The sequence below is a fragment of the Engystomops pustulosus genome, chromosome 11, assembly GCF_040894005.1.
Source record: "Engystomops pustulosus chromosome 11, aEngPut4.maternal, whole genome shotgun sequence".
In the NCBI taxonomy this organism is placed as follows: domain Eukaryota; kingdom Metazoa; phylum Chordata; class Amphibia; order Anura; family Leptodactylidae; genus Engystomops; species Engystomops pustulosus.
Genome location: NC_092421.1, coordinates 50,475,094 through 50,619,272, shown reverse-complemented (window position 1 = coordinate 50,619,272; position 144,179 = coordinate 50,475,094). Strand labels below are relative to the sequence as shown.

At 44.0% G+C, this 144,179-nt stretch overlaps 2 protein-coding genes across 11 annotated transcripts in view; both read left to right on the top strand.

The window, feature by feature from the left end:
* TACC2 (transforming acidic coiled-coil containing protein 2) overlaps positions 1–32,646 on the top strand; it is a 118,785-nt gene extending 86,139 nt beyond the window's left edge. For 3 of the 6 annotated variants that reach the window (XM_072130786.1, XM_072130782.1, XM_072130785.1), the window contains 15 exons: positions 579–1,764; positions 13,639–13,699; positions 13,848–14,055; positions 14,542–14,603; positions 15,796–15,905; positions 16,036–16,192; positions 19,220–19,360; positions 19,629–19,718; positions 24,664–24,810; positions 25,792–25,868; positions 28,778–28,821; positions 30,586–30,746; positions 30,859–30,965; positions 31,803–31,923; positions 32,012–32,646. In XM_072130786.1, the coding sequence (XP_071986887.1) occupies positions 579–1,764; positions 13,639–13,699; positions 13,848–14,055; positions 14,542–14,603; positions 15,796–15,905; positions 16,036–16,192; positions 19,220–19,360; positions 19,629–19,718; positions 24,664–24,810; positions 25,792–25,868; positions 28,778–28,821; positions 30,586–30,746; positions 30,859–30,965; positions 31,803–31,923; positions 32,012–32,077 (2,738 nt within the window). In that variant the 3' untranslated portion in view covers positions 32,078–32,646. The remainder of the gene's footprint in view (positions 1–578; positions 1,765–13,638; positions 13,700–13,847; positions 14,056–14,541; positions 14,604–15,795; positions 15,906–16,035; positions 16,193–19,219; positions 19,361–19,628; positions 19,719–24,663; positions 24,811–25,791; positions 25,869–28,777; positions 28,822–30,585; positions 30,747–30,858; positions 30,966–31,802; positions 31,924–32,011) is intronic. The other 3 variants (XM_072130784.1, XM_072130783.1, XM_072130787.1) reach the window with 3 other exon arrangements.
* A 41,774-nt stretch (positions 32,647–74,420) lies between these two features.
* Positions 74,421–111,221, top strand: PLEKHA1 (pleckstrin homology domain containing A1). 5 transcript variants are annotated; one of them, XM_072131181.1, is made up of 13 exons: positions 74,421–74,539; positions 87,386–87,546; positions 87,781–87,837; positions 87,935–87,980; positions 93,239–93,336; positions 94,276–94,407; positions 95,859–95,993; positions 97,405–97,473; positions 97,590–97,654; positions 100,599–100,662; positions 103,980–104,069; positions 109,432–109,440; positions 109,951–111,221. In XM_072131181.1, exons 2-13 carry the CDS (start codon positions 87,406–87,408, stop codon positions 110,230–110,232), a joined length of 1,188 nt encoding a protein of 395 aa, XP_071987282.1. In that variant the 5' UTR covers positions 74,421–74,539; positions 87,386–87,405; the 3' UTR covers positions 110,233–111,221. The 5 variants fall into 5 exon arrangements, with proteins under 5 accessions (XP_071987282.1, XP_071987284.1, XP_071987281.1 ...); XM_072131183.1 differs by having other exon boundaries at positions 109,432–109,472; XM_072131180.1 differs by having other exon boundaries at positions 109,395–109,472.
* The last annotated feature ends 32,958 nt before the right edge of the window (positions 111,222–144,179 follow it).

Genomic DNA, 144,179 nt, shown 5'->3' with positions numbered 1-144,179 from the left:
GCATTGCCCTTGTATGGAGAGCTCTTTTACATCATTGGGCACTTAAAGTCAAGAGACCAGGATGATATAATCAAAGGTCCTGTTACTTCTGCAACATCTAACCCATGTATGTATCTGATCACATGAAATCACAGCATGCCTTCATGGAGGGTGGGGAGAAGTAGAAATCCATGGAGGATGGGGAGGAGTACAAGTAGAGGCTGCTGTAATTTCATGTGATCAGATGTATGCATGGTGTACAATTTGCTAATGTTAGGAGGCTAAAGCATGTGTAAGTGGGGTTAAATATAGGGGTCTTTTTACATTGGATTCCCCTTTAACATAATTACTGGGAAAGTAACTGACACATATGTTAAACAGAGTGATTTTTTTTTACCTCTGTTTATTGAGATAAGCAGGATTTAGTATCAAATAGTACAGGAGACTGCACTATGCCGTATAGAAGCATCCAGAATGAAAACCAATACTATGGGCTATACATTTTTTAAAAACATGTTTATATAGGTCATGTAGATGTCAATGGATGTAATCCATTACGTACATTCAGTAAATCTGAGTTTTCTTCTGCTTTTTTCTAGCCTTGGTGCCCAACTTAGAAGGTACAGAGGCCCCTGATGAGACTGCAACCGAGAACTTTACTGATTCTCCTTTTCGCCAGCCATCTAGATCATTTTCTGTGGTATTTGACGAAGACAAACCCATAGCAAGTAGTGGAGCATACAACTTGGATATAGCTGCTAATGAGTTTCCAGAAGTTAATTCTCCTTCCTCTGAAGCCTCCTCCAAAACTCGACGGAAATCCACTGACTCCGTTCCCCTCAGCCGTAATACTCTGTCTAGATCTCTTAGCTTGCAAGCAGCTGACTTCCAACTTGAAGATTTGCCTAGCAGTCAAGGAGGATCTGATAGTGCTTGTAGCACTTTGCGTAGGACGAAGAAGGCACGGCCAGCATCACTGAAAAAGAAGGCCACCATTGCAAAGAAACAAGTGGAAGCTGTCACTACTGATGACTCTAAAGAGGTATTATCTGGAGAGCCACCAGAAGTAGAAGTGGATAGAAATTTGCAAGTACAACCTGCTCCGTCACCTCCTCCTCCTCCTTCCGAGACAGATACGGACTTGCCTGTAGTTGGGAAAGAGGAGAGTCAATCTCCCTTAACCTCAGAATTGTCCCAGACAGATCCCCCTGTAAGTGAAGTTGCAAGTTCTCCTCCAGTTGAGATCTGTCAAACCCAAGCAACAGGAAGGTTGTCCCCACCTATACCTACCCACCAAAAACTTGAAGTGGCCCCCAGTGGCCCTGAAATATCAGAAACCCCTACAGTGATCGGGCAATCAGTGAGGCTGGAGTTCGATTATTCAGAGGAGTCACGGGAGGGTCAGCCTCCCTCAAGAAAAGGCAAGAAACCCGTGGGCAAAATGCCATTGCGGAAACCCAAGCCCAAAAAGGCTGTAGAAAAGCCTGACGCTCCTCCTGGGTCCTCTAGTCCTATTCCTAATGATCCTGATGATATTCCTATTGCCAGAGGATCCTATACCTACAACCTGGATCAGTGGGATGATCCCAATTTTAACCCCTTTTCTTCCACTGGGAAATTGCAAGACCCAACTCTATCAGCCCAAGAACCTCTTCCTGAACCAACTAAACCCACTGTGCAAAGATCTGAGTCCCCAGCTAAGACACCTGCCTCCTTTGAAATAAGCGCTGAGCAGAATGGGGAAAGCAATAAGCCAGCCAAGAAAAAGAAGACTCCATTAAAAACGTAAGTCACTCGCTATTGGCAAAAGTTAAAAATTTCAGTCTACCTAGAATTAAACATAGGTTACTTCACATACTGCTATTTGTAGTATATAGCCAAACTTTGTAATCAGTTTTAAGAGAGTCTGTCATCTGGCCATGTGGAAAAAAATTGTGAATCTATTTCAGAATTGTAGCTTCTCCAAGAACATTAGGGGGTGTCCTCACACTGCTGTGCTCTTAGCTCTCTGCTTTAAACTGCTGAACAACCGCTTTAGTATCCAACCAGAATACTGCTTAGGCTTCTATTCACAGCAGAGAGAACTGTAAAGCAGCTCAATGCAGAGAGCTAAGAGCAAAGCAGTGTGAGGACAGAAAACACTCCCTTCTAAGGAAAGTTACAATCCTTAAATATGAGTCAAGTTTTAACAGTTAGTTACAGTATTGCTACTTAACACATAAAGAAATATAGGATTAATTTAACTTATTAACTTATTGCAGCTTTGTGGTCAAAACTGCTGATAGATTCCCTTTAAGACACTAAAATGAAATCTGTTGCCCTGTTATAATTGGGTTAAGTACTATTGCTTACAGATTTTTTTTGTGAAATCCATTAGGGATACTGTGACCTATATAGTGGCTTACGTCCTGCGGTCTTGTGGTTTTATGTTATCACAGAAAACTGGGGCACCCGCTCAATAGAGAATGTGCTTTGTCCATTACAGCCTCTGCTTATCAATATTCACTGAGTCTTTTTCCAATGTCTTTGCTATTGTGGGGGAATCAGTCCGCAGGTGAAATGTGTAATATAGAGAGTTCTTTATCCTGTCCTACTAAGGATACTCAGACAAAGAGCAGCGCTGAGCCCCATAAGGTTCTGTCTTTTGTATGACTGCTATATGGGAATTTGTAAGGCTGCAGAGGCAAAAACTAATGCTGCTTATTTATAAGGAACACTAAAATATTAAGAAATGAATTTTTCCAAAATTCAAGTAGTACTTACCCACTAGATATCATAGATAAGTGTCTGATCACTGGGATCACATCATGAATATGGTGGTCTTGTGTTCCCCACTTCCCCTCACTAAAGCTTTAGACTGATTATGGAACTGATGAAGATGCACATCACCCACATTCTTATATAAAATATCATTTGTAGATATGCCATGAGTTAGATCCTATTGTTTAGCTCTGGTGGGGGGTAAGTAGTTCCTTCCTGGCTTATGTTAGTGTGTGTATAACTCTTGTGGCGATGGGGGTGGCCTATTTCAGTACACAGCCTCCTGTCTGTCTGTCTCTTGTCTCTATGTCCATAGGATGGTTGAAGATGTCGTGTCTGTCTGTTCTCTCTTGTAAGTAACTAGTCATTTCTTTATTCCTTACTCGTCAATGTCTTCTTTGCTCAGCATCGATCTGCCATTCGCTTCCCTATCTTCTCCTATTCCTGTTATCCTCATGTAGCACGAGTCCCCTGTGGCACATCATATCATGCTTGTGATTGTGAATGTGTGGTGTGTGCAGTCCATGTGTAGTGAACGGAGAGAACCCTGTCTCCATCTTTTCCAAGACGTCTTGAGTAAATCCTTCATATGCATTATTCTTCTAGTGCATTCATTGGCATTACATGCTGTCATTTAATTTTTTAAGACTTTGTTGCTTTATATTATTTATAACTGGAGATTTTGACTTGAGACTTCTTTAATACTGTCTGATCCTGAGAAGGGTTGACAATAGTTGTTATGATTTCATAATAGGAGGTATTGTCACCTAAATTTTGCAAGACTTACTAAACTATTAACAAAATTGCATAACTATATTAGTATATATTGTAATAGTAAACTTTGTAATATACTTTATAAAAAAAATACGTCCGGGTGTCCTTCTTTTTCCCCTGCCTTTCTTTCTAATTTAAATAGTCTCGGTTAATCAGCTTTGTTAATCATGTATCCACTGAAAGTTGAGAGATAACAGAGTCTGATAAAGTGTGAAATAAATTAACTTTATTCAGACAGTCTCCAGATAATCTAATTTCATCGGAGAGCTGAATCATCAAGGGAAATTTCCTCTAGGGCAGTGATGGCCAACCTTTTAGAGGCCGATGGGCCCAAAATGCAACTCAAACCCAACTTACTTATAGTAAAGTGCCAACACAAAAATTTAAAAAAAAACCACATTAATATAGGGACTTGTGTAATAAACGTTAGAAAATCCTGGCAGTGTACTGCGGCTGTCCTCTGCTTGCCTAAAACGGTTGTATACTGTTCAGGGGAAGGATTGGGGGCAGAGCTCATGTACACCTGCAGCTGATAACCAGCATTATAGATAGAATACATAGATAGATAGATACATAGATAGATAGATAGATAGATAGATAGATAGATAGATAGATAGATAGATAGATAGATAGATACATAGATAGATAGATAGATAGATAGATAGATAGATACATAGATAGATAGATAGATAGATACATAGATACACAGATACATAGATAGATATGAGAGAGACAGAGAGATAGATATTAGATACATACATACATACATACATAGATATGAGAGACAGAGAGATAGATATTAGATACATACATACATACATACATACATACATACATAGATACATAGATACATAGATAGATAGGAGATAGATAGATATGAGAGAGACAGAGAGATAGATATTAGATAGATACATACATACATACATACATACATACATAGATATGAGAGACAGAGAGATAGATATTAGATACATACATACATACATACATACATACATAGATACATAGACAGATAGGAGATAGATAGATATGAGAGAGACAGAGAGATAGATATGAGGGTGCTGGAAAGATATGAAATAGCTGCATGATGTAGTTTATCGATCTGTCTTGTTTACAGGCAGCTTTGTCAGGGGGATAGTTACTGGCTCTGGTGATTCCTCCTCCCTCCTCTCCTCTCCTATTGGCTGGACGGATCAGGTGACCAGCCCTCTGTGTGAGTCCCGGCTTTAGCAGGGGGGAAGGCAGAGCAATGACTGCCTTCCTGCTGACATTACTGTGCTCAGGGGTCCCAAAAGAGCACATTGAACAGTGACAGCCCACTATATCTTAGGGCCAGATCCTTATACCCCTGCCCAATTCTATTATGTGGGAGCAGCTGTATCATGCTGCTCTCTTCTCCCCGCAGTGGTTTCTATGGGAACCACAATAACATTCAGCGCTCCGACAGCCGGAGCTTCAATGGTGACAGCGCCGCGTGCCCACAGGAACGGCTCTGCGTGCCGCATGTGGCACGCGTGCCATAGGTTCGCCATCGCTGCTCTAGGGTATTGAAAGAGTTAATAGTTAGTCTCCTTATCTGTCTATTGGATAGACCTCATAAGGCTTTTAGCTACACTGCTCACTGCAGGAGAAAGAGTGGAGAAAAGGCACAGAGAAGCTGCTTCATTTAACCCTTTCACAAACTGTCAATGTTGACTGGGCATGAAGGGTGAAGTCAAAATTCTGTTGACTTGGAGTGAAGATGTGTATGGAGAGGGCTTATAGACTAAGCCCTCTCCATACATGGTGGATGTAAGCTGTATGAATTGAAACTGATTGCAGGGGTTAACCTGTTAGGTGTCCCAGTCAGGCACATGATTGGGCATCTAATCAGCATTGGCCAATGATTTTTGCCTCTGGTAAGTTCATCAGAGGGCGCCGATCATTTACCATGACAGCTGGGAGCCTTTTAGAGGCCCCTATACGTGTCATTCGGCATTATCAGTTATATTCTGCCAGAGGCAAACTATAATACAGAAGCAGTATAGTCACAATATACTGTAATACACTTGTATTGTAGTATACAGTATTTTATAAGTCAGACCCATTAGAGTTCACAAATAGTAAAAGAAAAAGTTTTCAAAAATATGAAAAAAATAGAAAATTGTAATTCAAATTACCCCTCTTTCCATAGAACACATTTACAAGTAAATAAACAAGGTCATAAACATCTTAAGTATTGATCTATCAAAATATACCGTAATTATAACTATTATCCCGTGACCACCACAATGAAATTTAAAAAATTTCATTTTTTTCACCATTTTACCTCCCATACAAATCTTAATATTGATCAAAAGCACATACAGTTGTCAAAATGGTAAAAATGAAAGCGTCCTCTCTTCCCACAATAAATGATGCCTTGCCCTGCCCCGTACACCCAAGATTAGAAACGTTATTGGTGTCGGCATATGGCAATGCATGAATTTAGTTTTCAAATGCATAGACATAACCAAACTTGTATAACGTATATGGACAAATCTAAAAGATTTGGATTGTGGAAGGAGCGGAGTGAAGAGGAAATGTAATAACACATAAAACCTGGTCTTTAACCCCTCTCCGACATGTGTCGTAATATTACGGCGCGCCTCGGGTGCGGGTACATGGAGAGGGCTCACATGCCGGTAAGTCTTTGTTGCATATTGCAAAGCTGCAATATGTGCTCGGGCACCGCCATCTCCGTGACATCATCGGGGAGGGGTGATTGGTCCCCATGACAGCCTCGGGTCTTCTGTCTCGTTTTAACCCATTCATTACAATGTGCGATTTGCACATTTTAATGAATGATGTAGAAAATCCCCATATACTGCTATACAGTAGTATGGCAGTGTATGGTAGGATCTATCAGACAACCTAGGGTTAAAGTACCCTAGGCGGGGGCGTGGTTTGGCTGCGTGTGAAGATGGCCGCTTGAGAGCCGAGCTCCGTCGCACCGACACCCTAACACCGGCTAAACCAGCATCTATAATTAGGAAAATGCCCAGCAGAGCTCCTAAAGCAGCGGCGGGACCGCCAGGGAGGAAGCGGGGAACGACTGATCAGTCAGTCAGACAGATCGGGCAGTTTTTCAGCGGGGCCGCAAAATCCCAAGAAGGCGCCGGCAGTATAAGCAGAAGCGCGGGCCCGGAGAAAGCAAGGAGAGAACCCGCGATACAGGCGCAGCCTGTGAGAAGCCCCGCAAACAGATACTCTGAGGGGCCTCAGAGATGGAGCACAAGCCCCAAAGTATCCTTCGAACCTCTCCAACCATCACCGGCCCGGATGGATGAGGAAATAAGCATGCCTCCACTTATCCTGCAACAGGGAAGCAGCTCAGAAGCCTCTCTTTCCCCAGCACCAGAGGACTCCCAGACTTCCAGATCTGAGACAAGCAGCCCTGCTAAACAAAAACAGAGATATCAAGACCCATCAAATGAGGTAGGAGACAAATCTGCTAGCAATGACTCCCAGTCTGCAGAGGCAGATTTATTTGCTTCATTTCAAACCTCGGATAGATATGTATCAGAAGGCATGCTGAAGTCAATGCTTGAGGCATTAAGAACCTCATTACACAATGACTTATCATCTTTGATTAAACCCCTCCAAACCTCCCTAGCTGAAGTGGGGGACAGAGTCTCACATGTTGAAAATAAAATGGCGGATTTTGCCTCTGCTTTTAATGACCTAGCAGACTCACATAATACTCTGGAGGATAAAGTAATCTCAATTCAGGGTGAAATAGTCGATAAAGAAGACCGCGACAGACGTAACAACGTCAAAATAAGAGGGATATTGGAAACAATCCCCAACTCTAACCTACGAATCTACGTGCAGCAAATGACAAAAACTCTGCTACCTGAGTTAGCGGAATACGAACTGAGTATAGACCGTGCGCATCGGATCCCGAAACCGAATAATCTCCCGGACACAATTCCAAGGGATGTACTGGCGAGGTTTACATTTTTCAACACAAAAGAACAACTCCTAGCTTACTCAAGGAAAAATCTGTTATTACCATCTCCTTATGAATCACTAAAACTTTATGCTGACCTTTCTGCAGCTACTCTCCAAGCAAGGAGAAAACTTGCACCAATTACCCAACTACTCCGAGAACAAAATATCCCATACAGATGGGGCTTCCCCACTAAGATTTTGGTAAAGCGCCAAAATACCATTTCCTCAATCAAGACCCTGGAAGAAGGATATGATCTCCTGACAAAATGGGACATCCCCAAAGAAGCAATAGAATTGGCAAAACAACAACTGAGAAGATCACCAAGAATAGACCCCGAATGGCGAGTGCAAGGAATTTCATGAACAGCAAGCATCAACAAAACGCCGTAGGTGTCGGGCAGAAGCGCCGCCTGGGCTCTCATGTTTCCACTCGGAAGGGTTCGTTATTATTGATCCTTTCTTTGTTAACTACCCCATTTAGTGTACTAATTCTGAAGTAATTTGTACCGCTCTGTTATTTTACTGTATTTACATTGTAATGTTAAATGTAGTTATGTTATTTGACCTGAGGTGGCCCATTACAGCTAGGTTCTTGCCGGGAAATTTCTTAACTAAAATGTACGCTTCTCAGAAATTCCTCTACTATATATCACCAAACACAGGCTCTCATGTAAATTATAACAATGAGTATCAAATTGGTCTCACTTAATGTGAAGGGACTTAACAGCCCATTCAAAAGATCATTATTGTGGAAGGAGGCTGTAACAAGCAAAGCGGATATTATTTGCATACAGGAGACCCATATAAGCCATAAGAATCCTCCTAAATTAAGTCATCCCAAGTTTCAACAAATAATAAACTCCGCCTATAGTAAGAAAAAAAGAGGAGTCTTAATAGCTTTTAAGGATTCACTAGCTTTAACTATCTATCAAACTATAATAGACCCACAAAGTCGTTATATCATAATGACTTGCTCTATAAACAACCTAGATTACACAATAGCAAACATATACGCTCCAAACAAGAAACAAAAACCATTCCTCAACAAAGTGCTTAAAAAAATTAAGGGAATAAAGAGAGGGTCATTGGTAATTTGTGGAGACTTCAACACGATAGGACATAATGAATTAGATACTACTTCCAAATCCCATCATAGACAATTTACTCTTAACCCATTTATCTGGGAAAATGATTTATTTGATGTCTGGCGAGTCCATCATTCAACAGAAAGGGATTACACCTTTTACTCACCAAGGCACAAAACTTATTCTAGAATCGATATGATTTTCACAGACAGATCCCTCCTTGATAAAGCCATACAGTCATCAATAGGCAATATTCAGTGGTCGGACCACGCACCTATAGCAATTACTTTCTCAGATAGGTACTCCTGTAACACAGACTATATCTGGCGCGCCAATATGTCTATAATAGCTTCAGAGAAAAATCGCGAAATGATAGAAAGTAAATTGAAAGAATACCTTTCCACTAATAACAATGGTCAGGTCAACCCCTTTTCACTTTGGCTTACTCATAAAATGTTTATTAAAGAAGAACTCACTATTCTTAATAGCAGAATACGCCGTGAAAGAGAAAGGGAAATTGCATCTACCCTAATGCATATACAATTTTTAGAAAGAAAGGATAAACAAAACACACTTCCCACTCAAACCACGGAGCTAAGGGAACTTCGCAATCATTTACGTAATCTCTTGCTCCATAAATACGCCAACGCCCTACAGAAGATGAAAGTCAAGTTTTATTCACTTGACCAAAAAGCTAACACTTTATTAGCTAGACGTATCAAACAGCATAATCAAAAAACCCGTATACCCTACCTGTACCACCACAAAACAGGAGCCAAACTACTATCTCCGAGAGAGATAGCCAACGCCTTTATGGATCATTACGCTAGCCTATACAACCTTGCAGGAAACAAAGAGGTATCTCCACCCTCCCCTGCATTAATACAAAAATTCTTAGACAATATCTCCCTTCCTAAGATAACACAGGAACAACTAGCACAATTGAACAGCCCTCTATCTATTACAGAAATCCAAAAAACAATTAAATCCCTACCTTTTAACAAATCACCAGGCCCAGATGGACTACCTAGCCTATATTATAAAAAATTTATAACCACCTTAGCACCTTATCTGCTAGAAATATTTACATTAGCGGCCTCTGAAGGGAAATTTCCCAAACCCATGTTAGAGGCCATCATAATTGCTCTCCCAAAACCTGGAAAAACCCCAGACAGAGCAGCGAACTTCCGCCCAATCTCCCTCCTCAATGAGGATATAAAATTATATGCCAAAATATTGGCTAACAGACTAAAGGTAGTCCTACCAGGCTTGATAGCTACTGATCAAACTGGATTTACCCCAACAAGGCAAGCGCCAGACAATACAAGGAGAGTCATAGACTTATTACAGCACTGTGAGAAAGCTAATATTAATGCCTCCTTTGTTACAATAGATGCCGAAAAGGCATTCGATAGAGTGAATTGGGAATATGCATTCACTACCCTTAATAAATTAGGAATAGAAGGACATATATTCATGGCAATAAAAGCCTTATATTCCTATCCCTCTGCAACAGTTTTTATCAATGGAGTTCGCTCCAAAGAATTCTTCATGAATAATGGTACTAGGCAGGGTTGTCCCTTATCACCGATAATGTTTGTTCTGTCAATAGAGCCCCTAGCTACAGCAATTCGCAACCATCCAGAGGTCACAGGCATAAAGGTGGGAGAATATGACCATAAAATAGCACTATTTGCAGACGACATCCTGCTAATGTCAACCAACATAGAAAAATCTTTATCCCAAATCTTTAAAATTATGGCTTCTTATAGTGAGGTTTCCTACTATAAGATTAACAATGCAAAATCGCAAGTCCTAACTGTTAATCTTAATAAAAAGCAAGTATTAGAACTAAAACAAAAATTCATATTAGACTGGAGGGAGAAAGCTATAGACTATCTAGGTATTCATCTTACTTATCCAGTTCAAAATCTAATTAAATATAACCATATCCCACTAATAGAAAAGACTAACTCAGAATTAGAATCATATTCCAAATTTACACTCTCCTGGTTAGGTAGAATTGCCACATACAAAATGATGGTACTTCCCAAATATCTCTATTTATTTCGCACAATCCCAATCCCAATCCCTAACTCATTTTTTAATAAAACCAAGGCCCAATTGAACAAATTTATCTGGCAAGATAAAAAACCGAGAGTCCCATTTAAAACCTTAATTAAACATAAACTGGCAGGAGGCCTAGGAGTACCAGAGTTGAGAGACTATTATTATGCAGCTATCTTAGATCAGGCGCAACACTGGTGGAATAACTCTACAGACAAATCATGGTGTTCTATAGAGAAAGCTTACCAAAAAGGAATCTCACTCAGATGCAGATTACTATCACTAGCATGGAATAAAACTCCCCCGATTTCTGATCTTCTCACTGTAAAAGCCACAGACAATGCTTGGCACAAGTTAACCTCTAGTACAAAAGAAGTGGAACCAATACCCTTCCAGCAAATACCATTGGAATTGCTAGAACTAAACATACCCAACATAAAAATCTCTTCCTGGCACTATCTGGGCATTCACTCTCTAGAGGACATTAGATCAGGCAACACATTAGCACCTTTTAATCTACTTATGACGAAATATTCTATAACAGTCAGAGAATTCTATTCATACCTACGGGTGCGCCATTTTTTACAGGATCTTTCTAAACTAGGTCCAGTAATAGACAGCCAACTTTTTAAACTCCTACAAGGCTCTTCCCCATTCAAAAAGGGGATATCAATATTCTACAACATGTTAGAAGGGAAAAAAAGGTTCTTTAAATTACCACATATGTTACGGTGGGAAGAATCATTAAATGCTGTCTTCTCTGATGAACAATGGCAGGGGGCCCTGAGAGTGGCCAATGCGTATTTGAGGTGTACATCCCACTTGGAAGCTATCACAAAAACCCATCTACGTTGGTATTTTACTCCAACTAGAATCAATAAAATGTTCCCCTCCACCACACATTTATGTTGGAGGAAATGTGGCCAACCTGGTTCTCTATTACATATTTTGTGGGCCTGCCCAATCATTAAAGAACTCTGGAACGAAACATCCAAAATATATATGAACATCACTAATATTAAAACCAAACTGTCCCCAGCCACGGCATTGTTATTAATAGATATAAACAAACTATCAACTGACAAAAGAATCATTGCCACCCATTTAGTAATGGCAACTAAACTTGTTATCACAAGACACTGGAAGGAAGAAAAAAGACCAAAAATAGAAGAAATAATTGACTTGGTTAACACAACTTGCAAGTTTGAAAAAATAATTTCCTTTCAAAACCACACACACTCCAAATTCCAAAAAGAATGGGGGGTATGGTTGGCTAGCCAATACCATGTAGAATGAAATAGAAATGTAGGCTACCCAGGTCACAGTTCTGGTCAAAGTTCTGGTTATCTGTTATTTATGTATTATTTGTTTTTGGAGAAGGCGCAAAACCATTAGACCAGCTCTAGGACTAAAATAAGATGCGCAACTCCAGGTTTTTCTATGTTGTACCTCATCACACATGAACTTTTAATGCTAATTGAAGCCTACTAGTAATTAATGGACAAGTCTACAGGAAGAAGCATAACCCATCGGATGCGGCAATCTCCGAAGAGAACCCATAACAAATGTAACTTGAGCAAAGATCACACAGAAGAAACACGACCGGATTATAACAATATTGATCGTCACTAGATAGGTTGAATAGAGCTTAGAAATATATCTTTAATTTCATGTGATGTATGTTGGCACTACATTCTTTGTTCACTTGTTGGAAAATTTAATAAAAATAAAATTAAAAAAAAAAAAGTACCCTAGGCGGTCTGAAAAAAAGTGAAAGTAAAAATAAAAAAAGTTAAAAAAAATTATAATAAAAGAACTGATGTAAATAAAAATAAATAAATGCCCAGTATTATACCAAAACGGCGTTTAACTTTGTTTAACACCGTAACGGAAAATAGCGCCCAAATTCGAAAATGCCACTTTTTTTCCATTTTGAAAAATATAAAAATTCTATAAAAAGTGACCAATAGGTCATAAAGTCCTAAAAATTATAGCAATGAAAACGTCATCAAAAGTCACACAAAATGACACCACCCACAGCTCTATACACCCAAGTATGAAAAAGTTATTAGTGTCAGAAGAAGGCAAAATCAAAAATGTTTTTGTTCGGGAGGTTTTATTTTTAATATCCCCATGATCGTATCGAACCAAAGAAAAAACATAGACATGTCATTTGGGGCGCACACTAAAAGCTGTAAAACCCAAGCCCACAAGAAAACGACAGTACACGGCATGGAATATTAAATACCATGACTATGAAGTGCAATTTCTTATGCAGAAAACAAGCTGTCACAGAGCTTCTTAAGTGAAAAAATAAAAGTTATCGATTTTTGATAGTGGGGAGTGAAAAATGGAAATGAAAAAACAAAAAAGGGCCAGGTCGTTAATCAAGGGGTTAAGGGATAAAGCATATTACAAAGTTTACTATTATCACCTGCTCCATTTATTTTTGATACTTTTTAGAGGTGTTTTTAGCTGATTTTACCAAGGAAGGTTTCCATTGGTTAGACATTTCCCCAATGCATTACAGGGGCCTCCATGCAGATGACTGATAATGGATTGGCATACACATACACAATGGATGCTGTATTAGGCTACATTCCCACTGCCGTGAGCCCGCCGCACCGTAGCGCGGCGGGAACACAGCAGCGCGGGGAGAGGAGGAGGAGGTGAGTGCAGCTCACCCCCGCCCCTCTCCATAGCACGTGTGCGGCACCGTAGCGCTCCCCTAGGGCGCAGCGAGCCCATAGAAGTTTATGGGGGATGTATATCGGCCGCATATATGTCGGCCGTATATACGTCCCCCATACTGTAGTGTGAATGCAGCCTTATACAGGTACTCTTCCGTAGCCAAATTCTTCTATAGGAGTAAATGGTGACATATGAAGCCACTTGTAGTGCAGTACATAGCTACATTATCTAGTTGTAACTTATTATTGTAGAGGTTTATTTGTTGTTGCAAAGTTTCTTTGTATTTAGAATTAATTTTTTTGTGTTTCAGTGACACATTTAGGGTAAAAAAATCTCCCAAGCGTTCCCCAGTGAATGAAAACGGCTCTGAGGTATGTACCAAACCATTCACATTGTTCATTTGTAAACCTCACCTGATATTCCATAGGAAATGTCCGGCCATCTCATTGTTGTTTCTGGCATTTAGAATATTTGGATATAGCATGATAAATACTTACGGTAATTCTAATAACTTTTTAGGAACTTAAGATACTTTGCAAGTCAGAGATCCCTCCCATAATAGCATCAGAGGAACATGCTACTGATGAGGAAAAGCTGGCCTCTTCTGTCAGTAGCCAGAAATGGGCATGCATGGCAGTGGACCTAGAACAAGAGAAGCAGGACTACCCCCAGCCTTCTGACCTGACCAGCTTTGTCAGTGAGAATCAGTTCCACAATTCTTCAGATGGTAAGTCTCAGTTAATTTCCCCTTTACTTAGTTATGAGACCCATACATTTATAAAAGCTTGGTGTGTATTAACATTGCCCTTGAATGACCCTTTAGTAATCTAACATTGATCAACTACAATATTATCTAATAATATTATTTGTATAGATTATTATCACTTTTATTGTAATGGTAAGTAGCTCACAATGAGATTGATGAGATTACTACATAACAGTCGGAGAAAGCAACGCTGCGGTGTAAAGAATGGGAAAGATCAGAAGCCTAGACCAAAAGGTGACCTGTAGTCATAGAGACAACTAAAAAATGTATATGGGTGAAGTTCTAGGTGTTGGCAACTCCTCATTGTTTAGAAGAAGTGCTGCGGGGTGATGGGTCTATGTGGCTCCTGTCTATCAACATGCCTCAGATTGTGAACCTTTATCATCCACCTCTGTACATGACATGGAAAGCACAGTATAAATTACAGTTGCTGTTGATCTTTTTCAGATATAGATTATGGAAGCTCATACAGCATAGAATATATGGAGAAGACTGGAAAATGCTCTCCGGTAAGCCCTAGTCAGATAGTACATTAGATAGTTCATCCACTATCAAGTTTGGAAGGGTTTTGGAAACTTTCAGGTGGCCTGGAAACATGGACCACACCTCTCATACTCAATACTGGTGATCCCAAATAAAGTCAGTAGAGCACAATGGTCTACCATAGACACTAATATGGACTTGAATGAAGAGTGACTGTACAAAGGGGCGACCAACTTTCTAATTCGCCCGGCTGTGGAACAAGGGTCAGTGGACCATTCCTGAACAAGATATGTCATAAATAACATCCATTAGAATACCCCTTCAAGGCCTAGAGTTACAGCCAGGGGCGTAACTAAGACAGGCAACTTCCCATAGTAAACTTCTAAATGGGGCCTCCTGCCCCCTCAGAATATATATATATATATATATATATATATATATATATATATATATATATATATATATATATACTCACACATTTATACACTGATATATACATTTATACACTTACACTGATCTGTCCCAGTAGCTGCTGACCACATGGGGGAATAAACGGCAGGAATTAGAGATGAGGGATCTCTAGTCCGGTCATTCTGCTGTCCACTCCCTCGACATTTCATGCTGTGTACTGTGGAAGTTGTGACCTGTTATATGTAGATTATGCTGTACAGTGTGCAGCATAATATGTATATAATGGTGCACATCCGCCATTCTTTAGTGTGTCAGGTCTGATGCCAGGGCCCCCTGACACTGTTGCCAGTTGTGCTGTATGACCTTGCACTTTGTCCAATAGTTCTACCTGTGGTAGGTTGTACAATTTAGAATTTTTATTTAATGGAATATTTAAGAACCCAGTAAAGCAGCTTTGTCAGACAACGGGTCCATTTTAATTTTACATAGGTAAAAGCCATTATAATACTCTGCTCAGAAGTATTTCCTGCACATCATTCTATGAGAACCAAGTTCAAGAACAAAAAACAGGATGTATCCAACCCGCTCATCTACATCGTAAACCTGTCTCCTCACTCTATAAATTATGGCCATATGTAGATTTCTTTTGAAGTCCTGATATATATTGCTGGCTAACTGTATGTTGACTCCTGTGTAATTAAAACCTAGTGAGTGGTTTTGGGGAAGGATTACAGACTGGGTGTGGAAAGCAGTCTGCAATTTACAATGCTTGGCTCAGTCTCACCTTGCTATTGTCATTTTCCTTAGATCCGTGACATGCCTCAGCCGCAGTCCATGTACCTTATGTTTGAGGCATCCCAGGATAGCCAAGGGAAATCACCAGCCAAGTTTACAGACACTTGTTCTCCAGGAACAGAGTAAGTATTATGAGAACAATAGAGGGATGAAATTTGTCTTGCAAATGGGTGGCCAAACGTTCCGCTCTGCAGAACGGGTTCAGTTATAGATGTTCTGTTTACTGACGTGTGGTTTATGGTTTCTTGGTAGCTCCAACTTTGAGGAAATGGATCCTAGCCTCTGTTCAGGGCAGCTGCCCATTTCAAGATCTCCACCTATCATGCAAGATAATATACACCAACCTGTGGAGAGGACACGGCAGAGAGAAGAGGAGCCAGCAGTTCTTGGGAGTGGAAAAATGGAGCTGGTAAGAACATGATGCAGGACACTAGCCAGGGAAATAGCAGAAAGGGAAGAAGAACTAAAACAGGGGACAGCATTGTGCACATCTCACCTACCGTACAGGTTATAGAACATGACCATAACGATTGAGAGTCTTTACCTTTTCCACGATAACATTAACCCACAGCTGTCCTATTTCTTCATTCCTAATATGAAGGGATCAATTACGCCTTGTGTAATTTTACGCAGAAGGTCCAGAGTGTTTCATGAACACTTCAGTAGCCTTTGATGTGTACATGATAACCATTCCCTGGGGCTTGTGGTTACTTACTCAACACAGGGAGGTTAAAGAATCTCTTCAGTAATCGTTTTATGCTTTGTATTTAATTTATAATCAACTAAAAGGAAGTATTTTTCAGTTTCCTCATGAGAACAAAATAGATAAATCACATTAGCAACCAGAGGCTAACGGATTAGTCACGGCTCGGAATGATGGACAGAAGATTTTCCATGGGCTCTTGTGTTGTGGATCTAGACGGAGCATAAATCGGCCTCAGGAATAATGATGGAGATGGTATTTGTAGTTGTGAGATTACTTGTCTACTCTGCCTTCCTGGATTCTCTGTAGACCTATTGAGGTCCGCCCGGACCTTATTATAAAAATCTTTATTTCTATAGCACCAACATGTTCCACAGCACTTTACAGTTCATGGGGCACATATACAGACAAAATAAGATTCATAGAGTAAGAACATGGCTAGATGGAATAATATTAGTAAGCGCCCTGATTCCATGAACTTACAATCTATGTCGAGATATTATTTCCCAAAATAATTTGTCAGTCTCCACCATTTCTCGCGTTGTCACGCACAGACCTATAGGATTCCAGTCTAACATCCTCCCACTCTGCCAGTGACGCCAAACCTATTCCTTTTATGGGTTCTGCCCCTTCCTAGAAGTGTGATGGCACAATATATCTCAGACAAGCCACTGACCGCACTGTGTAGTCTATAATTTGGTACATAGGATACCATAGGGTATGGAACAGCGCTGCCGATGCCATAGTGTCCATATGTAATGGTGATGGAACGATGAAACAAAGATGACAGCTATGCAGCTTAATGTGTGGACCATTATTCATGCATTTCTGCAACCAGATGTTATAATGTACTGAAATGTAGTCTCAGCAAACACAACTGAAGGGGATACTGCATTATTTGTTAAAGAGAAACTGTCACCAGGGACCTTATTTTCACTAAAGACAGATTGTAAAATCCCATGACACCTGCAATGCAAAGATGCCTCTCTGCCTTTTCTAAGCATTTGCATTACAATATAATTGTGTGTTATAACTTGCTCTTCCATCCTGACAAAATCCTGGGGTAGTCACAGGGGTTGGGTTTTGGTTTGGATGCATTTCAAAAAACAACATGTGACTTGTCTGTGCTGCAGGCTGCCTCCATCTTTGTGCTTCTGTTCAGCTTGTCCCTTTCCCACTGATGTCAGGCTGACCAGGCTTTGAGCTCTGAGAAGGAGCAGGAGGTGGAGCTATACAGGAGCACAAAGGTGGGGGCTAAGATCTGAGGAGGGAGTAACACAGACAAGGCATATGTTGTTTTTTGAAATGCATCCAAACCAAAGCCCAGACCCTCTGATTACCCCAGGATTTTGTCAGGATGCAAGGTAAGTTATAACACACAATTATATTCTAATGCAAATGCTTATAAAAGGCAGAAAGGCAGATTCGCACTGCAGGTGTAATAAGCTTCTGCAACCTGTCTTTAGTGAAAATGAGGCCCCTGGTGACAGGTTCCCTTTAATTCAAAGATATGATGTGTTTCAATCCAGTTCAGTGTCCAGTGTATTTATATGTATCTGCATTTATATTTTATAGTACTCTGTCTGGCCATGTGTGTTTTCACTATTGATTTATGCTTAGTTTGCTGCACAGTTTATGTATTTCAGTTTGAGACCATTTATATATGTAGGAAGTACTAGGATGTCTTAAAAAACATCTATCACCAGGATGAAGGATTTTAGACCAAACACACAGACATACTAGTGTGTGCCCATTCTGGCCGGATCTGCTCCTCTTTTATCATCGTCGGATCTTGTTTTTTAATGAAAAAAAGGCTTTACAAATTATGCAAATTAACCTGAGGGGCTCCAGGCTCCATTGACATCCCTCAGGTTCATTTGTATAATGTTTAAAACTTTTATTTCTTGAAAAAATGGCATAAGAAGCTACAAGAAGAGCAGATCCTGCCATAGGGGACACACACCACTATGTCAGTGTGCTTGGTTTACAATCCTGGTTGACATCCTCCATTGGCATCCTTTATCCTAACCTATGTTCAGAACGTAGGTTTATTATCATTTTATTTATTATCATTCTTTTAGAGGCAGGCGCAAAACTTAAAGGGGTTGTACCATGTGTGATTGTTATTCTCTATCCAGAGGAAAAAGGATAACCATCTGATCTGACTGCTGGGACCCCCACTGATCATGAGCACAAATGTCATGTTATCATTAATTAGACACTTTGTAGTGGGCACACGGTCAGGGTGCAAAGTAATCCCCCAAAGACATCCAACACCCGTTCTCATTAATTGATGGAGGTTAGTGAACTATGCTTCCTGACGCTCCATTCAATACTAAGGGGTTGCAGATACACAAGCAATTTTGATGCTCCCATAGTAATGAATGGAGTGGCGTCCCAGCAGCCAGATCATCACGAATCAGTTTGTTATTCCCGATCCTGTGGATACAACTCCTTTAATTGGGTGCAGAGAGTATGGTCATGCCCAGGCTCTTGATCCTATATGGTGTTGTTCTCACATAAGAGAAATGTACCGTTAACTATATATTATATATACTGGGCAGCCTTCTACAGATTTTGCATTGAGACCAAGAAGTTTCAATATCCCCAATGCTATATATATTGTTGTGAAGTACAGGGGTATTTGGACCTCCTCTAGCTACAACTTTGACCTACCCCGATCACATCACTCAGTAAAGTATTGTTCTTGCATTTTGTATTATTTGATGGCAGGGTTCACCAGAGGACGACTATGTGGCATCTGAGGCCTTATTATCCCGGATTGCCCACCACACTGCACTCTGTGACCAACTAAGTTACCTGGAACCAGATTTAGCAGAGAAAAACCCACAAGCCTTTGCACAGAAACTACAGGTTTGTTTACTAAAATCCTGATTTTCGGGAATCTTTCCAGCTATGTCTGCAGTATGTCTTAGCTGTTAGAGCATCATGGGATATGTAGTACGTTGCTTGTATTGTGCATAATCCCTTGTCTTCCCCTGTCTGTCGCCCTCTCATCGTTATTACCTTTTCCGCTCTGCTATTCACCTTCATTTTACGCAGTTATATCGTTCTTGCTCATTTCCAGTAAAATATGATTTTTACTTGCATTTCTCTCTGGCTTGTCCTTTCTCTGGACTAGGAGGAATTAGAGTTTGCCGCCATGCGAATTGAGGCTTTGACGTTAGCCAGACATATTTCCCAGTCCTCCCAGGGTACTGAGGTATCTGGGGTGCGTGTGCGGTGACTCTGCATCCATCTGCTAGTGTGTGTCCACTCATCTCCCACCACTTCTGCCTCTGCCCAACCACATCCACAACCTCACTATTAATTCACCTGTCAATTTAAATCAATCAGTCAATTTTGAAAGGGATATTTTTCATCATAAAAACAATAACATTAACTTGCCGAAGTGGGAATACCCCTTTAATGCAGATGTCTGCAGTGAATTAAAGGATGCAATGAGTTGATGCCACACATGGCGTTTTGAACCATGTTTGGTCTGGTTTTAAGCAGTCCGTTTAAAAAGCACGCATTAAAAAAACATGCGTTTGTAAAAAACGCATGCTTTTTTTGAAAACGCATCCTTTTTTACAGGTTTTACCAATTATCTTAATTAAAACGGTTTTTTTTAACACATGCGTTTTTTGAAAACGCATCCGTTTTTGACAGGTTTTACCAATTATCTTAATTAAAACTGTTTTTTTAACGCATGCGTTTTTGGACTGACTGCTTAAAAACGGACCAAAAACGGGTTCAAAGCGCCATGTGTGACTTCACCCTTAGACTTGGTGGACGTGGTGAAAATCATGGCCAAAGTACACAGAACCGTGAAAAGTGGAGTTGAAGTATCTTCATGTAAATGAGCCCTAAGAGGTTATGCAGATCTGGGGTCATGTGAAGAAGACTAGAGCGTTGCCATATGTCCATAGTAGATGAAATATATGAAATCCGATTCCATAGGCGACATACAATTCTGTCACTTCTGACTCCCGTAGACAGCCAAATTATACCAGAAAGGTTCCTGTGCTCCACTGCCTGCCCTGTGCTAGTTATGTCCTGTGCATGAGCTTTCATGTCTGATGCATGTGAGTTTACAGAAAGATGCATTCTATAGTCTTCAACAAGCTTACCTAACAAACCATAACAAACCATAACTATACATTATACAGCAAGAGTGTAACTTCATGGGGTGCAGGCAGGGCCGATTCTAGCATATTTGCTGCCTGAGGAAAAAAGTAGCCTACTCCCGTTCCATTATCCACCTCCGGTTCAGTAAATGCTGAAAACTTTACTAACAATTGTTAACATCCCCACAGGCAGAGGCTCACTGTCACTTTATGACTGCAGATTCTGAGAGTACTTAGTGGCATCTAGTACCTTATAGAAGACAATCTCCTCCATCAGGAAGAGGACTTTATTACTTATAATTATTATAATGGGTTTTCCCATCCATGACTTATCACAGCTGAATATCTTCAGCTCTATGCAGCACATCTCCATCCGGCGTCCCTAAAAATACCACTTACAGTATGAAATCTCCTGGATAACACTTTGATCCTAAATAATATATACCCCTCACAACACAACTGACCACACACTCTCCCACATATAAAACATCCCTTCATTATATATAAATATTCTACTGGAATTATAAAATGTACAGCACCCCCTCTAATATATTCAATATTTATATACCCCCTCCCCCAATTAAATTATATACAGACCTTCTTTTTTGTGGCCCCACATATATAGCCCTTCCAGCTTAGTTATATTCTGTACCCTATTAACAGACACCCCTAGTTTACCGTATATACTCGAGAATAAGCCGAGTTTTTCAGCACAAAATTTGTGCTCAAAAACCCTAAGTCAGTTTATACTCGAGTCAACTAAAAAAATAAAGTCAAAACTCACCTTTCCAACGTCATCCATAGGTCCTATGCTTGTTTCGATGCTCCAGTGCCGCCTCATCTTCAGATCCTCTTCGGCAAGTTCCACTCCTCTTCGAGTCCCCTCGCGATGTCAGCGGCTCACAAACAATGACGTTGTCAAGCGGCTGATGTCATTCAGTGTGCTGGCCGAGCGCGAAGAGGAGCGGAACTTCGCAAAGAGTAGTCGAAGAGGAGCGGAAGAATCCAAAGAGGACCGAAGGACATGAGGAGGCACTGGAGCATCGGAGACAGAAGAGGACCTACAGGGGATGTCGGAAAGGTGAGTACAGTGTTTTGTTTTTTTTTTCCTACTACAGGGGCTGGGCAGGCTGTATACTACAGGGACTGGGCAGGCTGTATACTACAGGGGCTGGGCAGGCTGTATACTACAGGGGCTGGGCAGGCTGTATACTACAGGGGGCTTGCTGGCTATATACTGGGTGGCTGTGACCAATGCATTTACCACCCTCGGCTTATACTTGAGTCAATAGGTTTTCCCAGTTTTTTGTGTTGAAATTAGGGGTCTCGGCTTATACTCGAGTATATACGGTAAATAAAATCCAGGCCCATATACAAAACTAACTAGTTTAAATATAAACAGTCTCTCATATAGTCCACTACCCCAGTTGAATTCTTATCTGACCCACCCCCTCTAGTTTAATTATATACAGTCTCCCATATAGTACCCCCCATTTTAATTAATAAATTGCCCAATATTTAAATACCCCTCAGTTTTACTATATACAGTCTGCTATATAGTCCCCCTGTGTATTTATTAACTTCCCCATATATAAATTCCCCCGCCCCAGTTTTATTATATTCATAAACCCCCTCACAGTTTATTTATATACAGCCTCACATATATAACATATATAACCCGACAGTTTATTTATATTATGTACAACCACACAGAATTCTCCCATCAAGTCTAAATATATGTAGAGCCTGCCAGTATAAAAAAATAATAAAACTGATACCAACCTGCAGGCAGTGTGCTACCTTCTACTTCCGGCTTTTTTCAGCCCTGGCTCCTCTCAGAGACACAGGCAGTGTGACGTCATCACCCGCTGCCTGTATCCCCGCATATTACGGAGTGATGCAGGCAGCCAGAAAGGCGCTGCGTCGCACGGCATATCTAATGCACCTGTCCTAAAGAGACAGGTGTGATTGATTTTCCTGGTGGGCGATTCAGGCACTAAAGGCTGCCCGAATTGAACACCATAGTATTGAAAAGGCTGCCCCTCTCCAAAGGGCTCTGCATTCTGCCGCCTGCGGTGAGATTTTCATCCTGGGTTCAGGGGGCCTTGGGCAACCATGAGGAGTCTCCACCACATACATATAGATCAGAAGTATCAATGATACATTACAGACCTGATTCTCTACTTGGATGTGATAGCTGGTGGCAAACGCTTTCCAAGATGAATAATCCCTGTACCTCTAGTCTTCTAATACCATTTGTAAAAAGTTTCCTTGCAGGATTAATAGTTACAAACTGACTTCTGGGTGCTGGTAATTTATTGTACATTAGCCTCAGGCTTCAATAAACAGCTATAACAGTTATCACAGGTGTCTGCAATGAAGCTTTAGTGTTCATATTGATTCTTATGACAATCCAACATTTTTAAAATCCAATTGTCACAGAGACAAAAATAAATTTGGGTGGGGTTACAATGATAAAATATACAGTTCCGGGAGAACCCATCTTGTATGTAACCCGAGGACTGCCTGTAATAGGTGGTCTTGAGGCCACGCACAACAATAGTACATTAAAACAACCATTTACGATGGATGATGCTTGAAGAAAGTGGATTCTTACGCAGAACTCCAGTAAAACATGACTTCTTTATTCAAACTTCACAAAACATTACATTGGTAAAAAAAAAATGGCTATGCATTTCAAGCGAACAGGCTTGACTTTTTAAACTAAACCCAATACACAATATATGTCAGAGTTTTCTTATTGATTCAGGATCAAAACTTCATTAGGCTTGAAACATTGTAAAATAAAAAAACACACTTTTAAAATGATGCTAATTAGCCTCAGGGGCTCCTGTTCACTTCACACAAGCGGAATGGCGCATCCTTGGCTTATAATCAGGCACGCCTCCTACATGTGATGGTTAACCCACTCCCTTCCATTTCCTTGGCCGAGAGCAGATTTTGTTTTTTTACCAAAAAGCAGTGTTTCAAGCCTGAGGAAGATGTGATCCTGGATCAATAAGGAAACTCCGACCTGTTAGTGTATGTAATTAAAATCACATCTATCCAAGTGGTAGGTTTCCTTTAAAGATGTAGTTTGTCTGTAGGTAGGTGTCTTCTTGTTATGGTCTGGCCACTATGACCCTCGCTGATCTTATATATAGGGTCTTTGTTGCTCCCTAAATGAATGAAATCCCAGACACGTGTCTATTCTGCCTCATTCACCTCTGCCAGAGATGTGGAAGTAGCCAGTGTTGGACTGGCCCACCAGAGTACCAGAGGATCCTCCGGTGGGCCCTGGCTCTACCCAATACTGAACCCCATAGGTCCATCAGAAAACACCACAATCTGGAGGCTGCTAGAGTATATTTCCTGGGGGATAATGAAGAGTGGGCCCCCAAATTGATTTTCTCTGGTGGGCCTAAGGAAACCCAGTCCGACAGTGGAAGTAGCAGCACCTCATTCCAAGGTGTTCAGTCTTTTCTAATTCTCCATAAGAACCTTCTATAAATTCGGAGTTCCTCTCCTCTGTATAGTCGTGTGACCTCCTGGAGGGCAGTATTCTCTGGCTGAAAGCAAAAATGCATGGGGCCAGTCATATATGTAATAAAGCTATCCAGATGTAAAACTATAACTCCCAGTATGTCCAGTGCTGGGACTTATAATCTTGATTTGCTGTGGTTTCTCTATACATTTTCTTTTATTTTGTCTTTAAAATCTCTTGTTATATATATAAAAAAATAGGTAACTCCTGTATGATTGTTTGTTGTGCCAGGAACTCTACCTGGTTGTTCATTAACTAGCCACCGGGGGCAGTGTGACCTTTGGGTAAATGACCTCTTACAGATATACCTGAGATATACAAGTTTGTTCTTTACTGCTGCATAGTTTTACAGAATCCCCTTTAACAATAAAGGGATATTTTGTCTTCCGCTGTGCCTGTGCTGCTATCTAACCAGAGCTTGAAATCTTTTTGCATGTAATGATAGGTTGTCCATAGGAATATCACAGCAGTAGAGTGTAACTAGCTATTCTTCATATCTACAGTCTGACGTGCTGGACCCTGCCGCTATTGTCCTTTCCCATAAATCGCTATATTCCCGCTCGGTGGCCATGGAGACAGCGGGAAGTAGCCTGTTACACAATTATAAGCAACCTGACCTTGACGCAGCACTTCAACTAGCAAGGGAAGAGGTACGTGGCATTATCTTTTCTATAGTAAGACCCAGGTGTCAACTTGTTATATGTAAATAGACACAAGGATTGTTATTACAGCAAGTATTTAGTAGAACAGACACAACACAAGTTTTCAGTCTTTAAAGAAAATCTACCATTTGCTTTTGTGTATTATGAACCCAAAATATCATGTAAATGCTGTAGCTACACTGATGCAGAAACATATCTTGAGAATGCTGTAGCTACACTAATGCAGTAACATATCTTGTTTAATCCCTGAATTGAGTGGTTTTGCTGAAAAAAACAATGATAAAATTATGATAATGAGGCTCTGTTGCTCCTGTGGCTGCCCCAGCACTTCTCCTCTTACCCTAATTATGCACTGCTCCAGCCATGTCCTGTGTTGTCCCTAGCAGGCGGAAGTAATCAATCGCTGCACCATCCCCCAGCTGCTGTGTATGAGTCATCCAGTTCAGGTTGATTAACACTGCCTGGATAGTTCAGGAAACTCAATGTGTAATGTATTTATGTAGGCACCCAGCTTTCCCAAGGTCCTGAATTTTATATTTGTTTTTTGAGGAAAAACCAATTAGATCAGGGATTAAACAATATTTGTTTCTGCATTAGTGTAGCTACAGCATCCTCACAGTATGTTTGGTTTACAATGCATGAAAACTAAATGGTAGATTTCCTTTATTGTTCAATTGTAATAACAGCCTTCAACCACTAGATGTCGCAACTGTAGCACTGTATTGTACATAGATATAGCTGTAGCTGTAGAAAATTTGCTTTCTATTTCATTTTATTCTGGATTTGATTCTAAATCTATAGACACCTCTATGTATGTATATATATATATATATATATATATATATATATATATATATATTATATACAAATGAACACAGAAGCTTCTCTTAAAGCTGATGGGCTTTGTCCATAAATGTATTTGCTTGGGACATTGTAGCCAATTCTTATGGATAATTCTTTATGAATTAGATTGCTGCCAAAGAAGAGGAGGTCATGGAGTGGAAGAAGAAATATGAAGAGAGTCGCTGTGAAGTGGTAGAGATGAGGTAAATGATTTGGGGATATAAAATTCCAAATTCCTTCATGCATACCAGGGGTAAATAGGTTAGGAGCAAATTAACGCAGGATAACCGGATTATCATTGAATGTCAGACTGGGCACCATGGTATCGCCAGAGGTGATGATGACGACTTAGCATGTATTCATAATAGACAAATGTTTGTAGCTTAATATCTAATAATCCATATTTTTTAAATCATCCTGTAAGAACTACCAGGGCCGGGTCCAGATTTCAAAGCCTCAGTGGGTCCCTTTGCAGTGAACTCGTGTAGCTGGATTAAAAATGTATAAACTATTATTTTATATACAGCTTCTTCATTATTTAACTATATACAGCTCCCTCATAGTCTAATTATTGTTCTATTATATACAGCCCCCTTGGATTCATTATATACAGGCCCCCTCACCAGATGCTGCCAGGCTGCTGGGGACTGAGATTTGGCGTTGTGACCCCCGCCCCCACATCCCGGCACATGCCCAGGTGTGCCTAGTGCTGGCACCAGACCTGAGTACTACCCCATTGCTAAGCAACTGCTCCACTTCCCTCCAAATGGGTTTCTCTGCTTCTGGATCTTGTGGGCCCATCATGAGTATCAGAGTCGGCCCTTATAGAGGATCCCTGGTACTTTGGTGGGCCAGTCCAACCTTGTTGTCTACTGGACCTATACTTGGCTCCTTTGTTATGGAGTTTGGGAACATCACAAGATTCTTTGGTGGGCAAGTTGAGTTGACTCTAGTACACATTTAATTTAATTTAGACTAGACTGTCCAGATATAGTTCTGGAAACTTTTGTCTCTCTTAAACCTATTGGCTGAAATTTTGTTTTGCCAAAATGTTGGCACAATTTTGCCACATGTTGTTGCATTAAAGCCATTCTGCTTTCCTTCATTTCCTTACCTCCTTCCTTGGATGTGATGCCCTCAACACAGCTCAAATATGCAACTAATTTTGGCAACATTTTACAAAAGGCGTGAACACATTAGTAAATCTGCCCCATTGGTGTTTTGTATTGGTACAGTGAAGCCACAATATATAGATTTAATGCATTATGGGTAAATAATCGTATAAAAAAAACCTATAGCTTATAAAGTCCAAACTGGAGCGTGATGAAGGCCAGAGTTACATGGAGATGTGGGATGTTATTAGGGCCGGCATTAGGGGGCAGCAAACTGGGCCTTTGCCTAGGGCCCCCTGTCCTAAAGGGATCCCCTGCATGTGGGCAGAGGATATATTGCTCTTTTAAAATCTATATCATATTTTATTTTTATCTTCTACCTATCATCTGTTTCATCAACATTCTCCTGCAGTCCCATATAACATATTTCCTTACCATACTACTGCTTGTAGCTACAAAGTCTCATTATCTTGCAGGGCTAAAGGGAGCATCTTACTGACTGTGACTGATCATAAAATATTTCTATTTTGAGGCCCCACTTTTAGTTTTTCCCAGGGCCCCACTTTGTCTAAAACCGTCCCTGGATGTGATTATAAACCATTGTATCATCTCTGCTCCTGGGAAAGTAGTGAATTTGTGATATGAACCATACAACACTCGGGTAGAAACTTAGGATCTAGGTTTTAGTATTAGTGGGTCCGTGAGCCTGAGCTGACTTGAGCAGAGCAGCCGATCTTCTTTTTCTAGTTCTATAATCCTGCTTTTTATACCTCAGACGGCCTTACAAATCCTAAGCCCTAAACCTGCTCCATATGGTACAGGGATCAATACGTCCATTTATTAACCAGCGCTTCAGACAGCTCCTTAGATGAGAGGACATAGAGCCCAGTCTTTCTCTGTCTATGCTGATGCATTTCTTTTGTAAAAGTTTTTATAAAAAGTTATTTTCTACTTTCCTGATAAACAGAAGTAATGGAAGTTACTATTGAGTTAATATAACACATCGGGGCACATTTACTTTTCTGTCAAACAAAGTTCCCCGAAAGTGCATTGTCACTAGTGCATGTGTCACTTCCCCGCTCAGGTTCGACGGAGTTCACCTTCTTCTTCCTGGTGCATGTAAGTGCGTTGTCCGACCAGAATGCACCCTGCCACGATTCACTAAGATCGTGCGCCCAATATCCTGCAGGTGTCACTTCCCCGCTCAGGTCCGACAGAGTTCACCCTCTTCTTCCTGGTGCATGTAAGTGCATTGGAGGTGACACAATTTGAAAGGTTAATCCCGCACGGAGTCCGAATCAGTCAGAATGCCCGATGGCACCCCCCTCCCCCCCCCATTTCTGTCGCATGAAAAGCCGACAAGCCGACCGCATGCGACACAATGCAAACCCCCATAACCTCACAAAGTCTCGACAAAAGTGCATGCGCGGACCGTTAGTAAACAAGCCCTAATAAGTTTAGTATACTGCAATATTCATTTAAGGCATTATATGCACAGCTCTGATTACACTCTATGATACTAATGGTTATGCACCTGTGGGACATCACATGACCATGGTCAGATTTCTGTCCACTGGAAGTAAACATAGAATCTTTCTATAGAAGGACATCAAGCAGAGATCTAGAAAACTGTGAGTAATATGTATAGAAATTATATATAAAAATTGTAAAACTTTGTACTACACAAAAATTTGCAATTATTTTTGGAAAGTACACAGCCCCTTTAAGTATTCTAAGGAAATATGCAGCTTTATCCACTATGGCAAATGTCCATTATTTTATTCATTATGTTCATTATTTGGTACAGATTTCCATCTGCAAATTTCCTGTGGATTTGCTGCAGAAACAGAACCAAAAATGTGTTCCAACCCTTTAAGTGGATAGATCAGCTTTTTCTTCACTATTGTGTATAGTGTGAATGCTTGCAATGACTGTCAGGTTGATTGCCAATTGATTTATTAATTTACCATTTGAACTTTTCATATTTGCTCCATTTGCAGGAAAATTGTTGCTGAATATGAGCAGACAATTGCACAGATGATCGGTATGTACACTGTGTGTATGTGCATTCTGTAGATTTCATGAATATTCTCATAATAATAGTATAATAATAATAATAATAATAAAGCTTTATTTATGTAGCGCCATCATATTCCACTGCGCTGTACAGATCAATTGGTACATATAATCATAAGACATTACATAAGACATAATCAGATGAAGCAATATGAGTGAGGGCCCTTCTCACAACGGATGAGGATAATGGGGGGGGGGGGGGGGACACAGAAGAGGATTTGTAAAATGGTCCAGCTATTCATTAATGGATAAAATAATGAAATAAATAATTAGCCAAAGATTTCTGTCCATAAAATGGCCCCAGCTGGAGGGTCATGTGTTCTTATCTGTCCAGGAGAAATAGTCCTGTCAGGACCATTACCTCATATCCATGAATACTATCATAAGGTCCTGGAAGGGCAATTGTTCATGACAGATTGAGATCACATGACCCTCCATCTGCAGCCATTTTATGGACAGGAATGCCTGGCTGATGAGGTTAAACACAGGAGATCAAGAGACACTTGTATTTTAGTTCAGGGCTAATTATGTAACCATTTAGTCTTATTGATGGAGATTTATCATAGGTATCTTAGAGCAGAACTATTCTAGTTACCCATGGCAACCAATCAGAGCTCAGCTTTCATTTTCCCACAGCTGTTTATAAAATTAAAGCTGAGCTGTAATTGGTTTCCATGGGCAACTGGAACAGTTTTACCTCAAAAACTTGATGATAAATCCAAATGCACTAATTGTTCTGTAACTTGTGTAGGATATAAAACCATAAGGATTCCCTGTGCATTACTATAGAAGAACCCAAAATATTTGGTGCCTTCCTATGTGGCGCCATCGGAGACACCAGGGCTAACATTTTGCTGTACCCCCTGCAATCCTCATAGTTACTCTGCTGATTACGGTTTGCCATATTCCACTCTTCCCCCTCCCATTCACATTTTATGTTCCCCTCAGCTCGGGCTCTGATACCCCTCTAAGTGACCTACTTTGCTTTGCATTATTTTATTTTTTACCTCCTGCTTTCTTCTTTTATATTTTCTGCTTGCAAACATAAGGCAGTCCAGGTAAGCAATGAATGTGCCCTACATATCGTGTATCCATAAATCAGTAATACATGTACCCGCCCTGTGTACAGCAGTGATTACACACACCCGGTTATAACGTAAAAGAAATCCATGTCTGAAGATCTGTAGAAACCTATTTTTCATGTAAATAATGTATCACTGGTCATAAGGGAAGGTTAACATTAAAAAAAAATACTTATATGCACGCAAATTCAAGTACAAGCAGTCCCCTACTTAAGAACACCCGACTTACAGATGACCCCTAGTTTGTAAAGCAAATTCTTGGAATCATAATTAAAATATATCTCTCCTTTCAACAAATTTTGCAGAAATCAGTAGTCCAGTAGTACATAATTAACACAGTTTCTAGTCATTTGGAATCTGTATCTGTAGTGCAGTCCTTTCATTGCTTGTTGGTAGAGAGACCTAGCTGCTTTGACTCACTGAGCTGCTGTGACTCACTAATCCACCTCCCCTCTGCATAGACTTCTATGTAATATGACATCTTATTGAGCTTCTATGCTCTGCGCTGATTCATCCACCTCGGCATATAGAGGCAGTATAGTTGTATAGGGCACATTATGTAGCTTTTTGTGTATAATGCTAATACGATATAAGAAATGAAAGAGAATTTAATACAAGATGCTGAGAGACTTTTTCTCTTTTTGTAACAGAGGATGAGCAGAGAGAGAAGTCTGTTTCCCATAACACTGTGCAGCAGCTGATCCTAGAGAAAGAACAAGCACTGTCCGATCTAAATTCAGTTGAGAAATCCCTGGCCGATCTCTTCCGAAGATATGAGAAAATGAAGGATGTGTTGGAAGGTTTCAGAAAGGTGAGTGATCTTTAAGATGCTGCCTGGTAACAGAGGTCTGCGCACCAGGATTTGGTGTAATATTACTTTGGTGAATGATGTGGCAATGTAATGTTTACCTGTCATCCTACAGAATGAAGAAGTTCTAAAGAAATGTGCTCAAGAATACCTAGCCCGAGTCAAGAAGGAAGAACAGCGGTACCATGCTCTGAAGATCCATGCAGAAGAAAAGCTGGACAGGTATTTTGGGACCATTAACACTAAAGCACTAAGAAGTTCAATGCCGATGTACTCCACAAGCACTTCAAGCAAATCCTTCATATTGTGTATAAGTGGACAATCCCTTTAATATATCTTTACAACAGTCATAGCTTTGTCTTTTATAATAAAGAGCTCCAAGGGTTTAAGTTTCTGGTTTATTTTATCTGCCACTAGATGGCGCACAGGAGCTAAAAGCATACTCTGTCAGAGCAGCCATCTATCTTCAGAGCCTGTTGACTCCCCCTTTACACATGCACACTTGGCTGGACAAATGAATTTCATAAGGAAGAGAGAAATTGACATCTCTGGCCCCAGATTTTGTTGTTGGAAATCTGAAATCCAACATGGCCCATTCCTTTTTTCCCTCTGTGGCTGAGAATTGAGACACCCCTAGATGTATAAGAGCATCTTAGGATGTGTAGAAGTAATTACCATGCTTCCTCTATTGATGTCTGTAGGCAGCTAGAACAACTGGTCATGGTATGAGCCCAAATTTCAGTCGCTTTTTAGTGCCGAAATTTGGGTACATATGCATTTTTTTTTCCTGTGAAGGAAAGCCTATCCTCATTTTTGGAAAAGTGCAAATAGCAAATGGTCACGAAATTTGCTGGATTTCTTTCGTACTGGTTAACTTTTTGGGTTTATGTAGCAACAACCTTGTCTCCCTCTTCCGTCTAATTGTCACTTTCATTCCCTTATTCAAAGAAGAAAGTAACAATAGAGACAGGAGACCAGAATTAGGGAATGTCATTTTATGGTAAGATATAGACCTGTGGGATGTAGAAAATGTCATCATTATATGGTTTTGTCTTAAAGGGCTAATTCTGAGATTGCTCAGGTACGCAGCAAGTCTCAGCAGGAACAAGCAGCTTATCAGGCCAGTCTGCGAAAGGAGCAACTTCGAGTAGATGCCTTGGAGAGAACATTGGAGCAAAAGGTTTGCCATAAAACCCCCCTTCCCACCCCAAATCCCCATCTTTGTTTCTTCTGAGTATTTCTGATGCCTTCCCTCCATTCCATTCCAGAATAAAGAGATAGAAGAACTCACCAAGATCTGCGACGAACTGATTGCAAAGATGGGGAAGAGTTAACCTGCTTGTGTTCCTAGGAGATTCTGAGTTGCCTTGCAGAGTGCAGGTGATGGTGTGGAGAAGGGAGATCTGGTGTGCGGAGAGGAGGCAGCCGCAGCACCAGGAGGCACTGGACGCATGTGACGCACACGTTTTCCTCCCGCTTGTCCTTCCTGTATCAGGGAGGCAGAACACTGGCCCTGAATCCTCATGCCTATTGTCAAGTTTTATATGGCTTTCTTCAGAGAGTTGTGGGCTCATGCTATGGTCCTGCCGGGCAAGACTACATCACGTTTCAGACGTTTCATACTGAATTTTTCTTGCTGGACTTTATTTAAAACTGTTATAAGAAAGTGAGATGCAAACAGTGGTAATGCCGATCTCCGCATGAACAGCGTGCTGTAAATAAATCTGTATTATGCAAACACTGGAGAAGCAGTCTTGTCCTTCTGACTTACTGCCGTGTCTTTGTGGGTCTGTTTTTTCACAAGAGAATGACTTGTCTATTTGTGATAATGGTGAAAGCTTCAGTATTTGCCAATGAGGCATACATGGTGAGCCGCTGTCAATTAAATGGTTTACCAAAACTATATGTATGGTTCAAGGTGTCATCTGTTACTACGCACACTACCATGGTGTGTAATAGGTATTACCCTACCTGTAGTATGTGGTCCATGTGTCATCGGTGTGCAAGGTCCACTCCAGCGCCGATTACAGCGGAAAAGACTGCCCTTGGGTTGTTGGCGGCATAGAAATGACTTTGTCTGTGTCGTATCCATATGATCTACAGGCAGGGCTGGCGCCAGCACTGGGCATACCTGGGCAAGTGCCAGGGCCCAGGACTGCTGGGGGGGTTCATAAGGAATCACTGGGGAGAGGTGGGGCCGTATCTAATGAATCCACAGGGGGAAAGGGGGACTTTATATAAAAAAACATGAGCTGTTTGGTATAATAAACTAGGGAATATTTTAGGTAACAGGAGACTGTTTTAGTTTCTGAATTTTTAATGCCACCATGTGAGTTCACTGCAAAGGGGCCCACTGAGGAGCTGTTGCCCAGGGGCCTACTGATACCTGGAGCCGACCCTGTCTACAGGAAGCACATAGACAAAAACAGAGCCTAACTCTAGAGACATTCAGAATCCGTCCTGTTCCTTAAAGGGATTCATAGTTACAGATAACTCCAGAATATTTGTACACACTGGACATATTTGCAGCAAGGTCTAACAGGTTACTTGTAAGTCAGGCCACAAAAACTAGACCCTAGTGAAATGTTATTGATTGTCCAGGTCCAAAAACTGGCAAAAGTTCTAGAACGGCTGTAAAATAATCTCTATCATATCCATCTCCTGGACACTACCACTGGGAAAGTTGGAAGATTTTCCAGGAAAACAATAGTAACAAACTTGGGCACATTTATTTACCCGGTCCTGTCGCAATCCCCGCTGTGCGTTGTCTGGCGAGGATTCGGGTCTGCCGCGATTCACTAAGGTCGTGCGTCCAATTTCCTTCATGTGTCGCTTCCCCGCTGAGGTCCACCGGAGTTCACCTTCTTCTTCCTGGTGCATGTGAGTGCTTGAACATGCGACACAATTTCGTTTTTAAAGTCCGCGGTTTGTCCGAATCAGATGGGTTGTCCGACGGCCACGCCTCCCGATTTTTGTTGCATGCAAGCCGGCACCGATGCGCCACAATCCGATTGCGTGCACCAAAAGCCCAGGGCAATTCGTTGCAAAAAGGAAATATTCGGGAAACCCGACAGAATCGCGGTCCGTGGACGCTTAGTAAATGTGCCCCACTGTATCTCTAGAATGGGCCATTAATATCAAATTGGTGGGGGTTCAACAATTCCACCAGTCAACTCAAATCTCAACTCAAATCAGTTAAGAAAAACGCTGCAGCCATACATTGTATTTGACTGTTCTTGGTATTGCACCTCAGTTCCTTTCACATGTGAACAAGTTCATTGGAGGACCCCTACTTATACTTATACTGATGACTCTATCCTAAGAATAAGTCATAAATATATTAGTATAAGAAAAAAAAACTTAACAGACATCATTCTTTTGTCCGTGTTGTGAGTTCCCCAGAACTGTGTTATATGACCCAGGACTAAAGGGGTTAATTATCTTGAACCTGGGTTAGGAGGCTTAGGATGGTAAGATGGCAGTCTGTTGGAGAGATAATGTGAATGACAGAAGCTTTTAACTGGAATGAGTTCTTTCTCCCAGCCTGTCGCCCCCCTCCATCAAGAGATTTGTAATAGACAATAATCCTTGAAGAAACAGAGGCCTTCCTCACCAGTCTGTAGGAAGAGCAAGCTCGGGACCGCTACCATGTGGCTGGTGCACACCCTACTGCTGCTCGCTCTTCTCAGGATACAGGAAGGTAAGTGGTCACTTTGAACTTTGCAGAAAATGTCTTTGGCGGGAAGTTTTTTTTTCACAAAAAAGTCTTGTATGCTCAGCCATCTTCGTAGTCCATAGTATAGTCCTGATACATGGTGTACATATATATATATATTATGCAGGCGGTCCCCTACTTAAGGACACCCGACTTACAGACGACCCATAGTTAAAGACAGGCCCCTCTGCCCCCTGTGACATCTGATGAAGCTCTCTGGATGTTACTATAGTCCCAGACTGCAATGCTCAGCTGTAAGGTGTCTGTAATGAAGCCTTATTGATGATACTTGGTCCCATTACAGCAAAAAATTTTGAAACTATAATTGTCACTGGGGCAAAAAATTTCTGGATCTACAATTATAAAATATACAGCTTCTACTGAAGTACAACTTTAGTACAGGTGGTCCCCTACTTAAGAACACTCGACTTACATACCACCCCTAGTTACAAACGGACCATTGGATTTTGGTAATTTATTGTACTTTAGTCCTAGGCTACAATAAGCAGCTATAATAGTTATCAGAGGTGTCTGTAATGAAGCTTTAGTGTCAATCTTGGTTCTTATGACAACCCAACATTTTTAAAATCCAATTGTCACAGAAACCAAAAAAGTTCTGGCTGGGATTACAATGATAAAATATACAGTTCCAACTTACAAACAAATTCAACTTAAGAATAAAACTACAGACCTAACTATTTACTTCAGCCCCTGTACCTATTGGAGCTCAAAATATAATTTCTATGTTGCGCTATCAATGTATATTTGGGGTGGAAGGAAACCTAGTCAGTGGGGGAGATGTATCATAAGTGTCTGAGAGCAGAACCATACTAGTTGCATATGGCAACCAATCAGAACTCAGCTTTCATTTTATTAACAATGGTGAGAAAATGAAAGCTGAGCTCTGATTAGTTATGCTCTCAGACACCTCTGATAATTCTCCCCCAATGACTGGAATAACATAGTAACTACATATAAATGCTACTTTTTGTTAGATCTGATTAGATCCAGGCCTCCAGTGTTTCAAGGAAATAGAGATAACCAATGATCCACCATTTAACTGTAACTATGTAACTACAACCCTCATCATGCTATAGAGTACTATACCCGTATAAAAAAAGGTCCTATTCATATATAAATTTAGTTATCTGAACAAATAACATTAGACCCTTCTTGCGCCAAAAACATTATTTGCATAGACTAGTTTTCACAATAGAATTGTTTTCATGAATTTGCGACTTCCCTTTAGGTGCAAGTATTGAGGCAAATTGACTCTTGTCTCACCCTGGTCCATGTTCTGTGACTTTTGATAGTATTTTGCAACTTTTTATGCGACTGTCACAAACAACCTGCATAGCATAAGACACGGCCAGTAGAATTATCAAGGGCCAAAGCCACTTTAAAGAATCTGACAGCAGAAGAACGTCAAAGACAGACATAGAACTGTCACAAGGAGCCGGTCTAATGATACTATATGACACTATATGATCTTGTGGACAAAGTATGGCACACTTTTGGCACAGTTAGCCACTGCTTGGTGTCTTTTTTACTCTCTGAGCACAATATGGCACTATATACATTTGTATACTTCAAAACTATTTGGTTACTATGTTGGCCAACTATGTGATGCCATTTATACACATCATATGGCACTTTCTGTGCCCTGGTAATGCACTAGGGTAAATGGCTCCTGAAGGCCATTGCACGGGTTCATTGTTTAGCTTTATATAGTTAATGCATGACACCAACTAGGAACAACTATGTATAGTAGGGCCAGGGTTGGCTCCAAGTTTCATTCGGCCCCTGGGTGACAGAGCCTCAGTGAGCCCCTTTGCAGTGAACTCTTAGGGCGGCATTAAAAATACAGAAACTAAAACATACTCCTGTTCCCTAAAATATTCCCTAGTTTATCACCCCAAACAGGCCCCTCATCGTTATTTTATATACAGCCCCCATATTAGTATTTTATATTAAGCCCCTGTATGGTTATTTTATATAAAGCCCTCACATGCACATGATGTATTCATCCCCTATGGATTCATTAGATACAGCCCCTTACCCCAGGGATTCCTTATGTACAGCTTTATGTAGGTTCCCCCAGGAGCCCTGGGCCCCGGCACTTGCCTGGGTGTGCCCAGTGCTAACATCGGCCCTGAGTAGGGCCACTTGTAACCTCAGGAAAATAGAAAAATACTTTATGCAAATTTGGTTTAATAAGCAAAATAGGCTGTTCAGTGCTGAACAAAACCACCAAACTAAGCGTAAATGTTAATGTAGAGGCTTGGGCAGATAATGTTGGGTGAACATGACTTCTACTCTTCACCTTCTATCATAAAATAAAGACCTGGTGGTGTTGCTGCTTTTACATATCAAATGATTTCTTGTAGGAAGTGGTTTACAATGTTTCTCCTGTGTTGGATCCAATGATGAGGAGTGTAATAGACAAGGCGCTCAGCAGTGCCCCCGAGACTCCGATGCTTGTGCCATAATGCGTGGACAGTCTGGTAAGTATACATAGATAGAGTCATAGATAGATATGAGAGAGAGAGATATAGATAATCTTATGTGTGGTTTATCAGATATGCAGTTTCTCTGCTAGTACATAGTCTTTGTTTGGCAACTACTAATCCCCCCCCATTCCTAATCTCATTACAGTCATTAACTTTTATCCGCTCTTACATCCAGGTGGAGTGATGAAGTCCTGCTCCTACAAGTCATTCTGTGATCGTGCTTTACGTGAAGGATCAAAAGCCTCCGGCGTCAGCGTCCGCTGCTGCTTCTCCAACAACTGCAACAGCAGCAGCCAGGGATCCAGCAGCCACATCGCCGCCAGCTACATCCGCATCCTGCTGGCCCTTACATTAGGCTTCTGCATCCTGATCATCAGCTGATTGGTTTCTAGCTCATGGGCTCCAGTCATGGGACTATTATTATTATTTTTGTTTTCCAGTAGCTCAACTAAAATATGAAGGACATTTATGACCTGAAGAAAATTGAATAATGAGTTCACCTTCTGGAGAGAGAAGCTGAGAAATCAGGACGGCAAACCCTGCCTCATCACATCCTCCAACCATATTCTGTGATGCTTATTGAGTCAGTAAACCATATCTCAAAATTGTATTGTAAGGGTTCTTTCTAAAAAAAAATGGCTAAATAGTCCATCAATTGTCCAACAGTAAGCTGCCCATTAAAGTGGTTATCTGGGAAATCTGGAAAACCCTTGTAAGGTGTGGGCAGGGGTGACCAAAAAAAAAAGCGCACTTACTCTGGTACTCTGTTCCAGCTCACAGTTATCATTTTCCTCGGCTAATTCTTGTCTTTGGCGTCTGAAATTCTTTGGCCAGAAGTTCCAGAGGGTCACGACCTTGTGACATTTGGTGGTCTGAGGCGGCCAATCACTGGCCAAAGCATGACCACCATGATGCCAAACTACCAGAACAAAGTGGGAACCTCAAGCCGTGCTTTCTTTTTTTTGTCACATCCTCCACTGGGATTTTCAAAATTAAAAGGGTTTAACACGAATTCTAAGATTTTTACTTAATTTCTAAACTTCTCAAAGCTTCCTGAAGCCATTAACACTCCAGTATCAATAGACTATACCTGCACATTATACAACACATCTCAACAAACTGAATCAATCAAAAGTGTATTAACCCATATTGTCAGGGGCGTAACTTGAGGGGGTGCAGAGGGTACGATGGCAACGGCCCAAGAGCCATATAAGGTGTCGTACTATAAACCATTCATTCTATTCTGGATTCTGCTTCAAGTTACGCCAATGCATATTATATATATTGGCCATTTTTAGTGAGTTGATGAGATATTCTTCAAAATCTATTATTCTGTTAGATAGAAGGATACAGACAAACTCTTCTTCCAGCATAAGTTGCAACCATTTATTAAATATGTGTCTCTCTCAATTAATTTAAATGTGTCATTTGAGTTGCATTTCTAGGAATTCACCATACAATTGTAGTTGCATTGTAGGTGCATGGGCGTAACTAGGAGAGGCTGGGCCCCATTGAAGACTTCTGAATAGGGCCACCCCTTCCCCTAGGCAGTTTTATCCCAGGGAAGTTGGGGGCACATATCGGTGCTAGTAACTGCAGACCACAGGGAGAAGTAGTAGAAGTCAGGAAGCTAGAGATGAGAGTTTCCTAGTCCTGCCGTCCCCTCCTCTGACATTTCTTATCCGAGTTCCCGACTCAGCTGTGTACTGTAGAAGATTTCACTGTTATAAACATATTATGATGTATAACGTGCATCATAATATGTATATAACTGTGCACATTCACAATTCTTTACTGTGTCAGGTCAGATGCCGGGGCCCCCTGACACTGCGGGCCCCATAACAGCCGTTATGGCTTCTACTGCTGTAGTTGCGCCCTTGTGTAGGTAGGTTGTATGTATGTTACATATGTATTTATGTTGTTAAAGAGGCAAATATTTGTTCTTTATTAAACCGCCGACCGTCATGAGCATTATCATACAGCGCACAACTATTTGTGGATTAGGTGGGATATAGATAGGGTTGTGCAAATAGTAATTCCAAGGAATGTGTTAGAGAATGAGTCCACTTCAGACACAGATCTTCAGAGTAAGGGCAGTATTTTGCTTACTAAAGAGTAGTAGAGCAGCAATGGAGTACACCGAAAAGTTCAGGTTATGCAATGCTTACAGAGAAGGCATCATAGAAGGGTTGGGTGGCCCTGCATCACTTACAGAGGGTTTTCATACCTTATTAGAACATTTTTAGTCCAAAAGTCAAATGTAAAAACACGTGGACATTTTTTATTGGATAAAAGTTATTCAGTATATGTCTAATTTGACCCTTCGGACTTCTTCCACTTGATGTATGTTGACAACTTGTGACATGAATGAGGAATGTGATGATGATACACCATTGATTCTCTATCTTATTTTCTCCATGTCCACACAAGGGTTATTCTATACTAAGAGTTGCAATTAAAAGGATATATAATGAAATACCATATTTACGCGAGTATAAGCCTAGTTTTTCAGCACAAAAAATGTGCTGAAAACACAAACTCGGCTTATACTCAAGTAAACAAATATATCAACATTCACCTTTCTGGCTTCCCCCGCTGCTGGCTATATACTGGAGCAGTGCGCTGGCTATATACTGGGGCAGGGGGCTGGCTATATACTGGGGGATATGGGCTGGCAGGCTATATACTGGGGGGCAGGGGATGGCTATATACTATGGGGCAGGGTCTGGCAGGCTATATACTGGGGAGGCTGTGACCAATGCATTTCCCACCCTCGGCTTATACTCGAGTCAATAGGTTTTCCCAGGTTTTTGTGGTAAAATTAGGGGCCTCTATGGTACATCTATGTTTGGCCATGAAAGTATAATGGGCCTCCATCTGCTCATTAGTTTTGGATACATAAATCTAAGTTCCACCTCGTCTCAAGACATTGGCACCAATTGCGGGTGTTAACCCTTTACTTGCCGCCAGAAAAGCTAACACCTTACACAGCATTGTACACCAAAGTAGGAAAAAGTAATTAGTGTCAGAACATGGCAAAATGAAGCAATTTTTTTCATACAGGTTTCATAAAGGTTTTAATTTCTAAAAATCTGATAAAACACAGTAAAACCTATATAAATTTGGTATCCCCATGATCGTACCAACCCAAGGAATAAAGAGGATGTGTCATTTGGAAGAAAAAAGTGAAAGGTGTAATTACAGACCCCACAAGAAAATGGCACAATGAATGTTTTTGCCAATTTCACCACCTTTGGAATTTTTTTCCCGCTTCCTAGTACACGGCATGGAATATTAAATACTATCACTGGAAAGTACCATTGATGACACCGAAAACAAACCCTCATACAGCTTTGTACATGGAAAATAAAAATGTATGGATTTTGTAAGGTGGGGAGCAAAAAAACAGAAACACAAATGAAAAAGGGGTTAAAACCTAATAAGACCTGTATACATTTGGTATCCCAGTGATCATACCAAGCCAGAGAAAAAAAGGTGAGATGTCATTTAGAGTGCACAAGACATCAAAACAGAAACTGGTGCAAATACGTTTTTACATTCATTTCACCGCTTTCAGAATTTTTTTCCTGCTTCCCAGTACACGCCATGGATTATGTAATTATGCCACTAGGAAATGCAGTTTGTTACAGAGAAAACAAGCCCTCATAAAACTCTGTACACGGAAAAGTTAAATATTCAAGAATTTTTAAAGGAGGTGAGCAAAAGATGGGAACATAAAATCAAAAGACGGCAAAAGGTGACAAAGCAATACTATAATGCAAATCTTTTATATTTGGTTCCTATTAAGTCTTGTAAAAACTCTGTGAATTCCCCCATCACGTCACAAACAAGCTGTTCTTTATGACACATAATACAATGCATAAAGAAATAGTAAAAGTGTATTGACTATTTCCCTATAAAATGCTGATTACTCAAAATGATGGTTCTGCCTATGAAGGTTTATAGGAGTAATCAATGGGAAGTGACTGTAACAGCAATGTTTGGAGTCCATCTGTTTTCCTGTCATGACAATATGTTTTCATTACACTTCAGATTTTTAAAATCCATTAGATGTTTCTCCAAGTTTATATTGGCCGTCATGTTCCGAACCCTGAAGACGCAAGTGACTTCCTCTTGAATCCGCATTTTCTATGGAGTCAATGAGTCACATCTGTAGTTGCAACACTGTGGGAGGGTCATGAATCATTCCAGATGTACAAGCACACGCCTATTTGTCCTACACTGTCCCTTCCCATCTCTCTGAAAAGTGGACAGATATCAACATTTACACAACCTGTGGGCCACATATGCACTTGGCATAGAACGGACCTGTTGTGTTGTTTGATGTAATGGACCATGAACCAACGAATGCTTGCAGACATGAACATTCCTCCCATAGAGGTAGGATAGATGGAGCCCTATCTTAGGCCTTTCCCATTCTCCATATTGACCCACATGATATTGCACTGCCCTGCCATGGTAGTGTTCACCAAATGCAGTGAGTCAGTAAAGGCAAGATAGTGCAGCAAGGAACTGGGTCACACGGAGGATCACGGGTGAGCCCGCGACCCCAGATGTGGGTCGCAGGAGCACCCATGACATTGACAGCCCATAATTTTTTTTTTTTGGGTGGGGGGTGACTACATTTTTATGAGACACCTAAACTACTGCTTGTTATCAAAACTTCTTCACCCCAAGAATAGAAACAATGTTTGCTGTGTGTAAAGGCAGCCAATAAATATACTATATTCAGGAAAGAATGCTCCTAGTGCTTTAACAGCGGTCGCTTCACAAGCTGTTACACTGCACAAGAACACCTCTTCCCCTACTTCCTAGGCTCTTCCTCCCTCTGCCTGCTGTAATTTTACACAGTTGGTTGGGAGAAGTGCTCCTGCACAGTGTAACAGCCTGTGAAGCTAAAGCACAAAGCGACTATGGCTACAACCCAAAGCCTTTCATCCTCATTAGCATCATTGTAAAGGCCATGGATAACAAATATAAGAAGATTACCACAGTCACGGTGCCTGGATCTATGAGTAAGTGTCCCCGGTTTATCATGATAGATTTTTATAGATTTCCTTTAAAGGGGTTGGCCCCTTTTACTCATTTTTTTGTAATGTGTGTGTTAGTGTGCAGGATATTAGGTAATTTATAGAGATGAGCGAACATACTCGTCCGAGCTTGATGCTCGTTCGAGCATTAGCGTACTCGAAACTGCTCGTTGCTTGGACGAATACTTCGCCCGCTCGAGAAAATGGCATCTCCCGCCGTTTTGCTTTTTGGCGGCCAGAAACAGAGCCAATCACAAGCCAGGAGACTCTGCACTCCACCCAGCATGACGTGGTACCCTTACACGTCGATAGCAGTGGTTGGCTGGCCAGATCAGGTGACCCTGGAATAGACTAGCCCCTGCCTGCGCTGCTCGGATCATTCTGTGTCTGGATGCCGCTAGGGAGAGAGCTGCTGCTGGTCAGGGAAAGCGTTAGGGTGTTCTATTAGAATAGTGTTAGGCAGGAGTGATTCTACAAGAACCCAACAGCCCTTCTTAGGGCTACAATAACGTTATACTTTTTTTTTTTTATTTGCTTGTGGCTGGGCTTGCTGGCACTAGTAGTGCAGCTAGTACCATATAGTGCGGAATTTGCAGGGGGACTTGCTACCATTGTGTTTAGCTCTTAGTGACACACATATCCACCTCAAACACCAAAGTGGGACAATTTATTAGGCGTTTGAGTAGAATTAGGCAGAGTCTGCTGATTTTTTTTTTTTTAGCTGTATTTCATTTTATAGCTCAAACTCCTCTTGCAAAGCAGTGTGCTCCCATTGTAGGCTACAAAATAGCCATAGGAGAACCCCAACGGCTTACTTAGGCCTACAATAGCGTTATATTTTCCTTTTTTTTGTTTGCTTGTGGCTGGGCTTGCTGGCACTAGTAGTGCAGCTAGTACCATACTGTGAGGAATTTGCTGGGAGACCTGCGACCGTTGTGTTGAGCTCTTAGTGACACGCATATCCACCTCCAACACCGAAGTGGGACAATTTATTAGGGGTTTGAGTAGAATTAGGCAGAGTCTGCTGATTTTTATTTTTTAGCTGTATTTCATTTTATAGCTCAAACTCCTCTTGCAAAGCACATAATCCAGTTGTGTGCTGTCAGTGTAGGTTAGAAACTAGCCATAGCAATAGGATAGCATCGTTTTGTTAAAAAAAATAAAAAAAATTAAAAAAAATAAACACAAAAATTTTTTTTTTCCAAGTTTACACTTTAATTTGGAAAATGTTTAACCCGAGGGCTAGGGGTAGAGGACGAGGGCGTGGACGTGGGCGTCCAACTACTGCAGGGGTCAGAGGCCATGGTCCTGGGCGGGGTGAGACACCACCTGCTGATGGGGGAGCAGGGGAACGCCGCAGAGGTACACTCCCTAGGTTCATCATGTCTCAAGTTACTGGGACTCGTGGTAGAGCACTGTTGAGGCCAGAACAGTGCGAAGAGGTGATGTCGTGGATAGCGGACAATGCTTCTAGCCATTTGTCCACCAGTCAGTCTTCCACGCAGTCCACCCATGTCACCGAAATCGGCACTCCTCCGGCTCCTCCACCTCAGCCTCCTTCCCCCCAGTCTGCCCCCTCCCACCAAAATTTGGCATTTGAACCGGCATAATCTGAGGAACTGTTTTCTGGACCCTTCCCACAGTCACAAACCACTTGTCCTGCTGCTGCTGAGCTATTTTCCGATGCCCAGGTTTTCCACCAGTCGCAGTCTGTGGGTGATGATGACATTATTCACGTAGTGGAAGAAGTGTGTAAAGAGGTGTCGGACGATGAGGAGACACGGTTGTCAGACAGTGGTGAAGTTGTTGTCAGGGCAGGAAGTCCGAGGGGGGAGCAGACTGAGGGATCGGAGGATGATGAGGTGACAGACCCAAGCTGGGTTGATAGGCCGGGTGAACACAGTGCTTCTGAGACGGAGGCGAGTCCTATAGCAGAACAGGTTGGAAGAGGCAGTGGTGGGGCCAGATGAGAGGCAGGGCCAGAGCTGGTGCATCAGCGCCAAATGTTGCCCGTAGTCAAGCTCCTGTGGCGAGGGCTAGATTTTCTGAAGTCTGGAGGTTCTTTAAAGAAACACCGGATGACCGACGGACTGTGGTGTGCAACCTTTGCCAAACCAGGATCAGCAGGGGTTCCACCACTACTAGCTTAACTACCACCAGTATGCGCAGGCATCTGAATGCTAAACACCCCACTCAATGGCACCAAGCCCGTTCACCTCCGGCCGGGCACACCACTGCTCCTTCCCCTGTGTCATCTGCTAGTCAGCCCCCTGCCCAGGACCCAGGCCCAAACACCTCCCGTGCGAAAACCCCATCTTCGCCTCCACGATCCTCCACAGCATCCACCAGCGTTCAGCTCTCCATACCCCAGACGCTGGAGCGCAAAAGGAGGTATAGCGCAACCCACCCACACGCCCAAGCCCTCAACGTCCACATCTCCAAGTTGCATTTCAGGAAGTCCAGCACAGATGCTGCCACTCTCAGGGCAGCGCAGCGCCGCCTCCAACTGCCCGCTCACCGACTGTTGTGCGACGTGCCCACGAGGTGGAATTCAACACTGACCATGTTATCCAGAGTTTACCAGCAGCGCAGAGCGATTGTAGACTGCCAGATGTCAACTTCCACCAGAACTGGTAGTCAGGTCAGTCAGCATCCTCAAGTCTACAATGAGGAGTGGACGTGGATGTCTGATATTTGTCAGGTGCTGAGTAACTTTGAGGAGTCAACACAGATGGTCAGTGGCGATGCCGCCATCATCAGCCTCACCATCCCGCTGCTTGGCCTGTTGAAAAACTCTCTGGTCAGCATGAAGTCGGAAGCTTTGCGCTCGTCACAAGAGACGGGGGAAGAAGATTCCCTTGTTGATAGCCAAAGCACCCTTAGGTCTGTTTCTCAGCGTATATCGGAGGAGGTGGAGGAGGATGAGGAGGAGAATGTTGGCGAGACAGAAGAGGGGACCATTGTTCAGTCCTTCACTGTTCAGCGTGTATGGGCAGAAGAAGAGGAGTTGGAGGAGTTGGAGGAGGAGGAAATGGACAGTCAGGCCAGTGAGGGGAGTGAATTCTTGCGCGTTGGGACTCTGGCGCATATGGCAGATTTCATGCTAAGCTGCCTATCCCGTGACCCTCGCGTTCAAAGAATTTATTCCAGCACCGATTACTGGGTATTCACTCTCCTGGACCCACGGTACAAGCAAAATCTTTCCACTCTCATCCCTGGAGAGGAAAGGAGTGTGAGAATACATGAATACCAGCAGGCCCTGGTGCACAAGCTGAAACAGTATTTCCCTTCTGACAGCGCTAGCGGCAGAGGGCGTACTTCTGCGGGACAAGTAGCGAGGGAGAGTAGGCGACCAGGCAGCTTGTCCAGCACTGGCAGGGGTACGCTTTACAAGGCCTTTGCCAGTTTTATGTCACCCCAGCAAGACACTGTCACCTGTCCCCAGTCTCGGCAGAGTAGGGCTGATCTTTACAGAAAGATGGTGAGGGAGTACGTAGCTGACCATACCATCGTCCTAAATGATCACACAGCTCTCTACAACTACTGGGTTTCAAAGCTGGACATGTGGCACGAACTGGCGCTGTATGCCTTGGAGGTTCTTGCCTGCCCTGCCGCTAGCGTGTTGTCCGAGCGGGTTTTCAGTGCAGCTGGTGGCATCATCACCGATAAGCGTACACGCCTGTCGACTGACAGCGCTGACAGGCTGACGCTTATCAAGATGAATAAAGCCTGGATTTCTCCGCATTTCCATTCTCCACCAGGTGAAAGAAGCTGAACCTGAATAATGTATGCACTCCTCCTCCTCATTGTCCTCCTTCTCCTCCTCTTTGTACACTAAAGCAGAGGAAACTGGCATTTTTTTTGCCAGGGCCAACTGGCTCTGGCTATAGTACTCTATGTATTTAATTTTTCTGGAGGGCCAACTACCCTGTCCTCTGTTTTAAACAATTTTTGGGAGTGCCACATACAGGCACTCAATCTATGTAATTTTTCTGGAGGACCAGCTACCTGCTCCTCTGGTTTGAAAACTTTTTTGGACTGCCACATACAGGCACTATCCAAATTACATTGTCTCCATAGCAGCCTCCACACGTCGTCTTTTTAGCTGCCTTCACACATTGTCTCCATTGCTACCTCCACACGTCATCGCCATAGCTGCCTCCAAAAGTAGTCCATATAGCTGCCTCCATACATGGTCCCCTTATCAAACGAGCTGTGTCAGGCAGAATTTTGGGTTGTTTTCATGGCTTCCACATCAAACTTGTTAACTTTGTCGCCACCCTGCTGTGTAATCCACAAAATATACTGGCAAACTTTTATCATTTACCAATATTATTTCAGCGCTTCTTGCGCATCTGTTTACATTCCCCTCACCCGCCATATCCTAAACTTATAAGAACGCTACTACACTTGATCTTATACAAAAGGTTCTTAAAAGTGCTGTTTGGGGAGTAGCCTAGAGACAGGGGCTTGGATCGGCGAAAGCTCGCCTGGCAGCGGAGCGCCAGCTCCATCCCAAGATCCAACTAACATAGTTTTAACTGCAGCACCTTTAATCTACTACTAGTTCACTGCCTCCATACATGGTCCCCTTATCAAACGAGCTGTGTCAGGCAGAATTTTGGGTTGTTTTCATGGCTTCCTCATCAAACTTGTTAACTTTGTCGCCACCCTGCTGTGTAATCCACAAAATATACTGGCAAACTTTTATCATTTACCGATATTATTTGAGCGCTTCTTGCTCACCTCCTTTGGTTCCTCTCTGCCACCCATTGGTTTTAAGCCTGAGTCCATTTGGAGTATTTTGCCAAGACATTCTCTAGCCTGCCGCTGCTGCCGCTGCCTCTGCATGCCGTCCCCTATAGTGTCAGGGTCAATTATTGGATGTTTTAGATGCTATCTAGCCTCATTCGGTCACTCTGTCATTGCCATGCTGTTGCCCATAGTTTTGGCATAATGGTGCGATTAAGCAGCCTCAGAGGCATCCATGCATGCTGCCCCTGCTGTTTCCTGTCCATTTCCGTGGTGTTTCCATCCTTTTCTGAGGTTCCCAGGTGCTTGGCCAAGCTTCCCTGTGCAGATCCTTGGTCCCCTTGAAAAATGCTTGAGTCTCCCATTGACTTCAATGGGGCTCGTTATTCGAGACGAGCACTCGAGCATCGGGAAAAGTTCGTCTCGAATAACGAGTACCCGAGCATTTTAGTGCTCGCTCATCTCTAGTAATTTACCAAAATACATCTAGTAATAGTTCTGCTCTGTTTTCTTGATATGTAAAGTGAAGCCTCCTGTCTGTTACCTCATCAGCCAGACATTCCTGACCATAAAATGGCCGCAGATGGAGGGTCATGTGATCTTACTACTCCATGAACAATTCTCAGTTAGAGATCACATGACCCTCCATCTGCGGCCATTTTATGGCCAAAATGTCTGGCTGATGAGGTAACAGACCGGAGGCTTCACTTCAGATACCAAGAAAGCAGAGCAGAACTATTAACCCCTTACCAACATTTCACGTAATAGTACTGCATTGCGGGAGGTGCATTCCCGCAATTTGCAGTACTATTACGTCAAACATATGGCGCCTGAACGGTGCCGGCGCCAGAAGCTGCGGGTGTCGGCTATATATTATGTGTCGTGAAACACCAAAAGTCAATTCAAATGGATGGAGAGGTCATGATTGTGCTAATTCCTTGGAAGGGGTTCTTCAATCACAATCCCTACTTATAAGAAGGATGACCCTGACAATGAGCTGAGCTCTGATGAGACCCCCAGCGATGTGGTACAGCACCACCGGGGGATGAAAGAAGAATATCAGACCTCATATTCATGTCCTAAGATCTAGTCCTCCAGATGCTGTTGGTCGCCGCTCTCCAGTCCAGAGATGAGGATCTTGAACAATACACCACTCTATTCATTTTATCTTCTTCTGGAGATATACTGTAAAATACTTCCAAAATTTGATGTTATTGATGGAAATGTAAATAAGACATTTCTATGTGTCTTTTAAAGTTCTTAATAGATCCAAGTAGGAACACAGAACACAACAGAACTTTACATGTCTCTGCAGTTGTCAGCACTAGAGGTCAGTAGTGCAGTAATCATGGAAGTTACAATACATGAGAATGGACATGTCCCTCTAATGTACAAATAAGAAAATAATACTTGTATAATTAACACCTTCTAAGTGACTAGGTATTATGTGAACGCAACAGTGAAATTTAAGTCGGGCCCTTTAACGTGCCATGGATTTTCAGTTTCCAAAAAGAACTTCCTCGTGGTATCAGGAACAGAAATACAAGTCCCCTCAACAGGGCATCTGTTACAGTTCTGATGATCTCTAGGTGACTCCTGGCAGGTTTTACTATAGATTACATCTGACCCAGTACTAGCAGTGGTAGCCTGTATGATTCACTTGATGGCAAGATGAGGCGGATTAAGTCCGGAATTCACTTCCTACATTTAGTCCTTTAGTACTTTGGTCTTCCAAAGTCCTAAAATGGCTCTTGTTTACATCTGTATTGAGAGCAAGAACAGATGTATGAACAATTCATGCATGGTGTCTTTCTCACTATAAAATTTGGTGGGTGGTTTGTGTCGTCATGGGCCCCCCTGAAGGCTTGGGACCCGGGCTACCACCCAAACCACCTATATCAGTGGCGGCGAACCTAAGGTACAGTTGCCATCCTTTTACAATTAAAGGTAGCCCAGGACTTGCCACACTCAGTGTTATTTTAAAGTGAAGCATCCTGGTCTAAAACCTGCAGGAAGAGAAAGAAGTTGTGGACAGGGTCAGAGTATCATTGGAACCATTGGAGCTTTTGCTCTGGGCCCTAGGAGAATCCTCATTCAAGGGGGCTCCCAAGGGAAACTCCAATTGCAATCTAATTTTCCCCTCCTTCTGTCAGTGATTTTGGGGTCTTTAGGACCTTAAGAAGATTGCAATAAGTTACCGCTTGAATTGCTGCATCGGCACTTTGCAGTAAATAAGTTTGGGCACCCGGACTATTAAAGGTTCCCCATCACTGAGCTATATTATAATCCACTACTGTTGGCAAGGGACCCTTCTAACTGATAGGGATGTTTTTTTCAAAATGAAGAAACCCCTTTATATGTAGTATATGCAACACCCCTGCCAATACATGGACAGAGTAATCTCCATGTTAGGAGCTGTCTGAAGGAGTTCTAACACTGGAACAGGCAAGAGTTAAGTGGTTGTGATTCTGTCTACCAATTGTATTGCACCATGTACACTGGAGTGTGATTGGAGAGTTAGCCACCTGACCAGGATAACAAAACCCCTGGACAGGGAGGGGCTAGGTCTCGTAGGTCTCAGGCCCAGGTCTTTCCAGAGAGATTTCAGAGCACATGCTCTTACCTCAGGCCTCTTAGGCCTCATCTCTCACTATAAAGCACATCCTGTGTCACGGTTCGTGAGGGGCGAACTGTCTAAGAGTTTCTTTGGGAAGAGTCTGTGGACCCTCTGGGCCACCGCGGGGGATGGTATGAGACCCGCGGTGGCAGCCAAGGTTATAAATGCAGGAAACAGTCACAACCTGAGATGACAGCAGGAACGCAGAGGAGCACTGGTAACGCTGGTGTGGAGTGAAGACACCGCTGGGCTGGAACCCTGGACGGCACAGCAGGAGCACAGTTGTACGGGAACGGACCACGGGATATGGACCACAGGATACTGACCACCGGACAGGCATCACAGGAGACGGACCACTGGACACAGACCACAGGATACGGACCACCAGATACGGACCACCAGACACGGACCACAGGATATGGACCACCGGACACGGACCCCAGGATACGGACCACTGGACACGGACCAGAGTATGCGGACCACCAGACACGGACCACAGGATACGGACCCCCGAACACGGACCACAGGATAAGGACCACCGGACACGGACCACAGGACACAGACCACAGGACACAGACCACAGGACACAGACCACAGGATACGGGCCACCGGACACGGACCACAGGATATGGACCCCCGGACAAGGACCACAGGATACGGGCCACCGGACACAGACCACAGGATACGGACAACCGAACACGGACCACAGGATACACACAGGAACGGGACCTCGGGATACACACAGGAACAGGACCTCGGGATACACACAGGAGGCTTCACTTCAGTGGGAAGACTTGAAGATCTGGCAGGGAGTGAAGGGAGCCGCCGGGTTAAATAGGAAACCCGGAAGTGACCAGCGCCAATGGAAAGGACACAGGCCCTTTAAGTTCTGAGAAGTTAGTGCAGCGGGAGCGCGCAGCCTGGAAGGCAGGAGGCGTGCGGCCTGCACGCTGAAACCCGGAGTGTGACCAAGAGCCAGGATAGGCAAATCGGGGGATGGGGCAGACACGTCGCCACAGAAAGGAGCGCAGGTGTGCCCGCGATCGTGAGGACACCTGTGACACTGTCACAGAGAGAAGCAGTGTCTGTGCACCATCAGCACTAGCACTAAACCCAGGACAAGAGCTGCAGCCTCCACAACTGGACACAGCTCCAACCCAGCCTGCATCTACTACCAGGCTGGTGAACCATTCCTGAGGACCACTCTCCATGACCACTCCAGTAATCTGTTATCTCCAGTAATCCGGAATCTGTTCCAATAAAGAACCTTGAGTTATTTTGTAAAACGTTGTCTCCGTCTGGTCCCTGAATATGGCTGTCCCACAAAGGGCTCCCCATTCATCACCCAGGGACATATATTACAGACATTAAGGGGTTGTTGTAGGGAAAACCAGTACATCAGCCTCTCCCTCCATATTTCTTGCACACACCACCTCCTGGAGACCTGCCAGGCTGTAGGACAGCCCTCTGGTCCCCAAACCGAGCACCGTGACATCAGAGCGCCCTAGGCTGCAACCGTCAGCCACTGGGGGATGTTGCATATAGTAAAACCAGATCACGATACAGCATGAATATCTTTCTATACTCAATTTATGCCATCCCTTTCTGCCCAGTCAGTAAACTACATATACTACCGGCCCTAAGCACTCCTTTTATAGAGGAAATCGCTTATTCTTTTAAAGGGTTGTATATTCTTCCTATTTGCAGCCCCTTTTCTGTCCTAGTCAAGAATGCTCATTAAACTGCCCATAAATTATCAATTTCTTTGAGATCTGGGCCAAGAAAAATGGGTTGGGAGCAATAGTTGTATCATAAGGCACAAGACTCTTGTCGGTGTCTACCTCGCCTTGGCTAGCAGACTTAGTAAGGGGAAATTAGGACCAGACGGGCAATTCCCTTGCAGTTGTCACTAAGTGTATGTATTATTCATGTAAATGGTCATCCATGTGTAGTACAGATGGTATGTGTGGCCTAGAAGGTTAAAGTCCCACTATAATGGGAACTGCTCTTACAGAGGTCACCCTCTATGATACCTACTGTATGACCGAATGTCAATAGAAAGAATACAGTAAAATGCATGCACCTTCCAGGCTGCACAAGGTATTAACTAGTACTTTCCTAAATAAGTCTCCTGGTTGTATCTGTTTACACAGCAGCAAATCTGACAGCGACTATACAGCCAACCATGAGAAAAAAAATGAATTGCTTCCCTTTTCCTCTCCTTGCAGAACAATACAAACATCTTTGTGTAACTTCATAATAATTCTCGATTGGTTCGATTTATCTAAAATACATATTTTCCGAATGATTCAAAGTTAATAATTGTTAGACTCGTTTAATGAAACTATTATGTGTATGCTGGGTCATGTATAATGGGTTGGGTCATGGTGCAGTCAATACTAAGTGCAAAACATTTAGTGAAAAGGTAGACATGTACCAGGGGATGGAGTATACTGTTTACTCTACATGTAGTAGGACTTAGGTTAAAAGCAATGGCCCAGATCTATTATTCTTCTTGCGCCAGTATTTTGGGGTAGTTTGCACATAAATACATGTGAAAACTGCTTGCACATGTATTTATGTAGCGTTTTCTGGTGCGTATTCGCATCGAGCGCTACATTTATGTCGGCAAGTCCGCATTAGTTGTGGTGCACGCCAAGACAGAAGTCTGCTATGGATTCCCCTTTACCTATTTACATATTTGTAAGTGCTTACATGTTTGTACATTCACATACATATATAATACGCTAGAACCCAGCATTTACCATCGAATACCCACAGTGGTGACATATCCCTTTGACACATGAGAAGTTGTCTAAAATGACAGTTATGCTTTGCTATTGTTATACATACAGTTGCTATAGTAGGTAAATATGTGGTTTACTCTTCGCTGCCATACACTATATATCCACCAGCACTCTATAGCCGGTAGGATGTTACAAGGAACAATGGTCAATACCTTATTCTTAGTGCAAGTGTCATGGAGACCTGACTGATGTGTTTCTTACCTTGTACTGTCATTGAAAGAAGGAAGTGATCAGGTGTTTTACCAAAGTCATCCGTCTTCACTCAGGGGTGAATCTGATCTGATCTGATGATGTTTATTCATTGAGGCTGCATTGAAAAATTTTGCATCTGCAGTCCGGGGCAGTAAGTACCAAGAATGATAAATTAGGTGGGGGGCTGGTTCTGGATAAAACTGTCCATTAATTTCCGTTTTTCTCCTGGTGGAATCAGACATCATAATATTTTACGCCATATGGAAACCATAGAGGAAGGAAACCTCTAGTGTTACCCAAACTTTATTTTAATGTTTTGACAATATAGCCCTCCAAAATATAGAAGTTTCTTTAAACTACACGATTACAGAAGGTTCTCTTATGATAATATTCAAACAGGGATTAGATCTCCAGACAGGTTATCAGGATGTATAGTGTATTACTGTAAAAGGGTGCACTATATAAATGTTGAATGCAAATACTGTGCCTCCAGGACACGTTTATACTGTGACATCTATACATTTAAAATCTATAGGGGGCACCCTTTATATAAGTGTGTAGGGGTTAAGGGTAATGCATGTATTGGCGCACAGTATATAATATACTGTTCCCCAAATACATTCATATTCTGTGCCCCGTATACATGCCAATGTATGCATATAATGTGCCCCCAATACAATTTAAATGTATACAGGGCACCGTATATATACATGTATAGGGGGCACATTTAAAATGTAAATGTTTCACAGTATATAAATGCTACAATTATATACTGTGCCGCCAATGCGTTTATATAATGTACCCCAATAGATTTTGAATGACTTTTACTGGTGGGCCCTAGGCAACTCATTCCAACACTGTATAACACACCCTCTGCAATTCAAGTAAACTTGAAATATACAGTAAAGCCCTTTTATGTTCAATCAATTTTATTGAAGATTTACATTTTCCAAAGAAACATATGTTAAATTTGAAAAATAACAGATACAAAATAAACAGATGACAAGAAGCTATGTCTGCTGTAGTCTCCAACGTCAATTCAAGGGAGCCTAAATCTTATGTTCTAATACTTGTGCATTATAAGTGCTATATATAAGTTAGAGAAACATTTAGATTCCTTGCGCCATACGGTTAATCCGAAGTTATGTTTTGGTGTCTATGTCGACAAGGGACCAGAGTTTATTTGCTGTCAATTTCCCATGTGGACTGATCATCAGATGAGTTGTACCCTTTGGTTATCTAATGGAATCTTCTGGTATCATCCCACCGGAGGAAACAGCCGAGAATCTCCACCATGGGGTATGCAAGACTATTAGGTACTGACTTATAAGCGACGTCCCCCCGTAATCTCGGTACAATATTCAAGACCACATTCAGGGCGGGAGATCAGACATAGCGTGTTAACGAGGATCACGTAACAGGGGAGACTGACAAGGGGATTGGGGCGACAAGGAGGGATAGTTAGGGGATACAGGTAGGAAAGAAATTATGGACGCAGGGCAGGGGGTTGTTCCAGGAAGCCAGGGCCAACAAGGGCCTCCCTCCCCCGCCTCCACCTCATCCAGGCTCCAGGAGCTCTTTAAATGTTGAGGTGTCCCTGAACACCACCCAAGGCTGCCAGAGTTTGAGGAATTTGTCTGAAGAGCAAATGATGTCTCTCTTCCATGCGGAAGATCTGCATCATTTCCTGTAACCAGTCAGAGATTGAAGGAGGGCTGGGGGATCGCCACTTTCTGGGGATTACTGAGCGGGCTGCTAATAAGACAAATGGAAGTAAACTGCGCTTTATTTTCTTAATCTCCCCTGATAAGATGGAGAGCAAGGCACTTTCCGGTCCGCCCGTGATCTGGGCGTTGAGATGAGTTTTAGAGATCTCACAGACCTGGTCCCAGAATGGGAGGAGTTTACTACATGACCACCATATATGGAGCATGTTTCCTTTCTCCACGCCACATCTCCAGCACGTGTCCAGTAGCGAGGGGTAGATCGAATGCAGGAGGACCGGAACCCTATACCATCTTGATAAAATTTTATAGCTGCGACAATGTAACCCCCAACTCTCTTTCCCAAGCAGCAACATATGGCAAGCTTGAGGGGTCCGACTCCTGTACCAGGAGCCTATATATTTGTGAAATACAATGTTCTGGAGGGGATGCTAGGCGAAAGAGTTCTTCAAAAGGAGTCAAGGGGGCGTTGAGGGCGGAGTCTGGGCCCAGGCGACTGAGGAAGGAGTGTAGCTGAGATATTTCTAGCCATGAAAGATGGGACGTCTCCGGTCTCGAGATCAGCTCCTTGAGTGAGGGAATCGGGGCTTCTCCTAAGAGGTCTCTCATGCGAAGGTCTTCGTGAGCCGATCGGCCCAGAAAAATGGATCTAGAGAAGGCGGGTGGGAATTCTGGATTCCTAAATAGGGGTGTCAAAGGGCTGTGTGGTCTAGATAAGATTTTCCACCTGTTGAGGGAGTCCCATAATTTCAAGGTCTGCGCTAGGAAAGGGGTCTGCGATTCCAAGTCTATTTGTCAGAAGGGCACCCAGGGGAGTAGTCGTAGTGGGATCGTAGAGCTATATTGCTCGAACCGGACCCACTGTTTAGAAGTATGGTGATGGTGCCAGTCCAGTAGTCTCACCATGGAGGATGCCTGGTGATAGAGTCTGAGGTCGGGCAAGCCCACCCCCCCGGCTGTTTTTGGGCGAATGAGAAATCTCCAGCCTATCCTTGGATGGGTTGAACCCCAGACGAAACGAAGAAGAGCTGAGCGGATGGATTTAAAGAAGGAAGCAGGTGGCTGGATCGGTACTCCCTGGAACAGGTAGAGGAACCGCGGTAAAATGTCCATTTTAATCGTATTAATCCGACCAAACCAGGACAGGAATTTTTTATCATAGGAGGAAATGTCTTTCAGTGTACGTTCCAGGAGTGGAAGGTAATTCAAGGAGTATAGTTTCGCTGGATCTCTGGGAACCCTTATGCCTAGGTAGGTTATTGCATCCGTGTGCCAGCGGAAGGGGAAGGTGTCCTTGAGGGACTGAGGATGGCAGTGAGACATTCAGTGCTTCCGATTTACCGTAGTTGATTTTAAAATTGCTCAACTGACCATACCTCTCCAGTTCTGCGATCAGTGAGGGGAATGAGATTCTCGGTTGTTGCACATACAGCAGAATATCATCAGCAAACAATGCCGTCTTATACTGTCGTTGGCCTACTTGTATTCCATGTATACTGGGGTTATTCCGGATGGCACACGCCAGATGTTCCATGACTATAATGTATAACAGCGGCGATAAGGGGCACCCCTGGCGTGTTCCATTACGGATAGCAATGGGTGGGGAGAAAAATCTGTTAATTCTAACCCTGGCTGTAGGGATGGTATATAGAGCGAGGATCTTCCCTAAGAATGACTGCCCTATTCCCAACTGTGTAAGTGCTGCTGACATGAATTCCCAGTGGACCCTATCGAAGGCCTTCTCTGCATCTATTGACAGGAGACAGGAAGGAGTTGAGCGTTTACGAGCATGTGCTATGAGGAGGAAAGTTTTATTCAGATTTTCTCTTGCCTCCCTGCCCCTCACGAACCCCACCTGGTCTGTATGGATTACACTGGGGAGATGTGGTGCCAGTCGGTCTGGAGAACAACTTCAGGTCGACATTCAAAAGCGATATAGGCCTGTAACTCGCAGTAGATAATGGGTCCTTCCCTGGCTTCAAAAGGACGCTAATGTTGGCTTCTAGCGACTGAGGGTGAAAGGCTGTCGTAGGGGTAATGGCGTTAAAAAATCTTGTCATAAGGGGGGCTAGCGTGTCTCTGAAAATTTTATAAAAGGCCGGTGTGAAACCGTCCGGTACCGGGCTTTTCCCAGAGGGGGATTCTTTGATAGCCTCAGAGATCTCTGTCTCGGAGAATTCCGATTCTAGTTCTTCTACTACCTTCGCTTCCAGACTTGGGAGTGGCGTTTCCGCAATGTAAGCCTTTATGCGGTCACCCAGATCCCCGGGATGATGATCCAAGGTCTGCCCTTTGATGTTGTATAGCCAGGAGTAGTATGTCCCGAACTCCGCGCTGATGTCGACAGGATTATGAATTATACCTTTCAAGGACGAGATACGTGGTATATGGGACGTGTTCTCTCGGGGGTGCAGTAAACGGGCCAAAGGTCTCCCACATTTATTGGACCGTTCATAAAGTCTACTCTTAAATCGTAAGTAGTTGGCCATGGATTTCTGGTCTAGTAGGGTCCGGATAGCGTCACGGACTAAAACCAATTCCGCCAGGTCTCCCGGGGTTTGAGATAATTTATGTCTCTTTTCTAGAGAGTTTAATTGTTGGAGCAGGGAGGATAGTTTAGCGGAGTTCTCTCTTTTTATTCTTACTCCGTGGTCTATAAACCGGCTTCTTATCTCACATTTGAGTGCTTCCCACTTCATCGGGAGCAATATGGGAGAAAGATCATGAGTCTGCATGAAGGTAGCCACTGTGTCTTTTATGTCCTGTGAGCAGAGAGCGTCCTTAAGCAGATTGTCGTTAAGGCGCCAGGCCCACTGGCGCGAATGAGCAGGTGGTAATTCCAACGTGAGATAGATCGGGGCGTGATCCGATAATACTATGTTTCCTATTGAAGCGGACGGCTCCCAGGCTAATCCCCTGTGCTGAAGGAGGAAGCAGTCGATGCGATTGTATGAGTTGTGGGCCGGAGAAAAATATGTAAAATCCCTGTCTTTTGGGTGGAGTATTCGCCATATGTCCACTAACTGCAGGCCCTGTAGATCCCTCTTGAGGGGTACCAGTTGGTGAAATGGAATGTGACTCTTCCCTGAGGATGTGTCGAACCTGGCGTCTAGCAGGAAGTTGAAATCCCCCCCAACTATTAGCATCCCCTCCAAGAAGGTCTGGAAGTACCGGTCTCTAAGTGGTGGGATGTGACCGGTTTTGAAGTGCGTCTCCTGAAAAAATAAAATCTTAACTCCTTGCTTATGCATGCCGTAAAATATTTGAGAGCGTTTTTGGGGAGTATTTAGACCCCTGGCATTCAGGGAACCCAGCTTTATAGACACCATGGCTGGATGGGAACTGACCGGGTGTACTCGTGGAGTAGGAGAGGTAGGGGGGGGGGAGGGGTAACCACCCGAGAGGGGAACACAGACAAATAGAAAGGAAAGAGGGAGGGGTGAGTATGGGAGGGGGACCAAAAACAACTACACTACTAAAAAGAAATAAAACACGGGAAGTGTAACGGGTTCAAACACCGAACCCTAGCACGTAGGCGAGGGAATATAAGCTACGTATACAGACCAGCTGAATACGCTCCCTCAGGTGGAACGTGGACCTACTATAAAGGGAGCCCGTGTCTAGGGCCCCTGTACCTAGAAAGAAATAAAGGAATTACTGGAAGATCAACAGCAGGCGTCACCCAGCACTAACTTCTATGATTTAAAACAACTGCGAACTAATGGAGTATTAGAATGTCCATGGGATAGAGTCTTCTTACAAAATGACAAAGGATACATATGGTGAGTTCCCATGCAAGCTGGCCATCTCGGGCCGTGATCTCCGACCTTAAGGATTGTCTGGCCGACGTCTTCTCCTACGTTGCCCTCCGCGGTCGTCCTCTGCCCTCCCACCAGGGGGACGCTGGGGGCGAGGCCGATCTACCGGCCCAGGAGGGGTTGGGAGCCGTGGCCAGTCTGGTATCTCAGGGGCTAGGACCCCGAGCGCAGCCGCTACCGTAGGAATGTCTTTGGGATGACGGATGATGTAGGTGGTGCCCTCTCGCCTCACTTGAAGGTGGAACGGGAAGCCCCATGTGTAGGGGATATTACGTTGCCTTAAGACTTCCAGGAACGGGCGGAGAGCTTTCCGCTTAAGAAGGGTCAATCGTGAGAGGTCAGGCAAAAGTTGTACCGGGGTTTCTTGAAATAGAATCTGATCTGCTGCCCTTGCCTTGATCATGATGGATTCTTTCAGTTGGTAGCGGTGTACCCGGTATATGACATCCCGCGGGGGTTCGTTGGGAGCGGGGCGAGGCTGTAGAGCGCGATGAGCTTGATCAAGCTCCACTGGAGAATCGCCTGGTACTTCCAGGACCGAGTTGAAGAGAAGACGGAGCTCTGAGTGAAGCTGGCTCGATTCTACAGTTTCCGGGAGCCCTCGGATACGGATATTGTTCCTTCTGCCCCTGTTCTCCGCATCGTCAAGCTGGTCTGTGAGCTGTTGGAGTTGGAAGGAGTGAACGGCAAGGGTCGCTGAGTGGTTGTCAACTTGTGCCTGCATGATTGCCTGTGTATTTTCCACAGCAGACGTTCTGGCTTGCATTTGGTGTACTTCCTCCCGTAGGACCGTTATCTCAGCACTGTAGGATTGCTCGAGACGAGATACATAGCACTCCATATCCTCCTTGGTTGGTATGGCCTTCAAGTGCGCCTTAAGTGAACTCAGCTCCGCTAGGCCCTCCAGGGCTTGGGCGAGTAAAAATGACTGGTGAGCTTCCGGTGCAACAAACATAGGCATAGGGGAGGTTCCTGGGCCCTCAGGGCTGAAGGCAAGAGGTGATGTATTTCTCTCCGGTGTCTGAGAGGCTACAAATACCCTTGGGGATAGGGCCAGAGAATGTAAGATATGGGGTTGAGATGCAACGCTCCAAGGCATGAGCGGATCCGGCTGGTGGAAGTAAGGGAAATTAGGGGAGACCGCGGGGTCCTCTTGCTTGGCTGGAGGATGGAAGACCAAATTTGGATCTAGGCTAGTTGAGAGCCGGAGAGGGCCACGTGGGTGCGAGAGTGACTGAGGCACTTCCAGGGGCCCGGCATCAGTGACCTGGGGAGGGCGGCCGACATCTATCTTGACCCCCCCGGGAAAGATCATCATTGGGGGGGGGGGGATACCCCCTGGTTGGAGTTGCCCCAAAGCTGCCGTCTTGGGGAGAGGGGGGCCGGCGGGCTTTGGGATCGGTCCCCTAGCGCCAGAGAGCTGACTGGGGAGGCAGTCTGATGGACCTCCGCTACCACTTGTATAGTGCGCCCCTGGGTGATCATGGGCTGTGCAGGAACAGCAGGCTCCTGAGGCTGGGTGGTTGTGTCTTCCCCTAGCTCACAATCAGGGGCTGGGGCTGGGGCTGCAAGCAAGGCGAGTGCTGGCTGACCTGATATGTTCATTGCCCCTCCGTTTGTTTCTTCCTCCATGCAGCAGGTGGCAGTTTTCATTGGTAGTGCCGTGGTGTGTCGCAGGGCTGCAGCTGTCCCAGCTTCATCTCTTTTAGCTGCCGCCATTTCCTTCCTTGTGGGTGCGGTGCGTTCTGGCGCAGGCCGCGCCACTTGTCCGGCGGCCATTCCTGGGAACGCACGTGGCCGAGCGCCTGCATCGGGAGATGGAGTGCTCCTGGCGGCGGACAAGGGGAGCACCGGAATGCATCGGAGTCCTCCGCTGGTGTCTCCCGCCACTCTCGAAGAACCGCTGGAGCTCCTGCCCGCCGGGGTCGGGAGCTCTTGTCGTGCCACCGCCATCTTTGTAGTCGCGGGAGTCTCCGCTGCCGCGGTAAGATAACGGGATATTCCCCTTGTAGCAGCCCGAGGCAGGGTCAGTGTAGGGTGTGGGAGGCTTCCCTTCTTCTTTGGGCCCATAGCTGTCGGTAACTGGGTGCTGGGTGACGCTTGAGGCTCCGTAACGGAGCAGGAGCTAGTAAGTGGCACGTCTGCTCGCCTCCATAGGTAAGCCACGCCCCCCCCCCTTTTACCAAATATGGTCCTGGAATCATAAAGTCCTGGCAGGTTAGAGCATGTGCAGACTTCTCATAGACAGTTAGGATTATATGGGTCAGAATGTTGTCCATGAAAATCCCAGATAGCATACGGACATGAAAAACGTTAGACTGAAAGAGCCTTTAATTTGTACGGCTGCTACAAAATGTAGCAACAGCTCCATCCACTGTGTAGTGGACATTGTTGGTACCACTGTTAACAGCTGAACAGCAGTGTTGCACACCTTTATCCTTACCTCATTGACCTATGTTGTGAATGGGGCATTGGTAAGTATTTCTAGGTAAAACCCCTTTAATGATGGATAGCCGTAAATCCGTTTTCTGAACAGGAAAACTCATTATTTTCATCTGAAGGTCACACTATATGCTGACTCTAAATAAATTTGCTCCTCGTCATCTTTGTTTGTTCGGGGAAGGAGTATGTTTAGTGCACATAAGGTTTAGATTTCCCTCTGACTGTATCTGTGTCTGCTGAATAAGGTTCATATAGAGCAACAGGATGAGACGGCAACTCTGAAATACACAAGTATAGAGCGGCACATACACTCACCGGCCACTTTATTAGGTACACCATGCTAGTAACGGGTTGGACCCCCTTTTGCCTTCAGAACTGCCTCAATTCTTCGTGGCATAGATTCAACAAAGTGCTGGAAGCATTCCTCAGAGATTTTGGTCCATATTGACATGATGGCATCACACAGTTGCCGCAGATTTGTCGGCTGCACATCCATGATGCGAATCTCCCGTTCCACCACATCCCAAAGATGCTCTATTGGATTGAGATCTGGTGACTGTGGAGGCCATTTGAGTACAGTGAACTCATTGTCATGTTCAAGAAACCAGTCTGAGATGATTCCAGCTTTATGACATGGCGCATTATCCTGCTGAAAGTAGCCATCAGATGTTGGGTACATTGTGGTCATAAAGGGATGGACATGGTCAGCAAAAATACTCAGGTAGGCTGTGGCGTTGCAACGATGCTCAATTGGTACCAAGGGGCCCAAAGAGTGCCAAGAAAATATTCCCCAGACCATGACACCACCACCACCAGCCTGAACCATTGATCTGCCTCAAAGTTCGACGTACTGTGTGTTCAGAGATGCTCATCTGCCTACCTTGGTTGTAACGGGTGACGATTTGAGTCACTGTTGTCTTTTTATCAGCTCGAACCAGTCTGCCCATTCTCCTCTGACCTCTGGCATCAACAAGGCATTTCCGCCCACAGAACTGCCGCTCACTGGATGTTTTTTCTTTTTCGGACCATTCTCTGTAAACCCTAGAGATGGCTGTGCATGAAAATCCCAGTAGATCAGCAGTTTCTGAAATACTCAGACTAGCCCTTCTGGCACCAACAACCATGCCACGTTCAAAGGCACTCAAATCACCTTTCTTCCCCATACTGATGCTCGGTTTTAACTGCAGGAGATTGTCTTGACCATGTCTACATGCCTAAATGCATAAGAACAGGAAACTGAGGCTACAATTTGCACAAGCTCATCGAAATTGGACAGTAGAAGATTGGAAAAACGTTGCCTGATCTGATGAGTCTCGATTTCTGCTGCGACATTCGGATGGTAGGGTCAGAATTTGGCGTCAACAACATGAAAGCATGGATCCCTCCTGCCTTGTATCAACGGTTCAGGCTGGTGGTGGTGGTGTCATGGTGTGGGTAATATTTTCTTGGCACTCTTTGGGCCCCTTGGTACCAATTGAGCATCGTTGCAATGCCACAGCCTACCTGAGTATTGTTGCTGACCATGTCCATCCCTTTATGACCACAATGTACCCAACATCTGATGGCTACTTTCAGCAGGATAATGCGCCATGTCATAAAGCTGGAATCATCTCAGACTGTTTTCTTGAACATGACAATGAGTTCACTGTACTCAAATGGCCTCCAAAGTCACCAGATCTCAATCCAATAGAGCATCTTTGGGATGTGGTGGAACGGGAGATTCGCATCATGGATGTGCAGCCGACAAATCTGCGGCAACTGTGTGATGCCATCATGTCAATATGGACCAAAATCTCTGAGGAATGCTTCCAGCACTTTGTTGAATCTATGCCACGAAGAATTGAGGCAGTTCTGAAGGCAAAAGGGGGTCCAACCCGTTACTAGCATGGTGTACCTAATAAAGTGGCCGGTGAGTGTATAAGTACTGTTATTAATCTGCAGAACCCCAGTATACATAGTATATTGATGTACCACTCCAAATCTTACACTATTTTTATAAAAAATCACATGTCCTATTGGTGTTAGAGGCAAAAAGCCACCATTATATCCAGTGGCGGAAGCTGATGCTGATGGCCCCCAATGCAAAGTCTGTGCCAAGCCCCTCAAGGCTTCTCATATGGGAAAGTTAGACCATAAGGGCCCCCTAAACCTCTTGGGCCCGGGTGCGACTGCATCCTCTGCACCCGCTCAAGTTACGCCCCTGATTATATCTTATAATATATCTATTGTCTCCCAGTTTCCAAAATGATCAAACCTGTGCAACTATGAATCTGCATATAGTATGATGGGTAAAGCACAATATACACTACTACTATAAATATGGATATAATACAGTTCTATTACTCCTATACTGTGTATACCACAGAGTACTACTACTCATATTCAGTATTTATGAGCACAGCAAAGCATTACTACTCATATTCTGTATGTATGGGCATGGCACAAAACTAGTACTCTTATCCTACCTACCCGTCCTCGCTCCGGTCCCTGTTTCAGCATCCTGACACACACGTCCCCGCCTCCTAGGGCGTGCGTGCATCGGCACTCAAAATTTAAAGGCCCAGCGCACCGCTGATTGGCGCTGGACGTCCCCTGGAGATGCATAAAAGCCGGCCTCTCCCGGCATTCCCTGCTGGATCTTAGTCCCTACAGCCTTCGAGAAAGCCAGCCCATGTGTTTTGCTGTTTTTCCGGATTCCCGTTGTGACCCTGGTTTTGCATTTGACTCTGATCCTGTTCCACCTGCCGTAACCTCCTGCTTTGTTCCTGATGTTGGTCCTGTGCTGTCTGTCTCGACCTCCTGCCTTTCCTGGACCACGAGTTTGCCTGACATTTCTGTACCTTGCCTTGGCCACCACCGCGGACAAAGTCACACCTGTGGAATGACCACACCGCAGCAAGTACAATCCGCTTTGCAGCGGGCTGTGGTCCCAGGTGTCGACTTACGTCATCGTCCGGAGTGGTTCAGTGGGTCCACTCCCCCTGGATCCTGACAACTACTACTCATATCCTGTATGTATAGGTGTAGCACAGTACTAGTACTTTTGTCCTGTATATCTGGGCACGGCACAGTACTACTACTCTTAGGCTACATTCACACGATGTATGCCCGCCATACCGTAGTATGGGGGGCATACATCTGAGGCGGGAAGAGGAGCAGGGGATGAGCGCTGTTCACCCCCGCCCCTCTCCATAGGAATACACATGTCCTATCTTTCTACGGGCTACGGAACATTATGGTGCCGCACGTGTACTGCACCGTACCACTCCCGTACGGCACTGTGAGGCCATTGAAGTGTATGGGGGACGTATATACACTGTATATACGTCATCTTTATATACATCCCCCATACGTTCGTGTGAATGTAGCCTTATTCTGTATGTATATGGGCACAGCACAATGCTACTACTCTTATTCTGTATGTATATGGGCACAGCACTATACCAGTACTCTTATCCTATTAGAGCATAGTAATACTACTCACATCCTGTGTATATATTGGTGTGGCACAATACAACTACTCATATTCTGTATGTATAGGCATATCACAGTACTACTACAGAATATGTGTAGGAGTACTGTACTGTGCCTATACATACAGAATATGAGTATATTCTGTATGTATAGGCACAGTACAGTACTACTACTCATATTCTGTATGTATAGGCACATCACAGTACTACTACTCTTATTCTGTATGTATATGCGCACAGCACAATGCCAGTACTCTTATCCTATTAGAGCATAGTAATACTACACACAGCCTGTGTATTTATCGGTGTGGCACAGTACTACTACTCATATTCTGTATGTATAGGCACATCACAGTACTACTACTCATATTCTCTATGTATAGGCACAGTACAGTACTACTACTCATATTCTGTATGTATAGGCACATCACAGTACTACTACAGAATATGTGTAGGAGTACTGTACTGTGCCTATACATACAGAATATGAGTATATTCTGTATGTATAGGCACAGTACAGTACTACTACTCATATTCTGTATGTATAGGCACATCACAGTACTACTACTCTTATTCTGTATGTATATGCGCACAGCACAATGCCAGTACTCTTATCCTATTAGAGCATAGTAATACTACACACATCCTGTGTATTTATCGGTGTGGCACAGTACTACTACTCATATTCTGTATGTATAGGCACATCACAGTACTACTACTCATATTCTGTATGTATAGGCACATCACAGTACTACTACTCATATTCTCTATGTATAGGCACAGTACAGTACTACTACTCATATTCTCTATGTATAGGCACATCACAGTACTACTACTCATATTCTGTATGTATAGGCACAGTACAGTACTACTACTCATATTCTGTATGTATAGGCACAGTACAGTACTACTACTCATATTCTGTATGTATAGGCACAGTACAGTACTACTACTCATATTCTGTATGTATAGGCACATCACAGTACTACTACTCATATTCTGTATGAATAGGCACAGTACAGTACTACTACAAATATTCTGTATGTATAGGCACAGTACAGTACTACTACTCATATTCTGTATGTATAGGCACATCGCAGTACTACTACTCATATTCTGTATGAATAGGCACAGTACAGTACTACTACTCATATTCTCTATGTATAGGCACAGTACAGTACTACTACTCATATTCTGTATGTATAGGCACATCGCAGTACTACTACTCATATTCTGTATGTATAGGCACATCGCAGTACTGCTACTCATATTCTGTATGTATATGGGCACAGCACTATACCAGTACTCTTATCCTATTAGAGTATAGTAATACTACTCACATCCTGTGTATATATCGGTGTGGCACAGTACTACTACTCATATACTGTATGTGTGGGCACAGCACAGTACTACTACTCATATTCTGGATATATAGGCATATCACAGTACTACTACTCATATTCTGTATGTATGGGCATATCACAGTACTACTACTCATATTCTGTATGCATGAGCAGGGTACTAGTACTCTTATCCCATATATCTGGAAACAGTACTTCTATTCGTATGATGTCTATTTCGCTTTCCCACAGGGGGGATTGAGGTCCCCTCTTTGTAGTGTTTATGTAAACAGTATTTTGCCATCACTCTGTAAATTGTGTATTTGTTTGATGTACACTCTACTGCAGGTAAAACTTATTTTAAAGGAAAATGTAATGTATTGCGTTTGTTTGCACTACATACACTACTGAAGTTTTGGTATGCAGCACTAAGTTTATATTTGACAGTAGCCTACGTTATGTGTGACCCCTTGTAAGCTCAGGAGTGTTCAGGACACCTTGAGTACCTTATCACCAAAATGAGACTGTAAGGCCCCTTTCACACTTGCGTTTTTCGCGTGAAAAACGCACCATACAAGTCTATGGAGATGCAACAAAAACGCATTGCACTCTGAGACACTTGCAAGTGCAATGCGTTTTTCATGCATCAATTGCCATAGAAAAGATAGAGCTCAGTCCTGAGTCCATTTCACGCGCATTGTCTGCACGTGAAAAACGCATTGAAATTGCATTGAAAACGCGTGTGAAAAACTGAGACACTGAGCAAACTCTGACTGAAAACTAATTGCACTCTGATGCAAAATGTGCGTTTTTCACTGACCAAACACTTGGCCCAGTCAAATTGCTATGCCTGTGTATCTGTGGGTACCTTGCCCTCCATTGTGACTCTGACCCAATTAAGGACCAATTAATTCTGTAAATCTGCAGGAAATTATTGGCGTCATCTCAGTAACAGTCAGTATAATAACTGTGACTTGAGGGAGTTTACATGGTGTCCTGTACCTGGGCCCAGGAGCATTTATGGGCCAAAATGAGTTACCTTTTATATTTGGGATTGGATCACATCAGCCTTAAGCTACACCTCCAGTCAGTACAGACAGTCCCCGGGTTACGTACAAGATAGGTTCCATAGGTTTGTTCTTAATTTGAATATGTATGTAAGTCGAAACTGTATATTTTATAATTGTAGATCCAGACAAAAAAAAAATTTGCCCCAGTGACAATTGGATTTTCTAAATTTTTAGCTGTAATTGGACCAAGGATTATCAATAAAGCTTTATTACAGACACCTTACAGCTGATTATTGCAGTCTGGGACTATAGTAAAGTATCCAGAAAGCCTCACCAGAGGTCACAGGGGGCAGAGGAGTCCGCCTGTAACTAAGAGTCGTCTGTAAGTCTGGTGTCCTTAAGTAGGGGACCACCTGTGTATATAGGTGAGAGAATCATGAATCATTATATACGTCCTATATTGTTGAACAGCCAGCAAACGCCTCAATTCTCTGTGACTACTTACATGGAAACATCCAGTACACGGCTGTGTGTACTTTATACAGTAAATGCAGTTGACTTTTGACAGGTCACATTTCCATGACAGGTTTCATCCCTGTTTACACAACAGTTTTATATTACCCTGTGAATATCGCCATCACCTTTCCAATCTTTATACTGTAGAAGTAGTAATAAGGATGTCCCTATTACATTCAATTTTACATAACATAATTATGTGGACATTTTCCAGCTTGAAGAAGGGTTTAGCACAGGGATATAGCTAAAGGGCCATAACACAATTTCATTGTGAAATCCAGGCCAGCCATGGAAGGCTTGCGGAAGAATTTTGCGGCAGAAACCTGCTGTGTTGAGTTCGTTTTTGCCACAGTCTAGTCTGTTATGTAAAATCTGCAGCTTCAACCTGCATGTCTCTTGACTAAAGGGATTTTTGCCAGTTACTTCAAGTCATCCCCCAATTTACAGGATAAGTAAAACTAAAATTAAAGGAAACCTACCATTTCATTTGTTGCATTATGAAGCAAACATACCTTGAGAATGCTGTAGCTACACTGATGCAGGATCATATCTTGGTTAAGTTGAGTGGTTTTGCTGAAAAAAAACAATTATAACGTTCAGGACCTTGGAAAAGCTGGGTCAGCATGTAACACATTACATACGCGAGCTTGGAATTTCAAATGGCTGCTAAGTAAAGCATGACTACGGATTACTAGTAAAGCACTAATCAACCTGAGCTGGATCACTCATACATAGCAGCTGGGGGATGGTGCAGCAATTGATTATTTTGTCTGGAAGGGAGAAAACTGATGGCATAATCATCCTCTGCAGAGAGAAACTCTCCTGCTATGAGAAGCGGAAAGCAAGCACTGAAGGAGGCATAGAAGTGACCGAGCTTCATTATCATAATGTTATATCTGTTTTATCAGCAAAAACACTCAGCACAGGGATTTACCAAGATATGTTTCTGCATCAGTGTAGCTATAGCATTCTCAAGGTATGTCTAGTTCACAATGCATGAAAGCAAAAGGATAGGTTTCCTTTAAAGGTCTGTGCTGCAGGAATCCCAACTGGAATAAATGGACATGTAGAGGGCTGGACATACTAATCGATGGTTCCATACTTGTGTGGGAACTGAAAGCAAACCTGTCACCAGCAATGTCATTTTTAGCAGGTGAGAAGTTCCAATAGCCTAAGCCTTTGTCAGCATTTAAATCATTTCAGTAGTTAAAATAGTTTATTTCACACTACCTGGTTCACTGCCAGCATGTGGTAGATCCCAGATGCTGTGTCAGCTGCAGCCTGTGTGTGTCTATGTCCATCCTCTCTCCTTCCTACTCATCCAGCTCCCTCCACACTTCCTGTCATGTGCATTGAGCAGGCAGGGGAGGGAGGGAAGGGTGTGAAGGAGAGGAAGAATGCATGAGGAGACTGAGACACAGACACACGCAGGCCGCAGCTGCCCTTTCCCCGGGACAAGTGATGAAAAGTCCTGCTCTTTATAGAGATCTGGATCATTAGGCTGCACTCACTAAAAAGAGCTGGCCTCAGTTTAGTCAGACTCCCCTCTCCACAACACTTTTAGCACAAATTTATCTGGTTAAATGGTTCATGGTTACCCGATTAGGTGTGGAATTAAGTGAGCCATTGGCTCATTGCAGGGAGCCAACTCTTCTTGTTCACATACGAGATCCACTTCTTAAAACCGATTTGTTCACAATCGACAAATCACTTCCAGAGACTCACAACATGCTTCTGGCAGGGAGCCAAGTAATATTAATAAATCTACTATAAACTGCTAAAATGACTCAGAATACTGACAAAGGGACTTCATAGGGACTCTCTTTTTTCTGTTCTGCAGATTGTTTAATTGCTGGGCAATTGGACCCCAGCAATCAGGGTCAATGCTTTCTCTTCAGCTCATTGAACCAGCTCTGCTACATCATTTATGGGCTAGCTGCATAACTCGCTCAAGAGAATTGATGAGGGAGGGGTTCAATGAGGGAGTTGAGAGAGACTCTGGCTGTATGTGATTGGCTGAAGAGAAATCAGCTCACCCCTCCCTCAAGAATTCTCTTCAGTGAGTGGAATGAGCTTGAGGTGCAGCTTAGCAGGAAGGACATAATACACACAGCTCACAGGAACGACAGTAATTGGGCTCACATCGGACTTGCATATATAGTGATTCAAATTTACAAATGAACTGTGGAACTTTACAGGCGTAGGGAGGAACAATATAGGGATAGATGCAGTGCTGTGTAATAGCATTTTTTAAAGATATTTTAGTTAGTGTGGGTTAGTTTATGTGACGGTTCCCTTTAAAGTGGGCAAAGAAGATTAAAGAAAGTTCAAGGGTGGGGTGTATGTGCCAAGATTTTAATCAATGGTTATGTTTATCTACATTTTACTGTATGTGAGATAAGTCAAAGGTATTGTTTGGGTTGTTGTCTTAGAAGTCCCTATGTGAGGACACTTTTACTTGTGAGTGACACTTAAAGGACACCTGTCATCAGGTCTCTGTCACTATTTCTGAAACCTCTACATGTTGGAACAGCTCACAAGGATCCATCCCAGCCTTTATCTAATCAATTCATACATTAATCATTATAAAATCATCTATTCTTTATTATGTAAATGAGGCTGGTCACATGGTCAGATGCAGTGATGTCACCCCTGTTCCCCCTCCACTCTCCTCCCCCTGCTCAGGTCTGTGTAATGTATAGTAAAGCATTGCTAGTGTCTGTGCTTTATTTGCTGACATGCTGCATCCTCCTAATACACATGTGTGAGACAAAGACATCAGCTACACAAGTACCTGACATGTTCGGCTGTAACATGGCTGCCTGGAGCTGTTGTATCTCTCCTGTACACACACAGGCTGCAGGGGGCGCCAGCACCAGGAAGCACATGGAGGAGCCATTACACCATTATACCTCACATCATTATACAGGCTGTCAGTCAAGCACTGGGGGTGTGGCTGTACCTCCCACTCATGAATAAGCTGGACAGGTGAATATGATAATGACTCATTGGACATCTCACAGGTCATTTGCATACAGCTTTAGGACCTCATTGCTTAAGTTTACAGGCATGTAGAGGGATAGAGGCACTGCTTTCTAATGGCAGTTTATGAATATATAGTTTAGGGGTTATTTTACCTGACAGGTTCTCTTTAACTCACAGACTGTTAATAACGGTATGATAAAACTTCCTGTATTCTGGAACAGGAAGTATGCTTTGCATAGAAATAAAAAGTCTGTCACAAGAATTTATCTAAATAAGCATACATATATATTGAAGGAGGGAGAGAGAGTTAAAAATATACAATTCAGCATCTTGAATGACCTTCATGTCAGGGAACGTAGAAGAAAATCATTCTTTTGTAAGCAGATACATTCTGCCTTCGGCCTAACAGAGCCTGGGGTATAAAAGCAGTACAGAAAGCGCATAGCTCCAAACTGTCTCATATTTGCGGGGACAGTCCCAGTTTTTCACCTCTATCCCACCGTCCTGGACGGTTGGGAGAATGTCCCGAATATTTCTGCTGTGTCCCACCTCCCTGTCCCGGACACTCTGTCTATCCCGTCCCATGTCCCGCCCCCTTCATCTGGCCCGCTCCAAGCCCCACCTAATAGTTAGGACACTCACACACAATGGCTGCTACAGTAAAGCAGGACTAAGCTGCTTCTTTCTGGTATCACCATAATATGCACTGTGCTGTGCACCTCCTCTAGCCCTAGTTTCTCCCCTTGAGAACACTGTGCCTATGTCATCATTGCAAGACAGAAGAGGACACTATCATCACACGGGAACAGAAGATAGATTATGTAGTGCCATAATATAAAGGATGCAGGTCAGAGGCCACAATATAGAGAATGGAGGTTAAAGGCCACAATATGGAGGTCAGAGGCCACATTATTAGGTAGGATGGAGGACAGAGGCCACAATACTAGGGATTATGGAGGTCAGAGGCCACAATACTAGAGAGGATGGGGACCAGAGGCCACAATACTAGAGAGGATGGGGCCAGAGGCCACAATACTAGGGAGGATGGAGGTCAGAGGCCACAATACTAGAGAGGATGGAGGTCAGAGGTCACAATACTAGGGAGGATGGAGGTCAGAGGCCACAATACTAGAGAGGATGGAGGTCAGAGGCCACAATACTAGAGAGGATGGAGGCCAGAGGCCACAATACTAGAGAGGATGGAGGCCAGAGGCCACAATACTAGAGAGGATGGAGGCCAGAGGCCACAATACTGGAGAGGATGGAGGCCAGAGGTCACAATACTAGGTAGGATGGAGGCCAGAGGCCACAATACTAGGGAAGATGGAGGCCAGAGGCCACAATACTAGGGAGGATGGAGGTCAGAGGCCACAATACTAGGGAGGATGGAGGTCAGAGGCCACAATACTAGAGAGGATGGAGGTCAGAGGCCACAATAGTAGGGAAGATGGAGGTCAGAGGCCACAATACTAGAGAGGATGGAGGTCAGAGGCCACAATAGTAGGGAAGATGGAAGTCAGAGGGCACAATACTAGAGAGGATGGAAGTCAGAGGCCCACAGCTGGCAATGTCATGGGCTGTGCACAGCACGTAAGCCTGTGCCCATCCCCGACACAAAACACTATTTTATTGATGTAGTCTACCGAATCAGGCGTAGTCTACAGCATTCACGCAAATAAATAAATATATATATATATATATATATATATACAGGCGGTCCCCTACTTAAGGACACCCGACTTACAGACAACCCATAGTTACATACAGACCCCTCTGACCTCTGGTGAAGCTCTCTGAATGCTTTATCATAGTCTCAGGCTGCAATGATCAGCTGTAAGGTGTCTGTAATGAAGCTTTATTGATAATCCTTGGCAGGGCCGATTCTAGCCTTTTTGCTGCCTGAGGCGAAATTTGAAAATGCTGCCCCCCCCCTCCCGCCGCACGCGTATGCGCGCACGTGCGTGCCCCTGGTGAAGCTACCTTACACACTAGTAGTCATTAGACACAGATATTAGTGACCTCTAGTACCTTACAGGTGACCATCTACTCCATCTGGAAGGGTATTTCTTTACACTTTCTTCTGGCCTTGGTTTTCCTCTGAATTCACAAAGAAATGTCTTCAACTCCATGCAGCACAACTCCCCATGGCGCCCCTAAAAATACCACAGTCACTTACAGTATAATAGATTGTGATTCTACTATATATTATCCTCACAACATGACTGAACAAACTATTCCCAACATAAAACATCCTTTAGTCACCCAAATTAGAGCATATATAGTAATTCAATTAGGTGCCCTAATTTAGCCTCCCCCTATATTGAACAGCCACCCCCCTGTATACACAGCCTCGTCCCCAGCCCCCCCCCCCACTAAGTAATGTCCTCACACACAGCCCCACACTAAGTAATGTGCCTCGTCCCCAGCCCCCCCCCACACTAAGTAATGTGCCTCACACACAGCCCCCCACTAAATAATGTGCCTCACACACAGCCCCCCACTAAGTAATGTGCCTCACACACAGCCCCCCACTAAGTAATGTGCCTCACACACAGCCCCCCACTAAGTAATGTGCCTCACACACAGCCCCCCACTAAGTAATGTGCCTCACACACAGCCCCCCACTAAGTAATGTGCCTCACACACAGCCCCCCACTAAGTAATGTGCCTCACACACAGCCCCCCAGTAAGTAATGTGCCTCACACACAGCCCCCCACTAAGTAATGTGCCTCACACACAGCCCCCCACTAAGTAATGTGCCTCACACACAGCCCCCCACTAAGTAATGTGCCTCACACACAGCCCCCCACTAAGTAATGTGCCTCACACACAGCCCCCCACTAAGTAATGTGCCTCACACACAGCCCCCCACTAAGTAATGTGCCTCACAGCCCCCTACTAAGTAATGTGCCTCACACACAGCCCCCCACTAAGTAATGTGCCTCACACACAGCCCCCCACTAAGTAATGTGCCTCACAGCCCCCTACTAAGTAATGTGCCTCACACACAGCCCCCCACTAAGTAATGTGCCTCACACACAGCCCCCCACTAAGTAATGTGCCTCACACACAGTCCCCCACTAAGTAATGTGCCTCACACAGCCCCCCCCCCCACTAAGTAATGTGCCCACACACAGTACCACATGTTCTCCCCCTCCCCTGCCATGTCTCCCCCCTCACCTCACAGATGTAGCTCTCGCTGTGTGGTCACTGCTTTCCCCGGCAGGTCATGTGACCATGACATCACCAAAGGTTCTTCAGCCTTCAGCCTCCGGGGGACTTATACTCCCGTAGGGTGAAGCTACTGCTGGGGAAAGCAGTGACTGTACATGGTCTCATCACGATGTGTGTCCTGAGGATACACATCGTGATGAGAGGATGTTCTAGTGATCTCCCTACTGCACTCACCATTCAGTGCTCCCACGCAGCTGCCTCGTCTTCTCCAGCCAGCAGCCGCTCTGTGAAGGGACACAGGTCGGCACGTGGTGACGTCATCGCGCCGACCTGTGTCCTGCAGAGCGGTGCGCACAGGCGGTATGTGCTGCACCGCTCTGCCTATAAATTACGTCGCCGCCTTAAAGGCGGCGATTTAATTTATTTTACAGGTGGCACGGACCTGCCAGCCATTGGCAAGTCTGTGCTACCAGCGGCAAAATGCCGCTCTTAAATGCGGTCCGCTATCTGCCGCCTGAGGCGGGGACTTCACCTCGCCTCATAGCAGAAGCGGCCCTGATCCTTGGTCCCATTACAGCAAAAAATGTTTAAACTCCAAATGTCACTGGGGCAAAAAATTTTTTTGTCTGGATCTACAATTATAAAATATACAGTTTCGACTTACATACAAATTCAACTTAAGAACAAACCTCCGGACCCTATCTTCTATGTAACCCGGGGACTGCCTGTATATATATATATATATACATACATACACATATTATTTATACACATAAATCTATAACTGAGGGTCAACTGGGTATAACTGGGAGGGGCTGCCAAAAGTTTGCTACGGTGCCCACTGATTCCTAGTAGCCACTGCTCTCACAGAGTCGGCAGGAACATGACCGCAGCAGCTAAACATGAACATGTCAAACATGACCGCAGTACTTAAAGGGGTTACACACATCTCTTTCCAGCAAACGCTTTTTGGTGATTTGTTCACAATTTTCACCAAATTTCCATTTTTTAAAAAAATATAAATAAGTGCAAAAATTTGGGTTGCGCGGTATGTCATGAAAAAACCAGTCTGAAATACACACGGTAAGATAAAGCGTTCCAAAGTTATAACTACATATCCCAACACAGGCAGATCTGAAAAATCGTGCTGTGTCCTAAAGTGAAAATGAGCTGTGTCCTTAAGGGGTTAAAACATTTTCCTACCTTTATGATTGATAATACATTAAACTGAGCTATAAAGAAATTAACAACTCTCTGAAAGCAAATAAACATTTGGCAAGATTTCAAACACGAATGAGAAGAAGAAAAAAAAATCGACTTAATGGCATAAAGATAAAAAAAGATGGAAAATATGTGAAATTCACAGAAAAATCACGCCACTTTCTATATTTGCACTGTATTAGGAGAGGTGTGACGTCTTGCGGGTGACGTCATTCACAGCTCTGTCCTGGAGGCGGTGTACAGGCGAGGAGGGGTGTGTGGACGGGCGGTGGTGACGTCACGCATTCTTTGGCGTGTGATTGGTCGGTGGCTTGTCAGCGGCGGCCATGTTTGAGGTGTCAGTGCGAGGTTTGGTTGGCGCAGGGAGGGAGCGGCTGTGGAGTCATGTCCGGAGTTCACTAGTGGAGTGTGAGTAGCGGCCGCACAGCTATGAGACGGCTCTGTACAGGTGAGACACCGCACACACGGAGCGTTTATGGGGGTGGCTGCGGTTTTCTGTCCGCTGGGGTGTAGGCAGTGGCAGCCTCCACAGACTCCTATAGAAGTGCCCTGCAGCCTGTCACTGACCCGCAATCACTACGACTCCAGACAGACGAGCAATGGCGGGAGTTATAGCCACAGGTTGCAGGGTGGTGACTGCCTAGTGCTTACAATGTTACAGGAGGGTGCAATGGGGACTGAAACTTACAGGAAAATGAAAGCCCTGCATTCACCATTTTCAAGAGCTCTGCTTGCTGTCTGTATAACAGGTCCTGACTGACAGGGTGGGTGACCCATATGGGGGTGTCAGAACTGTCCCATCCCAAAATAAAGTCGCTGTGAACCACCTGACAAAGTTGTAACGTACTTTTCAGCTCATACGTTTTAGGATCACAGCTTGCTGTCATTGAATGGAAGCGTTCTTGTTAGTACAGAGAGGCTGAGAGCGACTAAGGGCTATACAGACACTGAATAGGGAATCGGATGGACCAGGGGGGCTGACACCTGGGACCCCCAACGATCCAGGAAATTGACAGACTAGATCCCCCCCCCCCCCCCCCCCCGGAATGACATGGGGTGCATGATCGCTACAAGTCTTACTGGAGTGTCTGTAGCCTCCTAGAACTCATGCGCTCCATTCACGTGGGTAGAACCCCAAAATCTAACACTTGCACCCCATCTTGTTTACTTATGGGGCAAAATGAGTTGAATGAAAAGATTTGTACTTCTTCTGTATTTTAGGCCCACTCTTTTATTATATATATATATATATATATATATATATATATATATATATATATATATCTTAAGGACACCCGACTTGCAGACGACCCCTAGTTACAGACGGACCGCTCTGCCCCCTGTGACCTCTGGTGAATTCTCTGGATGCTTTACTTTAGTCCCAGACTCCAATGATCAGCTGTAAGGTGTCTGTAATGAAGTTTTATTGATAATCCTTGGTACCAATTACAGGAAAAAATGTTGAAAATCCAATTGTCACTGGGGCAAAGGAAAATTTTGTCTGTAGTTATAATTATAAAAGATACAGTTCCGGCTTGCATACATATTCAACTTAAGAACAAACCTATGGAACCTATCCTGTATGTAACCCGGGGAGTGCCTGTATACTGATATCATGGGATGTGGCCTTGGAGTGTGTGCACACAGATAACTTGCTGATCTTAAGTGACATATTTTATTAGTTATCTACCAGATGCCTGGACTGACCGCTGTCCTGTGCTCCTAGTCTTAGATTTGTGGCTCAGCTAAAAATGGGATTGTAGATTGTGCGGTTACCCGAACCATACACAAAAGTGTTGCAAAAATCGCATCGGTGGTCCATTTTTGCAATACTTCTTTCTTAAAGGGCATCTAGCACAAGGATGAAAGACTGTATGCTAATGAGCCTGAGGGGTCCAGGTTCCATAGGTGTAAATGGAGCCCCTCAGGCTTATTTGCATACAATATTTCATCCTTGTGCTAGATGCCCTTTAAGTGTATAATCTGTTTTGGTTTTTTTTTGTGGAAAAAGCAGAAGGCTGGCAACTGATGTCACAAGATCGTCCCAACCTCTTGAAGGGTCATGTGATCACCTAGCAGCTGATCCGCAATGGGAAGACACGAGCTGTAAACATGTCCGAATGTGTCCTTCTCCCATTTAACAACACAAGCGCAATCCAGTGATCCCAGTATGCATGTACTAGGGGACGGGGTCAGTTCCAGGTATCAGTAGGCCCCTGGGTGACAGAGCCTCAGTGGGCCCCTTTGCAATGAACTCATATGGTGGCATTAAAGATTGAGAAACTAAAACGGTCTTCTGTTCCCTAGTTTATCATACCGAACAGCCCCCTTATGGTTATTTTATATAAGCCCACCTCACCTGGATGGATTTTTTTATGTACACAACGGTGCCCTTCCCTCTATTTATCAATCTGCACCAAAACAATGTAAAAGGCTTTGTTCTAGGGTTTAGTCACTATTTGGATACTTATGAGACGAAGAAGAAAATTCTATTGCATGTAAATACGTCTACAACATGGAGCACTGCGTCCAGATGACGGGGCCATAGGTATGTGGTCCTCCATGTCTGCTCTCTCCATTCACTTCTATGGGAGTCTGAGCAAGTAGTACACTTACTGAAGTGAATGGCTGTACATGTGTGACCACCTACCTGGAAGCAGCGCTCAGACTCTGGTAACCCCTCATAGATCCTGGAGGTGGAAACCACTTTCATCAGGCGGTGATGACATAGCTTGGGGATATATTATAAACGTCTTTAGTGCTCTTGATGTGCGGGTGCTACCTCTGTGTACCTGAGGCTATAGGCATATAACATCCCAGTGATTACATGACTAGTGTGTACTGGTTTTATATTTTGGACTGGTGATGGGCTCATATCTTATAGGTGCGGGTGGCATATACTAGCAGCTCGTGTCTCGTTGTATAGGGTGCCTGCCCTTCTCCATCTCCTCCTGTGGGTATAGAGCTGCTGCGCTGAGTGTCTGAATGTCCCCATCCTAATAGATTCCTTCTTCTTTCTAGTATTTGACTATACTGTCTCCCTTGTAGTTACCTGTTGGCAAAACTGGCTTTGGCTTATTATTTTTAAACATCCCTGAGCTATAGGGCCTTAAAGGAAATCCACCATTAAAATCAAGCACTTCCTCACAGATCCAGGCATCGTGACTATGGTAAAATATTTTATCCATGGCCTCCTTTCTCCTAAAATATACTTTTAAATTTATGCTCATGAGACAGAAGGGCTCTGGGAGGTGTTACTAGAGCCCCTCTGTGTGTAGCTTCACAGGCTGCTACACTGTGAGAACCGTTTCCCCCTTCCACTATGTGAGATTACAGTAGGCAGAGGAGGAGGGGGGGGAGGAGTGCTTCCAGAGACTGAGACAGTGTAACAACCTGTGAAGCTACAGCTTGGAGGTACTCTGGAAACACTCCCTAGAGCCCTTAGCATAATAAAACTAGAGAAATACCCCGTTATGCATCCTACCTGGCAGGTAATGTGCACCCTCATTGCTGTCATCATGCTAACTTAAAGGGGTTATGATGTATATAGAGAAATCAATATTCTGATGAGCACATTGGTGGCATTGCAAGTGCCCAGGAGTGGGCCTTCTTTTAGTCATGCAGTGTTTTTGGGTGTAGTCTTACCTGGCTCCTCCCATGTCTCCTGATTGTCCCATTTTCGGTGGAGGGTTCATTATGGTGCGTTCACACGTGGCGTTAACGCATTCGGTTTCAACCGCATTACAGCAGCTGAGTGGAGAAGATTTGCCTTATTACATTGCTGTCAACATTGCATTTACAAAACACGTGTTAACGCGATGTTAAAGAATTTGTTAACATCGTGTTAACAAACACATGCATTTGTGATCACAACATCTGACCCCATAATTGATGGATCAATTGAATCCCGTCCTCTGTATAGCGCTGTCAGATGACACATTCCCTTTAATTTGGCACTAGTGACCGCAGCAGATTTTCCCCAGGACAAGTCGCATCCACTGACTGGAAAACTCCTTCAAGTCTTAACAAATTTTTACTGTGTGAAAAAATGTCTTGTATGTACGACACACGAAAAGGACGTATCTAAACCTTAAGATCTCCGAGCAGATAAGGTAGAAAGATGTGAACGCACTGGTTCTCAGCCAGATTCATACTATACGATCTGATCCGTCCAGAACCAGGGCATCACTATGTCAGAAATGTTGTTTGCTGTTGGTTTAGTCCTTGTTAGCGAAGGCAGAAGATTCATGAATGGGCATGCACTGAGATATGTGAAAACTGCAGCCGGATGTCATGTAGAAGAACTGGTTTACACCCACTTATTAGCAGAACCCACACGAGGTCCGATACAGTATACTACAGGCTGGCGCGGGCCCTACCAGTCCTAGAGTCCGCCTCAAGTATCAGATTCTTAAAATAGGGGTAACTATAATGAGTTTTGGAAAGACAAGTAGACAATTTTTTTAAGGTGAATACAATTTTTGCCACATTAATATCCAGCCTTACTGTGGTTTCCACATAACCCTCCTTGTAAGTGGTTTCCACTTGTAGCTTTGGCATATCGCAGATCCCCACTAATCAACAGATTCTCCTCCTGGCTTTTGTTCTCTCAACTGAATGCTGCAGATTTGGACACTGAACAGTGAAAAATTCATTCGTATTCCAGGATTGTAGCTGGACTTGGTGCAGTATTGTGTGAGAGCTCTTCACGGAATACAACACTGCTCCCCACCCGTTTCACTGAGTAATGGTGCTACCGGGTTTCTGGCTACAAAGCGCAAGGGAGGGGGCTGGGAAAAAGTTTGAATGCAGAGATCAAAGAACAAAGCAGTGTGAGGACACTCGCCCTGGAATATAAATGCGTTTTTCACAGTCCTGCTGATACTAACGCACACAAAGATATGGTTACGCAGGTCTGCAGGTTTGACCCCAAGAAAGTCTAGAAGAACTGAATGAATGTCCTCCAGCGTAAAGGGAACCTGTCACCACAGTGACACCCCCTCCCCATTCCCACAGACAGTACCTTGTTCCTCCATTTGTAAGTCTACAGGAGGTGCTTTTATATCTCTTTAATGTCACAGCAACTTTTTTTCGGTACTGTTTGTGTGATTGGGAGGTTTAATGTGCTGACAGGTGTAACACCTCGTCTACTTAAATAAATAAATAAATGTATTCCACATTAAATGATACATTCAGAGGTAATTTTTTTTTTTCTGTAATTCCTATCAGAAATTGATGATTTCATTGTAAATGGTAGGTGTCCTACACACACTTACAGCGTCCTGTATAGACCGCTGTAGCCTCACTCCAATTATCAGTGGATTGGAAACGCCCAGGTTTTAACATTTTCCTAAATTTCTCTGATGCAGAACAGAGTTCTAATAGTTGGGGACAGATCCGCTAGAACATTTGCTCTTAATTTGAACAGTGTGTCTATCTTTAGCTTGGCTAATGGTCTACTACACAAGACTTGGGGATCCAGCTTTTCCAGGCTTCGGAATGACAGATGGAAAGGTCTAGGAGCCGGGTGTATATTGCAGAAAGCCGTCCTTCAGCCTAACTTAAAGACCATAGAAGCTCAGACGAATTTGGTAAAGTTGTGCAGGAAGTAAATGATTGTGAAAACAAAAGCAAGTTTATGTTTCCCACAATTAAGTCTCCCTTACCCCTGGGATTTGGGGGTTTTCACATGGAGTCTGTGTACATATGGCGGCACATTACAACCACATGTGTCCTATTACCCAGTCTCTGAAGATTAAAAGCTTTTTTTTTTTTTCCTCTTTCTAAAAACATTATCAAGAAAAAGTAAGTGGGAAATAGGGAAGAAGTAATCTGGGAGCAGAGTATAATAGGAGCCCTCCTTGGTTTATTTGTGAGCACCCTACAGCTTTTCATTTTGTATTGCATGGGTCCGGCCTTAGGAAACTTCAGTAGATGGATTTCAATGACCGGCCACAGTTCTCAGAGGACCTGACTCTGAGCCTCATAGTGATTATATTAAGTAATGTCCCGTCCACAGCTCAGTGGTCTGTGCACTGTCCGCGATTCAGGTACTAACCATGGTCGTGTGCGACTGGACTCATGGGGCAGCTCAGCTGAGTTGATGCTGGTGAATTTGGCGCATTGAAGACAGAGATTCTTTCCTCAAACTTGGCTATATCAAAGCAGTTTATGGGTGGGTTCACATCACGTCAGGGGTTTCTGATATGTCCTTATAACAGGCGTATCCTACTGTATGCCTATACACAGAATGTGGGGGGGATGGGAGGAGTGTACATTGGCTACTGCCAACTTACAGGGGTGTTTACACTGCCCTTATATGGACGGTGACATCACCAGGAAACCCCCCCACCCCCCTTCTGCTGAGTGACGTTTCAGCTCAGCGAGGCTGCGGGATGGATGCAATATGCTGCATCCGCTCCTCATAGCCTTCCATTGCCTCCGGGAGGGAGCAGGATGAAAAGACATAGCTTGCTGAGTCTTCCCGTCTTGCCTTTTTAGTTGGATACGTCATAAAGTTGGATACGTCAGAGGCAAAAACTGAAAATTTTAGGGAAAGTTTTTCTGTAGCTCAAATCCTGATCATGAGGGGCTCAGTATCTAGGCCAGAGATCTCTTAATATTGCTATTCCCTGTCTTTTCTGCTCTGAAAAGAAACTCCATAAAAAGAGATTGGATGCCTTTTAAAAACGACTTGGAAGCCGTCCTGTATGGTGGCATCATAAATATACAAAGTGCAGTGTATTGTGCCAGGTTTGGGCATGAACGTACATGTGTTACAGGTGTCTGTGCCTTTTATAGAGCTCATTTCTCTGTCAGGGTTCATCTCGCCTTTGATCCTGATCATTACTATGTAAAACATCAAGGAGAGGTTTAAAGAGTTTTGATCCCGTCTGCCGCTTGTATTGTGTGAGTATCCCCCATACACTGCTGTGCCTCTTTTCAAAGCTGCATCTGGGGGGTCCTGCTTATCCATCCAATCAGCTTGCTCTGTACTGATGAGGAGTAAAAACTTGGAAACAAATGTAGTGACGTCTCTAGAGGCCGCTGCTCTCACAGTAAAGTTATGGACATTGGCCAAGAGTTTAGGAATAAGACTTTGAGCACTTGTTGGTGTTGGGACCACCCACTGGGCACTTGCCTCCAAAGCAGCTATGAAGAATGGTGTCCAGGTACTGCCCACTGGGCACTTGCCTCCAAAGCAGCTATGAAGAATGGTGTCCAGGGAGCCTATTGATGGTTATAAGTCATTGAACCTATACCAGTACGGAGTGATGGCATAAAGTAGATGGATTAAAAGGTCCAGTGTCTTGTCCCACCACCCAGCTCTGACCATTCATGAGTAGACTATTGTCTCTTGTTCTCCTCTACTGTACTCGAGAGTTTTGCCGTCTCTTTCAGCCGAGATTTTTAACGTAATGAATATTCATAAGGCCTTCTCAAGACCATCATTGTTCCCAATGGATCTGCGGCAGAATGAGGGGAAGTGAGTATGTGCCTGTTTTCCATAAACCCGTCCAGTTCCTCGCTGCGCCCGCAGTTTCTCCAGCTTGGACTGCCAATGGTCTCCGAGGGGTAATTACATGTAACCGTACTGGGAATAAGGGGGGAGCTTTGTGCGTCCTGCAATTGTTTCTTCCAGCCAGAACAATGACCCTAATGTTTGATGCAGGTTCAGCTGCAGAAATCAAATGGTTGATCCACGGTCTTTGTCTGGATGTCCTACTTGTGGCCCCTTACATGTTCACCCATGACTACATAGCGGCCTACGGGATGGTCAGTCTGTGGCGTGTTCTAAAACGTAGGGCGCCAAAATAATAATGAGGAAGAAAATCTGGGCATTATCTGGGAAATGGATTGCCTTTGTGTTATTGTTCATTTCCTTATGTGTATACTTTTATCTACACAATGTGTTTAGTGTTGAAGAGATGCGGTCACGTGCTTCGTAGTTTTGATATATTTGCACGCACGATCCGCACCAGAAATGAAGCCAATGCAAATGGGTGGTAAAACCCCTTTAATTATCAACACTGCTTTGTAGGGGCTGACACCCATCCAAAACCGCAGGGTGTGGGAGCATGGGTGACGCCACCAAAGCTTTTGGCTGCCCCGAGAGCATACAGTGTTGTCATGTGCTGGCTCCAGCTCCTGTATGTGTTATGGGGCGATGTTTTATTACATGAAAATAATTACAATTGGAAGTTGTTTCGCTTTTATTTCCCTCGAGGCTACAGCTAAAATGCAAATGCTCTGCTACAGCTTACAATTAAAGGGCTTTTCCACGCTTAAATTCTCGGTGACCTACTATAAGCCTAGGTCCTAAATAAGATTGGGATGGGCTCCCAGAGATCAGCGCGCTCACAACAGCTCCATTTTCATTGTAGTGGGTTCAGATATATTGGAGATCATGTGCAGTAACCTAATCTGACCACTACACAGAGAAAGGAGCTGTAATATATTCTCTCATAAGAGCTGATGTTATGGAACTACTGGGTGTTGTACCCCTAATAATCCGATATTGGCTCCGTGGGAACACTACTGCCTTGCAGCGCTGTGGTCCTATATTCAAGTCCCACCCAGGTCAGCATCTGCAAAGAGTTTGTATATTCTCTCTATGGTTGTGTGGGTTTCCTCCGGTCCTCTGGTTTCCTCCCACACTCCAAGACATACTAGTAGGTTGATTAGATTGTGAGCCCCATTGGGGACAGGGACCGATTTGGCGAGCTCTGTGCGGCGCTGCGTAATCTGTGTGCGCTATATAAAGAAGAATTATTATAATAATATGAGTTTCGTGGTCAGAACGTGACCATGTTAAACGGGTTGTCTGGAGGTGGAAAAACATGGCTGCTTTCCTCCGTAAACAGCACCACACCTGACCATGGGTAGTTCCTGGTACTGCACCCAAGCTCCATTCATCTCTATACAGCTGAGCTGCAATACCAGCACAGACCATGGTCAGGTGTGGCGCTGTGAAAGAAAGCAGCCATCCCCTTTATGCATTTCTAGTGTATTGCATTGGGATCCTATGCCACATTACTATAAGCAGTCATATAGACTAAGCACAAATCTTCCTCCTCTGCTGACTGCTTTGTACTTTCTGCATTTGCTGTGAAGCACATCGAAAGGGTTAACACTGCCTGTATACACTGGGACCAAGTTAATGATTCCTATATTGTACTTGACACCAGTTAACTACATGCTATTGCTGGTAATATATACTCTTTATGTGCAATCTGTAGATGGCTGAGGGGCTTATTGGTCCTTCCCAGATATTTTTATACTTGATTTTTATAAGTGAGCAGACAGGACTGTGCAGCGTGACGGTAGCCTAACTTCTACGTTAAGTACATTTAAATATCATTCTATGGTGAATCTTTGGTCCGATCGCATATGCGTTTCTAGGGAAACGACCAATAACCAGAATCAAGTGTCTTGCATTAAAACAATGCAAGGTTCTGGTCACCGATCGCTTGCGTTTCCATACAGCTTCTGTTTGTCCTGCTAGCAAGATGATATTCAGCAGATTAGGAAGGAAAATATAAGGATAAGAGTGTAATGAAAAGTTATACAATTTCCGAATATACTTTCTATATCCATTCCTCACAATTTTCTAATCTCTGCATACTGTCATTCTATAGGAAGCTGTTCTATGCATGGATGGTAAACCCACAAACTTGTCTCATAGGGGCTATTAAGTGGTGTCCAGGCCGCTGCGTTATGAAAACCCTGCCTTCTTCACTCCCTCAAGCCGATTTCTACCCTGCTTCCTGTACCGGCTCGATGAAGTGAAGAATACAGGGTTTTCATGATGCGGCGACCTGGAGGGTGGGTGATCGCTTCACTCCTCTACCCAAACACCAACCCCCCTGACTGGTACCTACCCGTAAATATAAGTTTATATTTCAGTGTAAAGCCAGCTTTGAAGCATTATAAGGACATGCCAGGACACTTGAGAGCCCCTATAAGTTATGTTTGTGGGTTTACCAGCCAAGCGGCTGATGACAAGTTCCCTTTAAAGAAAATCTACAATGAAAGTCAAGCATGATCAACCAGTGCCTAGAATAAGGCATAGTTAGTGGTAACTCCCCTGTCAACGTGCCTAAATCTATGAGTAAGTGTCCCTGGTTTTCATGATGCATTTTGATGGTAGATTTCATTTAACTTCAAGTGAATAGAAATCTGTCCCTGGTCAGGTGATGTCACACAGGTGCACTGCTCATTATATCACTCTGATCTAATTACATTCTGTGATATATAACGAGCCGTGCGCTTATGTGACATCACATGACCAGGCATATAACGAGCCGTGCACCGGTGTGACATCACATGACCAGGCGTATAACGAGCCGTGCACCGGTGTGACATCACATGACCAGGCGTATATAACGAGCCGTGCACCGGTGTGACTTCACATGACCAGGCGTATAACGAGCCGTGCACCGGTGTGACTTCACATGACCAGGCGTATAACGAGCCGTGCACCGGTGTGACTTCACATGACCAGGCGTATAACGAGCCGTGCACCGGTGTGACTTCACATGACCAGGCGTATAACGAGCCGTGCACCGGTGTGACTTCACATGACCAGGCGTATAACGAGCCGTGCACCGGTGTGACTTCACATGACCAGGCGTATAACGAGCCGTGCACCGGTGTGACATCACATGACCAGGCGTATAACGAGCCGTGCACCGGTGTGACATCACATGACCAGGCGTATAACGAGCCGTGCACCGGTGTGACATCACATGACCAGGCAATATAAGTGATATTGTATATATGCGCAGGCTGGGGATGGGTATGGTGGATGTGATCAACGGTGCAGATACATTGTATGCTTATCGATTTATATGGCGCTGATGTGTGGTGGTCGTAGTTCTCCTATTTTTCTTGCGTATGTGGGTGGAGAATGTCACACGACTAGTTATCCCAACCGGACATGTCTGCATGTGCTGGTGGCTGCCCAAACACAACCCTCGCCATATGTTTCTACACAAGGAGTTCTCTCTTCTCATCTCATCCTCATACAGGGCTGTTATATATTGAGTCCCTGGCTCCCTATCTCTGGATAAGGGTCAGGCAGTAGGTGTTCTCCTTAAGGAGGGATTGCCCATCAATGCCACCTTAAAGGCTTAAAGCCATAGATGCTCCACTAGGGAATTCTGGGAAGAATGCAAATAGGTTATCCAAGGTGTTAAATAGAAAACAATGCCTCCTTTTGCTACCTTTGAAAGGTAATCCCACACCATGATTTTAGACTTCTTGTAGGTTATTGGAAAACTTATTTGCATACTTCCCAGTATCTAAGGATATGTAAGTGTCTGCTCACTTTATTGTGGCAATAAACTAAACCTGCCCATTGTTTTTGCCTTTAAAATCTCTTACAGTTACCCAGCTGACGGTTCCTTGATCTGCCTTTGTTTACCTTGGTGCAGTCACCTGGTACACTGGTGACATCGATAAGGGCAATCGGTGATTGGGGAGGAGGTCACTGTCATGTCTAAGGAAGGGCTGAGGAACTATTTTGTTCAAGTGTCTCAATTCTCCGGCTGAAAATAAATCTAGACCTACATCTAGATCAACACCTACTGACTATCCAATGGGGGCAGTTGGAGGATGTATGGAGGGAGGTATACTCCAGCCGGCTCGCCACCTCTCAGGATTCATGTCCCCCTCTTGTCTGACCTGTCTTGTGGTGTCTGTTGGTTAGTTTAATAAGTAAATTTTATAGCAAATGCACCTGTACCTCTCTGACATCGTCCTATCTGAACGATTGGGGCTCAGACCAATACCAAGCATCTGTTCCTGCAACATATCCAACTTGCCCTCCAACAATTTCCTTGATAGACCCTTTTGTTACCCAGCTACCCCAACACTGGGCTTAAGTATAATTGCCCCAGATAAATTTTGTGTGTCCTATTGATATGGTCTTTTTTAGGGTGCTTTTTTAATAGATACTTTTCAAGCAGATACAAAAACTAGCAGACACTTATGGGTTCCTTGTTAGTATACTGACTCCACCTCTCCCTCCGTTTCCTTACTTACGACTTGTTGGCCTGGACGCACATCTCTTACAAGAGAAGTAATAGTGGTACAAGAAGAGAGAACGTGTCTGTAGTGGAGGAAGTAGGAGACGGAAGACTTAGAAAATGAGCGATTGTTCTCTTTTTATAAAACTGAATTAATATTCCTTGTGGTGTCCAGCAGGTGTTAAGGGTTGTGGCTCAGGAAGTGAGGATATTCCCCCAGTCTGATGGGGGGGGGGGGGGGATTCATGATATAAATAAACTACTTGAAATTTGCTCTTTACATGGAAATTAGACTACAGTTTCTTTTTTGGAGCAAGGTTACCAGCTACTTCTGGGACTTGTGATGGACACCCTGAAATGGCTGAATTAAGTTGTCAGTTGTATGTCTGATGGATGTCTCTCAGGTCATAAAAGGTATTTTTGTAGTGTGACTTTCTGTAAAGACAGTGGATTCCGGTTTATCATTAGGGCTCACCTACTTTTAAATGGGGCTTTAAGGAATTTCAAAACCACACCTGAGGGTCCACTGCGGCTATTTGGTATCCTTGGTGCTCCCTGCAGACGTTGGTTGGTCACAGTGTCACAGTGCCTGCTCATTGGTCGTAGCGATACCATGCTTCAGCCATTAGGTCCAATTAACTGATGGGAGATGTGATGGGTGGACGTTTTCCCAATTATTTCCAGTGACAAAAACTATGCAGTTTAACCCTCCTCCAGGAGAAGATAAGTATTCTCCTGAATTGTGTTATCAGGCTTGTTAAAGCCCCGGACATTGACTATAAGTGCATTGTCTGTAAAAAAGTTTTAGTTGCCAGATGTATGTTAAATGGCTAGTCCCACTGAAGTTGTCGAATAGAGCAGACAGACATCCTAAATGTATAGACAGATCGGTACGTTTCTTTCTAGCAATGCTTACAGTCCTCTATGTAAAAGCTTATCGGCTCTGCAAATATTTGAGCCGGCTATGATTGCGATAAGATTCTTTGCGTTAGGCACAGGGCTTCCTCTCAGGTCTGCCAGCTGAAGGGCATGAGTGGAGTATGAGACGGGTCCTATCCTATAAATACAATTTCTGTGTTTCTCTTCCCACACCTAAGGCAAAGGGACAACATCTGGGTTCCAACAGCATTAGAAAAATGTGGATTTGTCTTGTGGGAAGTAGTTCTAGGCTTTATGGTTCGAAGCTTAGGTACCAAGTGAGGCAAAGGGATACTGTGGTGTCCCGTCAAGATCCATTGACCATTGCCATTCCTCGTTGTACGCAGGGTAATGTTCCAGTCCAGACATGCCTTACGTGGATCGTCAGAATCGCATCTGTGGCTTCCTGGACATCGAGGAACATGAAAATAGCGGCAAGTTTCTTCGGAGATACTTCATCTTGGACACCAGCCAGAATAGTCTACTATGGTACATGGACAATCCACAGGTGAGCAGTTGTGTATTACACATGGAGCTCTGTTTTTGGGATGGGCCCTCTGGTTTGTTACTACATGGTGGCATGTCTTATGTGGTGAGGTGCTGAGCAGGGGGCCGACATCCTACTACTTATTACTCAGTATGTCAATATTTTTCTGCGTTGAAAAATATGTTTGTGGTTTTTATGGTGAACAATTTTCCTCTTTTCTGAAGCTTTTTTTTTGTTGTTTTTTCTGTTTTTCAGAACCTCCCAGCAGGCTCCCCTTCTGTTGGGTGTCTTAAGCTCACCTATATATCAAAGGTAAGCATTGCTTTTTTTTTTCCCCCTTCAGCCAATTAAAAAACACTGATCCCTTTTAATTTTCTAGTATTCCTAACCAATCCCCTTTACATAACAGGTGAGCGATGCCACCAAGCTTCGACCAAAGGCTGAGTTTTGCTTTGGTAAGTTATCGGTCGTCTTGACTTCATACCTTTTTGGATTGAGGGTAGTAATTACAGGACGATTTAAAGGGCCGGCGTGTTTGTGATGCCAGACCAGGGGGTGTGCATCTGCCCTTCACCCCTTTCACTAGGTTGCTGTAAACATGATGGTTGGTCTTTCCCTTTGGTCCGGTGACGCCCTTTGTTGGTAAACAGATGACATTGTGGAACTGGGCATCTATACCAACAGATTCGAGGGAGGCAACTCACTGCATTGAAGGGAAATTGCTTATACATATAGAACATTGTTTGTCTGTACAATCCTTTTTGATAATATGGTCTCTAGTTTCATGTGTCCCCCCCCCCCCGAATGCACATCGAGTCAAATATTTTGATGAAATTTAATGGACAGGTTTGAAGTTGCAGATTTTTGCTTTCTATAATATTTCTGGACTAGCTCTACTCTTAAGTGCAGCATATTCATATTATAACACTGAAGTAGAATTAAATCTTTGACAGCTTCTCTGTCTCTTTATTCTGCTCCTTTCTCCTGTAGCACTTCTGAAAGTCTTAAAGGGAACCTTTCATCAGCAATTGGCCTAATAAACCACTGCCAGTATATTGTCAGGCAGCATAACACCTTCTAGTTATTGTCTCTTTCATGTTCTAGTGTGGTAGCATCATTCAGAAAAATCAACTTTTGAAGTGTAAATTGGTTATACAAAGTCATGGAGGCAGACAGTTAAACACTGAAGTCAGGGTGGGGAGCTCTGAACACCTCCTTCTCTATGATTATCATGCATAGGACTTCAGGTGATCTTATTATTGATGTCTCTGGATGCAGGGCCATCAATTCTAGTGAAGGAGGCTTTCTGATGAAGAGAGAGCTTGACTTCAGTGTTAAACTGCTTGACAAAATACTTGGTGTGGTTTTATTAGGTCAATTTCTGCTGACCGGTTCCCTTTTAAGTCTGTACACAGTAAATGGATAAGGAGAGGAGGTTAAAGAATAAACTCTTAACACACCTAGACATTTTCACTTGATGATTTAGTGCTATAATGAGAGAAGACAATACAGTGACTGCATGTAAGGTGTAAAGTCACTAGAAGCTTTATCAGCTTCTCCTTATACATCAGCTGTCAGCATTTTGTGACCTGCACGCTTGCTAAGAGCAGGGGAAAGATGAATGCAGGCATATCTTTTCATTTAAAGTGTTCAACAATGTTTACTGGTAGCATATTTACAATTGATTTATGCAATGTGGGTTAAAAGCTTAGTTCTACTTCAACATTCCAACAAGATCCCTGATTGCTAAGCTTTTTGAATGAACGGCTTAACTTATCATTTTATGCTTCAAACCCCATATTTCAGTAATGTAAAAGAAAACTTTGTGCTTGTATTATACAAAGTCTGTTTTGTGATGCCAAATGAGTGTGCGTCTGATTCTACTTATTTTCTATATTGGTTTCCTGGCTGAAAGCTGGAGGTTGGAAAATCTGAGTTTTTGCCGTTCATGGTGAGATGGGCCTGTATTTGGTGCGGCTGTGGCCTACAGATCAAGACACTCAGCAGAAAGCTTTATTTTCTTAGATTCTTGATGTGCATTGATCGAGCAGCATCCTGACTGCTGTCTTGTATAGTTTGTTGATGTGGGGCAGTATCCAGCAGACCCTCCAGAGATGAGCTATTTTAAGTCCTGGCTTCCTGTATAGATGTGCCGCATTCTCCCCTCTTCCTGAGCCGCTTCCTTGCTATCTAGAACTTTTCTTCACTGCTGAAACTTTTTACTGTCCATCGCTGATAGGCTCACAGTGTAGGGTTGTGCATGTTATAACATTTACTCTAAGATTATCTTGTCTGCTGCTCTTCTTCTTCCTTTTTTTCCTTTTAGATATTAACTGCGTATGATTGCAGATGTCTTGCTGTTTGTGGTCTGCCAGCAGATCTTGTACCCTTGTAAGGCAGTTCTAAGATCTTTCAATCAAGGCTTTTTGTTTTTGGTGACATTCATTTATATTTAGAGTTCCTATACAAGGATTTGACACTGAAAATACATAGTGTCCTATCTGCAGGCAGCATCTTATAGAACAGGAGGAGCTGAGCAGATTGTACATAGTGTTCTATCTGCTGGCAGCATGTTGTAGAACAGGAGGAGCTGAGCAGGTAGGCCACTATGTACAATATGTGGCAGCATGTTACAGAACAGGAAGAGCTGAGCAGATTGTACATTGTGTTAAATCTGCAGGCAGCATGTTTATAGCGCGGCAGGAGATGAGCAGATTGTACATAGTGTCATACTTTCAGGCAGCATGTTATAGAGCAGGAGGAGCTGAGCAGATTAATGTTTTTATTTTCGGAGAAGATTCAGTATTACTATATCATATTTCCTACTAAATCTCTGCCCATTCTAGGCCTAGTAAGCATTCTGGTGGTACTTCTTATGATTATACGATAAGCTTTACCTTTGCTATTCCTCCAAAAAACTTTGGAAACAGTTTTCTGTTGTTACCAGATGAGGCTGGGGGAAGATACAGGTTGGGGATGCTCGCTGTACAGAGCGGTATCATTTTCCCTATTACATGGATGTACATTGTGCACTCGATGTGAGCGTTTTCTTGCACTAGTTGTATGTAATGTGTACAGGAAATGTCGCTTTGCATTGCTGAACGTTCTTGTAGAGAGGAAGGCAGAGGAGGACACTTGTATATTTAGCAGTGGTTCTCAGATGAAGGCGCTCTGTGATATCTGACTCATACACATTTGACTGCTTTGCTCTAATTGCTGGTTAATCCACTCAGAAACGTATTCCTTCCTCCCACGTCCGGACGCTTCATTTCTAATTCCTTTTGTTTCTTGCGTTCATTCCTCAAGTATCTCTCATTTCCTTACATCTGAAGACTGGGTTGATGGGTTAAACCTCAATAATCTATAAAATAACAATGCTAAAGTGAGTTTTTTTTTTTTCCTTTTCGCCTTAAGAATCCTCCATCTGTTATTTCTCCTTGAAATTCATGAACTAAACGGAGTGCTGACATGTCTATTGTAAAGGGAGGGCATGCAGTTAAAAGCTTTAGGGTGTTGGCACATGTGGCACTTTGAACCCATTTGTAAGCAGTCCGTTAAACAGATCCTTTTTTTGAAAACTCATCCGTTTTTGACCGTTTTTCCCAATTTTCTTAATTGGGCAAATTGGAAAACGGACAAACACTGGGTATCGCCCTGTTTAACTAAATATAAAAACTGTTATTCCCAGAGGTGAAACCAATTATGGAAAATAGCAAATGTTTGAAATGCCATTTAAAAAAAATTATAAAAATTGTACAAAAGTTCATATCATCCTCCAAATATTAGCATTGAAAAAGTGAGCTCTTCAAGCAAAAAAAATTACTTTTCACAGCTCCATACAACAGTGTGCAAGTTATTAGCATCAGAAGAGGGCAGAACTAAATTTTTTAAAATGTATTAAAACGCCATAAAACCCATATAATATTGGCATCACCATGATCGTAGCAACCGAAAGAATAAAGTAGATGCACCGCAAAAACCAAGCAAATGCTTGAGGTAAAAGATCTCCCTGTTCCCTAACAGCCCCTCCATCCTAGTCTGTGATTATACAGAAGTTTCTCTCTGTCTGTGCTCTTCTCCCTGCTCACTTCCACCACCTGTCATCAACCGGTATCGGCTCTGTCCAGATAAGCGATTAATCATTAGTGCTCACACAGCCCAGGCACAGACTGCATGTAACTGGGTTACTTATGATTTCTACCACTTATTACATGTTCCCTGTTCCTCCATGGGATGGGAGCTGGCAGGCTGGTCACGTATACTGAGCAGTGGATTTACTTGTGGGAAACCAAATGGATTTAATGCTAAATTACTTTGAGAGAGAACACAAGACATCATGGGATCTGTGGGCAAGCTAACTGGCCTCAGCTTGAGGGCATAGACTGACAGACATTAGGCTCTGCCCTCTTCACCTATGGCAAAAATATTTTTCACCAAACACTTTTGGAACAGAAAATGCCATAAATTTGGAAAGAAAAGGACGAGCAGCACAAAGTAGGCATAGTTCTGCTTGTTTTCAAAGGGAGAATTGCATATCATTTGGTAAAATCGCTATAGCTTTACAGTTATGCTTTGTCACATAAAGCATGTTCTTAGGTACAATAGAACAGAAGATGGGGCCTTCTGAGGTGACATTACTCCTGCAAACACTAAACTTGACTTGAAAGAGACATATTTGCCTGACTTTGAGGGAGATTTGTTTTTATAGGTAAACATGTGAGATTTCGCATAAAAGCCTATAAAAGGACATTTCCCACCCTACCTAAGAGGGCTAGGGATTTAGAGGGGTTAAACCTTGTGTTGCTTTCCTTCAAGCTGGAGCCTATGAGGATTTAGGCCGTCAAATGCAAATTTATCCCAGAAAGCGCAGCCCTATGGAGTGGACTTCCCAGTCAAGTTTGCATATGGATGTTTGTTGCCCTGCACTGTCCTACAATTGTGAAACCACATATGTAACAAGCTGTTTATTTAGCAAAGTAACTTTAGGTGATTTGTGATTGTTGAATTGCTGTGTATTTATACAGTGTGCAGTATCATGGTATTTCTATGTTATGTCTACCAGCAGATCAGACCAGTCCTTCCAGGACAGATCCCTACATGTCCCCTGAATTCCTCCTGTTTTTCCTCTCTTCCTCCATTCCTTACATTCTTTCCTGTTAAACATTTATCCATAGCATACATCACTAGGACGGCCGTTTACAGTGCCTGCCCTCAGTATGTCGCTTCTATAATTGGGGAAAACCATATATGAAACAAATATAACATTTTGTGTATTCTAGTTCCTATTGCTTTTGTGTTCTTTTGTATAATCTGTAAAACTGGCCTTTTCATGTGCTGATTATTGGCTGATCTAAACCTATTCTAATATGTTGGGACCTATTGGGACAAGTGTGTTGGCATTGCTAAACGATCGGGCAGGTTGCCTTAAATCTGCCCTATCCTTTGCTGGTAAGTGACTGAAGGACTAGGGATTATCGACAAAGATCATTACTACAATGACGGAACACCTTCAAGCCTCTTATATTGGGGAATTGCAATATCAGCAATTGTCCTATATAAATTGTATAAATCAGGGATTCTCAGAATAGCAGGGTCACAGTGGTTGTTGCTGGTTATGTTGTCTCTCTGCCCCTTTCTGAGAATATAGAAAGTGCCTGTAATCCGCATCTGTATCATTCTGTAAATTGAAGGTGTCTCCTTTTTTTTTTTCCAGTAATAAATGCCGGCATGAGAAAATATTACCTACAAGCCAACGATCAGCAAGATCTAGTGGAATGGGTGAACGTTCTCAATAAAGCTACCAAAATTACAGTAAGCATTGTGTATAATTTACATTTTTCAGTAAAATGACACGTACAGTAACACGTGGACCTGCAGTGGAAGGCTAAAGGCACATGAACATTAATGGGGGAGATTTATCAGAATTGCCTATAATTATTGATGGGGTATGGAGATGCGTCGCCTAGTCACAGTCATGGCGTGCAATCCTATAAGATTAGGCTGCCAGTTTGTCACATCACTCATTGTTAATTGCTGGACCACGTACATATTTGGGTCAAACAGGGGCACATGTTCATTATATAGCAATCTGTGTCATATAATAAATTGACTTTCTAGCACTTAAGGACTGTCGTTCTATAAACTCAGCACATACTCTATAATAATATTGGCATGACAAAAGAATATTACTGCCTGATCTGACATGGGTAACAACCCATAGATGGGTTTCTGTGGGTGTCGCGGATGAGGCTGCTTGAGACGTAAGGTGATGCCTATTAAAAGCACAGAGACGTGGGAGGCTTTGGTTTCCTGCTCTAAACCCTCATCCTTCCCTGACTAATGTCATTGGCTGCAGAGTAAACACATTTCTTGTGAGATCTCCGTGGAATTGTAGAGACTTAATCATTGTTTTTATAGCATCCACATGCATCATGTAAAATCCCCCACAAGACCTTGGAGTTTAGATGGAGCTCATTGCTGTAGTTGTGGTCGAGGGTCACACAGGGCACATAAAAAATGTGTAGTGTTATTGTTTTGCCATTGTGATTGTTGGAGGAACCCCACTAAACACAAAAATAAGGGGTTCCACCTCTACATTCCTTGCCTATGAGACTGATATAGCCAAGCACTCTGTTAGAGTGAGCGGAGCAGCAGGATGCCTGGAGAATGGGACCCCTTTTATATAAACCTTTGTCAATATAATCTTCTCTTTGTGACATTGCTGATGATCAATATCTCTCACCCCTCCAGGTACCAAAACCAAGTGACCAACTGTGTCCTGCTGACAATGTGAACAACCAGCTGGAATATTCAGGCAGCAAGAAGCAGATCTCCTACAAGACTGAAATAGTGGGGGGCGTCCCGATTATCACTCCAACACAGGTACCTGCCTATTATGTGTTAAAGAGGGGCTCTACGGCACCCAACAAACCTCTTTTTTTCCTTCTTGCCGTATAATGTGGAGGCAGTTAAAGGAGGCTACAAAAGAACTTGAAGGTCTATACGTCTGACATAAACAGCTGAGTAAAGCTCTGTCAGTCCCATAGACTTTGGATGGAGTAGGAAGGTGCTTGACTGCTGCTCTATTCGTCTTCCCCCTCAACAAGGTCATGCAGGGTGAAATACTGGGGACACAAGATCCCTGTGCCAATTAACGTACGGTGTTGGGACCCCCAAAATTGGACATCTATCCACTGGATGTCCATTGTATGAAACCTATATACATAGGGATTAGAATCTGATCATGGGAACATTACATTGATCACTTTTTCAGAAGGCTAACCTATCTTTTCCTTGAAGTCACCAGTTCCAAGACTGTGTCCATTATGACCTGTGATTCGATGTACAATTCAAAACCATCCACGTTTCTAGTCTTGGGAATCTACCTGAAAAATCTCATACTGATTAACTTTAACAAGTGGAAGACCCCAGGTATGGTCACCAATATTATACTTACCCTGGTAAAATTTCTCTTTCACCACTGGGAGTCGCAGCTAATAAGATGCCCAGGCAGCATGACCACTCCAGCCACTGATACAGGAGAGGTTATGCTATAGGGCAATGATGGCGAACCCATGGCACGGGTGCCATAGGTGGCACTCAGAACCCTTTCTGTGGGCACCCAAGCCTTCACCCCCAACACAGAGTTTGCCAGACAGGACTCAAGGCTTCCTCCTGTGATACAGGAGGAGCTAGAAGGTGTGGATAGAGATGGATTTTCATTGGAGCTCATGCTCTGAAATTTGGTTTGTAGCTTCCCTGCAGGGTCCCCTGAAGAGAGCGGATCAGGGGACCCTGCAGGGAAGCTACAAATCAAATTTATCCATCTTTCTATTGTATTGGTGAATTCAGGAGACCAATACGATTAAAACCTGTGGTACAGCAAGAAGCAATAAGTTACTACTTAAATTGTCATGTTGGCACTTTGCGAAATATATGTGGGTTTTGGTTGTAGCTTGTGCACTCGGTCTCCAAAAGACGCCATCACTGCTATAGGGGGTGCAAACAGTAATGACCGCATAGCCTTCTCCATCCTCCAGAAGAAAGCGGGACACAAGATGTCACAGGAAGTCCAGAGTCCTGCTTCCTGGGGGTTCACTGACCCGTGGGAAACTTTATCAGGGTATGTATAATATGGGTAAGCCTATTAGGTTCTTATACTTGCTCTGGTAAAGTTTTCAATAAGTGGCCAACCCCTTTAAGTCCATGGGCTTTGTATGGTGTTGCAGTTCATCCCTATTCAGATTAATGGACTTGGTGGCACCGTCCATGGGCAAGAGCAATTTGCGGTGTTACCACAGATACTTACAATTTCTTTTTGCTTTCGTTTGTAGCAAGACATAAGTGAAAGTGCCAACACTGGTGACAGAAGCAATTTGAAACGTACTCAGAGCCAGCTAACGCCCCCCTATCGACTCTCAGACGGTGGTATTATAAAAGCAGGATACTGTGTCAAGCAGGGCGCTGTGGTAAGTGTATGAAGTGTTGCTTTAAAAGCAGCCTGATTGTTTTGCCCCACTAAGCTAGCAACATCCCCAGATAGGGTGTGAAATGTCCCTTCTAGAATTCCCTCTCTTATGGGAATCTGGTAAATAAATCTCCTTTAAACACATATCGGGTAAGAAGAGTCACTTTTTGCTTGTGATGAGTGGTTTTTTTTTTTCTCCCAGATTGAAGGGTAATTACTTCAGTGCATATAAAAACATGCCTTTTGTATCATATTGACAATAAAAATTTGCGATGTCATCAGGCTTGTGGTTATGTGAGTTAAAGACACAGTTGGAAATGCAAACTTCAGATAAAGATTTAGTTCTTGCCCATCTCTTGAACTGCTTGTATATCATCTTGAAAGCCTTATATTATCCTTAGCATATGTTGCCAAAAGTATCTATCTTTCCAGATCCCCCTATCCTGGATCCTAGAAGTGTCTTTCCTTCTCCAGCCTCTAAAAATGACTCTTTTTCAGGCAAAATATGCCAATTTTGCTCTGCAATTCTGAGTGCAAATTGAATAATATAAAAAAGAAGAAACATGACGCAGAAGGCCTTGGTGTAACCTATGGCCCCCATTAGTGTCTGCACCAGTTTTCTGTCTGACTTTGCACTAGAAAGAACGTGCAAACTGCTTGTACATATATTTATAAATTGTCTCCGCCAGCTTTGTGTCGCGGCTGCACTGTGTCAAGACAGAAAAAGTGTGCACCTTGCGGGGCGAGTTACTGCTTAGTCAAACCATGCGCCACAATTCTTCATGAACAAAGTACATTAAAAAAGTGGTGCACACTTCCTGAGCAGTTCAGGGGGCCAGATTCGTGATCAACGTGCACCACAATTCATGAATTGCACACTTCACAGGCAAACTGCACTGTTTTTGATAAATGTGGACAAATTTCTCAAGATCTGTAGACTCCTTGTTTATTTCCTAATCAAAGGGTTCTTCAGGCCCATAAAATCTCTTAAAAGAAACCAAGTAAGATCACAAATGTAATATTCCCTTCCTTTGCCGCACTTATATAAACACTCAACCCTAGTCATGACCTAGATTTGGCCATAGCCGCAGTATGAATAGACTTCACCGCTGCTGACCTCTGCTTAACTGGTTTTAACTTTGTCATCTTGAAATGTCACCTCTGCAGCCGTCCTTGGGTGCCCTGGTGTTTACCGTCATTGGAGCTAGGGAAAAAGGGGGGGGGGGGGCGCAGACAGGGGACCAGAGGAAGGTATATGTATAGGAGCAGCAAAGGACTGGTAACATGACATTACTCCATCAATTATTTTATAGCATTAGCTGCTTGCGAAAGGACGGAACTCAGAAATCATAACTAATATTCTCTGCTCTTTACTTACATACATTACTCTTCCTCTCCTCTCTCCCATATAGATGAAGACCTGGAAAAGAAGATTCTTTATTCTAGATGAGAATACAATAGGATATTTTAAGTCTGATATGGTATGGATACAAAGTACTTTCTATCATGGAAACTGAACTGCAGGATATTTCCATTTGAACATTTCCATTTTTTTTTTTTTGTTATTTAATCTATGCATTTTCCTGACTCTCCATAGGATAGAGATCCCCTTCGTATGATACAGCTGAGAGAGGTGCAGAAAGTTCAAGAATGCAAACAAAGGTGAGCCAGTACACGGAGGTTATAGAAAATCTACTATCAAAATCCAGCATGATAAACCAGGGACACTTTTAATATTTGTTATCCATGGCCTCCTTCTAAAATCAACTTGTAAAATTATGCTAATCAGCCTATGAAAACTTCCTTTGTTGCAGTGGCTAGGGCGAAAGTGCAGAAGGAGTGGGAAACAGTGTAACAGCCTGTGAAGCTACAGTATGGAGGGGCTCTGCTAATGCCCCCAGACCCTTTAAGGCTCATTTGCATAATTTAAAGTTCATTTTAGAAGGAAGGAGGCCATGAATAGCAAATAGAAGAAGATCACCATAGTCATGGTAACTGGATCTATGAGTAAGCGGCCCTGGTTTATCATGATGGATTTTGATGTAGAGGGAGTACAGGATGCAGAATATATAGTTATCCAGATTAGATTAAAATTACAATATAGATTAAGAGTCATCTTGTCCTGCTGCACTGGAAGCTGCTGACAGTTCTCTCCAATTCATGTTTTGCTGTACTTAATGCATCAAATCAAATGGTAGGTTTCCTTTATGAAGAAAACATACCTTGAGAATGCTGTAGCTACACTGTTGCAGGATCATATCTTGGTTAATCCCTGTGCTGACTGATAAAACAGATATAACATTATGATAATGTAGCTCTGTCGCTTCTATGGCTCCTTCAGCGCTTGAGTTTTTCTCTGCAGGAGAATATGATGCAATCACTGTTCTCCCTGCCAGACAGAATAATCAATTGGTCCACTGTCCCCCAGCTGCTGTGTGCGAGTGATCCAGCTAGCCGCCATTTGTAATTACAAGCTCCATGATCTAGGCAGCCATGCTGACCCAGCTTTCCCAAGGTCCTGAATGTTATAATTGTGTTTTCATCAAAATCGCTCAGATCAGGGATTAACCCCTTCCCGCTGCGGCCCTCTTTCGATTTTGCGTTTTCATTTTTCACTCCCCACATTCAAAAATCTGTAACTTTTTTTTATTTTTCCATGTACAGAGCTGTGTGATGGCTTATTTTCTGCGTGACAAATTACACTTCAAAATGGTGGTATTTAATATTCCATGCTGTGTACCGGGAAGCGGGAAAAAAATTCCAAATGCAGTGAAATTGGTTAAAAAAACGCATTTGTGCCGTATTCTTGTGGGCTTGGATTTTACGGATTTCACTGTGCACCCCAAATGACATGTCTACTTTATTCTTTGGGTCGGTACGATTACGGGGATACCAAATTTGTATAGGTTTTATAATGTTTTCATACATTTAAAAAAATTAAAACCTCCTGTACAAAATTTTTTGGGGGGATTTTGCCATCTTCTGGGGCTAATAACTTTTTCATACTTTGGTGTATGGAGCTGTGGGTGGTGTCGTTTTTTGCGGATTTTGATGGCGTTTACAATGTTTTCATTTTTAGGACTGTACGACCTTTTGATCACTTTTTATAGAATTAAAAAAAAAATTTTTAAATGGCAAAAAAGTGCCATTTTCGACTTTGGGCGCGATTTCCCGTTACGGGGTTAAACGCAGTGAAAAACCGTTATCATATTTTGATAGATCGGGCATTTTCGGACTCGGCGATACCTAATGTGTTTATGATTTTTACTGTTTATTTATATTTATATCAATTTTAGGGAAAGGGTGGTGATTTGAATTTTTATGTTTTTTTTTTATTTTAACTTTTTTAATTTATTTTAATTTTTACTATTTTTCAGACTCCCTAGGGTACTTTAACCCTAGGGTGTCTGTACGATCCTATCATATACTGTCATACTACAGCACATGGTAATGAATGGGTTAACCCGAAGTCTTTTTATTCCGCCGGCGATCAGCGGTAAAACACCCGCTGCCCGCGAGCCCTCTCCATGTACCGGTACCCGACATGTGACGTACTATTACGTCACATGTCGGTAAGGGGTTAACCTAGATATGATGCTGCATCAGTGTAGCTACAGCATTCTCAAGGTATGCTTGCTTCATAATGCATCAAATGGTAGGTTTCCTTTAGAGGGGTTGTCCACTTTCAGCAAATAATTGATATTGTTTGTGTAAGGAAAAGTTATGAGATTTTTCCAATGTACTTTCTCTATGAATCCCTCAGTTTTCTAGATCTCCGCTTGCTGTCCTTCTATAGAAAGCTTCTGTTTGTTTACTTTCACTGGATAGGGATCTGTCCATGGTCACACAGGTGCGCAGCTCGTTATCACCAAAACTAATCAGAGCCGTGCACCTGTGTCTCCATCACATGACCAGGGACATTTTTTTCTGTCCACTGAAAGTAAACCTAGAAGCTTTCTATAGAATGACAGCAAGCAGAGCTCTAGAAAAGCATGGGGAATTGATACAGAAAGTGTATTGGAAAGTTGTATAAATTCCTTACACAAACGATATCAATTATATGCTGAAAGTAGACAACCCCTTTAAGCAGTGTATGCACAGTTTTTCTTTACCTGGGCCAGAATTACCATGGAATCTCCCCTCCAGCCACTTTGTAAAATGTTTTGAGATAAGTGAACACCCTGCAAATTATCGCACAGGAGGAAAGGTTCTTAATGAGAATATGTTTATTAAACTCTCAAACACGTGAATGATAAGCGGATCAATGTCATCATTCACATATTAGGGAGTATAATAAAGCTCTTCCCTTGCCCTTTGTTCACATGGGGTGATCTGCATGTTACTTTTTCAGAACAGGTAAGACCAAGGGTGTTGCTTCTCTTAGTGTGAACTGTAATTTCGGATGGGTGTTGGAGCGACACTCCAGCACCCGAATCAGGAGAATTGTGGAAGAATAGCTTGGCAGTGGATGTTCAGCTCAGATTCTGCATAAAACTGTGTATATTGTGTAAACTGGGACATAAAATATATATTTAAATATAGAAACATATTTGTTTCTGTTAAAATTATTGGTCATTTTCGATAACCGCATTTCCTCTCTCCGCAGTGATATAATGATGAGGGACAACTTGTTTGAAATAGTAACAACTTCTCGAACGTTTTACGTACAGGTACGTGTTTTGTTCTTTTGTGTGGAAAATTAAAAAGAATTTAAGAAATATTTAGCGCACCAAAGAAACTAAATTATCCTAAGCCAGATTTTGCTTGGTTCTCCCATCTGCAGACTTAAAGGTTCAGCAAGATATTATTCCTTTCTTCTGTAAACCGCGCCACCTCTGTGGTTAAGTTTGTATCTGATTTTGCAACTCTGCTCCATGTGAATGGGGTATAGTAACAAATGCAACCTGTGGACAGAAATGTTACTGTGTCCAAAAGATAGCAGATATTTTTTTTGCCCCCCTCTGGTTAACCCCCTTTAATGGACACTTACTCATAGCCACAGGTAAGGTGCCTAGGTCTATCTTATACTAGTAATCCACATTCTTACTTTTTTCTATGCTAATGAGTTTGTAGGCTACTGGAGGTGGTTCCCACAGCCCCTCTGTGCTTTAGATTCATAGGCTGTTACACTGTCTCCCCTTCTCCAGCTGATCCCTCAGCACTTCCCTATCCCTCTGCCTGATCTAATCTCACTGCAGTAGAGAAAGTATCAGCACACAATGGTAGGGTTGAAGTGCGGCTGCATGGTGTAACAGCCTGTGAAGCCAAAGCATCGAGGGGCTCTGGGAAGCACCACAGTAGCCTTTCCGGCTCATTAGAATAATTGTTAAAGTTGGTTTTAGAAGGAAGAAGGCCATGGATCACAAATATAACAATATTACCACTGTCACGGTGCCTGGATCTATGAGTAAGTGTCTCTGGTTTATCATGATGGATTTGGGTGATAGTTTACCTTTTATATCTCCAGCTCTGACTTGTCTCCGAACTGGTGGGTGGGAAATGGCTGCACATGGAGAAGGCGGCTACAGATACATTCTCATGGCTTTACACTGTGGATATCTGACTGAAATGCCGGTGCATTGTCCACCTGAAATTGAGTTATTACAGATCCTAGTGATTTGTATAAGGTTTGCTGCTGGAGCCGTATCCTAAATTTTTACTAACTTTGTTTTTTTAGCAGACTCCACTAGAGGGAGTTTAATATATGAACAGTAGGAAAGCTCCAAGGCATTATCTATGTAGTGGATGACGAGCTCTGTATGAGAGGAAATGCAGCTCTAACCATTAGAAATGGATATTTAAAGGGATTGTCCACTTTAAATACATTACAGCAAATAATTAATATTGTTTGTGCAATGAAGAGTTTTATTTTTTTCCAATATACTTTCTGTATCAATTCTTCAGTTTTCTAAATCTCTGCTTGCTGTCATGCAACTGAAAGCTTTGTTTTATTCCTGTAAATAAACAGCGATCAATGGTCATGTGATGTCACAGGTGCACGGCTCGGTATATCGCACAGCTCTGATTATGCTTTGCGTTATAACCAGACATGCACCTGTGTGACATCACATGATGAAGGATCAGTGTTTATCTTCAGGAAGTAAACAATGAAGCTTCCTTTTGCAGAACAGCAAGCAGAGATCCAAAAAAGTGAAGAATTGATACAGATAGCATATTGAAAAATTGAATAACTTTTCAATATCCATTATTTGCTGGAATGTGCTTAAAGTGGACAACCCCTTTAAGTCCAAAATTCTATGTCAATTGACTGAAATTGAAACACAAAACTTTGCTGTTTTTAACCTATATTGGAACTTGTGAATGCTGCCCTGTTGTGATCTTCAAGTTAAGGAAACACGGCAATGTGTGGGTCCCTGCCTTATACTAATTTATGTGAATTTACTGTTGGCATTTTTTTCAACCTACGAGGAACATTGAAAGTGACAGGCAGCAAATAATAAGGTTGTGTACAGGAAATGTGTTTGCACCCCTCTTTGTGGTATGTGACCACGCTAAGCTCTTCCTGGTCCATTGCCCACCATCGCCTGCTTAACAAGTTGGACAACTGATCATATCTCTTTTGCACAGTAGCATGCAAATCTCACCCAGTCAGACTTAGGGGTATAGAGTGCATCTTAGCTTGTCTCTATTTCCATCTTACATGGACTTGCCACAAGATGCCGTACAATATACATCTTGTACAGGCAGTTCTCTACTTAAGGACACTTGACTTACAGACGGCTCCTAGTTCCAGACAGATCCCTCTGCCCACTGTGACCTTTGGTGAAGCTCTTTGAATACTTCACTATAGTCCCAGGCTGCAATGATCAGCTGCAAAGTGTCTGTGATGAAGTTTTATTGACAATTCTGGTTCCCATTACAGCAAAATCACTAGGACAAAAATACAATTTGTCTGGATCTACAATTCTAAAATATATAGTTTCCACTTGCATTTCATCTTAAAGGACATCTACCACCAGGATCAAGGGTTGTAAACCAAGCACACTGATGTTGGTGTGTGTGTGTGTGTCCCCTCTGACCGGATCTGCTCTTCTTTTAGCTACTTATACCCTTGTTTTTTTATCAAAAAAGGCTTTTAAAGGTGTTAATAGAGCCTGAAGCCCCTCAAGCTCATTTCCATAATTTGAAAGCCTTTTTTTATTAGCTACTTCTACCCTTGTTTTCAAAAGAAGAGCAGATTCTGCCAGAGGGGGGACACACCGGTATGTCAGTGTGCTTGGTTTACAACCTTTGATCCTGGTGGTAGATTTCCTTTAAGAACAAACCTAAAGAACTCAACTTGTTCTTAATCCGGGGACTGCCTGTATATAGTTTTCCCACCAAAGCCTCTGTGTCAGATCACTGAGGATCCAACCCATGGGACCCCCCCCCCCCCCCAACAATCAGGAGTATGGAAGACTAGAATTACTAGAAATACTTCTGCTCGATTTTCTTATGAGAAGGCCTCATGCACATAACCGTATGGTTTTTGTTTTGTTTTTTTTGTTTGTTTGTTTTTATTTTTTTATTTTTTTGTTTTTTTTGTTTTTTTGTTTTTTTGCTGTTCTGAATATAGAGCTGTATTTTGGCCGTCAGTACGGGGCATTTTTCAGCACATATGGCATCATATCAATATAAAATACAGTGGGCCTGCTGACGGAATGCACCTCCCACTGGTTCTGGTTTCTCTGAATGCTGCAGGTATATACAACCATATGCAGCACGTATTTTAACCATATATTATACGTTCCCGTAGACTTCTATGTGGCAGTACAGTCCGGAAATACTGCAGAAAAAAGGACATGCTTTATATTTTTTTTTTTTCTTACTCCTCACTCGTGGTACAGTATGTTGCACAATACGGTCATTAAAAGGGATGGCCATATTACCCATTGTAATGCACGGGCTGTATGCTGCGCGTATATATACGGCCGTTTTCATACATTTGTGTGCATGAAGCCTAATTTTGTCTTTTCTGTTCCAACAGGCGGACAGTCCTGAAGAAATGCACAGCTGGATCCGCGCTATATCTGGTGCCATTGTAGCGCAGCGGGGGCCGGCCAGATCTGCAGCCTCTGTAGGTTCCCCCCTCTTGTAGTCCATGGGGCCAGTAGGTGCACATTGTAACAGTCATGGCCACATAGCACCGTACTATATATTTCTGTACTGAGTTGTACACTCGGTTTCCACTATCATGAGAAATTTCCCAGCCATTTGTCCGTGGGCATAATAAATTAAAGCCAAGTTGTTTGTTTGCAGTTGCCCAAATAGTAACCTACAGAAACCCACAATCCTGTGTCGGTGACTGATATTTATAATGGTTTTGTGGCCCTTTGGGAACATAAAATTCAGTCGCTGGAGTTGAGTTCCTTCGGGCGCCATTATTCATTACTTTACAAGAATTTCTGGCATCTGGGACTGTGTGCGGTCATCTATTTCTGAAGCCAACACTTGTCTGGGTCTTTGGCTCTAAAAGTCCACAAGCTTAGAGTGAAGGATTTTTAAGTGGTTACTTTTGTCCTTGGATTGTGGTGTTGGTTGTCTCTTGTTAGTTTGTGAATACTTTTGACAACTCATGAGCATATAAGGCTAAGACGCCTCAGTGACGTTACATTGGGTCTCAATGAAGTTGCTTTTATTTTATTTTCTTTACAGGTAATCAAACCCAACCTTGTGCTCATCACACAAAGTCTACCGAATCCGATTTTTAATAATTAGTCACAATCTTGCACAAAACAAAAATAACATTTTATAGAATGCTCACCAAAATTTGGTGCATTGAAAAGAGACAGTGACAATCCCACTGTTTCTGAATGGCTAAAAGATGAAATACTGCTACATACCATGACAGAAGTTTAGTAATACAAAATTGTGCTATTTGTCTGTTGTCCATCAAAGTAGATGACATGGATAACATAGATTATCAAGGGGGTTAAAGTGGAAAAAAAAAAAAAACAACCCTTCACTTTTATTCCATTTAGGTCACCCTTTATGTAGGTATATGGAAAACCAGCCAGTGGGATTTCTGTTGTGTACAGGAGGTTGATATGGTCTAGATCAGTGATTTTCAACCTGTGTGCCGCGGGGAGCCCCTGTGTATCGCTGCTGCCGCGCCCCTGTGTTTTGGTCCCCATACTTACCAACAAGCCCCGCGTCGGCGATCCGCCCATCTTCCGTAACTCCTGCACCGCGCGGCCCATGTCACGTGACTGACGCGACCTGACGTCAGGTCGCGTAAGTCACGTGACATGGGCCGTGCGGTGCAGGAGCTACAGAAGATGGGCGGATCGCCATTAGGAGAGAAGTTACGCGGAAGAAGACATCAAGGGTAAGTATATTATGTTATTATTTGTATAAGGAAGGAAGCTAGGGTCTTTTTTTTATTAGTAAAGGGGGGCCTCTAGGGCCTTTTGATTAGTAAAGGGGGGCCTCTAGGGCCTTTTGATTAGTAAAGGGGGGCCTCTAGGGCCTTTTGATTAGTAAAGGGGGGCCTCTAGGGCCTTTTGATTAGTAAAGGGGGGCCTCTAGGGCCTTTTGATTAGTAAAGGGGGGCCTCTAGGGCCTTTTGATTAGTAAAGGGGGGCCTCTAGGGCCTTTTGATTAGTAAAGGGGGGCCTCTAGGGCCTTTTGATTAGTAAAGGGGGGCCTCTAGGGCCTTTTGATTAGTAAAGGGGGGCCTCTAGGGCCTTTTGATTAGTAAAGGGGGGCCTCTAGGGCCTTTTGATTAGTAAAGGGGGGCCTCTAGGGCCTTTTGATTAGTAAAGGGGGGCCTCTAGGGCCTTTTGATTAGTAAAGGGGGGCCTCTAGGGCCTTTTGATTAGTAAAGGGGGGCCTCTAGGGCCTTTTGATTAGTAAAGGGGGGCCTCTAGGGCCTTTTGATTAGTAAAGGGGGGCCTCTAGGGCCTTTTGATTAGTAAAGGGGGGCCTCTAGGGCCTTTTGATTAGTAAAGGGGGGCCTCTAGGGCCTTTTGATTAGTAAAGGGGGGCCTCTAGGGCCTTTTGATTAGTAAAGGGGGGCCTCTAGGGCCTTTTGATTAGTAAAGGGGGGCCTCTAGGGCCTTTTGATTAGTAAAGGGGGGCCTCTAGGGCCTTTTGATTAGTAAAGGGGGGCCTCTAGGGCCTTTTGATTAGTAAAGGGGGGCCTCTAGGGCCTTTTGATTAGTAAAGGGGGGCCTCTAGGGCCTTTTGATTAGTAAAGGGGGGCCTCTAGGGCCTTTTGATTAGTAAAGGGGGGCCTCTAGGGCCTTTTGATTAGTAAAGGGGGGCCTCTAGGGCCTTTTGATTAGTAAAGGGGGGCCTCTAGGGCCTTTTGATTAGTAAAGGGGGGCCTCTAGGGCCTTTTGATTAGTAAAGGGGGGCCTCTAGGGCCTTTTGATTAGTAAAGGGGGGCCTCTAGGGCCTTTTGATTAGTAAAGGGGGGCCTCTAGGGCCTTTTGATTAGTAAAGGGGGGCCTCTAGGGCCTTTTGATTAGTAAAGGGGGGCCTCTAGGGCCTTTTGATTAGTAAAGGGGGGCCTCTAGGGCCTTTTGATTAGTAAAGGGGGGCCTCTAGGGCCTTTTGATTAGTAAAGGGGGGCCTCTAGGGCCTTTTGATTAGTAAAGGGGGGCCTCTAGGGCCTTTTGATTAGTAAAGGGGGGCCTCTAGGGCCTTTTGATTAGTAAAGGGGGGCCTCTAGGGCCTTTTGATTAGTAAAGGGGGGCCTCTAGGGCCTTTTGATTAGTAAAGGGGGGCCTCTAGATTAGTAAAGGGGGGCCTCTAGATTAGTAAAGGGGGGCCTCTAGATTAGTAAAGGGGGGCCTCTAGATTAGTAAAGGGGGGCCTCTAGATTAGTAAAGGGGGGCCTCTAGATTAGTAAAGGGGGGCCTCTAGATTAGTAAAGGGGGGCCTCTAGATTAGTAAAGGGGGGCCTCTAGATTAGTAAAGGGGGGCCTCTAGATTAGTAAAGGGGGGCCTCTAGATTAGTAAAGGGGGGCCTCTAGATTAGTAAAGGGGGGCCTCTAGATTAGTAAAGGGGGGCCTCTAGATTAGTAAAGGGGGGCCTCTAGATTAGTAAAGGGGGGCCTCTAGATTAGTAAAGGGGGGCCTCTAGATTAGTAAAGGGGGGCCTCTAGATTAGTAAAGGGGGGCCTCTAGATTAGTAAAGGGGGGCCTCTAGATTAGTAAAGGGGGGCCTCTAGATTAGTAAAGGGGGGCCTCTAGATTAGTAAAGGGGGGCCTCTAGATTAGTAAAGGGGGGCCTCTAGATTAGTAAAGGGGGGCCTCTAGATTAGTAAAGGGGGGCCTCTAGATTAGTAAAGGGGGGCCTCTAGATTAGTAAAGGGGGGCCTCTAGATTAGTAAAGGGGGGCCTCTAGATTAGTAAAGGGGGGCCTCTAGATTAGTAAAGGGGGGCCTCTAGATTAGTAAAGGGGGGCCTCTAGATTAGTAAAGGGGGGCCTCTAGATTAGTAAAGGGGGGCCTCTAGATTAGTAAAGGGGGGCCTCTAGATTAGTAAAGGGGGGCCTCTAGATTAGTAAAGGGGGGCCTCTAGATTAGTAAAGGGGGGCCTCTAGATTAGTAAAGGGGGGCCTCTAGATTAGTAAAGGGGGGCCTCTAGATTAGTAAAGGGGGGCCTCTAGATTAGTAAAGGGGGGCCTCTAGATTAGTAAAGGGGGGCCTCTAGATTAGTAAAGGGGGGCCTCTAGATTAGTAAAGGGGGGCCTCTAGATTAGTAAAGGGGGGCCTCTAGATTAGTAAAGGGGGGCCTCTAGATTAGTAAAGGGGGGCCTCTAGATTAGTAAAGGGGGGCCTCTAGATTAGTAAAGGGGGGCCTCTAGATTAGTAAAGGGGGGCCTCTAGATTAGTAAAGGGGGGCCTCTAGATTAGTAAAGGGGGGCCTCTAGATTAGTAAAGGGGGGCCTCTAGATTAGTAAAGGGGGGCCTCTAGATTAGTAAAGGGGGGCCTCTAGATTAGTAAAGGGGGGCCTCTAGATTAGTAAAGGGGGGCCTCTAGATTAGTAAAGGGGGGCCTCTAGATTAGTAAAGGGGGGCCTCTAGATTAGTAAAGGGGGGCCTCTAGATTAGTAAAGGGGGGCCTCTAGATTAGTAAAGGGGGGCCTCTAGATTAGTAAAGGGGGGCCTCTAGATTAGTAAAGGGGGGCCTCTAGATTAGTAAAGGGGGGCCTCTAGATTAGTAAAGGGGGGCCTCTAGATTAGTAAAGGGGGGCCTCTAGATTAGTAAAGGGGGGCCTCTAGATTAGTAAAGGGGGGCCTCTAGATTAGTAAAGGGGGGCCTCTAGATTAGTAAAGGGGGGCCTCTAGATTAGTAAAGGGGGGCCTCTAGATTAGTAAAGGGGGGCCTCTAGATTAGTAAAGGGGGGCCTCTAGATTAGTAAAGGGGGGCCTCTAGATTAGTAAAGGGGGGCCTCTAGATTAGTAAAGGGGGGCCTCTAGATTAGTAAAGGGGGGCCTCTAGATTAGTAAAGGGGGGCCTCTAGATTAGTAAAGGGGGGCCTCTAGATTAGTAAAGGGGGGCCTCTAGATTAGTAAAGGGGGGCCTCTAGATTAGTAAAGGGGGGCCTCTAGATTAGTAAAGGGGGGCCTCTAGATTAGTAAAGGGGGGCCTCTAGATTAGTAAAGGGGGGCCTCTAGATTAGTAAAGGGGGGCCTCTAGATTAGTAAAGGGGGGCCTCTAGATTAGTAAAGGGGGGCCTCTAGATTAGTAAAGGGGGGCCTCTAGATTAGTAAAGGGGGGCCTCTAGATTAGTAAAGGGGGGCCACTAGGGGCTCTTGATTAGTAAAGGGAGGCCTTTTATGACTGTTTTAGTGTCATTTTGTGCTATTTTGGTTGGTGGTGTGCCCCAGGATTTTCTAAGTATAAAAAGTGTGCCGCGGCTCAAAAAAGGTTGAAAATCACTGGTCTAGATGACTACATTCCTCCAAGCATCATGCGCCCCCCCCCCCCCTCCTCTGATAATCTATGACAGCAGTTTAACCATTGAGTTGCCTTTTTGCATATCGTTTCATATTGTTAATGTTTATGGGTGGGTTGTTCTATACACAGTCAGCTTACTGACCCAACCCCAATGAAATCCGAAAGTAGAACACGGGGACAGGACTGAAGTCGCTACCTTTCTCTAAAGTAAATTTATTACAACAAAAATGGTTCCAATGTTTGCCCTTCTGTGTAAGGCTACTCCGAAATCTGTACAAGTGTCTGGTTTGGGCAGAATTCCATCTCCATAAACCCGTCCTCATAAATCTTATTTCCAGGACGGAATAATTACCTCCAAGTCTGATTACCTTTGAGTCTTACTTTTATCTTTTCACAACTTTTTCTCTGTTTCATGTATATCTTTCAGTTTCTCTTTCATCTCTTTTTTTTCCCTCTTGTTTTTTTTTCTTCCTTATTCCTCTCTTTTAAGGTGTTTTTAATTCCCATCCTGCCCTGTCTCCCCGCAGATGCGACAGGTCAGACGTCTTTCAAATCCCTGTATACCGAGGTACACGGGCAGCAGTGCATGCCCACCATACTAATGGCTGCCTCTCACCATGTAACATGCCCCCATCCACATAACGTCCATCCACTAAACTGTGCTGTGTGTACATGCCCGTACTGCACTGTTATATTTGCATGCTACGTGTGTATACAGTGACGGAGCATGCCCTCATCCAGGGAAAATGCCAAGTGAATAGTCTGCTTTGTCTTACAGTCATAACCTTAACTACTGCCTTTTGCAGTTTGCCTCAGCGTGCCTTGGAGGGTTTGCAGAAGGACTCTGCGTCCTACACTCTTTCATGGATTTTCCGCAGATTGCAGGCGCTGTGGTCCGGGCTTGTAAGGACAGGAGAGAGTAAACTGGTTCATGTCCTGACCTTCTATGCATTTTACAGCTGCTGACTCACTTTTTGGCTGGATGACAACTACTAACATGTCCTGTAACTGTTACAGTCTTATAAATGAGTCTGTTCTCTTTGCAGGAGACCCCCACTTCATACTCTGAGCTCAGCTCCTCTTTTCGCTCCTTCGGTCTCCCTCATGCGGCCGCCAGAGCTCAGCACTCTGACCCCGGGCCTCCTTATCGGAGCAGGGATGACTCTGGTACCAGGAACCAGCCAGGACACCTCAAGATCACGTCTGTCCCTGCAGGAAACCAGGCTAGCAAAATGACTCATTCTGCCCCCAGCACTATGTCCATCAATCTGTACGACCCGGGGATCGTGGACCTAGATGATATCAGCTTACCCGTCACCGATGTCTGAGGCAGGGGCAAGGAAGTGTGGAGTGAAACCCGGAAGACCTACAGCAGAACTGTTTAGTTTCCCTGTCTCCTAGTGCACAACCTCCTCTTCCTTCTCATCAGTGGTAAAGAATTAGGTTTTATTCGATCCCACCAGCTCTGCAGGACCAATGCAGTAAGAGGTTAGAATACATTCCCGAAATAAGTCTACTGTGGCCAAATCGAGAGAGCCGATTTCTGGAACGACTAGATGAGAACATGCCACCTATGGCATGGGGTGCCTTCCTTTTTGTTTTGCCCTTGTAGCCGTTTTACTTGCAAAGTGATATTCAGTCTTGTGCCACAGTAGACATGGGCACCTTGGTGAGACGTAAAATTTTTGCTGACCATAAGAAGCTAATAAAGTATTTTTAGGTCTTTGCTGCAATGCAATAAATGCCCATCTGCAAGCAAAGAAAACCGGAGCTCTGTGATGTCACTTGTTCTGGACCTCGTGCCACCATTCCTTGACACCCCCCCCCCCCATATATTGCACATTTAGGGGGAATGCTGATAGAAAAGCACGGGAATGGATTTTACCCCATTATTTTCTTCTTGGAGATATCGGTTTCTGGACTGTAATCTCACTGTGCCTCTAATCAAGGTTTATGGCTTCTTCCATGAAATTCCTGGAGACCATTGTATCCATGCACTGTTTTATCGTCTCCATGTCCCAAGTGCCTGCTGTTTCCCTGTGTTGGATCTCATGTGGTGTAAGACTGTTGTCTTGTGAACTGCCGATACTAACACATCTGCTGTAACCATGTGCTTCCAGCTGTGACTCCGAAAATATGACAAATCCCAAAGTTCTTGTATTATTATTATTATTTTTTTTTTTATAAATGTATGTATGTGGGTGGTGGGTTCTAATTTATAAAAGAAAAATACAAAAAAAAAATTTAAATCACGTACGTCCTTGAAATGCACCATTTTGACTATATTGGATGAAATAAATATATTGGTTTTCAGTAATGTAGTGTTTCTTTATAAAGGAGCGAGTGCAAAAGGTTTTGCTAAATTGTAATTAATCTATAGTTCAGCAGGGAAAGCACATACAGGGCCGTGATCATAACAAGAAGCAAAAAGGACTTATGGTGAAACTTACCTTAATAATTACACTGCCAGATATAACCGTGCCCTTAGGAAATCATTATGATTCATTATGAACCAGGGACACTATCTCCTATATCAGGGGTCCCCAAACTTTTTACATAGGGGGCCGTTCACTGTTCCTCTCAGACCGTTGGAGGGCCGGACTAAAGTTTAAAAATAAATAGCGGTACATGTGACTGCATCAATTATTTGATATACTGCACCCCGTGGTGAACTATTTTATATATTGTCTTAATTAATTAATTGGGTTACTTAATTTTGAAATATATGGGGACCCCGCTTTATTAATTATTGAATAATGCTGCCTTCCCCTCCCATTAATTACTAGACTGTCGTTCATAATTAATTATTTCCTATGCTGCCCCCCACCATTAATTTTTCCCCTTTATCAAGACTGCACCACCAGAGAGATAGGGATAAAAAAGAGGCTCCTCCTCAGTTTGGTTTCCTGTCCTTGGAAGGAGACCTGAGCACGCCGTGATGGTGTCCCTGCGGTGTCTCACTTACCCTTCTCTATGAAAGGAGTGTGGGACGCCGTCAGTTCTATCCTCCAGTGTGGGGATGAGGATCGTGGCGCTTCCTCCCTCTGTGCGCGTGGGGTCTCGGTCGGCACTTTTCTTCTAGAAGCCGGCGGCTGCCGACAGCAGGGGTAAGTGAAAAGCACGGTTTCGGCTACGAGTTAAAATAGAGCGAGCCGCTTATATTATAAAGGGCATGGCTCGCCTTTCATGTTATATTACAGGAAAAAGAGTTTTTGTCCCTGTAAGTCCTCTTTTGTTTTCCCCTCAGTGATGGTAGGTCAAAGGCCACGCCCACTTGGCAGGAGCTTTAAAAATGGAAGAGGGGGACTGCTGGTTACAAGTCAGCTGTGCTGTATGGCAGACAAGCGAGATTTTGCTTAGACACCCAGGACTCCAGCCCTGGTAACTATACTGCAGGGTGGTGAGTGTTTTCACTTTTTTTTGTACTGATCTTATAACGGGTGTATTGTTTGCCTATCTTAGGGAGAAGAGGGGCCTAAAAAGGCAACCCGTAAGACGCACCATAGAGAATGTAAAATTTGCGCTAATAAACTCCCTTCCAGTTATGAAAAAGCCACCTATAACACCTGTATTGGCAAGATCTTAACTGAGGAATCTGCCGTTTGGATGGAATCGTTAAGGAGTGTGGTTAGGGAAGAAGTCCAAAGGGCCAGAGAATTGTCAAATATTAACCCGCCCCCCTCTCACTCAGGAACAGCCAGGCACCTCTGCGGCAGTATATGTTGCGGAGGGGGCAGGATCAGAGGAGGAAGGTGTAGCCTCAATTAGCAATTCTTGTTCCTTGGCCTCCGAAACGGAACAGGCAGGGCATCCTCTGTTTAATATTGACGACTGATCACCTTCTTAAACTCCTTAGGATGACTATGGACCTTGAGGACAAGAAGCAACCTAAATCCGTTCAGGATATTATGTTCGAAGGCCTTAAAGACGTAAATTGTCCTTTCCCCTTCATGAGACTGTGTCATCTCTGATACAGAAAGAATGGGAAAAGCCAGATAAAAAGTCGTATATTCCTAGATCAGTCAAGAGGAAGTATCCCTTTGACTCAGATGTATCCAGTACATGGGGCTCTGCTCCTAAGGTGGATGCATCTGTAGCAAAGCTCAGTCGCAGGTCATCTCCCGTTTGAAGATCTAGATCCCATGCATAAGAAAATTGAAAGTTTCCTCAAAAGGTCTTGGTATTCGGCTACTTCGGACTTTAAGCCTAATATTACAGCCGTGTGTGTTTCCCGTTCTATGTTGTTTTGGTTAAATCAACAAGAAACTGATATTCGAAATAAGGTACCGAGGGATGCCCTAGCTTTGTCTGTTTCTAATGTACAAAAGGGGGCTGCTTTTCTAGCAGACGCCTCTGTTGATGCCCTTAGATTCACTGCTCGTTCATCAGCATTATCCAATTCAGCCAGAAGAGCCCTCTGGCTAAAAACCTGGCCAGGGGACATAGGTTCAAGAAATAGACTATGTGGAATTCCTTGTGACCGAAAGCTGTTATTCGGGAAAGTGTTGGAAGAGTTATTGGAAAACGCAGGGAGTAGGGTGAAATCTTTTCCCACTACCCAAAGTGGTTCCTTTCGGAGAGCAAGGTCTTGGAGAAGGGGAGCAGAAAGGAATCAGAATTTCAGACCCTTTCAAAAAAACAGAGGACTCTTGTTTAATCAATCCAGAGACCCCAAGCGCCAGAGGCCAAATGCGTTATGACGCCAGGCTCCCCGTAGGGGGAAAACTGGCCCACTTCTTCGAAGCCTGGTTGGAGATATCGGGGAGCAAGTGGGTGTTGCAAACAATTCAGAAGGGCGTCTCGATGAAATTTCTCTCTCATCCTCCCTCTCGATTGATTATTACATATCCCGCTTCGGGAGAAAACAGAGAAGTGATGATTACCGAGGTCCGGACCCTGGTTCAGAATAAGGTACTGTGTCAGGTACCTCTTGCTGAACAGGGCCAGGGATTTTACTCAAATGTATTCCTGGTAAAGAAACCGGGGGGTTCGTAAAGGGTTATTTTAAATCTAAAACCCCTAAACAAATTCCTGGTTGTTCCAAAATTCAAGATGAAAACCTTGAAGTCAGCAGTGAACCTACTGTTCCCCAATTGTTTCATGGCTTCCTGTCCGATGCGTATTATCACATCCCCGTACATCAGGACTTTCAGAGATACTTAAGAGTGGCCATTCAGGTAGACTCAGAAATTCATCATTTTCAATACAGAGCACTGCTATTTGAGATCGCTATTGCTCCAATAATCTTTACAAAGAGTGTCAGAAATGGCAGTTCACATAAGAGATAATCTTTACAAAGAGTGTCAGAAATGGCAGTTCACATAAGAGAAACTCAGGGATTGTTCATACCATATCTGGACGATTTCCTGCTGGTAGGGTCATCAAGTCAGGAGGTACACAGTCAGCTGTCCAGGGTTCTTCAGATATTAAAGAAATTAGGCTAATAAACATCATCTATGGTTCCTACAACAAGAAAGCTCTTTTTAGGAATATGGTTAGATTCCCAAAGACAGAGGTCCTTTCTTCCAGCAGACAAGGTAGAGGAAATAAGATCTCTGGTGTTAGAAGTAAAACAAAATCCCTTGATTTCCTTAAGGAAGGGAATCTCTCTTTTGGGTCTTTTTTCAGCCACAATCCCTGCTGTTCCTTGGGCTCAGTTCCACTCAAGAAGTCTACAGAATTAGTAAAAGTTCTCCCCATAAAAATTTTAAATTCCCTTGATTAAACAATCTAGAGGTTGGTCTTCCTTGGAACCCCAGTCAGGACAGACTAATCACTATGGATGCCAGTCCGTGGGGGTGAGGAGCTCACATGGAAGATCAGTTTTTTCAGGGTACTTGGGACATAGCAGAAAGGGACCTGTCATCAAACAAAAAAGACCTGTTTGCAGTCTTAAAAGCCCTGATGCAAACTCTTCCTCCATTACAGGGGCGACCCTTGCCTATATCAACAAACAGGGCGGCACAAGAAATTCAGGCCTTGTGTTCATAGTCACTCAGATCCTAACCCTGGCAGAGACCTTTTTTACATCCCTAAAAGGGATTCATATAAGGGGTGTAGAAAATGTTACGGCAGATTTTTTAAGTCGAAAGATCATATATCAAAGGGAATGGGAGCTGAGTCAGTCAATACTTCTCAAGATATCCAGGATTTGGGGGATGCAAATGATGGATCTTTTCGCCACAAGGAGAAATCGCAATGTAGAAAGATTTTTTTTCCCTCAACAGGGCAGACCTTCCGTTAGCTGTGGACGCTTTTTCTCAAAAGTGGGACAGTCCTCTTCTTTATGCCTTTCCTCCTATGATTCTCCTGCCCAGGACAATCAGAAAGATAAGACAAGACAGGGCAAAGGTGATATTGATCGCCCCCTTCTGGCCTTGTCGGACATGGTTCTCCAGTCTAAGGGAGCTATCAATAGCCGATCCCTGGGTACTTCCGGAATCCAGGAATTTGTTGTCACAGGGTCCAATCCTCCATCCAGAGATAAAAGCCCTGCATCTGAAGGCATGGCTATTGAGAGGATGTTCAGGTGTCGGCTCTAGGAGCCTTATTTGGTCAGCAGGTAGCCAAACATCCATGGATTTCCAGATTTATTAGGGCAGCAGGTAGAATTCGGCCCACAATTAGGAGTAAGTTACCTCCCTGGGATTTATCTATGGTTCTCAAGGTTTTGTCAGGCCCTCCGTTTGAGCCAATGGAAAGTATTTCTATAAAGCTTCTCACAGTTAAGACAGTTTTTCTTACAGCCATCACCTCAGCCAGAAGAGTAGGTGAAATGGCAGCTTTGTCTCATAAACATCCATAGTGACAGGGTTAGCCAGATATAAAAAGATGCAGAAGAACAGGCACTACCCAAGTCTCTCCATACTGTGAACACAGTGTGAACTCTCCCCAATAGCACAGGGCGGTACCTTCTCCAATCGCTGATGTAATGGGATCTATTGTGGTGCTCTGTTCCCAAAAAAAAAAAAAATTAATTATTTTCTGATGCCCCCCCCCTGCATCACTAATTATTTTCTGATGCCCCCCCTGCATCATTAATTACTTTCTGATGCCCCCCCCTGCATCATTAATTATTTTCTGATGCCCCCCTGCATCATTAATTATTTTCTGATGCCCCTCCACCATTAATTATTTTATTTAATGCCCCCATAATTAATTATTTTTTTATATCAGGGCCCCCCGACTGCCACAATCTGTTTGCTGCTGGTTAGAAAAACAAAACAAAAAATCTATACTCACCTCTGGCAGTGGCTCCCGCGTCTTCTTTCTTCTGGCTGCTGCCAGACAGTAAGGGGTGCACGGCCGTGTGATGATGTCATCACACGGCCGCGCACCCAAGTTCAAGGAGCGATGTGCGCCGGGGTTGTCTTCCGGCCACATCGCTCCACTTGTAGTAATAGTGCCACATCGTCCGCATCAAGCACTATAACAGTGACAGGCAGGAGCTTCCTGTCAGGATGGACGGAGGCCTCAGCAGGAGCCGCTGGCGCTCCAACCGCTGGATGCGGCGGGGGCCGCATGTGGCCCGCAGGCCGTAGTTTGGGGACCACTCCTATATCCAGGCACCGTGACTCTTATTATATATGTTGTTCATGGCCTCCTTTCTTCTAAAATCAACTTTTACAATTATGCTAATGAGCCACAAGCATCCCTGCCCAACCCCCCTGTGCTGTTGCTTCACAGGTAGTTTGTTACACTGACACAGAGAGAGGGAGAGTGCTCCTGCACAGATGACATCAGACAGGGGGGAGGGTGAGATGGCCTGTGAAGCTACAGCAAGGAGGGGCTCTTGTAACACCCCCAAGAGCCCTAGAAGCTCACCTAATATAATTTTAAAAGTTGATTATTTTATGGTTCAATAAGAGTTTATTAAGTAAAAACACAGTTGTGGAAAAAATTACAGTAGTATGAACAGTAAAAACAAAGTACAGGTACCCAGAGACCTACATAGCGGTCTAAATATTCGGGACGCAGCCCCATAGTGCAGTTGTGAGTAATGGCAAATAACGCAGGTGTAGGCACTCGAGGCACCTTTTTACAAAAACAAGTAATAAGAACAACTGGAGGAAAGGGAGTTTAGGGGAGGATGTAAGGGGAAGGAAGGGAAGTTGGGGGGGGGGGGGGGAAGGAGGCCACCCTGGCTCTGCGGGGTCTTTGAAAAAGATATAAGTGTATCGGGAAAGTGAAGGTATGGATAAAAGTTGATTATTTTAGAAGGACAGAGGCCATGGATCACAAATATAAGACGTTTACGACAGTCATAGTGCCTGGATCTATGAGTAAATGCCCCTGGTTTATCATGCTGGATATATCTCAATATATCCGCCGCTTTATTTAAGATATCTACTGTATTTTGTTGTTGATAAGGCCAACCCCCCCACATGACACTATACATCCCTTCTGTGACTCAAATTGTATTAATGGGTCAGTTTACTGCTGGCTCTTCCACTGCATTAAGAAACTCCCTTAAGACTATAGACAGATTAATGGGAATTGGTTGATTCCGTAAATTATAGGCAACGCAAGTGTTGAATCATTTTATGTAGATGTACAGCATATTGATAGCAGCAGTTAAAGGACATCTACCACCAGCATGAAGGATTGTAGACCAAGCACACTGACATACTGGTGTGTGTCCCCTCTGGCAGGATCTTCTCTTCTTTTAGCTTCTTATGCCCTGGCTTTAAAAGTTATTTAAATGAGCCTCAGGGGCTCCAGGCGCCATTAATACCTATGGAGCTCAGAGCCCCTTAGACTCATTTGCAGAATTTTAAAAAGCTTTAAAAAAAGCTAAAAGAAGAGAAGATCCTACCAGAAGGGGTGCATACCAGTATGTCAGTGTGCTTGGTTTACTATCCTTCATCCTGGTGGTAGATGTCCTTCAACAGCACTCGTCCTGTATAGAAAGACTGTTAATTGCATATTGAGAGAGGTTACAAAGCTCTGTCCTACATGTCTGAGGCGCATTGTTAAATCGTGAATACTATGCATACCCTTCTTAAGGGATCTAATACATTCTGTAAAATCTAATGAGCCCCACTCTACCCCCCTGGTACTCAGAACAAGGCTGGAATTATTTGATGTGCTAGGAGTTCAGCATGAGAGTCATTTTATAATTTAGCAGAACTGAACACATTTTCCACTGGTAACAATCCGGCTGACAGCGGGACCAAGTTTGTCTAACCAAGTCAAGCATCTAATCATAATATTTATTAATATATCGCCATCATATTCTGTAGCGCTTTACAAATCATAGGGGGCATATATACAAATATAATATTACATTACAGAGTACCGTCATATGGAACAATAGGAATGAGGGCCCTGCTCACAGGAGCTTACAGTCTATGAGGATAAGGGGGGTGACACAAGAGCTTACAGTCTATGAGGATGAGGGGGTGACACAAGAGCTTACAGTCTATGAGGATGAGGGGGGGGGGTGACACAAGAGCTTACAGTCTGAGGGTGCTCTTGCTCTTGGAGAACAATAATTAAAAATAACAAAAATCTGCTGAAATCTGCAAATGTGTTTCCAAAAGTTCCAAATTTTTATGTCGATTTCCCCCTCAAGTGACCCGCTGGCTTTTGCTGTCCTGGATATTTGGTGGCTTTGCTTTTACTGGAAACTCTGGCAACTGTTTTCTGTAGTCTTAAGGGTTGTGAGCGGGATTTGTGGATGCTCAATTTTTTTTTCCAGGAAAACTGGAATATGCAAATTGTGCTAAAGTCATTACTGTAATAAGCTGCAGCTGAAATCCCGGCGGCTAAACATGGAAATAGAGTTAGCTAGAGGTTAAATATCTGTCTGTGTGACCCCAACAAAACGCCTTTCTTTATTTTAGGTGAAATGGCTCCATGGAGTAACATCTCATTACTGAAGTGATAAAACAAGTGATTAAAAATGAAAATTGGTGCAAATCTAATTTAATGCATCAGGGTAAACATGAGCCACCTTTATAGCTATACGTTGAATAAATCCCCCTACAAAAATATTTGTATATACAGTGTCTGAAATCCATTACAGCAGTCTCTGACCTCTTCCACCAAAAATAATCCTTTCAATTTGGATGATGTTATATGGAGAATATGAAAATGTATTCACTGCCAAATAGTTAATCACAAACTTCTTTCTTCCCCCTTAACAATCGCTTCAGTTTTTATATATGTGACACAGTGCCTAGACCAGGAGGCAGAGTCTTTCCATTGCAGGTCTTACTTTCCCATAAGTCGGAACATTGGTGTGTCATGTGATTGGGGGTTGGGTTAATACTTCTGTACTACAGAGATCCAGTCCCCTCAGTCACAGCTTACAAATATTAGGTTACAAATATTCTATTGTTCCATATGACTGTTTGTACTGTGTAATGTCTTATTTGTATATATATCAGAGGTGCAAAACATGCAACTTTTGGCAATTGTGATTGCTTAGAGGGCTGGATCACTGTAGGCATTAATCCAGCCAGGCTAAGACTCATGAGATGGGAGGAGGGGAGTTTGGTGGCACGGAGCTTTTGACATTATTTAAGGGTACTTGCCAAATGTATGTGAAAAACGTGATTCAGTCTGGTCTTAATGGGGTTCTCCCAAGGTTAAAAAACATGGCTGCTTTCTTCTGACCATGGGTAGTGTGTGGTAATGCAACTAGGCTCCATTCATTACTATACAGCTGAGCTGCAATACCAGCACTAACCATGGTCAGATGTGACACTATTTTTGGAAGAAAGCAGCCATGTTTTTCAACCCCTTTAATGGTTTTCAAAAACTTAACAAAAGGCTCACAGTGTCATGTGCAACACCCTCGCCGATGCAAGGCAGAGAGGTTTTTGTGAATATGTCCCACCATGTAGCTTGCAGCCTATGTAGGGTCTGATCAGCCCCACAGCATGTCACTACATAGTCACTACATAACACAGATGAGCACTGCAGTGGTAGAGTCTGCCTGGTAAGGCAGGAGTTAATTGTTTTATGTGATGTAATTCCAGCAACCAATCACACGTATTATACTCTGTTTCTGTGAGCTGAGATGTAATTGGAGGAGTAGCCACCACCTGACCAGTGGGAGTAACAAAACCCCTGGTCAGGAAACTTCTAGAAGTTAGTTTTAGGCTAGAGCTGACATAGCTCAGTACAGCTAAGCAAGTCAGTGCAGCCAGCACACCAGACCAGAGCAGGTGAGCCCAGCTCCCTGCCTGAAGAGTGGAGCTAAGAGCTAGTTAGTGAGAGGAAAGGGGTGATATCTGAAGCAACCCAGGACAAGCTGAAGCATCCTACTAGGACACAGCTATCTTCCAGCCTGCCCATTGCATCCAGGCTCATGAACTACAACCTGTGGCTCCCTCCAACTGCATCTCCAGCATTCTACCATTCTGTTAAGGCATGTTGCTACTGTTCCTGTCGGTTCCAATAAAGAACTGTAAGTTATTTCTGTTCAAAGTCTGCCTCCATCTGGTCCCTGCTACTACGGCTGTCACCATCACGGGCACCCTATCCACTACACTGGGACTCATAATCCAGACCCGGGGCGTGTCCTGGCTGTGGAGGAAGATGGCTGCATATTAAGCTTGCTCCTGCCTTCACCCTGCTTGTGGCCGAAATCCAAGCGTATCCAGCGATCCTTTTCCCTCGTGCATGGGTGCAAAGAGAAAAGGGGGTGCCCGTACCCCTTCAGTGCAGCTCGGACGGACCTCAGCTAGAGGAATAAGCAAATACCTTACCGGACTAGTATCGGCAGCGGCACCCGCCCGGAACCCCGACATGGCGGCGGGCTCTACACATGGTCCGGGAGACACGGAGATGGAGCCTCACACAGCGGAGACCCCAGGTACCTCCTGCACAGCACCACCGCAGAGATCCGATGCCGGCACGAGCGGAGAGAGGAGGCCGGCGCACCAGCTTTGACAGAGCATGTGGCCAAGATGGCGGACCCCGCAGCGGAAACTCCCGGCGGCGGTCCTCTCCCCGCACAGCCGCGGAGTGGATTGGTCTGCTCCATGGCGCCGTTGGAGCGGGCAGCTAGTACAGAGCCAGCGGCAGAGCTGGATAGGAGCCGTGAAGGGGAACAGTCGCCTGGGGCCTCCGTCACCCACCTGCCACCGGGTAGCAGCACTCCTCCCTTGACAGAGGCGTCTGTCCATCATGGTCCTCTGCCTCAGCAGAGTAGTGACCTCCAGGTACTGGACACTATAAATGTAGCTCAGCCTACAAGCCCACCAGCTACAATTAGGAGATCATGTAATGCCCCACAGATCTCCCCATCTTCTACACCTGGCCCTTCCTGGGCCACAGAGATGGAGAGCCAACAGCAGGGCCATTCTGGAATGGTGGTGAGGGGGACCGCCAGTTGGCAGCCATACCCCAGAGGAGCCATATCATCTGCTCCTCATTCCCCGGCCTTATGGTCTGAAACGGGAGATGACTGGCCAGGGACACCCTCGGCCCACAGCCCAGCCCTTTCTCCTCGTCCCTCACAGGACATGAACCCGCTCCCTATATCCTCCACAGGGCACAGTGTAGTGGCCGCAGCCTTCTCCCCGGGAGGGCCGTCCACCACACAGCAGAACATGTGGTCCCAGGAATTTGGTGCCTTAGCTGAATTACGTGCCCTAAGCTCACACCTCCGCACTATACCCACTAGAGATAATATGGAAAGCTACGTAGCCAGATTGGAGCAATCTTATACAGCAGAGCTAAATATGATGCGGGAAGAGGTTCAACAATTGGGAGCTAGGGTCTCTTTGGCAGAGGAAGTCAACAATACGCTTACAGAGCGTCTAAACACTCATGATGCGGCTATATCCACCCACACCTTCCAACTGCAATATCTAGCAGATCAGTTAGATGACGCTGAGAACAGAGGTCGCCGCAACAACATTAGAGTGCGAGGCCTCCCAGAGACTGTGGAAACTCCTTCGCTTCACAATACTCTGCGACAAATATTTAACTCCTTATTGGAGGTTCCGGCAGACACGCCCCTTGAGCTAGACCGAGCCCACCGCTCTCTACAGGCCCGCCCTTCAGCAGGTGACCAACCTAGAGATGTTATATGCCGGGTGCATCGGTTCCAACTTAAAAACGCCATTATGTATAAAGCACGTCTAGCTGGCGATATTATTTATCAAGGGGCCTGCCTTCAGTTGCTACCTGATCTGTCACGGTTAACCCTGCTCAAAAGGAGGGCATTTAAACCTCTACTGGATGAACTCCGTCGAAGAGACATACCATATACTTGGGGTTTTCCGTTTCGCCTACAGATAAGACGGGCAGACCAAAGATATGTGGTGTGCCATCCCGGGGATGTCCCTGCGTTTGCTGCAGCGCTGGATCTTCTGGCTCCTGCTATCACAGATTGGCCCGGCTTGCCTTTGCCCGGACAACCCGGAAACCATCCTCCGTTGGGGGGGGCGCCCGGGCGTAGAGCACGTCGGGGCCCTAGACGTGGCGGGGTCCGCCGGGGTCATGACCCTGTGCCTCAGCCAAGGATTTGAGGCACCCATACGTCATTATTTTTGACACTAAAACTAAGCTAATATTCTGAGTGTCAGATGAGCTGAAGGGTCTTTGCTTATTATCTACAACATGGGCTCATATTGTGTCACAGTTTAGCAGTAAGCATTAAGCTGGGTTGAATTGAGGTAGGCGAGGCTTGCTACCTTGAGCCGATGTAGTTATCAAGACCCTTTGATCAGTTATCCTACCTAACCCCCACCCCCACTCTCCTTCACCCACACCCCTTAATGCTGGATACGTTCAGAAGTTGCTATTTCTATCCTTGAGTAAGGTTCGGTTGCGGCAGGGGACGGCGGTGTCCTCCACAGTTAGTTTACTACCCACAGGGGAATCCGTGGCCAGCTGGTCTGTCTGCGGTATAGTAGCTGCTGTTTCCCCAATGCAATTTTTTGTATTTCTTTGTTTGTCTATCGTGTGTATTTGTGTTCTCTGTTCTCTCCCCTCTCCACCCCCCCTTTTTTTTTCTTCTTTTGTTTCACTTCCCTCCCCTGTACACTTTCTTCTGGCCTTCTATACTAGCAGTCTACCTACTCTCTTATACCTTTAATCCTCTATACTCCTTTTTTCGGGGGGCCTTTGCATCCTTATCACCACGACTCCAAAAGATTCCCAGATGGATACCTTGAAATTGTGCTCCTTTAACGCCAGAGGGCTGAATGTTCCTCAAAAACGCTCACAAATTCTGTATGATATGCACAAGCACCGGGTTAATATTCTGTTTTTGCAGGAGACTCATTTCAAGTCCACCAGCGTGCCAAACATCCGAGATCGGAATTTCCCACACTGGTTCCACAGTGCCAACCCTGAGGCAAAGTCCAGGGGAGTATCGATAGTCCTCCACAGGTCGCTAGTTCACGAAGTGATCGCCTCACAGACAGATGACTCCGGTCGGTACGTCTTTTTGAAGGTAAAAGTCATGGGACAAGTGTTAACTATCGCCAACCGGTACCTACCTAATCATAACCCTGTTTCAGCCTGTAAGAAACTCTTGGCAGCGCTCTCAGAATTCGCTGAAGGTCATTTGGTTGTAGGGGGTGATTTTAATTTCCCACTTGAACCCTTGGTCGATACTTCGGGGGGTCGGAACTATCTTCCACAGAACCAAATTCGGTCCCTTAAGCGTGACATGCAAGCCCTCCAGTTACTAGATGTATGGTGCATCCTACATCCCCAGGACAGGGACTACTCATACTTTTCTCCAGCACATGGCTCTTATAGCCGAATAGATTTCTTTCTCATAAGTCATAATGCTTTGACCTGGGCCCCTACGGCGGAAATAGGGAACATATTATTTTCTGAACATGCCCCTGTATTCCTTTCCTTGACACTACCCCTAAATTCCCGTCCTCCATGGACATGGCGGTTGAATGATAACCTTTTGAGGGACTCCCTATGCACAGCAGACATCCGAGAACACATTAATACTTACATCCAAGCACAAACCACAAACGATCAGATCCCTCTGCCGCAACAATGGGAGCACCTCAAACACTCCCTGAGAAATATCTTCATTCGCCATGGGACTCGCCTTAAAAGAGAAAATCTTGCCCGGATAGAGTCCCTTCTCAAATTCAGAGCCTTGAAAATCTTCATAAAATCTCCCTATCCCATGAGGTTCTAGCAGAATTGACATTAGCCAGGGAATCTCTTAGATCCCTTCTGGATCAGAAGTACCTCCATCAGAGGGCAAGATTTCAAAGTTACTTATATGACCATGCAGACAAGTGCGGCCGCCCCTTGTCCCGCTTACTACACCCCCGATCCCTCACCTCTTACATACCCAAGATTAAGGGCCCAGGGGGGACAGAGGTTTACCATCCATCTGAAATGTGCGATAGCTTCTCCTTGTACTACTCTTCCCTGTACGCCCTAAAAGACCCTGACATACCTAGGTCCGCTCCCTCACATGAAGCTCAGAAACTAGCCTACCGCCCTTGTCTGGAGAAGTGGTTTCTGGACTGGAGCAGGAGATTGAGCCTACTGAGGTTTCTGCAGTCATTAAAAACACCCCTACTGGTAAGAGCCGATGGCTTTACTCCAGCCTTTTACAAGCAATTCAGAGAGCTGTTGTCCCCTTTATTGGCCAAGGTTTTCAGTCTCGGCGGACTCTGGTTTCTCGGATCGGGCTTTAGAGGCTCATATTAGTGTACTGCCTAAGCCAGGGAAGGACCCGTCTCTTCCAGCCAGCTACCGTCCCATCTCTCTGATTAATGTGGACGTGAAACTGTTCGCCAAAGTCCTGGTAGAGAGACTGGCCCCTCACTTACCCTCAGTTATTCACACTGACCAGGTGGGATTTGTCCAGGGAAGAGAAGCTAGAGACAATCTGATTAAGACCTTCCTACTGATGTCTCAGGCTAAGGCAGGTCAGGTCCCAGCTTGTTTATTGTCGATCGATGCAGAAAAGGCCTTTGACCGGGTTAGCTGGAGTTTCATGGAGGCAGCGCTGAGACAAATAGGGATGGGCCCAAACTTTCTGGGGAAAATCCTTGCTCTATACTTCAGCCCCACCGCAAAAGTTAGGGTTAACGGCAATTTACGATCAAAAATGGGACTAGACAGGGGTGTCCCCTGTCCCCTTTGCTATACGTTATAGTAATGGAGCATTTGGCTGTTGCCATTAGGAACAACTCTAATATCCATGGCATCCGTATGGGCTCCCGTCACTGCAAAGCAGCATTGTACGCTGATGACTTACTACTGTACGTATCGCAACCAAGGATCTCTTTCCCGTCCTTTATCCAGGAATTTAAGAGGTACAGCACACTCAGTAACTTTAAAATCAACTACTCCAAATCAGAAGCTTTGAACATCTCCCTCCCGCAGTCAGAAGTACAGCACATAACAGATAATTTCCCGTTCCAATGGCAGGAGGCATCAATCCGATACCTGGGCATCTCAGTTCCCACTGATTTGTCTAAGCTGTATAGCCTCAACGACACACCCCTGTTGGAGCGCACCTTGGGGGATCTACGACCGGAAGCACTTATCGTGGTTCGGTAGGATTAACGTCCTTAAAATGGACATCCTCCCTAGATTTTTGTACATCTTCCAGGGGGTGCCCATCAGTCCCCCAGCCACATTTTTTCGATCACTACGCTCGGCCATGCTACGGTTCATATGGGGCTCTAGTCGACCGATAGTGGCCTGGAAGGTTCTGACTTGCCCCAAATCCAGGGGGGGAGCCGGTCTGCCTGATTTAAAATTGTATCACCAAGCCTCCATACTTACGAGACATGTAGACTGGCATTTTCATACCACAACCAAACAATGGGTATCTTTAGAACAAGCCTACTCTCCAGTACTGCTTAAGCTCCTCCCGTGGATTTCCTCAGAGTCTATCCCTTCTATTCCCCCTCAGGCTACTCTCCTGAAAGACGCCCTGCGAATATGGAGACTGTTGATTTCAAGAGGAACTTTGTCCCGACAGTGTAGCCCCCTCACACCAATATTTCGCAATCCCGGTTTCCCTCCAGGGATGTCAAAATTGTCCTTTTTGGGATGGGGGGTGCTTGAAGACCCCAGATTATATGATATCCTACAGGGCTCCCCTCTACCAATCCTAGAGGATTTCCACCCTCGTCCTGAAATGACTAACCCATCATGGTTTGAGTACTCACAACTCCGGTCTTTCATGAATAAGGCGGGAATCCCTGACAGAGTTTGAGAGATTATTCCGGTCCAATACTGCCCCTTCTCATGTGATCTCTGAAATATACTCCCTTTTATCCCGAGGCCCAGACTCATCAGAGCTCTCCTTTGTCAAAGGTTGGGAGCGCGACCTAGGCAATGCCCCATCCGAGGAGGATTGGCAACGCTCCTTCCTCTTCACCCATAAGTTATCATCTGCTTGCGCTGCCCAGGAGAAGGGTTACAAGATTGTGTCTAGGTGGTACCGAGTGCCGACAGTGCTCCACTTGGCTTTCCCTTCTGTCTCAGACTTATGTTGGCGCTGTGGAAAGGAGAAAGGTGACATGCTGCACATCTGGTGGACTTGTGATGCCCTCAGACGTTTCTAGGACCAGGTATTTGCCACATACCAACAAATAACAGGTAAACAAGTGACAGCTTCCCCAGAGATAACGCTGCTGTCGATGCTCCCAGGTTCCATCAGCCTTCAAAAGAAAAACATTTTGAGGTTCTGCTTGATAGCAGCAAGAGTGGTAATTCCCAGACACTGGCGCTCTGCGGTCTGCCCTTCCATGGCGGAATGGGCCCAAGAAATGTTGGCGCTGTCCGGCATGGAGGAGCTGGCTGCGGTGACGCCGGACACTTATGAAAGGTACTTCCGTGTGTGGCAGCCATGGCTGGACTTCAAGGAAACTACAGCTTTTAGCAACCTCATGGGAAGATAGGATGCTAGGCCACTGTTTTCTCTTATCTACTCATTCATCCATGTCCTCCGCCACATGGTGCCCAAACTTTTAATTTGCAATGGTTTCCATTTCCCTTAAGAGGAGCCCCCCTCCCTCCCCCCCTGCTATTCCCTTCCCTGCACTCTTACCCTCTCCTGTTGTTATTGGTCCGTTATTTTTACAACCCATAGAAAGGAGGCACTAGCAGATAGCTGGGAATTGTCTGGTGCTTGCTCAGATATGTATTTGTTACTGCCGTTGTCATATCCTGCCTCTCCAGACGCGGAAGCTACTACCACCTGGACTGCTGGGGACTTGGGGTCCGAAACGGAGCTCGTCCATAAGCAACTAGCAGTTTCTCAAGACTGGCATTGTTTATATCTGTGTAATTTTGAGAAATAGCACCGTGCCTTAAATAACAAAAAAAATGCATAGTACTCCTCCAAAGTATGTATTGTCATTGTAAATCGCCTTGTTGTTATCCCTGCGTGGATAACTTTCTTTTGTTTCTACCTGTTTTGATTTTCTGGTTCTTGTTATTGTTTATTGTTTATTGAACTGTCTCTCAATAAACTGATTCAACATAATCCAGACCCCAAAGGGTTCCCCCAGGGAGAACCGCTATAGCAGCCTCTCCCTCATCATTTCTTGCCAACACCACCCTGCTGGAGACCTGCCAGGCTGTAGGACAGCCCTCCGGTTCCCCATACCAAGCACCGTGACACTAGCGCGCCTAGGCCGCAACCGCCAGCCACTCAGGTACTCCAGGTACTCCGGCTGACTCCAGGCCCCAAGAAAAGGCTAGGCCCCGGTGGAGGATGTTGCAAGTGGCGTCACGAACAGGATTTATACTTCTGTGCCTTATACTGGCACTATAGACTGTCCTTTATTACAAAGACTGTGCTGCCTGAACCTGCTGCCATTCGGGTTTAGGCCCAAGTGATTGTGTGCATCTCTACATTGAACTGTGTTACTGCTGCCACATGCTGTCGAGCTCCGCTCCAGCACTCAAGAGGTTAAACCCTGCAAAAAACTTTGCCAGCTCTGCTACATCCGGCGCTGCCGCGCCTGAAACATTTTACCTCAGAGGCTGTGGCGCAGCAAATATTTCCAGCCCGCCAGTGCAGACTGGCGGGAAATCCAGATGACTCGCCAAGCTCCACCCACGCGCGAATGGCGCGAACCCCGCCTCCTGTGGTGCAGGGGAAAATAGAGCCCGCCACAGCTCTTGGCGGGAAAGACTTGAATTCCTTCCCCGCCTCAACGAAGTGCCAGGACTAGTGTGGACTTTGCGCAGTGAGGTCAACACCATGTGGGGTCCTCGGCCATTCCCCTGCGTGGAACAACCGGAGTTCCTGGAAGCTCTTGAGACCGTGATTGTAGTCTTTGCTCAGCCGGTCTGGAGGCCCTTCGCTGGGCACCGGCTGCATCGTGGACTGACCCGAGCCTCCGTCATGAGGACGTACCTCCAGTCGGTGATGGAGCGCCAAGCACCACCCGGGCGGTTCCTGTTGCCTCTCCCGGCTACCATGCTGGTACCACGGGCCCACGTGGAGGCGCCACGTGGGGAGGCCCCGACTCCTGTTGAGCCAGCGCCTGGGCCTATGGCTGATGTACAACCTGCATCGAGGCCTACTGCTGCTGCCGACCAGCCTGTTATACCTGCTGCTGTGGTTCCTGACCCTCCGGCTGCTCCGACTCCATTTCCGGCACCTGTCCGACCATCTGCGAGAGACCAGCTGCAGCACCGGCACCTCCGCAGCCTCGAGGCCGAGGTGAGGCCCTCCGTCGGCATCTCCGAGACGCTGTCTCGGAACAGCGACGCCGAGAAAAGGAGGCCCAGCACTACACTACATGGCCGGCCGATCGAAGGAAGGCGCCTGGGTAAAGCAGAATCGCACCACCGACATGGTCCGCTACTTTTACCGTCAGCGGGGTTATGGCTTCGCCACCCAGGACTACACCGGACGGGAGGTATTTATTCCCCGCCTGTCCGTCAGAAGGCCCTATTTGCCGGAGAGGCTCCATGACCTGAAGCTGAGGGAGTACATAGAATTTTCCCTTCAGGACGGTCCCCGAGGACCATGGGCGCTGGCGTGATCAGAATCCCGTACTCTGATGAGGACTGCTATCCATCTTGTGATAAGCTGTATGAGGACAACGAATGGCCGGAGTCTCCGAACTTGTCTTCTTCCTCAGCGGTGAGTCCCCGGGCGGTGACCCATGTGAATGCCCCATCCACAGTCATCGTGAGTACAGGCCCCATTGCCATCCACGGGCCGGGCATGATTCAGGGAGCCACCCCACCGTCTCCCCTGCAGGGATCGCTGCCGGATCCCGCGGTTCCTCTGTGGAGGAAGATATCCCGGCTGGTTAGCCTTATCCAGAGGTTCCAACTAGACCACCTGCCGGCTACCAGTGGGGTGACGACCCGGCCCCAGAAGAATTGGAGCTGGAAGGAGCCGCGGCGCTGCCACAGGTTCCCGTTTATTTATTTCTGGACCCCTCCTTGGTCCCTGGCTCTGTTGAGCCCCCGGCTGGAACAGCCGACACCCCGGGCGACAGCGCCCCTCCCCCTGAATGTCAGGAGGATGCTGCTGAGCCTGCAGTACCTGCAACTGCCACCGTGTGTCCCCAGCCGATTTCTACTTCCGCTGAGGATACACAGGATCCCCTGCTGATTCCGGATCCTGTCCCTGCTAAAACCAGCGATGAATCCGATCAACCCCTGATGGGCTGAAAGCCTTCTTCAGGTACTGTACTTATTGTAAATATGCTTATTTCTTCATTATTGCTATCCTAGTTGGGCTGAACACCCACCTATCCTACAGAGCCAGAAACTTTCCTGAGACTCTACCCCTATTTATTTATCTCAGTCAAGAGACATACCTTGAACTGCCCACTGTCATGTGCTATAATAGCACCTCTTCCTCTGCCACAGCAGAGATTCCTACAAAGGACTTTACACATAGAGGAGACCCTTTGCATCTTTTCTTTGCACTTTTCCCCACATCAAGGGCTGTACCCAGAAGATGGACTTTGCTATTAAAGACCTTCTGAGAGACTTTTGCCAACTCCAGGGAAAAGTTGCTATTGCTATTGATTTATATTGCACTTAATGCCTTCCTTTTAGGTATGGACATTCTGCATGCACTATTATGCCTTTCCCTTTTCAGGTGAAGAGACATTTTATCCTGCTACCCTGAGTAGCCTACCTCTGTAACGTTTGCAACGTTATGTTATAAGATGTGTACCCATTGGGCTCCTAAGCCAATGAGAGTTTACAAAATATGTTTGCACACTGTCAATGTTATGTCAGTAGTTTGCACTAACCTTTTATAGGCTTTCCAGATTGAAGTGTGGCTGTGTCGGACTGTCTCTATGTAAACCCTGACCGCAATCTTATGCCTCAAACCGAAGCTTCATAAGTGGGGGTAGTCCATAAACTGCAGGTCCTTAGGGGACCGGGGGTGTTAAAGATGTAGCACCTGGATGCCACTCATACAAGGGTAAGAATGTCAGTCGGCAGGTACTTGTACATTGTATAATGTTTTATTGTGTCACATATGCCAATGTAATGCATATCAACACTATATATTTGTTGCCAGGGAGGAAGTGTTTATATAACAAATATACAGGCCCCGGTGGAAGGAGTGGATTACAGTACATGACACCACACATTTCCTACTGTACAGTTTGGTTTAATGGCGTCAGCGACCAACTGTCGTACTTCACACACACATGTCTTGTCTTAGTCCTACACCAACCCAGGTGCCTGTCTCCAGGACCATGGGCGGTTTTTCCCTACAGATTATGTAGTCTGCACTTCACAGAAGTGTCCTCTTTTGTATCTACTTCTACCGGCCATCACTTGCACGGACCCCCTGGAGGTACCCCGCTGCTGGCCAGCGGTTGGTCCTCTGCGCCCCAACCAGTCCGTAGTCGAGCCGAGGGCGGCTCTTTCAACTTCCCCGGGGATATGCAACACCCTCGCCGATGCAAGGCAGAGAGGTTGTTGTGAATACGTCCCACCATGTAGCTTGCAGCCTGTGTAGGGTCTGGTCAGCCCCACAGCATGTCACTACATAGTCACTACATAACACAGATGAGCACTGCAGTGGTAGAGTCTGCCTGGTAAGGCAGGAGTTAATTGTTTTATGTGATGTAATTCCAGCAACCAATCACACGTATTATACTCTGTTTCTGTGAGCTGAGATGTAATTGGAGGAGTAGCCACCACCTGACCAGTGGGAGTAACAAAACCCCTGGTCAGGAAACTTCTAGAAGTCAGTCTTAGGCTAGAGCTGACACAGCTCAGTACAGCTAAGCAAGTCAGTGCAGCCAGCACACCAGACCAGAGCAGGTGAGCCCAGCTCCCTGCCTGAAGAGTGGAGCTAAGAGCTAGTTAGTGAGAGGAAAGGGGTATCATCCTACCTTCAAGGGTGATATCTGAAGCAACCCAGGACAAGCTGAAGCATCCTACTAGGACACAGCTATCTGCCAGCCTGCCCATTGCATCTAGGCTGATGATCTCCATCCTGTGGCTCCCTCCAACTGCATCTCCAGCATTCTACCATTCTGTTAAGGCATGTTGCTACTGTTCCTGTCGGTTCCAATAAAGAACTGTAAGTTATTTCTGTTCAAAGTCTGCCTCCGTCTGGTCCCTGCTACTACGGCTGTCACCATCACGGGCACCCTATCCACTACACTGGGACTCATACTCCAGACCTCAAAGGGTTCCCCCAGGGAGAACCGCTATAGCAGCCTCTCCCTCATCATTTCTTGCCAACACCACCCTGCTGGAGACCTGCCAGGCTGAAGGACAGCCCTCCGGTTCCCCATACCAAGCACCGTGATACTAGCGTGCCTAGGCCGCAACCGCCAGCCACTCAGGTACTGTGGGCCCCGGCTGACTCCAGGCCCCAAGAAAAGGCTAGGCCCCGGTGGGGGATGTTGCACATGCTTTAAAGGGAGGTGGAAAAGCATGGCCAATTTCTTACAAAATGAACTCCGCTGCTGAACATGGTTGGTGCTACTATCGCAACTCAACTGCATAGAGATGAATGGAGCTCAGTTGCAATACCATGTTCAGGAGTGGAGCTGTCTTTGGAAGAAAGCAGCCAAGTTCTACAAACCTTAGATAATCCCTTTAAAGGAAATCCATTTACACGTTTAGCCATGTAAAGCTGCAAACAGTTCTGGGTATTGGCTTTGGAAAGTTATGTTAATGCAGTAGGACTGTGAAAATTGAAGTTTGCATCCATTTTTTGCAGCTCAAACTCTAGGGCAGTGATGGCTAACCTATGGCACTGGTGCCAGAGGTGGCACTCAGAGCCCTTTCTGTGGGCACTCAGGCCATCACCGTAGATGACTCCAGGTATCTTCCTGCAGTCCCAGACAGCCCAGGACTTGCTGTGCACAGAGCTATATTAAAGTGACAGTTCTACCTGAGACTATTTTCTGCTTTATTGGTGTGCTCAGGGTGCTGGTATCAATGAAAACTGTGACAGAGAAAGGAGTATATATCACAAATTAAAATTTTGTGTTGGCACTTTGCGATAAATAAGCGGGTCTTTGTTGTAGTTTGGGCACTCGGCCTCTAAAAGGTTTGCCATCACTGCTCTAGGGGCTTTTAGCCTAAGTACTTTTTCACTGTGTGTTGATCTTCTCACAGCCCCATCCCACTGCTCTAAGTAAGTAATGTCCTAACCAACCAGAATCCTGCTTCAACTCTTACTCAGAGCAGTTCATAAGATCATGTGATTGGTCCATGCACAATTGCCCTGCTAGGACCTTAATCTTATGAATGAATACTATCATAAGGTCCTAGCGGGACAATAGCTCAATGACCGATACAATTACATGACTCTCCATCAGCAAACATTTTATGGACAGGAATGTCTGACTGATGAGGTAACAGACAGGAGGCTTCACTTTATATATCAAAAAAGTGAAGCAGAACTTGATCCTGCCCCCCCCCCCCACACACACACACATTTCACAGTCCTGCTGCTACTAACACACACAGATGTAATTTAACAGATCTCCCAGGGCCAATACTGAACACTGCTGCTTTGTATGGTCAAAACTGCTGCCGGGTTCTCTTTTAAATGATCATTTCTCAACAAACTTGGCATAAATCTATAATAAAAATGAATGTGGAAAAAGTTTTACATGGGAAATTAGGTATTTTTCCACTTTGAGATTCTTTTCCTACTCTTTCCTTTCTTAAAGTGGTTGTCCAGAGATGGGAAAAAAACATGGCTGCTTTCAACCAAAAAACAGTGCTATACACGACCATGGTTTGTGCTAGTATAACTTCTCAGCTCTATAGAGATGTCTGGAGCTTTGTTGCAATTTTAGTTGCACTCCCATGGTTAGCAGGGAAGCTGTTTTTGCAGGAAAGCAACCATATTTTTCAACATCCGGACAGTCCCTTTAAGTGACTCACTCTGAAATCTCTGCTGATTGCATGTAACTGGAGTGTCGGTTACATAGAAAGTTTGGAACAGGGAAAAGTAGATGAGCAAAAGTTTTACCCAAGTGCTTTACTAATTTCCATATATACTCGAGTATAAGCCTAGTTTTTCAGCACAAAAAAATGTGCTGAAAACCCAAACTCGGCTTATACTCAAGTAAAAAAAATATATCAAAACTCACCTTTCCGGCTTCCCTGGCTGCTGGCTATATACTGGGGCAGGGGGCTGGCTATATACTATGGGGCAGGGTCCAGCAGGCTATATAAATGGGGAGGCTTTGACCAATGCATTACCCATCCTCGGCTTGTACTCGAGTCAATAGGTTTTCCCAGGTTTTTGTGGTAAAATTAGGGGCCTCGGCTTATACTTGGGTCGGCTTATACTCGAGTATATACGGTAATAGTAATAATTCCTTTATTTATATGGTGCACACAGATTACACAGTGCTGCACAGAGCTTGCCAAATCAGTAAATGTCCCCAATGGGGCTCACAATCTAATCGACCTACCAGTATGTTTTGGAGTGTGGGTGGAAAATGGAGGACACTAACACGAAAAAGGAAAGAACATACAAACTCTTTGCAGATGTTGACCCTTGGACTTGAACCCAGGTGCCCAGCGCTGCAAGACTATAGTTCTAACCACTAAGCCACCGTGCTGCCCAAATACTCAGTTCTAATTGGTCATCGTTAAATCCACCATAATGAGGCACATGTTGCAGCAGAAAACCAACCACTCAAGAGTTGTAATTTTCCAAATGGATCCCGAGCCAGGAAACTTTTGCTGTATTGTTTCTTCTATAGCTCCATACCAGTAACATAACTCTTCCTACAAGTCAGGGTTGTGCAAGTTGTCCGATCTAAGGTTGTCACTCTCCATTACGACGTGCGCCCACGGAGCTTGGAAACCTATGTTTCTATATGTTTCTTTTGTAGATGTGTAATGTTATAAATCTTAGCGGTTTTCTTGCTTAATTTGTACATGAGCTTTGAGAGACAGGAAAGGTCTTGTCTCTCAGCCAATAAATCTCCAGCCAAAATCCGCTGTTGTAATGTTTTAGTTAATTTTGGTACAAAAATATAGCTCTTGTCAAAGATCCTGATGTGACCTGCAGCCTTCTATAACCCGCTCTTGTGTGTTTCTCATGGAAAACATCCAAAACTATTTGAAATGTTCAGACTTAAGTGTATAGAGCAAGTACAAGAGACTCATCATTGCATTACATGCAGAAATGTAACCCACCTATTACATGAATGCTATCAGCTATGCAACCGGATATGTCGGCCATGAGCAGGCAGAGGTCTCCGGGATTTGTGGTCATATTATTAGGAAAGAGAATCACTTTCATGGACCCAAAATATCCCGATTTAAACCTAAATAACTTTGTGGAGGTCAGATGTGATGTTTTCAGGACATTAACCCTGACTTGGTATTGCCTAGTTTGTTTGTGCTAATATAGAGAGGATTTCATAAGTTGCAAATCCTTAAAGGGGTGTACTATAAGAAAAAAAACTAATACAGTCATGGCCAAAAGTTTTGAGAATGATACAAATGTTAATTTGTACAAAGTCTACTGCATCAGGTTTTATAATGGCAATTTGCATATACTCCAGAATGTTATAAAGAGTTTAACCCCTTCCCGACGGGTCCCGGTGCATGGAGAGGGCTCGCGGGCCGAGCCCTCTCCATAGCCGGTAAGTCTTTGCTGCATATTGCTTTCACAGCGATCGCCCCCGGCAATGCTGCCGGAGGCTCCAAAAAGATGGCGCCGCATGGGTGCCGCCATCTTGCCGCGGATCGCCGCTCCCCGATGACGTCACGGGGAGCGGTGATCCATTGCCATGACAGCTTCGGGTCTCACGAAGGCCCGAAGCAGTCTCGTTTTAACCCATTCATTACAATGTGCTTTCAGCACATTGTAATGAATTAGGAGTAAAATCCCCATATACTGCCATATTGCAGTATGGCAGTATATGGTAGGATCGATCAGACAACCTAGGGTTAAAGTACCCTAGGGAGTCTGAAAAATAGTAAAAGTAAAAAAAAGTTTAAAAAAAAAAATTATAATAAAAAAACCTAAAAATTCAAATCACCCCCCTTTCCCTAGAACTGATATTAATATTAATAAACAGTAAAAATCATAAACACATTAGGTATTGCCGCGTCCGAAAATGTCCGATCTGTCAAAATATAATTACGGTTTTTCACTGCGTTTAACCCCGTAACGGAAAATAGCGTCCAAAGTCAAAAATGACATTTTTTTGCCATTTTGGAAAATATAAAAAAATTAATAAAAAGTGATCAAAAGGTCGCACAGTCCTAAAAATGATAGCAATGAAAACGCCATCAAAAGTCGCAAAAAATGACACCACCCACAGCTCCGTACACCAAAGTATGAAAAAGTTATTGCCGCCAGAAGATGGCAAAATCAAAAAAAAAAATTTTGTACAGGAGGTTTTAATTTTTTTAAATGTATGAAAACATTATAAAACCTATACAAATTTGGTATCCACGTGATCGTACCGACGCAAAGAATAAATTAGACATGTCATTTGTGGTGCACAGTGAAAGCTGTAAAATCCAAGCCCACAAGAAAGTGTTGCAAATGTGTTTTTTCACCATTTTCACTGCATTTGGAATTTTTTTCCCGCTTCCCAGTATGCGCAATGGAATATTGAATACCGTCACTACGAAGTGCTATTTGTTACGCAGAAAATAAGCCATAACAGAGCTCTTTATGTGGAAAAATAAAAAAGTTACAGATTTTTGAAGGTGGGGAGTGAAAAATGGAAGTGAAAAAACTAAAAAAGGCCAAGTCGTTAAGGGGTTAACAGCAATTAATTGAAAAGTCAATATTTGCCTAGAAAATGAACTTTTTCCCCTAAAACATATTTGAACTTCATTGCAGGCCTGCCTTAAAAGGAGCAGCTAACATTGTTTCAGTGCTTGCTCCAGTAACACAGGTGTGGGTGTTGATGAGGACAGGGCTGGAGATCAATCTGTCATGATTAAGTAAGAATCACACCACTGGACACTGTAAAAGGAAGCTGGTGCTTGGCATCATAGTTTCTCTTATGTTAACCATGGTTATCTCTAAAGAAACACATGCAGTCATCATTGCACTGCACAAAACTGACTTAACAGGGAAGAGTATCGCAGCTAGAAAGATTGCACCTCAGTCACCAATCTATCGCATCATCAAGGAATTCAAGGAGAGAGGTTCCATTGTTGCCAAAAAGGCTCCAGGGCGCCCAAGAAGGACCAGCAAGCGCCAGGACCGTCTCTTAAGTGTTTCAGCTTCGGGATCGGGCTACCAGCAGTACAGAGCTTGCTCAGGAATGGCAGCAGGCAGGTGTGAGTGCATCTGACTCTTGGAGCAAGGCCTGGTGTCAAGGAGGGCAGCAAAGTAGCCACTTCTCTCCAGAAAAAAACATCAGGGACAGACTGATATTCTGCAGAAGGTACAGGGAGTGGACTGCTGAGGATTGGGGTAAAGTCATTTTCTCTGATGAATCCCCTTTCCGATTGTTTGGAACATCTGGAAAACAGCTTGTTCGGAGAAGACAATGTGAGCGATACCACCAGTCTTGTCTCATGCCAACTGTAAAGCATCCTGCAACCATTCATGTGTGGGGTTACTTCTCAGCCAAGGGAATCGGCTCTCTCACAGTCTTGCCTAAAAACACATCCATGAATAAGGAATGGTACCAGAATGTCCTCCAAGAGCAACCGTCCAAGGGCAGTTTGGTGATCAACAATGCCTTTTCCACCATGATGGAGCTCATAACTAAATGGCTCAGGGAACAAAACATAGAGATTTTGGGGCATATTTATCATATGCTGGCGCTCGTGCGGCAGCCGGCTGTGCAGCGTTTATCCTACGCCAGGCAGCGACATGAAAAGTCGCATGAAGGTGGCAGATCGGGGCAAATAATCGCAAAAGCTAGCAATAAGTGTTGCGCAGAGGTCCTTTGGGTCCATCGCCTGGAAACTCCCCAGATCTTAATCCCATTGAGAACTTGTGGACAATCATCAAAAGACGGGTGGACAAACAAAAACCAACAAATTTTGACAAAATGCAAGCATTGATTGTGCAAGAATGGACGGCTATCAGTCAGGATTTGGTCCAGAAGTTGATTGAGAGCTGCCAGGGAGAATTGCAGAGGTCCTGAAGAAGAAGGGTCAACACTGCAAATATTGACTTGCTGCGTTAACTCCCTCTAAGGCTGCATTCACACTACAGTATGGGGGACGTATATACGGCCGACGTATATACGGCTGATATACGTCCCCCATACACTTCTATGGGCTCGCGGCGCCCTACGGCAGTGGTACGGTGCAGCACACGTGCGGCACCGTACCGCTCCGTAGCCCGGGAAAAGATAGGACATGTCCTATCTTTTCCCGTATTACGGCGCCGCGGCCATGCATCGCTATGGGGAGGGGCGGGGGTGAGCTGCGCTCACCTCCTCCTCCTCTCCCCGCGCTGCCGTGTGCCCGCCGTGCTACGGTGCGGCGGGCTCACGGCAGTGTGCATGCAGCCTAACTTGTATTTCTGTATGTGATAAAAACATCTGACAAACATACATAAAAACCAGAGGGCAACAGATCATGTGAAAATATAATATTTGTGTCATTCTCAAAACTTTTGGCCATGACTGTACTAACCTCTCCTAAGTGCAGCACTTCCAGTCCTTGGCATACAGAGGCTTATTGGTGACATCAGCTGCTATAGACCAGAGCAGACACGAAGCGGAGATAGTAGTGGGAATGCTGTCAAAGTGAGCCTCTGTTTACTGCAAAGGTCGGAATAGTAGGGGCTTGTTCATAGTAAAGGACTGCAGGGCGTGAGCTGCTGCAGTGGATCGGAGGATAGAGGTCTATCTAAGGTAAGGCTACATTCACATCATGTTATCACCAGGGAAACCCCCCACAACATATTCTCAGCGTAGGCTGGGCATGGATGCCATACAGCTGCATCCGTCCCCCACAGCCACTAATGGCCTCCACTGAACATACACTGCTCTCTCCAGCAGTAAGCAGGAGTTTATAGCCCCCACTGCTGCGCTTTTTCATCCTGCCAGATGTGACGTAAGGCCAATAGCTTTCTTGGCATATACACTTCACATATCCAATGATTAGGGGTGAATGTAGCCTAAATATTAGTTCTTTTTATTTTTACAGCACCTGGTGCGAGTAATAAAATAAGTGATGCCAGACAACCTCCTATTAGAAGTGATGAAATATTGCAACTATATGTGAACACATTCTGATCAGTAGGGTCAGACCGTTCCCAATTAAAATATTAATGATGTAGCCATGACCCTGATTTGGAACGGCCGTGTTTCCCACAGACCTAGTTTTACAACCATTTGCATTCATCTTTAAACAAATTTTGCCAAAATTGTGTATACTTGAGGAGCTAAAGGGAACCTGTCACCAGTACTTTATATATAAACCCCCACTAGTAGCTCTTATCCCTATTTATTGGTGGTAAATCCATCCAATTCTTCCTTATCATGGAGGCTGCACATTCTCTTAGAGGTAAACAACCGTTTAGTATAACAGAAAACTGACCATACATACTTACCTCCTACTCCTCCTTATTCCAATCCCGGCACTTTCATTGTCTCTATGGATGTCTCTTGTCTCCTCTTTCTGTTACTGTTGGGGTTCCTTAGAGCTATGGCCGTAACTACAGTGGTAGCAGCCATAGCAGCTGCTATGGGGCCCACAGTGTCAGGGGGCCCCATCATCTGACCTGTGTATATACTGTGTGTGCCTATACATGTGTATATACTGTGTGTGCGTACGCATGATGTGTATATACTGTGTGTTTGTACACATGATGTGTATGTGCGAATGCATGATGTGTATATACTGTATTTGAGTATACATGATGTGTATATACTGTGTGTACGCATGATGTGTATGTACTGTATGTGCGTACGTACGCATGTGTATGTACTGTATGTGCAATAGAAAGATGTGGACACTAGACTGAGTCCATAAATCAATTAATATTTACAAGTCCCAGTGAGGCCTAGGCCTTTTTTGTAAATACTGTATGTGCAGACACATGATGTGTATATACTGTGTGTGGACGCATTATGTGTATATACTGTGTGCGTATGCATGATGTGTATACACTGTGTGTGCATATACAAGATGTGTATGTACTGTGTGTGCATATACAAGATGTGTATATACTGTGTGTGCGTATGCAAGATGTGTATATACTGTGTGTGCGTATGCATCATGTGTATATTCTGTGTGTGCGTATGCATGATGTGTATACACTGTGTGTGCATATACAAGATGTGTATATACTGTATTTGAGTATACATGATGTGTATATATACTGTGTTTGAGTATACTTGATGTGTATATGCTGTGTGTGTGTATGCATGATGTGTATATGCTGTATGTACGTATGCATGATGTGTATATGCTGTATATACGTATGCATGATGTGTATATACGGTGTGTGTGCGTTTGCATGATGTGTATATGCTGTATGTGTGTATACATGATGTGTATATGCTGTATGTGTGTATACATGATACGTATATACTGTATGTGGGTATACATGATGTGTATATACTGTGTTTGAGTATACATGATGTGTATATACGGTGTATGTGCATATACATGATGTGTATATAGGGTGTATTAGCGTATACATGATGTGTATATGCTGTATGTGCGTATGCATGATGTGTATATGCTGTATGTGCATATACATGATGTGTATATGCTGTATGTGCGTATGCATGATGTGTATATACGGTGTGTGTGTGGGTATACATGATGTGTATATACTGTATTTGAGTATACATGATTTGTATATATACTGTGTTTGTGTATACATGATGTATATATGCTGTATGTGCGTATACATGTTGTGTATATATTGTATGTGTGTATATACTGTGTGTGCGTATACAAGATGTGTATATACTGTGTCTGCATATGCATGATGTTTATATACTGTATTTGAGTATACATGATGTGTATATACTGTGTGTGCGTATGCATGATGTGTACACTCACTGGCCACTTTATTAGGTATACCTGTCCAACTGCTCGTTAACACTTAATTTCTAATCAGCCAATCTGCTGATCTACTGGGATTTTCACGCACAACCATCTCTAGGGTTTACAGAGAATGGTCCGAAAAAGAAAAAACATCCAGTGAGCGTCAGTTCTGTGGGCGGAAATGCCTTGTTGATGCCAGAGGTCAGAGGAGAATGGGCAGACTGGTTCGAGCTGATAGAAAGGCAACAGTGACTCAAATAGCCACCCGTTACAACCAAGGTAGGCAGAAGAGCATCTCTGAACAAACAGTACGTCGAACTTTGAGGCAGATGGGCTACAGCAGCAGAAGACCACACCGGGTGCCACTCCTTTCAGCTAAGAACAGGAAACTGAGGCTACAATTTGCACAAGCTCATCGAAATTGGACAGTAGAAGATTGGAAAAACGTTGCCTGGTCTGATGAGTCTCGATTTCTGCTGCGACATTCGGATGGTAGGGTCAGAATTTGGCGTCAACAACATGAAAGCATGGATCCATCCTGCCTTGTATCAACGATTCAGGCTGGTGGTGGTGGTGTCATGGTGTGGGGAATATTTTCTTGGCACTCTTTGGGCCCCTTGGTACCAATTGAGCATCGTTGCAACGCCACAGCCTAGCTGAGTATTGTTGCTGACCATGTCCATCCCTTTATGACCACAAGGTACCCAACATCTGATGGCTACTTTCAGCAGGATAATGCGCCATGTCATGAAGCTGGAATCATCTCAGACTGGTTTCTTGAACATGACAATGAGTTCACTGTACTCAAATGGCCTCCACAGTCACCAGATCTCAATCCAATAGAGCATCTTTGGGATGTGGTGGAACGGGAGATTCGCATCATGGATGTGCAGCCGACAAATCTGCGGCAACTGTGTGATGCCATCATGTCAATATGGACCAAAATCTCTGAGGAATGCTTCCAGCACCTTGTTGAATCTATGCCACGAAGAACTGAGGCAGTTCTGAAGGCAAAAGGGGGTCCAACCCGTTACTAGCATGGTGTACCTAATAAAGTGGCCGGTGAGTGTATATACTGTGTTTGAGTATACATGATGTGTATATACTGTGTTTGAGTATACATGATGTGTATATACTGTATTTGAGTATACATGATGTGTATATATACTGTGTGTACGTACGCATGATGTGTACATATACTGTGTGTGCGTATACATGATGTGTATATACTGTGTGTGCGTATACATGATGTGTATATACTGTGTGTGCGTATACATGATGTGTATATACTGTATGTGCGTATGCATGATGTGTATATACTGTATGTGCGTATGCATGATGTGTATATACTGTATGTGCGTATACATGATGTGTATATACTGTATGTGTGTATATACTGTGTGGGTATACATGATGTGTATATACTGTATGTGTGTATATACTGTGTGGGTATACATGATGTGTATATACTGTATTTGAGTATACATGATGTGTATATATACTGTGTGTACGTACGAATGATGTGTACATATACTGTGTGTGCGTATACATGATGTGTATATACTGTATGTGCGTATGCATGATGTGTATATACTGTATGTGCGTATATACTGTGTGGGTATACATGATGTGTATATACTGTATGTACGTATACATGATAAGGGACATTTATCAAGGTGCCTAAGAGTAACAATGTTTTTAGTTGCCCATGGCAACCAATTACAGCTTCCCTTTAAAATATTCATGAGCACTGGTAAAATGAAAGCTGAGCTGTGACTGGTTGGCAGGTGCAACTAAACACCTTCTTACTCTTAGGCAGCTTGATAAGTCTCCCCCAATGTGTATATACTGTATGTACATGTGTGTATGATGTGTAGACACATGTGTGAGTTTATAAATATGGATTTTTTTTATGTTTAAGGGTAAGGGGGCCCCATGCAGAAGTCTGCTATGGGGCATAGCTTCTCCGAGTTACATGTTAAAAAAATCTACTTTTATGTCATATACCAGTTGGTATTGGAAGAAGAGGATGCTACTAACAGTTAAAGGCAATGGTCCTGTCGGCAGCAGTGGTGCTCCAGGAGCGAGATAAACATCCCAAAGGTACCAATGTATATGGGATAGAGAGTGTTGTATGGGAACAATAGCACATGTGAGTAGTCCACAACGCTGAAACCGAGAGCTGGAGCAGGATATTCTCCTTCAAATATCCTGATTTTTACCAATGGAACATTTGTATGTAAATGAGGATGGGAACTAATATGAACAATCTCAATGTATTTTTCTGGAGTTTCCCTCTAACTCTAGAGCATAACCAGCGTGTTTATAGTAGTGATACGTTTTATAGCTGTTTTTTGTGTTTCCTAGTATTACGATGCCTCACAGCTTTCTTGTGTAGCGCATTGAAGGCTCTCAGAAGGTGAACATTTTATGAATGACTTCCCAGTATTATTACCAGGAAAAGATTCCCATTTCTTACTTCCACAGAGTTTACTCAGAACCGTCCTGGGCAGAATGAATAAAACACATTGGTTATGTGCGGCAGGAATGGCAGCACAAGAAATGATTTCCACAGATGTCGGACGTCAATATTTGCGTTGGACCTCTCTATCTTGTGAGTCAGTTCTGGATGACAAGTCTCCTTCCTATCCTGTGAGGATATTCCTGTTTTTATATTGTCCTCTTATACAAGGTGCTCATATTTGTTCTCCTTCTTTTACCGATTTAATATCTAGACCCCCTAAAATAATAAATGGCTGCATTACAGGGAACATGTAATCACATGAGATTGCTACTATGTTATAAAGATATTGCAGCATATTTGTTGGGCTTTTTCTACTACTGTAGTTTATCCCCTGACCATGGGTAGGATCAGGGTCGGCTCCAGGTTTCAGAAGGCCCCTGGGTGACAGAGCCTCAGTGGGCCCCTTTGCAGTGAACTCATGTAGCGGCATTAAGTAATCAGAAACTGAAACAGTCTTCTGTTCCCTAATATATTCCCTAGTTTATCATCCCAAACAGCACTTGCATGGTTATTTTATATACAGCCCCCTCATGGTTGTTTTGTATACAGCCCCTTATGGTATTTTTGTATACAGCTCCCTCATGGTAATTTTGTATTCAGCCCCCTCATGGTTATTTTTATATACAACCCCCACATGGATATTTTATATAAACCCCCTCACCCCCATGGATGCCTTATATACAGCCTTATGAGGGTCCCCCAGCAGCCCTGGCCCCAGAACTTTCCCAGGTGTGCCCAGTGCTGAGTAGGATAGGGAATAAACATCTGACCAGCTTGTCCTGTGTTCTATTGACTTCTATGGAGTCAAAGGGTCAGACGATCCCATAAGGCTATAGTGGTATTGGGCATATTAGGGGTATTTGAGGGTATTTGAATTCTTATGACAATCCAACATTTTTCAAATCCAATTGTCACAGAGACCAAAAAAATTTGTCTGGGGTTACGAATATAAAATATACAGTTTCGACTTGCATACAAATTCAAGTTAAGAACAAACCTACAGACCCTATCTTGTATGTAACCCGGGGACTGCCTGTACATGGGTTGTGAATGGTATTGCACCTTAGCCCCATTCAGTCAATTGGGTTACAATATAATATATATATATATATACAACCTGTACATGTATCTATTATGCTGTTTCTCAAAGAAGTGAGGACATTCCCTTTAAGGGACATAAAAGCAGGGGCGTAACTACAGCGGTAGCAGCCATAGCAGTGTCAGGGGGCCCCGTCATCTGACCTGACCCAATAAAGAATTGAGTATGTGCACCATTATTTCTATATTGGACTCCACATTGTCCAGCATAATATGTATATAACATATACTGTGATGTGTTTATTGTATCTGTATACACTGTATGTGAGTATG

Excerpts from the sequence above, each read along its gene's own strand:
- PLEKHA1 (XM_072131180.1), top strand. The coding sequence starts at position 87,406 with ATGCCTTACGTGGATCGTCAGAATCGCATCTGTGGCTTCCTGGACATC. Across the intron at positions 97,655-100,598 it reads GTTCAAGAATGCAAACAAAG|TGATATAATGATGAGGGACA; the intron begins GTGAGCCAGTAC and ends CTCTCTCCGCAG. Across the intron at positions 104,070-109,394 it reads CGGCCAGATCTGCAGCCTCT|GTGTTTTTAATTCCCATCCT; the intron begins GTAGGTTCCCCC and ends CTCTCTTTTAAG.